The sequence below is a fragment of the Oreochromis niloticus genome, linkage group LG6 (genome assembly GCF_001858045.2).
Source record: "Oreochromis niloticus isolate F11D_XX linkage group LG6, O_niloticus_UMD_NMBU, whole genome shotgun sequence".
In the NCBI taxonomy this organism is placed as follows: Eukaryota; Metazoa; Chordata; class Actinopteri; order Cichliformes; family Cichlidae; genus Oreochromis; species Oreochromis niloticus.
Window position 1 is genome coordinate 6,024,120 of NC_031971.2, and position 144,179 is coordinate 6,168,298.

The following is a 144,179-nucleotide window of genomic DNA, read 5'->3' on the forward strand; positions in this document are numbered from 1 at the left end:
TCACCTCATTTAGTAAACCCTCGTCACCTAGCGCAGCTGTTTTAAGGCATAAACAGAACAATAAATCAAGTCCCATAAAACTCGCCAAAACGCGGGTCTAATAACCAAATTGAAACATGAAATGACAGGGTATCATTAAGGAGAACCCCGCTGCCGTTTTATAATCCTACAGAGACGCCGGGCAGCACATAAAAAACCGACAAGGGCAAATGCTTTAACGGAGCAGCACTCCGGCTAATTAAGTCGTTGAACCCGTTGCCCTCGACAAAGATGTCTCCTGCTGAGGGCTGGCCGGAGCAGAAGAGCAACCAATAAAAGGACACGTTGAGTCGAGGTGACACAAAGGTAGCCAATCGTATACCGGTGCTTTAGAGCGACGTTGAGGCAGCTCTACCAGGAAACAAACAGCTACAAAAAAAAGGCTAAATAGTCGCTATCCCCCTACTGCTCTCTTGTTTTCAGCGATGTAGAGAAAAGAGGCTGAGCTGCTCTTAAATAAAACAGGTAAAATTCTATTTTTTTTGTCTCCAGGCCTGCTCACCGTGTGAATGCGTGTGTGTTTTGGAGGCTGACAGCGTCATGCCGGCAGGATGAAAGGGATTAGGGCGCCGTTACTGTGGCAACATTAGATGGAGGGATACGCACACCTCCTCCCGTCTGCTGACAGCTGCCTGTTGGCATTGAACAATTAGCCTGTTTTGCTTAATAAACGGACCTTGGGTGTTTTCTTTTTTATGGAGTCGCCTAAATGTTTCTTTGATGCTCCTTTCAGCGGCTGTTTGTCTACATACTCATTTTGAAGCAACAAAAAGAAGATGGCATGCCACTGAGAATCACAATAAACACAGCCGTGTAGTAGTGTTTGAGTAAAATTAGAGTTATAATAATATAGCTATATTAAACACTACCAGTAGACAAATAATACCTCTTATCACAGCAAAGAAATCCAAAAATAAGTTACCTCTTTTATGTAATTGATGGTGAAGAGTATAACAGGTGATATAACCGGTCACTTTTAACAGCAAATTAGCCTACTGTGCAACTATAGTCTTGTTCAGGATTTACATTTAGTTTTATCTCTAAGCGGTAACCATCAGTTAACCCATACAGTGTAAGCAGAGAAGCCACAAAATGTGCAGTGTGAGTTAATGTATCAAACATGTTTAGCAAAAGTCACACTTTTGCATCTGAGCCTGGCTTCCCCTGCTGCCATGCTATAGCTCATGTACTGATGCATTGCCTAAATGTTCTTGGATTGTCACTCTGGAAATTCCATACAGGGAGCTGTGAATGTGATATAGAAATAAATAAAAAAATAAACCTAATGAGTAGTTGTTGAGGTCATCTCACACTGAAATCTCATATTTAAGGAAACATCCTGTACCAAGTTGTTTGAGATGAAGACAGTCGATACATCTTTCCACATGGTGACCACCTGACCCCCAAATATTTAGAATGTATAGAGAGAAAAACACTTGTGGCATGTATGATCTTATAAAACCAGTTGCAACCATTGTGTCTTATAAAACCTTAAGACAGGTAAGTGCAAGAAAGATTTTTTGTTGACCTTTATAGATTGAAGAAAAACATGCAGAAACTTTCTGCTTTCAAACCGCTGTGTGTCCCAAAAAGAGAAACATGGTGTAGAAAAGATGGTCTGGTTTACCCCAGTCTCAACTTTAGAAACTATATGAGATACGTGACATTCAAAGAATGTGAGATTTTAGTAAAACAAATTAACTTCTGTAAATCCTGTAATCAAATTCCAAAGTCTGATGGAAAACATGATACCAGAATAACAAAGGCTCTTATGGTAGCAGATTAATACCGGTGGTTTTGAAATCAGATGTTCATTATTTACATAGGAGTGTAAATTTAAGGTGTCCACAGATTTTTAGCCAGCAGTGATTGAGCATTGAGCAAGTTTCTAATAGTGGGGGCAGTTGTGCATGTGTAGTTTTCTTGCAGGTCCTGCCTGCATAATCTGAGTTTGATTGCCCTGCAGGCTGGCTGCAGTATTCAAATGCTAGCAATTAACCCACGGTAGATTGAGAGGTGGTAGTATTATTTAATAAACTCCCAGCTCAGTGTGTATCAGAATGCCAAAACTACAGCTGAAAAGCTCCTGATAATGGTTCTTTGTGTCATGTGTGGCAGCAGGACCCATGACCCTGACACGAGGATCCTTTACTTACTCCAACGGCGAGGAGTACCACGGGGAATGGAAAGAAGGCAAGACCCACCTGCTCAGTCACCCGCCCATCCTCCACCACTGACTACATTTCATGAACAGCACAAGTGTTGTTATAATGTGATTAAGACTGATGCTCAGGCAAGGGAAGAACCAAATAATAATATGATAATGCTCGTAAAAATTTTATACATAATCTGCAGTAACATATGTGGCGTGCTTGACTTATGCCCTATTCAAAATAACAGACATCTATTCTGACATCTTACCGGCACAGGGACATTTCTGTACAGTTGTACAGTAATATCGCTACCATCAATTTTACGGGAGTCAGAAATCAAGGGGACCAATTTTCCCAGGTGTGGATACCTTGAAAACATCCCTTGGAAATTGCTAGCTTTTGTTTCTAAGTGAAACACTGCTGTCAGGTAAAGGAGGAACATTACCTTTTTCAATCATTTATTCAATAAAAATATTAACAGATGCTACATGCTTCTGTGGGGAAAGTAAGTACACCTTTAGCCTCAGAAGCTTATCTGGCTCCCTTTAGCAGAAATAACTTCTTGTAGGCGTTTTGCATAATAGTACACCAGTCTCTGACATCGGCTTGCTGAAATATTTGACCATTCTTCAGTGTAAAATTCCTTCAGTTGCAAGATGCTTGAGGCTTTTATTGCATGCACTGCCTGTTTCAAACCCCCCCCCCCCCCCCCCCCCAAACACACACACACACACACACACACACACACCATTTCTATAGGATCCACAGCATATTTTTCTTACAGCGGAATTTATTTAATTTAGAGCAGTTTTTTAAAAATGCATTCACACCCTTTTTCTGAATGTCAAAGGGAACAGCAGGCTGAAGATGCGAGAAGTTTAAATTACACAGGTTTTCACCTGTCTCTCCCTAAGGAGGTTGTTAACATTGGCTGATGCAAATTTTATGCATCTCAATGTATGATAAAGGTATGAATGTAATTATTTTTTTTAATGTGAATGATATGCTATTTTCTAAATCAAAATTATGGTAATAACTTAAAATGCATCTGTTATTTATTAAATCACATTATATTTGTATACAATACCATCAAAAGTACTTCCGCGGGATGTATAGAAACTTTATTTTGTTGGTAGAATACAAGAACAGAATTCAAAATATAGTAATTCAAGAAAAAAAAGTAAATTATAGAATTAGCGTGTTGAAAAAAGTACCACACGACTCAAAAGTGAAAATCTTGTGGTGGTAAGGAAACAGAAAAAACAGAAAGAAAGAAAGAAAGAAAAAAAATGTGTCTCAAGTTTGATAATCAGTTGGAGCCTCCACCCCAGCATTCATGTGCTTGTAGAAAGGCTGAACAGTGTGACATCCAAATAATCGAGCACTCCCTCCAGTTCACTTTTTAAACTGTAAAGCACTGCACCATCAAAGAAACCATGACAACCCAACAATATCTAGAGCCTTCAGCAGTTCAGGGTAACTTTCCACCCCCTGTGCCTTACCACTGTGAAGCGTTTTACTGTCTAAGTGATGTCCTGTGGAGGCACAGTGCTCCACAAAGGTTTAAGCCTCTTTAGATATTTATAGTCATGGTAAAAAGAAAGTACACCCTCTTTCATTTCTAAGATTTTACATATTAGGACATAATAAAAGTCATCTGGTTCTGAGGTGAATGAACTACAAATCATGCCATATTTTACTGTGACATCATTTCTGTAAAAAACTAAGTCATAATGCAGAAGCAGCATATGGAAAACTTAAGTACGCTCCATAATTCAGTAGCTTATAGAACTCCCCTTACCACCAATAACTTGAGGTAATCATTTTCTGTATAACTTTGAGTCTGTCACATCGTTGTGTGGATTTTGACAGGGTTGCTTTAGTTCATTGAGGTTTTTGGATATTAATGTACGCACAGCTCTTTTAAAGTCCTCTCATGGTATTTCAGTCTGGACTTGAACTGGGCCATTGCAACACCCTGATCCTTTTCTTTTTCAGCCAGTCTGTTGTAGATTTGATGGTGTGCGTGGATTATCGTCCTGTTGCATGACCACATTTGTGCCAAGCTTTAGCTGTAAGACAGATGGGCCCACATTTGAGTCAGCGACTGAAAAGCTGCAAAACAAACTCAAATCATCATCTCTCCACCACCATGCTGGTAGGAATGGGGAATAAGTACTGGTTCTTGTAAAGAACCAGTTCAGTTCCTTTGGAATTGTTGGTCTGCTTGCTTGATCTCGTTTATTGGTTCCACTTGCATTAGCTCTACAATCAGCTGATTTTAGTTCGTGTGCCAGAGCTTGATGGTAAAGTTAAAACTGTATCCATAACAGAAAGAAATGCATTATGCTGTTAACACAACTTTGATGGTTTACAAGCATGCTAAGGCTTGTTAACGCTACAAGCCTTAGCAGAACCCAGAGTGATATTAAAGCTGAGTGAATGCTGACCCCAGCCCAGCAGCCAGACCTTGAACCTCAACAGGTAATAAAAGCAGCAATGAGCAGTCAGACTGCAGCCTGACTGTTTGCATGACTGCAAACAATTTCTACCTGTTCAGGTTTATAAAGTAGAATCACTTAGGTGATCACTTTAAAGTCTCGCTGTGCTGGGTTCCATCTTTGCTTTGTGTTGTCAGCTTTGTGTTCACAAGTAAATACTAAGAGAAAGATTACAAAGATTATGTGTGTTTGTCATCATTAGGATAGGGATTTGTGTTGTTGTTTGGGACTGTAGCCTATAGGTTTATCTTGTCAACTGGCAGTTATGAGACAATAGGTTTCAGGTCATTTTTTACGGCGTAACACAAAAACAATATGATTATTATAACAGAGCATGCAATTAATTTGCAGTAATATATCTTATATATGCTGTGTAGTGATGGTGGTGACTTTTAAAGTGAAGTTAATGAGAATCAATGAGAAATCAAGTCGATAAGTGATATTGACAGTGGAATTGGAATTGCTAAATTCTTATCAGTTCGCATCTCCAACAGTTGGTATGAGGTGTTTATGTTGAAATGCTTTGTTTGTTTTTTCCCAAATGTGGTGCTATGGATTACGGCCCAACATCTCCACCTCAAGCCTGTCTGTCCAAAAGACCTTGTTCCAGAAGTCCTGTGGTTTGTTCAAACTTTAGCAACAATGCTGAAAGACAAGGGTTTCTCCTGGCAACCCTTCCCAAACAAGCCAAACTTGTTTGGTCTTTTCATTTGTTTTAAAACCCTTCCTACACCAGTGGGCAGCAACAATTGGTGATCAATTAACCAAGTGCATTTGATTTGCAGTACCTGTCCCATTACATGTACTTACATTCTTAATTCCATTGGAAACAGTAAGGGTACACTTAGTTTTTCACACACTGCTTCTGTGTTTTGGCTTAGGTTTTATTAAATAACAGTTTAATATGTCATGTTATTGTTCATTTGTGGTTGTATTTAACTAATTTTAAGACCTACGTGCTAAGGATCAGATGAATTTCATTACGTCCTGGTACTCAAATCCTTAGAAATGAAAGAGGATGTACTTTCTTATAGTCTTTTCCCACACACAGTAGAGTAAGGGGGGGCATTTAAACAGTTCTAAAATCAAAGTATCTGCAGTTATCAGCATCTACAAATGTGGCAAGTTTTTAAAATTACAAATGTGCAAGTTTTTAAAAGATGCTTTAAAAAACTTACATTATAAACTGTGCAAGGTTTTATATACAGTTAGTGTTGTTATGTTAAAGGTAAACGAAATCACACCAAATATCCAGTTTTGAATTTTTGTTTAAAAATCTTACAGCACTTTGAACCTTATAGTGTTACCTACATAGTTACAGTACTGTATAAGTGTGTTTACATATGAACTGGAGCCCAAAACTTTTCCAGACAGCCTTGTACCTGGCATGCTCCTAATACAAAGTCCACGTGATTTATGGCCATGTGACAGTAAGCCCAGATAGTTTCCAGGTAAATTCATAGCCACTGAGTGGGCATCACGTGTGAGGCCTCTCGCACGCCCCTGGTCAAAACAGTATTTTCAGTAGCAAGAACACAACTGAAGTGAACCATCTCATGCTGTGTGCTACATGGGAAAAGAGCAAAGTAGACAATATCCAACCCTGATTCTTCTGAAACTGCTTCAAGTTCAGGTGTCATAATTGTTTATGCCTTTCCTCACATATTTGAGTTGAGTCATACCTCAGCCCCATGAGTATCTTATTTTAAAAAAAACTCTCTTTCCAGGCTTGTATCCTAAATAAGACTCTGCTTGTCGCTGATCTGGGCTAGCGCCCTAGCTGTCCATCTAAAAAGTTCCCAGTGTGACACAAACACAGAATGAGTGCTGATACCTTACAGTCATAACAGTAATGAATGAACAAATGAAACGTGTAGCTACAGAGCAGGTGTTCATTGAGTTTGGGTGTTCAATAAGCTCATAAATGCATTAATCTTACTCCTGCTGGATTTCCTGGATTGCATTTTATCGTCTCACTGGCTTCTTAAACAACACCCCACCGCCACCACCACAGCCCCATGTGTTGTTCTAATGCATCGTTGTTTTCAGTTTGAATCCCCCCCTGAGAATACCTATTAGGATAAATGGATAATAGGGATGTCAGTAAAATATGATAAAAGAAAGTTAACTCCAGCAGCTTTTAATTAATGTGGGATTTCATGTCAGAATGGAGAGTCTGGAAAGAAGTGGGTGTACTGTAAGTGAGTCACAACAGCAAAAGTACTTTTGAAATGAACCTGCACTCTCACCCAAACAGATTGTATCTAATAGGGGAAAAAACACAGAAAAAGGTGTCAAGCTAAAGTCAGTAAGTAATCTACACACATATGCACATATGGACCATCTGGTGCCAGTGAGTCTGCTGAGACAGGATATCACACTACCTAAACCAGCACTTGTACTATAACAAAAACAGTCAGACAACCTTTAGGGCAAGGTTAAACAAAGAACAAAAGTTTGGCACTGAAGTGTGCACGAGGCTGCGGGAAGAAACATATGTTCTCCGTATGATTAGCAAAAAACTGTTAAACTGGTTTTGGCTGTGATGCACTGATATGCTCGGGTTTTAGTAAACAGCAGGGGTGGATTTAAAATTTTTTTTTAGCTCAGACATTACAAAGTGAGAAAAAATTAGTTCACTAATAGACGGAGTGCTGCATTGGCAAGAACTGCTCGGATTTCTTCCAGACATTTTATTTACATGTATATGTAAGTATATATTCAATATGGATCTTCAAAAACAGGGCAGCAGCAGCTGATTCTGTAAAATAAACTTCTACTCCTTTGGAGCAGGGACCTTGTATGTGTTATATACGGTTTAGAGTTTGTTACCAAAATAAGTTAATGTATTACACATTATTTTTCCTTTCTTTGAAGAAATGTCCCTATCCTAATAAGAAACACATCAACGAGATCTTCCTTTTAATGTTTAATTACAAACACAAAGTTGAAAGCAAAGCTGAAAACCAGCCCAAAAGAGCACTCCACAGCGATCAACATAGAGATTGCTGTTTCTACTGTGGAAACAGGTCTGGATAGATCATGAGATTACAATTCTACAAGCCAACTCTGCTTTGGTTACCTGTTGAAGATCAGGCTCTGGCTCCTTGGCCGGTGTCAGCATCCACTCAGATCTAAAATCACTGGTTTGGCACACAGTCTGTGCAACTGACCTGTTATTAGCAGCTGTCCTGGATGCAGTTTGCTCTTTATTATCGCATTTCATTTGTCTTTTCATGTAATAAAAATTCAGGTGTCCATTTCTCTGATTTTATAAGCTGTAGATGAATTTTCCTTCTTCCACCGCAGAAACTAAATTTCGTTGATTGTAGTGCCAGCATGCTGGAAAAAAAGGCACGTCTTATGACTTTTTTTCTTTTTTCCCAATGTGCAGATAATTGAAGAACCATTATAATGCAAGTAGTAATGTAATTACTGAATTTAGTACAGCAATATGTTACATTACTGCATTATAGAAAGAGTTGCATCCATAATTAATGTGTGAGCCCAAAGCTCAGGCTCCAGACAACTCATCTCTTTTTTTCTACTACTGAATATATATGATGTCACAGAGAGCATATTCCTAATATGGTCAACTCAGCTTAAACTGTAAGCACAGGAGGGCCATCTAGCTGCTGCTGAAACGTTCTTTCTGTGAGTGCCAGCCAATGCGAATAAAGTTGCCTAATTGGGAGGAGCTAAAACAGCTTACATGAACAGACAGTGAATGAAATGTAGGGCTGCACCAAGGCCCAGTATAGGATAAATAAGGATTATCTGAGCTGTAAATCCTGAAAATCTACTCTACTAGAAGGCAAGAATTAAAAAAATATGGACTTGAAAACAGACTTTTTTAGATTGATTTAACAGAGTTTTTGCCCAAGCTAGTTTGTTCTTCTTAGAACCAACACATGGAAAAAGACCCTTTTAATCATATAACTTCTGGAGTGTTGAATCACTTCAGTTTCTTGTCACTTTTAAAAACATAGTTAATATTAAAGTTAATATTTATAGCATAGATTGTGATGAAAATCATGTAGTCATGGTCACAAGGTCCACGTCCTTCTTTTAACTTCAACTATTCAAAACATATTGCAAAATATAACAGGAATGGTCACCCTTGACCTTTCGACCCCATATCTGTAGTAAAATATTACCTTGTACCTTGTTTTTATTGATATTTCGATTCTACCCCAAGCATCTCGTTCTTATCTTCAGCATAAGCCAGATGAATATAGTACCTTTACCAATGTTACATAAATACACTTCATATACACTTTGCACATTCTATTTATTTTAACTTGAAAATTTGTATTAACCCTGCTGAATTGGTGCAATAGCATGCAATTGGGTTTTGATCGCCGTGTTGTCATAAACACAGACTGATGCGCATTGCGCATCCTGTCTCTGCGTCCATGCATGCAAAGTCACTGTTTGCACACAAACATGTAGGTGTGTGTCAGACAGAGGTCTACGGTGTCACATGAATAATTCAGCAGTGCGCTGGTTGAACACAGGCCCGGGAGCTATCAGGTTACAGGAAGTAGGTCGGGTGCATCCACAACACAACAGCCAAGGCACAGCCAGAAGCCATTTACTACTGTACTTTGCCCATGTGGTCATTTAACATCTATGCATTACCGCTATTGATTGACATAAAAGCCGGACAAATTCAGCTAAACCGTAATTAGCTGGAGACCATGACCCAACATAAGATTGGAGAGAGGCGTTACAAAGAAGCTGAACAGCAGATTAGAGTCTGGAGGGATCAAATTGGAGGAGACAGAGGAAATTACTGTCCCTTGCCACAGCTGATAATCTGTACCTTCATTAAAAAAAAAGAAAAAAGAAACCTTCATAGTGGTCAGCAAAACACTGACACTGCTACCACTCGATTTCATTCTATAACACAGCTGTTGAAATTCTTGGTGGGAGATACTGCTGTTGGCACACCGGAGCCTCTTTGACACCCAACAGATTGTTATATTTCAGCGGCTAGTCTGTGAAATTTCTGCCTCAGGGTCTCACTCGCTTGTCAAGGTTCATGGAGGCTGAAGAGTTGGATTTAAACTGCTGCTGGCCGTCTTCTTTATTCATACTGTTTGCTTTATGATCTCCAGCTAATACACGCACACACACATCAGCATATATATATAGATTCTGGATCTTTTGGAGCGACTTTGAAAATGGAATGCAGAGCTCCAGATTTAGTTTCAGCCAAATCTCCTCTCCAAATCTCCCATGAAAACCCTGCTAAGATTAGGCAGAGAGCAGCACTTTAAGCAGGCCTGACAGATGGACTGCCTAATTTACCCATGAGCTGTGAGTAAGGGACAACACTCACTAGCCCCACCCCTGCCAACAGTTCGTTTCCCTTTCAATATATGAAGCCCCCAATCTTCCACTCTTCTCTCCACTCCACCAGTTTCTTGCCACTTGAGCTCCCATTAAATCCTCTTCCTCTGCCACGAGCATACCGGGACCTCCTCTGCCCGTGTCCAACTGTGCCTCACATCCAGTTATTCTGCTAATTCCCGCTGGGCTTGCTAATAGAGGTTGGCAGGGAGAAATGCTCACTCCTTTTCCCTCCGTTTCTTCATCGACTGCCATCCTCCTGATGCTGGAAATTAGTCTGAGAATTAGAGGGAAAATTGGGTCTCACCTCTCAGGGAACATTTTAAGAGGTGAAAAATGAAAGCTAGCAGCTCACCTTTTTGTCTGCTCACACCAATTATGAATCTCCCAATCTGCTAACTCCAAAATCTAATTAAAGTATAATAACACATCTGCCATCTCTCTCTCGCTCTCTCTCTTTTCTTCACCCAAATGACTTCTACTGAAAACTATCCAGGTACCAGTGAGGTTTTGAGTCTTCAGTGTTGCATAGTGCAAAGGGTCTGAATGCTTTTAATACATATTTTGTTTTGTGTAGGATAATTCAGACCAAGTGCATAAATAATTAAAGAAAACAGTGAACATAAAGCAGCAACTGCGCAAAAAATCAGAGGACACTTTCTGAAAGCAGCAACTGCGCAAAAAATCAGAGGACACTTTCTGAAATTTAGAGTTTCGTGTAATTCTATGAACAGTTTTAAAACAGTAGTTGTGAACAACAATACTATTTGCTGAGATGCTGCCTCAGGATTTTAATTTAGGAAAAAAAATCAAGTACATTTTTGTTGTTGCATTTATTTAAACAAATTGGATACATAGTGTTTCTATTAGTGTATGACAGTTGTATCAATCTAATTTCATTCATTAACTTTTGGATTTAAAGTAAGTGGCATAGACTGTATCGAAAAGATGTGCACAGCCACACTGAGATTACCATTTGGTTTCCGGACTCACTTTTGAAGCGTCAGTGCATTTTGGGCATTTTCTTTGTTGTTTTTTAATTTTTTTTCTTTGAAGTGACCATATTTGGATGAGATTAACTTTGGGCGACAAGGCAATGATGCTTAATTTTCCAAAATCTTCCTCTTTTTACACACAGCAGAGAATATCAGTTGGCAACAACTGTGCCATATATATCTTTTGACAAAATGTTTTTGCATTTAAAAAAGAAATTTGAAGCAGGTTTAAATGTAAAATCTTATATTTAAAATGGATACATAAGGATATACATAAAACCATAGTACATTAGGGCAGCAATTTTTGAAGTTTGATATGGATTCTTTGCACTAATATTTGAGCAGACAAACACAACACTAAGAAATTCTAGCTACAGGTATCAGGACAGCATCCATGTGCCAGGTCATGAGGTCCCCCATTTCCCATCACCGCTTATTTTCATTCAAGAACAGATTATTGTGGAATGTGTGATAGAAAATGTTAAATATCTATGTCTAGTCATTTGAAAATAAGAAATTTAATTTAGGTCTTTCTTTAGAGGTAACAAAACATTCGTCTTGACCTGGGTCTTCATGTGCAGAAGTCAAGCTTATATCTGTGCAGACCAATGTTTTACAAATAAACCAATATCCTGTTAAGGCCACTATGTTTAACAGCCAGAACTGTGAAGATATGAGTGAAACTATGCTTTTTTTGTTCCACGGTGGAAGTTCATGGTCATGCTTTTCCTTTAATCCTGTCTGTCGTGGTTCCACTTATTCATTTCTTTAGTTAAAGAAATGTCATCTTCTCTCAATTATAAGAGAGAATACAGGATGATATAAACACACGCGATACAATCAGCTCATATAGGTGGTATGAGCCCTTAATTGTCCTGTTTTCAGGGATAAAAGGATCTTTGTTTTCACTCATTGATGGACTTCTACATTTCAATATCTGTGTCTGTGACGTCTCAGTAACATCCTTACACACCGATTTTGTTTTGTATCCTTGGGGAAGGAAGCATGGCCTGAAGGTTTGTGTGCCATTTCATACATTGTAGCATTCATTCATAAACAAATTGGAAGCTCTTAGAAGACCAATAAACTCACTCATTTATGAAAAAGCTTTCAGTTTTCCATTTTGTTTTAATTCAAAAATGCTCAGTGAAGCCTTCCTAAATGCATTTCAGTTGTGAGGTTGGGAGAGGGCATCCATGAGCACTGTTTGGTTCTTCTTCAACAAAGCTGATACCATAGCTCATGACCATGAGCCTCCTGGTGGTGCAAAGAGATAATCCTGAGAGCGTCTTATTAGTATATTTAACTTAAAATAGGAGATGTAAGGAGGGAAATTTGTGCAAAAGTATGTAGTCAGTGGGGATTTCAAATACTTTTTGTAAAAAAAACCCCCAAAACCTCTCTGCTCGTGTCTTAGATTTTTATTTTTCTGGAAGTGATTGGTGAGGTGATTTTTATCCTCTTGCAGGTCTCCGTCATGGCCTGGGTCAGTTGACCTTCAACGACGGGACGTGCTACACTGGACAGTTTGAAAATGGCCTCTTCAATGGTTGTGGGGTGCTGGTTTTTCCTGACGGCTCCAGGTTTGTCAGTCACTTCCTGCGCACTCTGGTTGTTAAACCTTGAAACTCTCCACCTGCAAACTCTGCACCTGCAAATAAGAATGTCGTACAGGAGGAATGTCCTCCTGAATGAAACATGTCTGATTTGTTCCTTTATTACTTCTGTCAGATGTAGATGTCGTCACTCTAGAGCTGTCCCAAAGACTTTGTGCTGAGAGGTGGTGATCCTAAAAAATTCTTGTAAATTAATGTACATAATGCTTATGCTGGTTTTCAGCTTTATTTCCATACAAAATAATCAATGTGAGAAAGTTATACAACAGTAGAAGAGTACAACAGCATCTCAACAGTCTAACTTTGGTGGTACATGTGATTGAAAAAGCTTCTGCACAGAGCTGAAAGAGGGATGGATTGTGTTTCTACTCTGCTTCTGTTGATTAAAAATATCCAATCATAAAGACATCGAGAACAATGCAGCTAACTGAAGTATGATGACCACTGCTGTGAGGAAAGGACTGTCACACACCAAAGCTGAGGTGAAAAATCAATGAAAAAATATTCCAGTGCAGACCTACTCTGTATTATTTTACCTGCCTTGCTCTCCGTCCTACAGAGGACAATATCAAGAAATCTGCAAACATTTGTGTTGTTTAGGAGTTTTCAAAAATCAGTTACAGAACATGGGTACAATAAACAACAAACATATTTATTTTTCTTTCTTTGAAGAAGGCCCAAAGGCAGACATAACAAAGTGAGCATATCGTTCGTCTTGGCACACTACGCATTCAAGCGCACCCGCCCTACATGCACTGACAGCAGCCTATTTGTTCATTGTCATTACCAACATTGTATTGCCCAATTAAATCTAGTGATACAACTCGGCCCTCCCCTACGTTTGCTGTACATTCGCACACCTTGTAGAACAGTTTAGTGTGGAAAAAGTAGTGAAGGTGGAGCTGAAAAGCTGAGCCAGAAAAATAAAAAGTCCCAACAACAGTGTAAGGAAGACATATATATATGACTATATATATGAAGTGCACTAATTAAACTGATCAAACTGCAAACAGTTGCTCCTCCCTCTGCAAGCTGCTTTACAAATCACCACCACCCCAGCTCCTCCATGTCATGTTATTCGTATTGCCTCTTAGAATTTCCATGGAGAGGTCCAAACAGAGCTTAAATTACTGCAGATTGAATAACAATTCATCTAAAATTAGAGTATGTAAGCAGGTGATGTTTTATTAATAAGAATCTGTTGACTGTTAGTGACTGAAGGGGTCAATCTTTTTTGTGTCCTTACATATAATGAAATAAGCCAGTGCACTATTTGAACATTTAGTTTCCCAGTTTCAGAAAAAAGAGAAATAAGCAGAGAAAAAAATACACAGCAGATTGTAGCACAATGACCTGTGCAGTTGAAAAAGAAAAAAACGGAAAGAAAAGTTTTTAACCTCAGAATACTTTGAGCGCTTTCATCGCCTCAATATGTTGAGTATTTTATTGTTGGCTGCTTCCCTTTATTTATTCCTCATACATGAATTTTATCTGTATCTCTCTGTTGGCTTTGTCACCTAAGATATTTATAAAAAAAGATGTCAGCCCAATAAAGATTCAGTTAATTCAAGAGAAGGTGAAGTGTTCAAGTAGAGCACGGCATAGGATAAAGAAGCAAAGTATTGCCTGTTCAATGCCATATGTTGTATTTTTGTTTGGACAAAAACAACTGATTAATCCTTCAAGGGCTTTGGAAACACTAAAATATGTATTTCAGGCTAAGTGAATAATATTTAAAGGTTACGTGAATAATAAAGTGAACATATATCTTTTCAGTTACTGCCTGTCGAGTTCTGAGAAACCTTTTAGTTTAGATGAACTCTGTACTCAGCTTGAATTCACAGAAGCTACAATAAGTTTAATTGGAAGCCCAGCGTTGTTTGAAAAAGGAGCAAATCTCCTGTTGCACTGCCGGTGTTTTGCGCACTAAGTTGCAATTACTTTAAAGAAACAATGCAGAGGAAAAACACTCAAGAGACTGTTACAGACGAATTTCACATTCAGCTTTTTATTGTCATCCTTCTTATCCTGCAGATTTTTTAACCCTACTTTGCTCTCTTGCAGTTCAGCCTTTTGTTAATTTGTGCCTGTTTGACACTGAAGTAATTGTGTTCATGCTGTGTGTTAAAAAGGCTGACACTCTGCACTTAGATTCATGCTAAGCTTATTGTAAAGCAGTGACTACAATACAGCATGGATCTGGTTCTGGCTCCTTCACTGAAATACTGTCTGGTGTAGTTAAACAGACTGGGTTAGTAGTAACAGACTATATGCCTTAAAAAGGTCTGCAATCAGTTATTAAAAATAGATGGAAAATATCTGACATCTAACATAAAAACTGCAGTTAAATCATAATTGGCAAGCCTTACTTGTTTTCTCTTTGTTTGCATCTTCAATATATATGTATGTAAATTATAACCAATATCATTACTAGTTTGTGTCAGCGGGGCTTTTGTAAGGGCAATTTGATTTCACCAACCATTCTAATTTCAATAAGATGTTTTTAGATGTTAGATGTCATGATTCTGGTTCTTTGATACAGTGTTTCGCGCTTAGAGTTTTGGGATCTTGTTAATTATTTATTGTTTTGAGTTATGAGAAATGGTTTATGTTGCTAGGTTCTATTTATATGCTTTGGTTTCGCTGTGTCTATGAGCTGTTCTCATTCCCATATTGTTTTCCATGTTATTAGTTCCCTTTATCGTCCCCCTCCTGTCTACTTACTATTTTGTCTTTTAGTATCTTCCATGTTAAGTCTGTCGTGTCTCCATTTTAGTTTATGTTTTGTCTGTGTCAAGCTCATGTGTCTTAGTCTCTCAGTGTTTGTGCTTCCTCGTTTATCTTGATAGTCCCATGTCTCGTGTGCTTCATGTTCAGCGTTGCCTTCCCTGTCCTGTTATGCCTGATTTTTGCCTGCTTTGTTTCCCAGCTGTTTCCACTCTCTAATCACCCTCCTGTGTGTATTTCCCAGTTTCTTGTACCTCCTATCATTCCAGGATTAGTTCATGTAATTCAGTGTTTTCAGTTCCTTTTTGTTTTTTATGTTTAGCTTTTGTTTGTGGATTATCAGCCTAATAAACAAATCACCTTTTATTAAGATTAATCTGTCTCATTTGGGTCCTCCACATCACACTTCATTTGGTCTGTTCATGAGACAAAAAAACAAAAAACTCTGTAAACATTTATCCACTCTCTCTCTGTCACTCTTGGGAAGGCACTTCAAGTCCTTGAAATGAGGAACCAAAGCTTTGTAAAATGCGTGTTCTCAACAATATTAATAGGTCTGCAGTTTGTTGCAATCCACTTGGCAATTGTGTCAGTCAATATGTCCGAGGTAGACTTACTGAGTCCCCGATGCTCCATGAGTGGTTTGTCGCAAGCTGGGTGATGCATTAGCCAAAGTCCTAGCAGCATCCCCGACTAACGTATGCTTTGCGTCAATGTGATATTTTAACCTGGAAGTGCTTCAGTGAAAAGAAAATTCCTTTTTGCACAATGTGAATAATACTTTATGTCGGTCAACTGTTCCGTCACTTTTTTAATACTCATTTCCCATCGAGAGGGCCAATGTGCGTTTATCATCTTCCATATTCAGTTCATTGGTCCAGCTGCCCATCACTACCACATCAACTGCCCATTTGCATGTGCGAAGGTAACTCTACTTGGACAAACTGCCCGAAATGCGTTGACAGAAACTTTTGGGGAATTTTGAGTCATTCTGCACTCCAGATGCGTTAATTGCGTTAAAAATTTTAATCGCGTTGACCTTAATGGCGGATTAATTTGCGTTAACGCGTTTATTTTGACAGCCCTAATATATATAAAATTTACATTTTGGTGGTTGTGTCTGTATGATGGTATAATTTGTCATTCAAGACAATTCATTTTTATTTATATAGCGCCAAATTACAACAGCAGCTGCCTCGGGGTGTCATATATTCAACCGTTAATTTTGAAGTCTTTCACATGTCTTCAGATTACATTATGTATCAGCTGCATTTAGCCTGTTCGTGTTAGTTCTGTTTCTCATAGAGAGAAATGAGTGTGTAGATTACTGTACATTATTGAATTTACTTCAATCTATGGGGAAAAATAAACTAGCTTTCTTTTTAGCTGAACTTGGAGCTGTTTTTGGCTTAAAGGTGCGTCAGAGTTTTTCTGCTCTTGTTAGCTGTGTACCAAGGAGATGAACAGAGACAAAAGCAAAAGTCTTGATTTATCTTTGTATTTATGTATTTATTTATTCATAACAGCAAAAGGCACAGAGAAATGAATTAACAAGCTCCCTATTGGAAAAAGGTTACTGCATGAATAACTGATTACCTGAAATGTAAAACTAATCCTTTATGTTACATATTATAGTTTTTTGTTTTTTAAAAAGCCTTTAATGCTGTTTCCTTATCCCTAATTACTTTTCAATGCCTTACACCCAACACCATCCAGCAATAGTGATGGATCCATATTGCTTCCTACATGATTTTGTTGTGGTCCTTCACATATTTCTTTTATCTGGAGTTATTTTGGTTGTAATTTCTAATCAACACATTCTTTTTGCCATAGGAAGAAATGTTGAGATTCCAACATTTGGCTTTTTAAAAACCACAAAAAACCCATTTCATATTTTAAATTCTTAAAAGAAACCCTGAAAAACTACATTTTTCCGCTGCCTCTCTGAACTTTAGATGACACACGCTTACAGAAAGCTTTGGTACTTTAGTGCAGCTTTACATTTTAGTCCAAAAGCTTTTTGTGCATTTGTACCACTCGTAATTTAAATATTCAAGGACAGAATTAGTGAGTCAATAAAGCTTTTGTATTTTTTGTAAGTTTAAAATCATACTTTTAAAAAAATGTCCTTCCTTACTCACCTACTTGTTCCTTTTCTCTTCTGCAGTGCTGTTATTGCAGTACTGGAATTTGCCCCTCTCTTTCATGTAAATGCATTTTTATGTGAATTGTTTTTAGGTATGAAGGGGAATTTGTGCAGGGGAAGTTTCAAGGTGTCGGCGTCTTCACTCGCTTTGATGGCATGAAGTTTGAGGGCGAGTTTAAAAGTGGCTGTGTGGATGGCTATGGTAAGACCTCATATTCTGATACTCACTATTAGATTATTTAGAGATTTTGGTTGAGATTGACATTGCCAGCATCTTAGTTTTTGCATACTCTATCATTACCTTTAAATATGATGTATCAGGTAATTTGGATTTCATTGGGAGGAATTATTCAGTATTATATGAGTTAAAAGTGAAGCCTGCTTTATTGCAAAGCTGTCTATGAAAAAACATTTTGAAAAGCTTAAAAGTATCTAAATTTGGTGACCTTTGGCTTGTGTTGCTTGCTGGAGTTTAATGTTTATGCTTTTTTTTAATTGTTTAGGTTTGTATTAAATTAAGGTAGTAATTCAGATGTATGTTTTCAACTAACCCTCAAGTCTCAGTGGTTTATCTGTCTGTGATTCCAACTACTTTAAGTGTTTTTAATTATATTAAACAGTGAAGTGTGCTAATTGTCTGGTCTGAAGCTATCGTGTGTCTGGGCACAGAGTCTCTGTAGGTAATCAACACATTTTTTATTTGAAGGCTGTTGTGTGGAGAGGGCGGATCAGTGTGTCAGTGTGACACGTGGTGATTTTTGTGCTCGTAAAAATAGAGATGGAACATAAAGATTCCTTCAGTTTCCTGACAGTTGAAGACCAGAAATCAGAGCTGGTTCGAGCGGTGGTTTAAATGTGTTTTTTTGTTAATTGTTATTATCCCGAGTTCCCAACTCTCAGCTGAGGTGATGATGTATGTTTTCAAATGAAGAAATTAACTTAAAATGTAAAAGTTAATGTAAAACTAACTTAAAGTTATTGTCATGGTTTCTTATAGCCACATTTAGGACCACAACTTAGTTGTTGTGACTCTGAGTAGCAGTTCTGTACTGTATTTGGTGTAAGTAGCACACCAAAAATCAGTGTCACATATTTTCCTGTTGCTACTCAGCCTTGAACAACTTCAAAGATCAAAGGTCATGTGACTCCTTGCTACACTGCTGAGTTCTAAAAGCTAACATAAAGCCTAAGATACTTGGGTGGGGTGATCTGCCATAATACAAAAGGTGTTAAGCTATATTTTGACTACATGATATACATTCACTGGATATGTTATTAGGTACACCTTGCCAATGCTGGGTTGGAACCCTTTTGGCCTTCAGAACTCCTTTAATTCTTTGTGTCATCAACAACTGTGCCACATTCAAAGTCACTTTAATCACATTTCTTCCCCATTCTGATGCTCGGTGTCTGATGCTCAGTGATAGGCTGATTAGATGTTTGTGGTAACGAGAAGCTGAACAGACGAGCAAGCTTACTAAGCAAATTTAAAGATTTTTGAAACAATGAACTACAATACAAATGATATACAAGTTTTCAGTTTTTTGTTCAAAATTATTATGTCGGTGTGATTGTTTTATTTTAGTCAGGCACAAGTAATGTAAGGAAGAACATTTAAAATATAAAGAAGGAGGAAAGCTGACATTTCTTGAATAAATTCATTTAATGTTACAAAAATCAGGCTTAAGTTGAAGTGTCAACTTTTTTATGTTTTTTAAAATCTGGAAAACTTCTAGATCAACATGTAAACACATTTCATTCAACTATCTTTGTTTTAATAATTTCTTGCAATTTTTAACTTCTTACAGATTGTTTCCCTTCTTGAATTTATTTATTACCTACCTTGAAATCTTCTTGGGATTGCAATGTGGATTTTTTTTTCTGGGTTTTAAACACACTACTTAAGTAGAAGCAGCATCCTGTGTCACCTGGCATTTTTATACCCCTTTGTGTATGAACTTATTTGTGCTTTTAATGTGTTTTCTTTGCTGTTTTAAATTCTGTTAGCAATTGTTTGGTATTGTATCCACTTTTGTTGTTTTTGTCTTGTGATCTCCTAAACACTGAGGCAATATTTTAACATGTTGGGAACTAAACTGATTTCATCTCTTGCTTGTTGGATGAAGCCAGTAGTTGGTTAGCTTAGCTCAGCATAAACACTGCTCTCCTGGCCTCGTGCAAAGGTAACAAAAAACAACTGCCTACCACATTATTTCAAGCCAAAGCTAACACTTTGTTTCTTGTTTGTTAAATCTGTACAAAGCTCAAGAGTAAAGATGACAGTCTGTCATTTTAGGGGCTGTTATGTGGCAGGCTACAAATAACCTGCTGGAGTCCCCACTAGTTGCCAGGCAACTTGTCCCAAAGATGCGAAAGCAGCCTTCAGAGTCAAAGTCTGTGCTGTGTACATGGACCATCCACCCTTTGAACCCCCTGCTTCTGACTTCTGTGAAGCACAAGAACATGACACGCTGCCAGTGAACATTAATCCAGGCAGCAATTACATTTCCTGCTAAAGCAGACAGTTATTTTCAGAGACAGAAAATTCAAAACAGTCCATAAAGGCAGCCAGATCTGACACTTCTGGCCATGTGTCACTTGTTTGATGAAGTGAGTTGTGTCTTGAGTATGGCTGTTAGTCAGTTTCCTCCGTACCTGTTTGCTTTGATAAAATGCATGATGAGAAATGTGTGTGGTGCAGGAGTGCTGGCGTTTGTGGACGGAGGCCCCGGAGGAGGAGGAGGCACCCACGAGGGTCTGTTTGAGACCAGCCAGCTGATGAAGAGAGAGAACAGCCAGGGAGCTGTGCAGCGGGCACAGGCGGCAGCTGCCAAGGCCCGAGCTCTGGCCATGTGACGTGGACTACATCACCCACAGTGCCCCAGTACCAGAATCATCCTCCCACCACTACCCCCTTGGTTTGAGCTATTTCATTTTTTCCTTTAATTTTATTACTTTCTGGTTCCTTCTCATCCACTTTTTGTTGGACTGGTAAGTTAGCTTTTAGGATTTTGTTCTCATACGTCTGTTCTATCTCTCATTCATGTAACATGCAGTATGCGCAGAGAAGAAATGAATGGCTCCCTTAACTTGTGTCAACACAGCCACTGAATCAGGATCTGCTGAGCCAAACACAGATTTAATGTTCAGTTCACACACTGGTGCTAAATCTGTTTCAGCGTCAGTTAATCTGACAAAACACAGAAGTGCATGTGGACGTTTTCCAGTAAACTCTGATTTGGTGAGTTTCATGTCAAAAGAATATCTGACATGTGGGCTTAAAGTGACCTAAATTTATTTTAAAAAAGAAGTCAGTATTTATGTTTCAAAGTGGAAGTGCACAAAAACATTAGTGAGACTTTTTATATTTCTGAATAAGTTAACTATTAACAAGTAAATAGTAGATAAACAAAAGTAAAACAAATGATTCTGATTTGATTTAATGTTTATTTTTACTTGTGAATTCTCAAGCCTAACAAATATAAAAGTCATAACTGGTTTAAAACCAAAGATTTTAAACTTTTAATCACAGTTTTATTCAAATTTATTGATGTAAAACTTGTGTTAGATAGTGCTGTTTTGTCTTCAAATATTTAGCAGAGCACTACAGACCATGTCTATGACAAAGGACGTTAATGTGGTAAAAAGTAACTTTATTCCGTTACACAGCAGACAACCAACAAACACCAGACAGGCACATTTTCATTTTCATTAACTACAAACGTATTTGATTTAATAAGAGATTATTACTTTAAAGGTGACTTCTCATATTTTGCCAACCAGGAACAAAAGCCACAATAGATTCAGTACTCAATTCTAGACACTTGAATTAGTGTTTCAGCAGCACTGACATGCTTTCACATGGAAATTTAGTCATTCATACACTTTTGGAACAAGATGTCTAAAAACTTTATTTTATAGGTCTCAGATTTTCATGAGCAGTTTCAAAGAATTCTGCCATGTGATTCTAATTAGAGTCGAAATACAGACCATGAATAAGTGGAACGCTGTTATTTACTTAATTGCTTGAGACGGTGTAGCAGAGGTCAGCTGACACTGCAAAAATATAAACAAAGCTTACAGTTTCAGATACTGTTTGTATGAATGAAATTTACAATTACATACAGAAATGAGTTACTGCTTGAAAAACTGTCCACATAGGTCAGCTCTAAGGAATCTTACACAACAAAGCATTGTCTGTTTTTAGTCAAATTAAATATAAGGGAAAACTATTCAAAAAGGTGTCAACAGGCTTCATTCTTACTTACCACTAAATCTGAAATAAATCAAAGCCCATGTTTATTTTCATATCAGCACTTGTTTTGAACATCAGCTCATCAGATCAGTACTTTCTGGGTTTCCTACCTTCCCTTTAAAATGTGTGGTTTTTTTCTGACCTCTTATTGGTGCTCTAATGAGAATACAGATTGTTCAGTTTGAGTCAGAGAGATGTCAGGAGGGCCTTGGTTAGAGACGATGTGAGCAGCGTTTGGTGGTCGTTTTCACTCAGTGCCGTTACAGCTCAGTCTGATTACAGAACAGCAGGAACATCTTCCTCAGTGCCAAACACACAGTGCCAAGTGGCTGCAGCTGATCCCGAATCAGTGGCTTATTATCAGAGAGGAAGCTGGGAGGGTGGAGGATGGGGATTAATAGTGAGGAGAATGGGAGTGCCTGCATTATCACAGGCTGCAATAATGAGTGCAATTTCTGTTTTGGAGGTGCAATTTGATAATAGCATGCAATTTCTGTTTGAAAGCAAGATTTTCCTTCCACCGGCTTTTATATTTGGAGGTGAGGAGCTTCCTGCTCTGTCAGGAAAGAAAGGCTTTGTAGGTGAAAGGGAGAGCCATCTGATGAAGGAGAGGCTCAAATGACTTGAAGGGTTTCGTGGGAGAACTATGTGGACCTTTTTCTGCATGAAATTTGAGCCATTTTCTAAGAAACAGCACTAAGATTATGCCTCTTTTTTAAATGTCCATAATTCAAAATGTGATTTAAATTTATGTCAAAATCCATGAACCAAAAACATTGTGTATTTTTGCAGTGAAACTCTTCACATAGTCCAAGGTTTTCCAGCAAGGTAAAACATATTGTAATGTGCTTTATGCACTTTTCTTTTTTACTCTTCACAACCCTTAATTATTGATGTCACTTTGGAGTCTCATCTGATGTTTACAGTTTGTGTATCTTATCCCCCCTCCCCCAAACAAAAAAAGTAACTAGCACATACTTTATGTGTATCATACCTGCTGGGAATCAGTGGCCATCTATGTAATGAGACTGGTGTAGATGTGCTATATATATGTGTGTGTGAATGTAGTCGTACTGTTGTGGGTGGGGGTTGGGGTATTCAACGTGTAATGGAGTTAAGTGTCAGTTACGTGAATGTTCCAGTGTGCAATTAATTTGGGATGTGGTTTGGGGGCTGATGTCTTCCCTGCTGACCAGTTTGACAGCGACATCTAAAAGAGCTAAAGTGATGGAAGCATCTTACACCTTTTAATTGGCTTTGGGATCCAAACAGAAACTGTTAAACGCATGCTGTTATTAGGGGGATGACGTGGGCTGGGTTTCCACTGGAATAATCTTTAGTCTTATTCACTGTATTATTTCAAACAAAAATGTTGTGACTATGTTCATAGTGAATCTTTTAACATAGTCGTGTATTGTATTTAACTGAATGACCCCATGTTCCTTCACAGTCTTAGAAAACAAAGAGAATAATGAAACCCTTTAAAATGCACCTTAAAACCTCAACTTTAAAAGTTGCCATGTGATATTAACACGAATGACTGTCTCTCAGCATTAGCAAAGTTACGCTTTCTAATGTGGGTATGACTGAAATCATTGGTTCACTGTGATGAGTATTAATTATTAATGAGGGTGCCATCTAAATCCACCCTAAAACAGAATTCACACATTTCAGTAAAAGTCAAACGATCTCTAAGAATGTAGCTTTGAGACAGTTTATTGACTTAAAGAGAGAATTAGGTTACATGCTATCTGCCATAGCTTTTAGAGCTAGTTGGAACATTATAAAAGGAGAATGTGAGGTCTTGAGTTAAAATTAATAGTCACAGGAATATTGAACTGTTTTCTTTGGGGTTTTTTTTTATTTGTTTGATTTAAAAACAAAGCATTTCAACTCTTAATTCTCACTAGATTATCTAAGATCACTAAAATAAATAATAATACGCTAAGAAATAGTTTAACGTTTTGATGCCATGTCCACATCTGTGCCAAGTATGATGCTAAAGCCAGATTAAGCTACTTTAGCACAACTAAGCTACCTTTGTTCGGTCTTCTCCTAGGCTAAGCTAATTTCCAGTGGGCAGTGAGTGATTCTTAAGTTCTCATGTAATTCTTTATGATTGCCATATACATTTTATTTAACTGAAAGTTTGATTTTTTATAGACAAAGCTATTCTGCTCTTTCTTGTTATTCCCTGGCTTTGTGCTAAGATACACTAACACCAGGAAATTAGTCTTATTAATCAAATTTGACTCTGACGACTCTCGGTAGGGAAAAAATAGAGACTCTTTATAAAATATTAGGTCATTACTTCAGGTTCTTCAGTTTAAAACAGTGATTGAAATAATTCAAAGCCTAAAAAATTATTTTGTGTACACATTCTGTACACAGAAACATGACTCTCCGCACATTTCAGCATCATTTCAAACAAGGTCCTCCTTTTCTTTTCTTGCATTTTAGACTTATTTTTAAAATTATTAGGTACAAACTGAAAACTGACTGCATTAAAAAACACTGTAACAGGTTAAATGAACAACACTCACCTTGAACTGCAGCTGATGTATAAGTTGCTTCCAGCTGTTTAAGAAGTCTTTCCTTTAGGCTTGTTTGCAAACACAGCAGCATCAAAGAGCAGCAAGATCCATATCAAAATGTCCAAAGTCACATTTATTCATTTTCTTCAGTTATTTTTGTCAGCAGTGTAAACAGCACATTGTGTCTGATTAGTCCTTACTAGAAACTATTGTGTCTTTATTTGTTAATTCTTTTCCTTCCATAGCTTCAGCACCACTTCCTCTTATTAAACCCCAAATTATGATCAAATAAATAAAATAATTAGTGAATATTAAAATTAATAGCCTATGATTAACCTTTAATTATAATCTATTAGTAGCTACCCCACACAAATCAATCCACCATGAATCTCACTTCAAGTGGTAGCTGTAAATTGGCAGTGCTGTGGTTTATTTTTTATATTCTTAAAAGGACAGTACACACCAGCCTAGTTGGATCATTCCTCAAAATGTAAACATAAAGACAAAGAACATCAGCAAAGTTCAGACAGTTTTTTTTTTTTTTTGCTAAAGGATGGAATGAAATAACGTGAATTCCGTTTTAGGTGGGATTTCTAACAGTCTGAGGACTTGATGCCTTTTAAATGGGTTATTTTAACAGTGAAATGCCATTTTTGAGGACAGTTTTCTTTCTTTCTTTTTTACTGAGGCTCTCTGACTGTTTCATTTACACCAGGAATCCATTGTTGTTGTTATTCTTGGTGTCTTGAGCTGCATGTACATTTTAATATTTTTCTCTGTGTGTTTCAAGAGGCATTGCCTAAGTCTGTACAGAGAGAAACGGACACTTAATTCACACACATGTGTGAGGAATGGAGACATAATCAGTGTCTATAATTTCATTAGTTCCACAGTATTTACTTCTCACACTCTTATACACAAACACACACACACTTGCGCTTAGACTGTCCTTATGTACGGCACAAACACAAACAAGCCCATTACCATAATCACCACTATAATGAGAAAATAGGGCGAGAGCAATCCAGGGCTCTTTAACAGTTGTTCAACAAGTGAGCGAATCAACGCTGCTTATGAAAAATGACACACAGTTACTTAATCGAGTGCCTGAACAAAAACCTTCTTCTACTGTGCTTTGAATACTTTGAATACCGGCTGACTGTTTTACTTACTCTTATTGTTTTCTCTTAAATCTTTTTGTCTTTTTGTGTGTTTTTGTGTTTGTGCTTAATAAAGGAAAAAATGAGTGTGGGGTTGAAGGGCAGTGGTTGACCAGTTTATCACACTGGTGAGATGATTGCCCGATGAGTAACAACCAACTCACTGCCTTCACTCACAGTATGCCTTCATATTTGTTTTGAGTATTTCAAATACCTGAGAGATGGAAACTGAAACATTACACAACATTTTCCAAAATATCTGGATTTTAGAGATTTTTTTGGATTTCTTTTTAGTTTTCAGCAACAAAGGGAAAAAATTAAAATGGCTCAGGTCTTGCTGTCGAGATTTTATCCTGAAATACGCCATGAGAATATACAACAATAGCTTTTGTTGGAGTAAAACTGGTGTCTTTAAAGGGCTCTCTGGCAATTTAGTCTGAAATAAGCAGAACTTGCTTTATGTTATAGAAAAGCCTATCAAGCTGCATAATGGGAAATTTAGGATTCGGCATTGGGGCGTGATCCAGACTAGGGATGCATAGCTGTTCTGCAGAGAAAGTATTTCATGCATGGTTTTCAGTCGTCTATCTGATCTCCGATGGAACAGATATGGTTCTGTTTTAATCAGTTCAGCTTTCTGCTTAGAAGGCAGTTTGTGTTTCATTTGTATTGCACATTTGGTGGCCAGAAAGGTGTGTTTGTACTTCGAGTGTATTTTCTTCCATTTCACGCACATAAATAAAATCATTGTGAATGAGGCTCTGAGTGAAGCCAGCACCTCCATACTGTGTAGAAACAGAGAATCCTAGAGCAGATAATGTGCTGCTTATGTTATGCCTCCTGTGTTGACATAGTTTAAAGTCAGGATATGTCAGCCTCTGCTGATTGAATTTCACCCATTTAAGTGGAATATGAAATTGCTGCAGTACCCCTTTAGAGGGAATAATTGTTGAGCCATTAAAAAGACTGAACGTCTCACAGTTCTGTGTGCTGACAGCCTGACGAGAGCACGTCTGCTAATTCAGCCAAAGGAGAGCTCCACAGATTAGAGGCAGATTAGATTTGTTTCAGGACTGTTTGGTCAAGAAGCCAATCAACACAAAGTAAATGACATTTACTGTTTAAGGCAAAAAAAGTTACTTGTCAACTGAAAATAGTTGCACTAAAATATGATTACCAGCCTTAAAAAGAACCCTGAGTAGTTCAGCTTGTGGCCGCTGTTTCTAAAGCACACTGTCAAAACGCATAGAATGCTTTCATTCATTTAAAAACTGAATCGGTCCAAATTTCTAACAAACCAGAGGTTAAAAAATTGTCACTGTGTGCTGCTTTTGTTTGCAATTTCCAGTTAAAAAGAAACAAGTGAAGGCTTTACAGCTTTCCTGTTGGAGAGGAGGGAGGGGGTGGGGAAAAGACACTCTGCAAAAGACCTGCAATTAGGTTCTAGGAACCTATCTCCTTTTGCACTTGAAGCTAAAAGTGCTCAGAAATATTACTGGTTATTAAAGGATGACTGAAGGCGCCAGTAAACCTTGCACATTGGTCACTGACCAGTATGACTAATGCTTGAAGTATTTCCTGGAAGTAAAACTGAAAGTCAGACTAATTTCATGCAATCTATACATGTTTTCATAGTCAGGGTTCCTTTCCTTTTTAAGCAAAAATGCAATCTCTAAGGTGACCTAGTATGTTCTTCCCCATGTTTCCGCATCAATTGTTATGCTGTTTAAAGTTTCACATATTAAGTAAATTCTTATGAGCCAAAAGCTCAGGCTAATAATCCAGAGTCCAATCACAATGCAGAGGTTAAAATTGGTCCCCTTTTAGGTCCATTCACTGGTTTTTCTAATTGTAAACACTCCCCATGATCTTTTTCAGGAGATACAAGTCTGCATAATGCATTTATTTTTCTTGTCTCATGATTGAATTTAATTTTCCTAATACAGAGCATTTCCTATTGTGAAACTATGTTGGCAAAACAGATCACAGGTCAACTTGTGGCTTCTCAGAGGCTTTAATCACATCTCCTTTCAGGTGCCATACTGTAAACATTTACACATGAGCTACATGTGAGCAGCATTTCAGTCTTTTATCAAAACTGAAGGAGAAAAATTAAACCTTTTAGGCATTTAATCATTTGTCCAAGTTCAGTCGTGAGCTCAAATATTCATTTCGATGAAAAATAAACAAAAGCTATTGTTGACTAAAAGTAAACTTGAAGACAAAGTTGGCAACTGATAACCAAAACTTATCTCTGTAAATAAAATCTCAGTAACTGTTTTTTTTTTCTTTTTTCAGAAATTTCACAGATGCATGTTTTATGTCGTCTCACGTGGGACCACGTCCCGTTTTAGCACCTTTAAACACTGCAAAAACATTTGGAAACTGAGACCCGCTGATGTCACAAAGCCATAAAGTCACTTTGTGTTGTTGTTTCTGATGAGTTTGTTGTTAAGATGATGATGTCATGGAAACAAAAGATGAATAGCGTTTGGTATTTTAGATGGAAGTGAATCCACAGACAAAACAATAAAGAAAATGCATGAAACTGAACCAGATTGTGAGCCTTTTGTGTTTGTGGTGCGAGGGCCGCAGGGAGACATGAAACACTGGAACGGCACAACAACGAGAGGTGCACACAACCACAAGTCAACACGCATACACATGCGGAGACATATGGAAGGATTTTGAACTCTGATCACACATCTCGGCAGGTCTAACGATTATTCGTGGAGCTCGGCTGTCGGAAGCCCACCTCCACCCCTCCCCCCGCTTCATCCTCCCCTCCCTCCACCCACTCTCTGCTCTGCTGTCACTAAAATAGCTTTAAGGTGTGTTTAGGTTGGACTTTAACCCCTCCGCCTGTTTCGTCTCCTTGGCAACCGCCCAGAGTTCCCTTAATTTGTATCATCTCAATCCCAAGTGCTGCAGCAGTTTTGCCTATTTGCCCCTAATCATGGAGCCTGTTTCCATGGCAAAGTATTTAAATATGCTCTGCAGATCATCTTCATGTAACACACCACCAGTGGAAGATGTACATGCGTGTTTGTGTGCATTTCTTTTGTTCCTAAAAGTGACACCCCCCCCTCTCTCCCCCAACCTCGTGGATCACATCTGACGTGGTTTTTAAATTTCATTTTCCAAATATCATCGCTTCTCTTCTTCCATTCTATCCCTCTAATTCCACAGGGAGGGATCTCCTGTTTTCTATTTCATGCTTTCCTTAAAGAGAGGGGGCTTTGTCTCTTATCTTATCAGTGAAGCTTCACAGCTCCCAAAAGCTTTGGCCATGTTTAGAGAGGAAGTGCACGCAGCATACTGATAAGAGAGGCCTGTCACTGCACATATAGCTGTGAGAAATTAAAAAAAATTGGTGTATGAAGAAAAAGGGGGGCACAGATACACAAAGCGTGGATTTTGCCTATTTTAATTGCTTTACAATGGCACTTTTGGGAGTTTGTGTATGTGTGTTTGAGTCAATGCATGGATGCCTGAGTGCGCTGGGGGAGTTATATAATAGGTATATTCATCTGCTAAATAAAAATTTCAGCAGCCATTACTCTTCCGCTATAAGCTGCAGCTCAAGGATGAGACGATATAGGCAGAAAGGTTAGACATAAACATCACCCCGATACTGGCTGCTTCTTATTCAAATCAGCTGATTCTAAGACCTGCCAGCCAGGAAAGAAAAAACGAGTCTGAGAGGAACCGAATTCACACAGACATTTGTCCATTTTTGGAATTAAATGATGAAACCTGAAGATACTAAATGTTTGTTGGGTGGAAGGCTTACATTAGAGCTTTACAAGGAGAGAGTCCAATGTCATCTTGTCTTTGCAAAAGCAACCGCAGGCTATTCAAATGAAAAACACAAACCCCCCTAATCATTCAACTTGACTATGTTTAATCCCAAAAAACAAAGAAGAAAGTTGCTATTACTCGACTTTTTTTTTTTTTTTTTTAAATATCACTTTATTCTCTGGATACTTTGCCGCAGTCGTGACGTAATTTACAATGTGTGGTAAACACATTGTAAATTACGTCACGACTGCGATAATGTTGGCCCCAGGAACTTTTCAAATACACTTAGAGTCTGTGAGAATCAGTTTGAGTCTATTAACTTTCATAGTGTTGCTATAGCCTGTATATAAACGATGGACCAAGCCACCGGAAAACCCACTGTGAAGCCTCAGGCTTACCATTTTTGCTATTACCGTCTTGTTGTTTTGAAACCAAAGGTGAGTGGCAATGCTGTATGCTCACAAGCTAGCGACTTGTCAGCCACATGGTAGCATCTCCTGGTTTAGCCTCCTTTTTCACATTAACAGCAACCGTAACCTACAAAACCAGCGTTGCGTTTTACTCAGTAAGATTTCAAACTTGTGACAGTGATCATGAACTCTTCAGGAAAGGGTTGTGAGGTCACAGATCACGTGAACCAACAAGTCATTTTAGCAAACTATACAATTAGATGCAAGAGTCATCCTCTACTGGGCAGTAGAAAAAATGCATGATTTTGTGGGTCAGTGACACTGGAGCAGGGGTGGACAACTCCAGGTTTCGAGGGCCGGTGTCCTGCAGGTTTTAGATCTCACCCTGGGTCAACACACCAGAATCAAATGATTAGTTCATTACCAGGCTTCTGGAGAACTTCAGGACATGTTGAGGAGGTTGTTTAACCATTTAAATCAGCTGTGTTGGATCAAGGACACACCTAAAACCTGCAGGACACCAGCCCTCGAGGCCTGGAGTTGCCAACCCTTCATTGGAGGAACAATAAGACTCCTTGTAACTTGAAACCCAGTTGTACCCATTCAATCACAAACTGATGGCAAAATGTCTTTGTCATTCGGTTTTATCGCCGTCTCAACGCAACAAGATCACTTTGAAGATGGAAAAGTGTTTGTAAACCTGGTACGGGTCTTTGAATGAACCATTAGAAAGGCAACAAGATCACAACTTCATTGCACGTGGTTGGAATACTTTTTTTTGTTCTCCAGTCTCTACCCACTGCTTTCCCTAGTCTGACTGTAGTATAAGCCTTGGCTTCCTTTTTCACACCCAGAAGCTATGCTGATGTTTTATATACAGTCTGTGAGTGTTGCATAGATGTCTACTGACAACTAATGGACCTTCTGTATTTTTATTTTCCAGTATGGTGTAAAGGTAGTACATGCCTTAACACTGAGATTGAGCATTCATTGTACATACTTTGTATGCAAAGGACAACAAGATGTTGTTTGTAAGATTTTTGACATTAACATTACAAAATGTGCAAAGAAACACACATACTGGGCTTTGTGCAGAAGTATCCTACAAGTACTGTACATTAAAATTCCCCCAAATTCAAAGAGTCTGAGCCTCACATTCATTTCATTCCCTACATGATGAAATCAAGTCTTTATTACAGTTCCCCCTTAGGCTAGTCATCACAGCAGGTCTTGATTTTAAGACCAGGACACATTAATTTTATGGTGATATTTTCACATTCAACATGCCACCGCCTTCTCCCTGCAGGTGCTTCAGGCACAAGAAAAAAGAAAAACCAGAGTGGAACAGATTGCAGTAGGGTGAGAGGGATGGAGTTGCATGTGTAAATGCTGGAGAGGAGGAATAACACTTGGGCTTAGCTAAAACACCAGAGGAAAGTAGAGGATGTAGGGGGTGGGAGTACCAAGGGACATGAAGACATGATATACATATTCAACATCCATCAAGGAAAAAAATCCATACACTGATGGTCAGATAGATGTAATCCATCTCTAGTAGGTTCTAGCAGTAATTTGTGACAAATGGCCTTTTTCTGTTTTTTTCAGTCCTGAAGAAGGTGCTTGAACTTGGGCATTCAGACTAAATGCACAGTGTAGGTGGAGATTGATAGGGAGAGACAGCAGAGCCAAAATGTATCCTCTCCAGAAGGTGAGAGCTGTTCCAATGAATTAAAATTCCAGCACACGCTATTGCTGCTTTGAATTCTGATTTCTGGAATTTCTGTTTTTACACTCATGATGCTATCCTGTGTGCCACTGGCCCCACTCCAATCCACTTTCTACAGATTACATGCTATTTTTGACCCTTAATGGTTGTTTTAAACTCCACAAATGCTGACATATGCATTTCACATGAATATAATCACTGACATTAGCTTAAGTCTTAAAGCAGTACAAATCATTATAAAAACATTGTTCAATAGTAGAATGTCCTGGTGAAGTCATTTTTGACTCTGTACTTAAAAACGAACTGTGCAGAATGAGATTTCTGCTGCTAGAGGTTTCTCATTCAAACCAACAGCAAAAGCATACTTTAAGAAAAAACTAGGATCATGTTGTCATCACAACTGCTGCCTAGTAAAAGCTACCGAGTCAGGCTGAAATCACATCAATGCACATTACTTCTGGTAATGATCAGGTTGCATATTCACGTAAAGACGTTGCTTTCTAATCAAACAATTGCAACACAATGTTAAGAGCTCTTATGATCAAACAATCTTTTGATTTTTTTTTTTACATAATATAAATCGATTATTTATTTATTTATGTATATTTAAAAAGTTAGATTTAAGACTACCTGGCAAATGTCAGCCCAGCAAATACACTGTCCACTTGCTTGTTTTCCATCTCTACCAAGTGGCAGCCTCTTAGCTGGGGACAAACAGAATGGTGATTTGGTCAGTGCTCATTTAAATCAATTAACCTACTGGTTTATACTGTTTCAAAGCTTAAAGCAATGTTAAGGACATGGTCACTTAGACAAGAAGGTGCTGGTTTATCCTTATCCAGTTTTTGATTGGACTAAGAACCCAGTTACACATGCCTAGAGACCTGCTGGCAATCTCCTGGAAAGTTCAAATGAGCTTGGAAAAATGTGTATTCACTGACTGGCTGGCATGTGACTGATGGAGATTGCAGTTAAATCAATCACAAAGAGGGTTCTGCACCAGAAACCTCCTTGTGATTGCTTTGGTTGCAAGCAGATTGCTGCAGTCTCTAGTAATCTGCATGAAAGACGCTAACTTGTCTGGAAACACTGACCAACCACCCAGGAGTTTGTGAAACTCGAAAAAGTGTGACAGAAACAGGAAACAGAGGACGTTCATCTAATTCAAAGTTGTACCATTACCTCTGAAACCAACATGTTTCAAAAGGCATCACTTTTACTTTGAAGGCAGATGTGTTCTACTTCCGGCCTGTGGTACACTCTTTGCAGTTTTTCACACTACTGCTTGGACAGTAGTTTGTTTGCAAACAAATCAACAGGTTCCATGCAAACTACTGCTCACAGAATCCTGCTAGTGAGTAAAGCCAGAACTGACTGTCAGCGACCGATGGTTGCCAGGAGGTCACAGACCCGTCTTTAAGCCTGAGTGAATGGGGCATTAGCAATTTATTCCACAGTCACTGCCAGCAACCTCCAGTAACCACTTGCCAGCTGGTTGGGGAATATTCATTTTTTTACATAGTGACTGGTGGTTACAACATGGTTGCAAACCATCTCATCTTTGTGACTCGGGGCTTAGAGAGACTGTTCCAGTGAGTACAATTTCTTTGAGGCCTGTTTTTCACTGGAGAAGTTAGCATCCCATTTTATATAGCAGTGAATTATGGGTGTTAGTTGGTAATGAAGCTAGCAAGCCAGGCAAGCGTTAGCCGATAGTTTGTGCCCGCTAATCCAGAAAAAACCCCAAACCAAATGGTAGCACGATAGCCTAGAAACTAAGGACAGTCTTACTTTTATATAGAACTCATGGTCTGTACTAACTCCTGAAGGAATATTACTCCTGTAGTTGCTAAACAGTTACTTCCACCGTGTTCACAAAGCCTGCTTGAGAGCAGGCAGTATAGATCAGGTTTCTTCACTGTACAGATAACAGCGTTGATCACATTTCGTTCCAAAATGTATGCATGAATGTATGTATGAATCAAAGCTGTACAACATTGTCCATAAAATGAAACTTCATTTGTTAAGTTTACAGGTAAGCAGAAGTTTTAAATTTTATTTTATTTTTTATAGCCCATCAAAAAAAAGTTCCAGTTTTTCTTTTTAATGAGGTTAATTCATAATCTTGCCACAAAAATGCTGGCTGTTCAAAGCTTTCGAGCAATCAGTCTTGCTTTTTGTTCCTCTGCTGAGGACGGTTTCCATTTGAGGCAAAGAAATAGGTCATGCAGCTGCTCAATTATGCTTAATTTTAGATCTACAACGCCCAGTTTAACTAGTTATTAATCAGGTTGTCGCTACCTTTGTCACTCTCTGAAGCTCCCTTATTGTACTAACCTCCAGCTGCCAATCCCAATTAGGACTGAAATCTCACTGTGAAATATGCTATGTATATCTTTGCCAGACTAATCAAACTTATATTTTTTTTTAAATCTTTGTGACTTTAAATACTATTTCTACTTATTACCAGGCACGTCAACCATTACTTTTCCATTTTTTCCACCCTTTACCTTTTTGTCTGGACCTTCGCACACTCGTAATCTTTGAGCTCCATCCATCTGGTTCACAAATTCCCCCCCACTTCTCTGTCTCTCATCTTCCCCCTCATGCTGCCCTTCCTTTGGTCCTTTTTTGTGTAGTAGTGATGTGGCTCAGAAACAGGGAGTCAAAGAGTGGTGAGCTGGGACCTCATTATAGAAATGTTCAGAGATTTATACTTCAACTTAGTCTTCAGATGATTCCTGACTGTGTGCTTCATGTTCCATTTATAAAAGATACTGAGCATTAAAAAAAAAACTTAAACACGCTCTAGGGACCCCATTTGTAACTTTGGTTTGATCTAAAATTCTCACATTGATGTCAGATACCTTATAATTAGTAAGGTAGACTACAATTAATAGAAAGTCACTTCTTAATCTTAACTAACACAAGAAGAGCCACGTTTACTTTTGTCCAATTTAGACACAAATTATAGAACATTGCATCTAGCAATTAATGTCTCACACATTTAATTGATAATTCCTGCAAAGTTCACAACAGACCAGCTTTTTATTTTTTTCTGGTTAGAAGCGAGGCACACGGTAACGCCACCCAGCCGAGGCTCTGCTGGTTTAAATAGCCGTTCTTTATTTGTCAAAAAGCTATCTTCAAAAGTAAAAATTCATTATTCTTTTAATGCTACCTGCTCTGTGAGACTCTTCAAAATGAAAATAAAATACAAAAGTTCTTTATATTCCTCAATGAGCTGACAAAAATGATTCAAACAGGATCAAATCGTGCAGTTGTTGGGTATGGGATTTAGTGGCAGGATCAATCAGCACTTTCAAGAATATTACAGTTGCAGAATGCTGCATGAATGAAAATCAACTACTACAGTGAAGAAACCGGCTCACTGGTGTTTTTTAATAGTCTCTGTACATGAATGGAGCTCTGTGGCGATCCAGAGAGTACAAACAATAGTAAGATCAGTGATTTCATGGGGCAGAAAAACTGTGACCACATGAATGCTACTTGTTAATCAGACAAATACATGTTGAGCTGCTTTGCCTACATATTGTGCACTGATATGATTGACCATGGTGGTAGGCTGTGACTGAGTTTTTCCCCTTACACAATGAAGCTCACACAATGGTGTGGAAGGCCAAAATTAAGAGCAAAAGATATTTCATATTTAGCCATCTTAACTGTGCCACGCTCTCGGGAAGAGGGAGAAAGAGGGAGAGCTGCGTGAGTCAGGCAGTAGCTAACCACAGGGGAAGGAAGAAGAGAGGATGGGGGAGGAGAGAAAGATGAGAAAGAAAAAAAGGGATGGGAGGGATCGGGGAATCTTTTAAGTTTGGTTTTAATCTGTGGCACGACCAGGATGGGGGATAATGGAGAGAGAAAGGAGCACAGAAGGAGATAGGGATTGGGCTGTACATGCAACACTACGCAGAGAGGTCACCACACTGCCTGGGGGGGCTGGGATGCAGAGAGGAGAGAGGGAAGAGAGAGAAAACTGAGGGCAGGGTGGAGAGAGGAAAGGAGGGGGAGACAGATGACAGATCGTCAGGTGTGGAGGGATGATGATGTGGAGAGGAAGCAGCGGGGGGAGAGAGAGTGTATTTGTTGGGAGATTTCGTTGCGATGACCTCGCCGTGTCATCGTCACGCTCCTCCGGGTGATGCTGCGCCTCTTTTGCTGACTCGCCACTTGCTCGCCCCAGGAGCAGGAGCGAGATAGAGGCCGGTCCCCCCTCCTACTGTTTGCCCACCAGGAGCACAGACATCACCCGACCCAGATCAAAGGGATGCCCTTGACAGTGCAGGAGCAGCGGTGGGGCGTGTCGCCTCCATGTGGTCACTTAAAGCCACTGCACCTCACACAATGATAAAGGAAACCAATTACCGAAAGGTTTTTGAAATGAGTGAACACAACACTTCAAAAAGTTATGATGACACTTAGTGTGAATGCTGAAATTATACCGATTGAGCTCCAAGAGGCTTCAGACCTCAGGGGGTCAACAGTTAAGAACACAGCTGATCAAATGGTAAATGGTAAATGGTAAATGGCCTGTATTTATATAACGCTTTTATGGTCCCTAAGGACCCCAAAGCGCTTTACATATCCAGTCATTCACCCATTCACACACACATTCACACACATTAGGACATTTTTCCTCTGGTGTCTGAAAGGACTGAAAGGTACCACAGCGACAAGAGACAGGAATAGGTATTTATGGATCTTATTGAAGATTTTTCATTATTTAGTTCTTTGGCAAAACTCTTCCGTAACAAGGCCGCTGTTGGAAAGAGGTTAAACACACATGAAATAAAAAGAAGAAACCTCATATTATCAGAAATCCTTGAACAGGTTTATTAATATGAACTCATTAGTGGAATGTTTTTCAAACTCTGCGGGATCAGAGCCTTAAATCGCTTTCATGAACTTTAAAAAACACACACACACAAAAAAACATGGCTGTTGACTTGTGTTTTGAATAGACCTTATTTTTTATAGAAGGCCACTGTAAACTCACCATGTAAAAGCCCCACTAACTACTGTATTATTATTATTACTGCGATTTTTGTGTTTCAGACTTAGCTGGATGAAAAGAGGTCACTCATAGTAGCAAAAACAAAGGATTATTAACAACTCTGTAGCTCTGCTGAACGTTTTTGCCTCTTTTAGCTCACACTGTTGTTTCTGTGGAGCGCGGTTCAGGCTTTGCTGTGCTCTCGTCAACTTTGACTGCAGCACTGGGCAGCAGAGTTCAGCTAAAAGCTGCGATAAACTAATAAGGAAACACTTAGTAATTGGCACAGCGCAACATGTTGACAGCGCATTTGTAAAACTTGCACTAACAGTGTATTTCCATGTTATTTTCTACCATCTATTATGATTATTAATCATTTAAGCACAGTTTCTGGATATGAGTGCTAATTAATTAGTATTCAAGTGATATAACATCTGATTTTTACTTCACAAAGAGAAAATGAGAGAAAAATAAAAGCAATGACAGTATCAGTCAAATTCATAATTGTGTGTGTCTTGGTTTTGGGTAATTAGAGTCAAACTACAAACACCTAGAGGTAACCATGGCTGCGAAAAGAAGCACACAAAAAATAACAGTTGCATAATATTGTCATCACTGACACTGTAGCTTTGCTTCATCTTTATTCATTTCAAAATATCAGTTATCGTTATCATCATAACACTTTTAAAAGGATAACTTATTTCCTGTTACTGTGATAATGCTGGGCTTTGACTGCAGCGCTGTCTCTGGCAAAGGGGAAATGATGTGCACTTACAGAGGAAATCATTTTTTAAAACTTTGGCAGTTCTTAAAGAGCTTTATAGTGTGTTTGTTATTCACCCACTGACTCAAAAAAACCTCATACACCCGCATATGTATGGCAAGGTGCTGGCTTGTCATTGGGAGAAACTTGGGGTTCTTTATTATATATCAAACTCCTCCTCTGTCCGGTACATGGACCCTATATAAACTTGTTTTTCAAGGAAATGTGACCTCATATAAAACTGCACTTATCTTGGTACCTAGCAGAGCAATATCAAGGGTGGGGGATGCATGTCTGGGTATCAGATTGCAGAAGCTTTGCCTCCAAAAGTATGTAGTTGCACTCTGGCTTATATTTCCCGTTCATCCTCTGGATCTAACAAGCAGGTGAGGAAAAGTTTAGGCAGAGGCCAACTATCCCTCGCAGCTTCAAATCACAGTGACTTTTCAAAGACGCTGTGCTCAGTAACTCACTTTTTACACAAGTCCTTGAATACTTTCTTTAAAAAAAGTGACTAAAGGTCCTATAATTGAATATAAAATTGACACAAAAAAGCGTGTATTGAAGCAAAGAAAGCGGGCCCCTGAAAACCAAGGTGACACTAAAGTGCACTTTTATTCACAAAATCTGGATTTTTATCTTTCACTCATGCCACAAAGAAAGAAATTGTTATAAGGCCATGTACTCTAAAGGAAATTACTTTCTGCAGTCTTACAGACAAGGCATATATAGTCACTGAACATTCTCCTATTACACAAAAAAATGTCACATGTCATTATGCGGAGATATTCTCCCAAATAAAGGACATGCACTCGGTGTCTTCAATAGCCCTGAATGCTTCCAATATTTGACAAAGCCAAATAATCACAGTAACAAAGGTCTGTCACAGTGAATCGGTGTATTTTCAAAAAAACAATTTCAAAGTTTCTCAAACAGTGAACATTTTCAGACCAAGGGTTAAACATTACTTATAAACTACAACTGTGCTTGTAAGACAGATGTCCTTAAAACTGAGTGGCAGGTGATTTCATCAAAACTGTTTATACTCAGAGCTTTCCATCTGTACTGTGTCCTTGTCACACAGGAACAGAAGAAAACACAACATATCCTCCTTTTTTTATGATCCTGTAAGTATTTCTGAAAATATCTCCTGCTAAGAAAGGTGCTAATTGGACTCATGGTAAGATAAAAGCAAAAAAGTGCTATGTGAAAAAGCCAAAGGCTCTCATTGCCATGGCTACCTGCTACACTTGGCTTTAATTACAGTAATTATGGTTTTTAACTTTTTCACATCAAAGAGCACTCTGGCATTCTGCAGCAAACTGTGACCATGACCTGCAGCTCTGCCTCCCACTGAACTTTAGCTGATCTCAGGTCTTTCTGAAAACATTTATCAAATCTATATTTGAGATGAGGAACTTTTTTGGGGGCCTTTTTGGTTGGCCAGAGTTAATCTCAGACATGCATGAGCACATCATTCAGTGCTGTGTCTGGCCAAGGAAGGGCACGGGCCACATTTGCTCTTGAGCACCTGTTTGTTTTTTCTAATATTAGATAAATATCAGCACAGGAAATTAGTGAAAAAAAGTATGGGCATCATTCCCCAGTGAGATAGTTTATACACAAACACACACACACTGAACATACATGACTGATTTAAATAAGAGCAAAATGATGTGATAGTTTTTCTGTTCCAGATTTTTTCTTTTTCAAAGACCTTGGGAGGCTTCAGTGTTATTCAGCCTGAGGTTACACGTGGCCTGGCTGTACTTTTAGTTTCCATACAATAGCTCTACTGAGGTATTCTGAATAATAAGACATCTCCTGAGGTCAAAGCATGCCAAAGCTGTGCTGTAATTACATGACAATTACCTTTAGGTTACAGGGCATCTTAAACTAATGAGGCTGATGCATACAAATGACTTTCTGCCATTGCAGTAGGTGCAAATGCCCAAAGTATATATATGCATGCCCTGTGAGACCACCGTATTTCTAATGACAAAACAGGCAATACTGTGATTAAATAACTCGTATTTACTCCACTGTGATTTCCATTTACTGTCCACTGCTTTGAGTCTAGAAATTCAGTTTTTTTACGCATCCACTAACAATTAGACAAAGTAATTGTTTCCTAAGTTACACATGAGTCCTGACTAAAGAGTTTCAAAGCTTAAGCCAAACAGGTCATGATCTGCCAAATGCATTACACACCAATTATACAAAAATCTACTTTTTACACTAGGTTGAAAAGCCACTTCTCGCTGTGAACCAATCATAACTGGATCCAGGTTAGTTATTGTTATCTTGGGAACATTAAAACAATGGCTGACATATTTCCTATTTCAATTTAATACGTAAAGATCTGAAGGGAATTTAATGGAATTCCTGAATTCAAAACTGGATCCACAAGTTGGATCGAGCGACCCCTGGCAGGATTTTCATGGAAATATTTTTCGTGCAACAACTCTAACAAACGGACAAAAAACAAAACAGACAGAGTAATCACAAAACCTCCTTGAAAGAAGAAAAAATAACAGTTACAGGCTAAAATATGAGGGTATTATTTTTCCCTGTGTAAGGCTGAGGTTAAGAAGCACTTAAAAAAAGTGTCCCTAGTTTGGAATCTCTTATTACATCCACTTGTCCTCTTGCTTTAGTGGAAGAAAATATGAAAATAAATAACTGATCACATGATAAAAACAACAGGAAAGATCAGCAGCTAATTGCCTGTCACTGGCTTCTTATTCTGGTTTGTGTACATTGTCATACTTGTAGTGTTTTAATGTCTAAACACCTTACAGTGGTGGCTTGCACTGCCAGAGGCACTTTTCTTCCTGAGTCTGATTGGCTTCTGCTGGCTTGATCCATTACCTGTAATGTCAGCTGCTACATGTTTTATGGTGTAGATTTAAAGACTATAACACTGTGTACATATATATGTACACAAAGTCTGGCAAAGTAAACCACGGGGGGACCACCATGATGATGTTTGTTACAACAAACCTAAGCAGACACTTAAATCAACCTCAGCCAGTTGAACATTTTACAGAAGCTAACAAAGCTCAGTATCAGCCAGAAGCTAACAGCCTCAGTATTAGCAATGGCCCAAAATAGTGGACATAATTAAAAAATTGTTTTGTTATACAATATATTCTGCACCTGCTATTACGTGGAAAGTTAAAATATGTCAGCGAGACATGGGTGTACAGCAGCTCGTTTTAAGTTAATCAGTCCTGGTCGCAGAGCACTTGGAGAAAAATTGGAATTGGCCAAGAAAATTTCAGTCAGTCCAGATCAAAGAAAAAGAACAAAAACGCAAATAGAAGTTTGAAGTTGGATTCATTTATTTACACATTTATTTTATGTTTTGGGTTTTTTGTTTTTTTTTTACAGGTTTTTAGATTTGGCTCAATAAATATCAACAGTGGACTGAACTGAATATTTATTTATTTATTTTCATGGGCAGCTGTGTTTTCCCTTCATGATATAATTACACCCACAGCTAATAGGGCCACACATAGTGACCTCACTCACACATGCACTCTCGCTCCGCCTAGGTCACTTTACAGCCACCCATTGGAGGAGAAGTCCCGCCTCAGTTGCTGACTCTCGGCCTCTGTGAGCGGCTGAAGAGGTGATCGACAGGAGCCACCGTGGAAACCAAACCACTCCATCGCCTGCTTCAGGGCGGGAACTCCCAGCTTCCTAGTCACCTAGCAACACAGAGCTTTAATCAGTCTCCATATATATCCCATATGGATGATGTTGTGCTTTGCAAAGCTTCAAACTTAGACATTTTCCCTATTTGTGATTTATATTTGACAGCTGAAATCCACCTGTACCACATGCCACTTCATACTGTAGTGAAGATGGATTTGTATAATTTAGACTGTAGAGCAGTGATATTTACCACCACATTCACCTTAATGCACACTTACAGAGCCTGAGATATGCTCAACAGCACCTGCCTTCAATTCAGAACAAATCGGCGCGACATACAGTGCAAAACTGACATTTAACCTGACGCTACAAAGATACATACATATATACATATACATGGTGCAAAGCCAAGTTAAAGCTAAGTGTACCTGCCTGGAGTCATGGCTAGCAGGTTATTACAGAACACGATCGTTAATAATTCCCTGTGTTTTGTGGCATTACATCACTTATTCTTGTTACTTTCATGGCTTATGTAAGCCAGCCAGCATTTCTGTTCAGATATCATTTTTCTGGCAAGAACAGTAGCAAGCTAAGGTTAGCCAGCTAGTTAAGTTAGCTGTACCGTTAGTGTCCCTGGAAAAATCCTCAGCATTGTTCTACTCCATCACGTCCAGTGAACAGTTACAACAGCGATTATGAGAGGTACAAGCTGGCTTTCGCAGAAGCAGTTAATGCGCTAAACAGATCTTTACCCTGTGAATGATCATCAAACAAAACCTTGAATTACAAGAGCACACGGCTCTCTCTACCCTTGCTCTTGCTGCTGCATCTGCACGGAAAATGCCACAACACATTTCCATAGGACTGAAACTGAAATACCTCAGGGTTGTGTTTCTCACCTTTTCTATTCCTCTTCACTACTGATTTTGTTATAAGGAGGTGAGTCAACTGTTGGATTGCTTTGTAGAGAAGCTAGACATGTTGTAGACCTCAACCAGATCAGAGGACTTCAGACTGGGTAGTGCATATACAGATTCTCATTCATATCAACCAAAGGCAGGTAGAAGAAGTGAACAAGTTCTAGTACCCTGGAATCTATTCACTGCTGACAGTATGGTTGACTGGACTGTCATCAGCTAGGTGGACAAAGCCTTAACTATACTATAATGACTGCAACCGATCTGTGCATCCACCTCTCTAAACTCAGCTACAAAAATATGTCTTTTTCAATTCAGTAGCTGTGCCCACTGTCCTGTATGCATGAGAAACATGGAGAGCAACAGAAAACATTTCCCAACACTGACACCATTAGTTAGTGATTTCAATTAGGAGGACACATCCTTCACATATCTCCTGAACAATTTGCAAATTGACCTGGACTCCATGAACAGGTAGACAGAAGAAAGGCCAACCAAAAGATCACTTGAGGTGGATGTTCACTGAAGATCTGAACATTGTTGGCATCACCTGGCTGTGAATGACCGAATTTGTTGGCGATCATAAGCTGCCCCGTGTGCTAACAGGCGTAAGACGAACCAAAGGTAAGGCTAAGGTTTACTTTAAGCAGCTTATGCCGTCAGTGTCTGTTGTTTATAAAAAAACAAAACAAAGCTCACAAGTTCTTCTCCTGAGTCTGCGGTTGTCTTTCCAGAGTACACAGTATTCAGAAGGGATAGAATTGGAACAAGAGGAGGAGGAATACTTGTGTATGTAAAAAAACACCTGGATTGCTCTTTGCTTAGTTCACCAATAGATGTCGAAATAGAACATATTTCTGTTAAAATCACTCTTTCCCCAGAAATGTCATTTACATTGATCTGTTTATATCGCCCTCCTTCCGCAAAGAATATTTTTTTATGAACAACTACAGATATTACTTAAATATCATACTATAAATAATAAGTCTAATGAAATAATTGTAATGGGAGATTTTAATGTCAACTGGGACTGTGAAAAGGACAGAAAAACACTCAAGGACATAATGGAGACTTTGAACTTTACTCAACACATTGAACAACCCACAAGAATAACGAGACACTCTAAAACTAAAATAGATCTGGTTTTCAGTAATAAGCCCGAGCGAATTATTAAATCTTATAATTTTATCACTGGTATTTCAGACCACAATTTTATATTATTTTCTAGAAAACTTATAAAATCACGGGTTAAGAATCACTTTCAAAGTTCATCTAATAGGAGATCCTTTTATGAATATATACCAAGAAGTCAGCGACAAAATGTAGCAGAAGCATTAGCATCAGTTAACTGGGAGCCTTTATTGTGTAGTGATGATCCACAATTCTGCAGCAGTCACTTCACTGACATTGTCAAGGATGTTATATCAACATAATCCATTAGAGGTCAACAAAAAATAAAGACAACATCTAATTTGCCCTGGTTAAACAAAGAGTGCAAGAATTTAATGAAAACAAGAGATCAATTACTAAAACAGTTCCTGAAAACAGGTCTAACTCTGGATAGACAGAGATTTACTTCAACGCGGAACAAAGTAACAAGAAGTTTGAGACAGGCCAAAGCAAATTTTTTTATAAATATAATTGAAAGAGCCAAAGGTAATGGTAAAATTATCTGGCAACACTTAAATAAATTACTTGGCCGTCATTCAAACAAAAGTAAAAATACAATTGAACTTTATGTAAATAACTCTATTGTTAGAGAGCCTCTCTATCTATTGCCAGTAACTTAAACACTTTCTTTATTTCATCTGTTAAGGCAGGGGTCGGCATGCGGCTCTTTAGTCCTTATAGTGCAGCTCCGCGTGGTTTGGGCAAATAAATTAGAAGTATTTAGCTGAAGTGTATTTTATTTATGTTAGTTCTTTTTAACTCGTAGTTCTAAAGGTTATTGTGACATTGAAATATAAAAATAAAATTATATTCTATTATTTTTTCATCGCTCAAAATAAGAGTCACACTCGCGGAAGCCGGTATACCCACCGAAACGCCGTGCATTTATCGAGACTTTCAACCCCAGGTAGGCCAATTATGGATCTTCGGATCCACATTATGTCAGCAGCTGTTCTCCACCGTGAACTATGTTAAAGACAAACACCGTTCACGCCTGACAGATGACAGCTTACAGTCCTGCGTAAACTGACTTCGTATAGCCCCGATTTGCGGACTCTGTGCGCAGAGGTTCAGGAGCAGAAGTCCCATTGTAAACAAATCACGGCAGACCCGACGATGTTTCCATGAACATGCTTTTGAGCATCTCTTTATTGACCACTTTTCACACACGGTTGCTGTACGCATACAGCCGGCTGTAGCTTTTCAGCTCACAGCCCGACATACACCACCAACAGCACAGATAGCGCAGACGTAAAGGCAGCGAGGCGTGATTGCGGGTGTTGCTCAGGTGCGTCCGCCTCCCCTGCAGCGGCGCTGCAAACCACGCCCCGCCGCACGCATTAACCAGGTAAAATACATATTTAGGCAGAATTTTGCAAATATCTATTTTTCAGCAGCATAGTGCTTTTTTCCAATTATTTTTTAAGAGTCAGGTCAAGGCTCCAACAGCCCAAAGGCGATATAAGGGTGGCGGCTGACAACAGTTTTTGTTTGCTACATGGATCATTTTAGTTCAGCTGGGTGTCTTTCCTTTTGTTATATTTAAGAGTTCAAAATGTGTTGATTACATAAATATAATTTAATTTTCTCTGTTGCACTTCATGGATTTCATAAGCAGCACACCTTAGTTGTTCACACAAAGCATGAAGATAAAAAACAATATATACAGTGTTATCTTCATTTTAGATGTCAAAAAGTATTTGCGGCTCCCAGTGTTTTCTTTTGCGTGGAAACCGGGTCCAAGTGGCTCTTTGGTTGTAAAAGGTTGCAGACCCCTGTGTTAAGGAGATCAGTCAGAGCTTTGACTCAGTCGTATGCTCTGATAATGTGAATGATGTTGGTCAAAATTTGTTCACCATCACTCATATTTCAGACACTGAAGTTGCTAAACTAGTTACAGGTTTAAAACAATCAAAAGCACTTGATGTATATGGTATTAACACAAATTTCCTAAAGGAACATATGGATTTGCTTGTACATCCAACCACTCATGTTTTGAATATGTCTTTCAAACACTCCATTGTTCCAACAGATTGGAAAATTGCTGCAGTTACACCAATTTTCAAAGCAGGTGTGAAGACTGACATGGCTAATTATCGCCCCATAAGCATACTCCCGGTCGTATCTAAAATAGCTGAGAAGTGAGTGGTTAAACTCCTCACTGCTCACCTAGAAAACACCCAACCCTCATTACATCCATTGTAGTTTGGCTTTCGGGCACATCACTCCACAGATACTGCCCTGTGTATGTTAGTGGAGAACTTGAAGAGCTTGCTGGACAAGAGTCCCTGTGTTGGAGCTGTATTTTTAGATCTGAAGAAGGCTTTCGACTCTGTAAACCATCAGATATTGTTGTCCAGATTGACTCAGTTTAATATCTCCAGTCAGGCTCTTCAGTGGTTTGCCTCATATCTCTCACACAGGAAACAGTGTGTGGTGTTGGATGGGGTTAAATCTCCATATTTAGACTGTGATACAGGGGTTCCTCAAGGATCTGTTCTTGGGCCCTTATTGTTCTCTCTTTTTATCAATAACTTACCTGAAGTCTGTCCAAATATATTTGCTCAAATGTATGCGGATGATGCAGTTATATATACGCAAGCAAATAGTGTCCAGCAGGTGGCAAAAGATCTTACAGCTGCTTTAGCATTAATGCACAGCTGGCTGGAGGACTCATGCCTAATGTTGAACACCTCAAAAACTGTCTGTATGTATTTTTCAAAACACCCCTTAAACTTGAAGCAGTCAAACATATTCCTGGATGGAGTAGAGCTTGAATTAGCTCCAGAATTTAAATATCTTGGGGTCATTCTAGACCCAACATTATCCTTCAAGAGTCACATAAATAAAGTGTCCCAGGTACTTAAATTTAATAATCGAAATTTTAATCATATACGTAATAATTTAAATATGAATGTTGCAAAAACTTATTTTTACTCAATGATCATCTCGCATATGGACTATTGTTTGACGTCCTGGTCACTTGCTTGTCCAACAACACTTAAAACTATTGAAAACATTTATAAAAGAAGTTTAAAACTACTTGACAAAAAACCGACTTCCCACCACCATTGTTATGTGTTAAAAAAACATAAATTACTGAACTTCAATAACTTAGTGAAACTTAAAAGAGTCTGTTTAATATATAAAGTTTTACACTCCCTTGCTCCACCACCACTAAAGCAGTTCATTAGGCATAAAGAAAGCTCAGACAGGACCACTCGAGCTACAACCCGAGGAGACTTGTTTATACCCCACAGACGGACAGCATTTGGGCAGAACGTCCTCTCTGTCAAGGGTGGCCATCTGTGGAACAGTCTTCCTCAACCCATTAGAAAATGCTCGACATTCAATTTGTTTAAGGCAAAGGTTAAAAACTGGTTATGGACAAATCAAGTGTGTGATCATGTATGAGTTGTATAGTTTTAATGTTTTATTTGTGTAAGTTTTGGTGATGGAGTTTTTATTATGAATGAATGATGAATTTTTATGAATTATTATGTTTATTTTTTTATGTTTAAGGATAACAGATAGAAATTAGCCTTTGGCTATAATCTGGCATGTTTACATTCATGTAATTTTTTTTTACATTTATGTTCATTAACATGCACTGTCCTAAATAAATAAATAAATAAATAAATAAATAAAACAAAACAAAACAAAAGAATCATCAATCAAACAAGGAAGCTGGCTTGTTTCTGAGTGCACTGGACTTTGCATGAATAGTTCTTAGAGGAAGCAACATTTGTGTTGAGTTTAACATCAGATTATCTATAAATACAGCAGAGAAAAAAAAATCAGGGTTGTCTTCTTGGCCCAGAGTGCAATCAGTAAGAGTATTTCAGGCAGAACAGTTTTACCTCTAAGAAATGTGACTAAACCTCCAGTCTGGCACCATTTGTGGGAGTTCATGTCTGCGGTGGATAAAAGCGTGCAGTGAGCAGCAGATGGTACTCACAGCGGCATTGGGCTCGATAAGGCGCTGCTGCAGGACTCTGGCTTCCTCCCAACGCCCGGACACACACAGACGCTCCAACTCACATAGCTCCTGGCCCAGCACATTAGCCAGCGCACACACTCCACCGACAGCACCTAGAGACACAAATCAAAGACCGATGAGAGTTCAAGAATCACTGGAAAAGGCATATATATATATATATACATATATATATATATATATGTTTTTTTCTTCCCTTTTCCATTCATCTCTTTTTTTAGGAACTGTTATGCAAGGAGATATCTTTTTAACCCTTTGAGTTTAAATATTCCTAGTTTGTAAAATCCTCATCTGTAAAGAGGGAAGAAACCAGAATGGTTTTTGCCAGATACAACTTCCTGTTTACAATTATGACAAAAATCAAAGAAAAGCAGATCTGCAAACTTCCACTAGTTTTATCATATCAGAGCTTTTTTTTTGCAGTAGTTACAGAGTAAAGTCTGAAGTGTGACAGGATTATTAGAAGGGAGAAAAAATAATCTCCAACATGAAATTGATATTTTTTAGATATTTCCCTATTTTCTCTTCACTTGATACTTTCACTGCAACCATTTTTTCATTAATAGTCTAGAAGCAACTTTCCTTTTTGGGGGGCACTAGTTCAGACCTCAGAAAACACTAAGGCCATAATGGTGTCTTCCTAATCCTTAAAGGTTGTCAACAATGGGCACTTCAGATTTCTGCAAACTAACCTGATGTAGGTCTGAGATGGTGTGCTGACAGCTTGTTGTTAAACTACGTTGAAGGCAGTGGTTTGACAAGTTTTATGTGTGGAGTCACTCGGTGCAGCGTTTAGTCCGCATATAAAGCAGTTCGCTCGTCACTGTGTTGCTGACGGTTGATGGCTTGCGGACAATCTGGGCTCTGACTGTGAAGGTAAAGCTCTAATAAATATTTAGCACCCAATCAGTTGTGAGCCAGTGTTCTCCATCACCACATCACTGCGTGTCTCTTTCTGTGTTTTAAATATTAAATATAGCATCTGTGGGTAGAATTTAGTGTTCAAAGAAACGGAAATGAACGAACTCAACATTCAGTATATCAACTTTAATATATCACTGTCCTGATTGTATAGCTGTCCTGATTTTGCATTCCAACTGTATGTCAGTACAAGGCAATGATCACTTTAGAGATGGTTGTCTGACTTTTCTGTTTTCATTAGTTGTTTTTCTTTTCACATAGATAACCCAGGCAACAACTGTGTGTCTAGTATCGCTGTTGGCTGCTGACAGACAGACAAGCAGGCCTGCGAGGGGAAGCTTCACCACAGAAGGACTAAAGGCTAAACTGATGTAGACTAAGTCACAATGAAAACGATCCACAATGAAATGTGCATTTCACACTAATTGAAATTTACTATAATACAGTCACCATTTCAATTAATGTTTAAATACATAATATACTGTATTAAATTGTAAGTACAGTGTTTTTCTTATTCATGCAAATTATCCTCTAATGATTTTTGATCTGTAAATCTAAAAAGCTCTTCCACCTCAGTGCTCTCCATTCTTTAGCGCAGCGCTCTATCAAGCTAGAGAGGATTCAACAATCAACGCTAGATGGTGGGAAAAGTGTTCGCTGAAGCTAAAAAAGAAGGTTAAATCTGCATAACTGGAGCTGGATCCTTTTTGTTATTACCTGTGCTAAGGTAATATTTTTAATGAGGATTCAAACTCAGTTGAACAATGTAATGGTTTCACTCTATAACTGAATGTCAGCAGAATGAGAAACTACCAGCAGAGCATATATGTTTGCAAACCCGTGAATGGAGGATTTAGATGCGAGTAGTCTTGTCTCTTTAAAGTTTAAAACCGACTGACATGCATCTTTGTTAGGGTTGCTGACAGAATTCATTTGGACAAAAAAACAAAAATTGTGCGGAAACTTTCTCATATAACTCGTTCTGTGTTGCCTTCCTCTGCATTAGCTGTATCACTTTCACGCACACGTTTACTCACACGACAAATTCTGTATATATGACAACATGTCAAGGACCAAAGATCAGAGAACCGTCGGAGAGAGGGAGTGTGTGTGTGTGTGTGTGTGTGTGTGTGTGTGTGTGTGTGTGTGTGTGTGTGTGTGTGTGTTTGACGGGGCTGGTAGTGGGAGAACATGACTCATTAGGTTCTTGAGCATCTTGAGCATCATACTGATGCTTATTCCCAGGTGTGTTATCTAATCCGAGCTTACAGTACACCGTACGTGGCCAGCATATGAAAAAGGTAGAAAGTACTTTACTTGATATTGCTGCTGCTTTACATTTTAGTGAAGCTTACGCGCCTCTCCACTGGGTGAGGAAACACCAAACGGATTTTTTTTAAATAGTTGTGTCAAAACACTGATGAGGCAGAGAGTAACTAGTAACGTTGTTTGTTTGTTTTTTGCACACATCTAAGATATAAATAAGAAGATGCCACAGGGCTGGTGTCTTGAATGTTGGATGCAGATAACCCCTCTGTGCTTCCAGGCTCTTTGATCCTGAAGAAATATGGATTTAGGCTCAACAATATGTGAGAAATATAGACATGATTGTATGGTTCCTTGAGTTTCCTGTGTTTGCTGTGCCGTCCAGGTTTATTTTTCAGAAACTGGCTTCCAGCAGCCTTACACAGAGGGGAAGGTGAGAGTCATGAAAGTCAGATATAAAGTTTAAAGTGAAAGCTGAAGCATAAAATAAAAACTGATCTCAGTGTGGCTTCACATAGAAACACTGTGTTCCCTACTGGAGAGTGTAACAATAGGATATTTTCAATTTCAATTATTTCAGCTTTTAAAATCCGATAACGGGGATGAGCCAGAGACCTTCTGCCTCTGATGATCCAATCAGATTCCAGCTGATTTGTTGCTACTCTTGCTAACAATGGCACAGTTACTCAAGTCCTGATTGGTTGGTTCATGGTGAAACGCAGCTTACGAGTCAAATACACAAGCCTGTGCCTTTTACTGTTTTCTAGGGGCAATTTGTCATTTTGTGTTATTAGTGAAACAACTGTAATTTTCACAGCTGTAAAACATACTGTGGGCTGTTAAGCAGAAGGTAGCCAATGCCTCTGGTGCCCATTGTCAAATGTTCGTGAAAGTAGATTTGGAACACTTAGAATCTGGACACACAATAAAATGGTTGGCATTTTACTGTGTTCGCACTACACACAAAGCAGCTGTTACATCCATCATTTGGTGAGTCTATTAGAAAAGCAACACTGACAAGCAACTTTTCTCACAGTTGTTTTGTGAGAAAAGTTGCTTGTATGAATTCAGTGTTTGAGTTGATTGCTACCATCTGCCTTAAGCCAAAATGTTACCAATACAATATTACTGATTATATTAACTATCTGTAATTTGCAGCTGGGTTAACTGTTACATATATAATGAATCATGCAGCCTTTCTCCCCTGTCAGATGTGTTGCATCCAGATGCTCTAAGAGACCTAGCTTCGCCTCTTGTTCCTCTCTCTCTTTCCTTTGTGTGATAGCCTCCTTTTCTCTGTGGGCTTGAACGGTTGTGTATTTGTGTTTGTCCGTCCTCTTTCCCGGTCTGTGGTAGTTAGGAGCTTGTGTGCCTCAGACCTGCTCATCAGCAGCTGGAAGTTGCTCCACATATGGCATCTCATCTTATTTTTGTGATTTGCCGTAATCATTATTGACCAGTTATTTACGGTCCTTTACAACAGTTTTAAACGTCTTCCTGTGTTGGCTGTAATCAACACAAACTATTCAAATTCTGTGTGGCCGTGCAGCTCTACGCTGAGGGAGGGCAGAAAAGTGCAATTGTACTAGCTGGAAAGTAGAATAAATCAATCAGAAAACAATAACACGTGTTAAATAAGGACATCCCATTTTAAGCCATTACTGTGTGATTTAGGAATTTATTGTATGAGCATGTTTAGCACGTGTGGCGTCGGCACTGTAATTCCAGGATATTAAGCAGCAGACCGGCCAGGGAGAGCTCCTTATGCTCTGTCTCGAATTTGAGCAGCATATTTCTAAAAAGCAGGAATGAGTGGAAGGACCTCTGAGAATCCACACATCAGTCATGATTCTGATGATGCAGTAGACTTCATGCTCTCATCCGTAGTGGGTGAGTGCGCACCTCAAAGACACTTGTACAGGATGCTGCTGATAGCCCTCCCTCCTGCTCACTCTGCAAGGCATCCAGCACCTACCTGCCTCTCTGCACAATATGTTAGACAAGTCCCCAGAGTAATGCATGGTCAAAGGGAAGATGGATGCAGGAGACAAAATGAAAAAGAGCTACAGCTAAATACTGAAGTACTAGCTAAAATATGCACAAGTCATTTTGTATTGTTGTAGCTTCTGTGTATTTTCAGTGTCTGTTTGTGTTTGCTCATTCTTATTAAAAAGGATAGGTTAACTGTTTTGTATGTGTCTCCTGTTGTATTAGCGTGTGGTCTAATTGCTGCACAATTTCCCTTGTGGGATTAATAAAGTTTCTATCTATCGGTGTTTTTGAGGGTACGCCTATACAAACTTAAAAAACTCTGATTGAGACAGGTTTGTCTCTCACAAATATAAATTACTTTCTTGTCTGAAAAACACAATGGGCAAATTTCATCCACAGAAGAGTCAAGATGTCGTAGAGAAGATAATTCTGGTTCAAAAAAACCCCATGAAATGTGTTAAAAACACATAAAACGATGAGAAATGTTCTTTTTCGAACATCTCTTCAATCATTTTTAATTCATTTTCTAAAAATCTTTCCTACCACTTTCTTAACACATGCTACCATCCTATGTAACACAATATTATTTCATATGCTGTAACAAAATCTCAGAAATGGATACTTTTACCGACATACCAATAATCTGATATAGCAACAGTCCTAAAAAGAAAAAAACACATATAGAGTAAGTAGTCAAATCCTGCCAGAAACCAGGGATGATCTTTTATCAGAAACAAATATTTATAAATGATAATTATTATTAGTGTTTTTACACTTGTTCTTGTGGAAAAAGGAACTTAAAATCTACTTTTTTCCCTATATTTTTATTTTAACAGGTAAATGGTGGCAGTGGATCCCTGTGAGAAACAGCAGTCCTTGTATTAGATTTCTTACCCACACAATAGGCTGCCATTAAAAACCCAGCCGAGCCCGCTAAGACCTGGAAATCCCGCGCCTTGGTTTTATGGACAATCAGGCCGATCCGTGTGATCTGCAGAACAAGTAAAAAAAAAAAATAAACAGAAGGAAATGAGGAAGTAGAAATCAGAGTGGTTTCATTGTTATCACTCCTCTTTTGCATCAGGACTAATATCTGTTATAGTTTCTTAATCCCAGGGGAGGCTGTCACAAGAGACAACAAACCCAACATCTCACAGGGGTAAACAAATCGCTCGAATTGAGAGAAGTATAGTCTCTACACATGGTCGAGGTTTTTAGAGGAGGGGATCGCTGAAGATCCAAAACAGAAGGGGGAGGAGAAGGAGAGAGAGGGAAACAGACAAGTCCCAAGTGAGAATAAAAAAAGAGGAATCAACTTCAAAAGATGGGAAGCAGAAGGAGGTGGAGGATGGGAGAAGCTCATGAATAACTGATGAGCTCCCCATTTTGTTTCGCCTCTTTTAATTCTCTTTTGTCAATCCAGATATGAAGTGCAGAATCCAAATAACCTGAAGTGTTCAAACGGAGCATTAGACAACTCTGTGGTTGCTCTGTGCATGAAGCTGAAAGCTCCACAGGGAAAACCCACACCCTCCATCCGTGTTACCAAGGAGCTTCTATTTTTAACCAGAGACTGTCAATCAGTTTCCCCATATTATTAATTTCAAACAACAGGACTGCAATTGATCAGTCAGTCAGGCAGGCTGCAGGAGCCCCTGCTGGCCTCCCGAAGGCACGGGCAGTCTGGCTATTTAGAGGCAGGTCCTCAATGGAAAAGCAAAATTGCTGCAAGGCTGCAGTCTGCCCTAAAACACAGTCATTTTCTTTTCTTTTCTTTTAACCCTTCTTATTATTGTCATTAGCCTATGATCTAACATGAGGGCATGGGGAGATTTAACCCTCTGCAGTATGAGCTGTACAGGTGGCTGGTCTGCTGGAGCTTTTGTTAAATGTTCAGGTCTTACCTTATTAATGTGAGAAATCTCCATGCCTGTCACTTTGTTTGTTTCCCCTCGCTTAACAACTGCTCATTCAGTTTATTCAGCTCATTTTGCTGGGGAACTTAGTAAATGTGCTGCAGAGCTCAATGTTGTTTGGGTTCATATCCATGAATCTGATTTAAAATAACAGAAAAAAGTCTCTCTAATATAGTCAAAATAGTCATGTAACAAAGTAAGGACATCCTGTGGAAACTGTTCGCTTTTGGACAAATTTGGAGAAGAAGTTGGACCCTATTTTGAAACTGTGCCTACTGAACACTTACTAAACACTTTCTAACCAACCTACTTGAACAACATAATGAAAATGTGCTTTTTCTATATTTTATTTGATAGAAATATCAACATGTAGAGATTTTCAGACGTTCTTCTGAGGAAAAAAACTGCTCACAAGCTATTAGTCATCCCGACAGCATAAATGGCTTCTTTTAGCAGTTCAAAAGGGCAAATACTTTCACTTGCAAAATGTTTGAGAGTTTTCATGCACGCACTGCTTTCATCAAATCCTACAATGTTTCAATCTGCTTTGAATCTGGGCTTCGAATCAGCCATTCCATAACCCTCAATTTACTTGCTTTGAGCCATTCCTTGGTGGTTTTTCTATTGTGCTCAGGATCGTTACATGGTTGAAAGAGTGACTTCTGGTTCGGCTTCAACTTTCAGACAGATAACTTCACATTTTAGTAAGAGTCTTTGACAGAATGCATAATATATGCTTAAATCAGTGGCTACAAGCTGGCATGAGTTTCTTCTCATCCTCATAAAATCTGTTCCTGTCGATTAAACAGCTCTATCTTTAACAGTCTATTGCTTGAAAAAGCCTCAAACTAGCATAGCTTTTCTCCGATGTTCTTTTTGGATAGCAAAGGCTTTTTCTGGTATGCTTCACATGCAGGTCAAACTTGTGCAGTCTCTTTCTGATTGCAGATATATGAACTTTGACATCTCTTCCAGTCGTTGCCTGCAGACTCTGTAACACAATCTGGAGGGGTTTTTTGTTGAATCAAACACTCTACTCTTGGGCTGACTTTGCTACCGATTTCATTTGAAAATTATGTCAATTGTAGATAATTTTATGCTTTATTTCATATCATTAAGAAATCTTTTAAGCCTGCCTCAGACTAACAAATCTCCATAGCCTTTTATTGTGAAGGCCTTTGAGCTCTCATAAGATCTGAACATGATGCCAGAACAGCTTTCAACAACAAAGACAGGTAAAGATCATGCATGTCAGATCTTTGAATAATGCAGCTCACCCCATGCCCTGTGCCGATTAATACTTGGCTCTTAATCTCATACTTGTGATTCTCACTGAATGGATTTACAGGTGCTATAAAAGTAGAAGCATCCTTACTTTTTCTGGTTTTTTTATCAACATGGAAATGACTATGAAATGTGAGGTCATATACTGTATATCAGCTTTATATGAAGACATTTTTTAAACACAATCAAATGTGTTCTTGGTCAGTTATGTAAAACAATTAATTCCTAAATTCATGTACTAGGATGTACTTATGTACTTTATGTATAAAAATGTTTTCAAATTATTTTGATATGGGTATATTGCAAACACTGGGCTACTACATTACATAGCATTGTTGATTTAACCTTTATCAGAGGAAAGAGAAAAAAAAGGAAAGACAGAGTAATAGGAGTTAGGACAGAACAAGGGTTAATCTGGTACCAGTACATACTCTGTGAAGAGAGCTTTAGGTTTAAAGCGCCTTCAAAACAGACAGCTAGCTTTATGTCTACTCCATCAGTAAGACCTACCTGCTTGTCAACCAACTTAGCATCACCATACAGCCACAGCAAACCACAGGAATACATCTCTGAGGTTTTTTCAATTTTGCATTGTTTTATAAAATAGAAATTCAATTGTCTAAGGAGCTTGAAAAGAAAAGCGTCTGGACTTCTTTAGGTTGCTTGAAGACGTTTCACCTCTCATCCGAGAAGCTTCTTCAGTTCTAAGGTCAAATGGTGGAGAGTCCCAGATTTAAACCCAGTGGGAGTATCCCCCCAAAGAGGGACAAAAGACCCCCTGATGATCCTCTACCTAATCACATGAGCCAAGGTGTGAAAACGGGTGTGGGTCACAATCAGCCAGGGTTTCGGGTGAGCTCATTGTGAAACCTAGCCCCACCCTCTCATGTGATTTCCTGAGGTCAGATGGCCCAGGATGTGAGTGGGCATTAAGGCGTCTGGGAAGGGATCTCAAAACTGGATTATAGATGGCAGACAGTTGGTGTCGTAAACCACCGCCTCTGTTCAAAGATGGTCGCTCACAGTGGACATAGATGGCCTCTTTCACTCCTCTTTCAAACCATCTGTCCTCTCTGTCCAATATGTGAACATTGGCATTCTTGAAAGAGTGACCTTTATCCTTAAGATGCAGATGGACTGCTGAGTCTTGTCCTGTGGAGGTGGCTCTTCTATGTTGTGCCATGCGCTTGTGAAGTGGCTGTTTGGTCTCTTCAATGTAGATTTCTGTTCACTCCTCACTGCACTGTACAGCATACACCACGTTGTTAAGTTTGTGTTTAGGAGTTTTGTCTTTCGGGTGAACCAGTTTCTGTCTGAGTGTGTTGCTGGGTCTGAAGTACACTGGGATGTCGTGCTTGGAGAAAACTCTCCTGAGTTTCTCTGATACACCGGCTACATAGGGGATGACAACGTTGTTGCGTCTGTCTTTCTTATCCTCCCTCGCTGGTGTCTGATCTTCTTTTCTGTGGCTCTTTGCTGACTTTATAAATGCCCAATTAGGATAACCGCATGTTTTAAGTGCTTCCTTTACGTGTGTGTGTTCCTTCTTTTTTAGAAATTCAATTCAATTTTATTTTATTTATATAGCACCAAATCACAACAACAGTTGCCTTAAGGCACTTTATAGCGTAAGGTAGACCCTACAATAATACATACAGGGAGAAACAACAATCATATGGCCCCCTATGAGCAAGCACTTTGGCGAAAATGGGAAGAAAAAAAACTCCCTTTTAACAGGAAGAAACCTCTGGCAGAACCAGGCTCAGGGAGGGGCGGGGCCATCTGCTGCAACCAGTTGGGGTGAGAGAAAATACTGCTAGCATGAGCCATGTTGCTAATCATTGACAGCTGCTTGTCAAAACCTGAAAATAATTTGTGGTCTAACAAAATAAAGAAGAAACAGCCACCAACAAATACTGATGTCTAAATTTTGTTTCCAAAAGAAAAAGAAGAAAAAGAAGAGTATAAAAGTTAAACCAAGTGATGTGCCCGTGTACAACAAGAAGGATGTAGAACGAATAGAAAATACTGAAAATACTAATGTAAACGGAGAACACACTCATGGATACTTCTTTCAAACCCCATCTTTGTAAAATAAGGACTGTAAGAACATAATATGTACAGAAAGAGTAAGGCATCGAAAGATTGAATTTTAATAATACCTATAGGTGGTAAAGATAGTTATGTCTTCTGTGTTCATCATTACGACGTAAGCATAATTCATGTCAAGTTGAAATTATCATTTATCTGCGTCAGTCATATGCATTCAAACAAACAAGAGTTGTTGTTTTTTTATTTGCATTTTTACTCTTTTTTTCTTTCTTTAAAGGTATCAGAATCATCTCAAGCTAAGTAGCTACTTGCTATCCCAAAGTACACCCCCATTGATTTATCCGCGGTCAGGACTCAAGCAACTTTGATTGAATTTTAATGTAGAAACTTTGTGCATATCATCAGCTTTAAAGTTAAAGCTGTTGACGGTTTTATCTTAAATATATAAAAAAAATAACGTTAAACCCTCATCACATCCAATTGTTACTTTTCTGACAGTACATAGTTTGAATTTCAGTGACAGCATTGCAAGCTTCCATTTCAATCCATTAAATGTTTTATAACTACAGATGAAAAGATTTGTTACGTCTCATTATGTCTTATTTAAGTGTTCATGGCTTCTTAAGATGTGACTTTAATTGCCTCCAACTCTCTCTTACTGGGATAAATAATAATATTGTTGTTTTAATTACTCCACTTAGAGGAGATAATTGTTTGGACTGCGCAGACAGGTTTGTCGTGCCAAGATAGCAATGATGTCATACTGCTCAGTAGATTCACACATTTTGCGTGTGCAGGAGAAACACAGACTTTTAGTAAAACACCCACAGTGTAGGCAGGAGGAATCAGATTAAAGAAGATGAAGTAAGATGAAATGAAACCTTAATAATGCCAGTGAGGGGATATGTTGAAGCAGTAAATAACTTAAGTACGTGACAAGAATAACAGAAACTCTTCGAAAGAGTCGAGTGCCTTTTCAAACTTTTCTTTGTGCTTTTTTTTGTCTTAAATCAGATTTCAGATTGGCAATCAGGAAAGACTGAAGTGTCTTAAGCAAGATTGAAATGTACACTGTGACTGAACAAACAAGCTACTAAACTACTAGATGTACTCAAACCTCAGGCTTTACCTTAAATATATCGTATATATTTGTTCCACCCTTCTCAGATCTGGCTGCTGTCAGTCATCAGCATCACTACATCTGCCTGAAAATGCAATTGCTGCAATTAAGCTGCTTCTAAACTAGAACTGAAAGAAAGTAATTAAAGAGCGTTTCTACTCAGTGCATCCTTATACTGTCAATGTTAGGATTTCAGCACAATGATTTTATTCACTAACGACATCTCCAGGCCAAGTCTAAGAACACCTTTGAAGGAATACTTCACTCTAAATGTTTGTTTGAGTTAGGAAACACTTACTGCCAGTACATTTATGTAGAAATCTTGGATACTTGTGCTTCATTTACTTAGTTTACATAGTTTCGAGTTTCTGCTACTTACACTAGCATACACTATTGTTATAATAAATATGTAGGACTGCTTTCTTCCATTTGCGCAATATCTACGAAATTCTGTCTATCCTGTCTCAGAGTGAAAAACTAGTTCATGCATTTATTACTTATAGGCTGGACTACTGTAATTCAAAGCTCGATCCTCATGTGAACGCAGTGGTAAAATCCTGCTTTTTCTAACTGAGGCAACTGTCAAAGATCAAGTCTCTTCTGGCCAAACTCAACCTTGAAACACTAATACAGTTTATAACCTCTCGTCTCGATTACTATGATGCACCTTTCATCGTAATCAGCTAGTGCAAAAGACAACACCGCTCAATTTTTATCTGGCACAAGCAAACAAGAGCACATCACTCCAATTTTAGCGTCCCTTCACTAGATTCCAATTCGTTTAGGAATTTATTTGAAAATCCTTTTATTTGTCTTTAAGTCTCTTAATGGTTGTGCCCCATTTGATCTATCTGAGCTGATGCACCTTTACGTCCTTCCTCGTTCTCTCAGGTCAGCAGACCAGATGCTTTGCTCATTCCAAAGACGGAACGTAAACTCAGAGGTGACGGGGTTTTTGCAGTTGCGGCTCCAAAATTGTGGAATGATTTTCCACTGCATGTGAGGCAGGCTCCTTCACTCACTGTTTTTGAAATCTCATTTAAATACACTTTTACTCCCTGGCCTTCGACCCAGTGTGGGATGTCTATGTTACTTTTATGTACTCGTTTCTTGTTTAACTTCAACAACTCTTTTGTTTTTCTATATCTTTTACCTTCTGTCCTGCGTTTGTCTTTTATATTTGGTGTTATTGCACAGCGCATTGGTCAGCCCTGTTATTGTTTTAAAAGTGCCTTATAAATAAAGTGCCTTGGTATGGTACTTTAACCCTGAACCACTCTGTAGTTATTCTGCTATAGGCTCAGACTGCTGGGATTATGCCCTGAGCAGCTCTCCTCCCCTCTCCTCTATTTACATAGCTTGTACTCACTACAGCCTGTACATACCTATAGTTATAGAATATTCACAACATACTTCATACCGTGTACATTATAACATACCATAATAGACCCATTTCTGTAATATACTTGCATATCTATATTATTGCTAATATATATTGTAATATATCTATATCACTAAAGCACTTCTGGATGGATGCAAACTGCATTTCGTTGCCCTGTACCTGTGCATGTGCAATGACAATAAAGTTGAATTCTATTCTATTCTATTTACTCCCCATGTGTAAATGTGCCACTTCTGCATGCCATCAACTTATGTGTACTTTCTCCTCGAGTTTGCGCCATTTGTAGAGTTGATTGTTTTTGTGGAGTGGTGCTATATAAATAAAAGGGATCTAACTGAACAATTTCTGTTATATTTCAAAGCAAAATATTGTATATTTCACTCAGCTACATGATGTATGTGTTTTGCTATGATGAGTGCATTCCTGTTAATCTTGTTTATACCCATGAGGACAGTGTCTCACACACACACACACACACACACACACACACACACACACACACACACACACACACTAGTGACACAATAAACATTCTTGCCAACGGTTTCACAGTTATCTTCTAATCTGCAGGTGGTCACTACATCAAATGATACACAGCAATGTGGGAAGAGAAGACTGCAGGGTAATAAAGCTGTAATAAAAAGATGTAAACTGTTTAGGGGTTTGGATACTTCTTCTTTTCTTGGCTGAGTGTCAATGAATAGAAATAGCATCATTTTGATTTTCTATAAAAAAAATGCAATGAGGCTCCTTTAAGCTGGTTGCCTTAGTTACCATTTAGTTTGCAGGTTAAAATTTTTGATGTGTAACATACCATAAACTCAGTATGAATGCATTGGCATGGCTCATAGGCATTTGCCAAGCTAGTATCAGCTAATATCAGTATAAATCTTTTAAATGCCTCATGCATTTAAATTGACAAACTAAAGAACAGACATGAGAAACACACTGTCAGATATGCCAATACTGCATATTTTGCCCACCAGAGGGCACTCTGCAACATTCTTGCTGGCTAGACGTGTTTGAAAACATAAACATAACAGTCAGCTGAGGTTAGCAGAATCAAGCAAAGCATTAAATAACTAAACATAACAAATGTTTAACTTTTATGTGTCTGAAAGAAAAAGAAGTACTGGACGCTATATCAGAATATGAAATTTTAAATAGGCAAATGTCCAGCAGTGATGTTAGAAATGCTTTATCAGTCAGGCTCTAATCAACCCTGATTTTCATTCACAGATTTGTGATATACACACTTTTAACTGGTTAGTTTATACAGCTTAATAATTCTGTAGTTTCAGTCATTTTTCATTTTCAAAGAACAACCAAGAGACCTCTGTGTATTTCACTTTATATCAAACAAATTTGTCAGGCGTAACTTCTGAAAACTGACTTATGACACTTACTGTGGCTTTTTAGACATATTTTTTTTTTATTTAATAATTTATTTATAGCAGCATCTCATCTTGGATGTTGACTTGACCTTTTTCAGTGCAGCTACGACGTAAATGTTTAATTTACTTGCAGGCGTCTTATGCAATGATAAAGTTAGATTGCATACAACTTAACTTTAAGGTGGGTAAAAATGTTTCAGCCACATATTGTCCAGCATACGTTTAAAGGTAGGTAATGACAGAGTACGGGCAATTTTAGACCCATTAGAGATGATTGTGCAGTGACTCAAATTTCCATTATAACAACAAAACCCTCCACATCAGTCAAGTGGACACACCTTTTTAGGGGGGGTTGGGAGAAACTGTCCTCTCCCTGTAAACTCTGGTCAAATTCTCTTTGAACACAAAATACAGAGGTTTAATGAGCTGAAACAATCTGTGCCAAATAACAAGAGCTGGCTCATGCCAGCAAATGTGTTTGTCTCTCAAGTTCTAAAAAATCTTCCTCCAACTTGTCTGCTTCCCTGAATCTGACCCATCACCCCTTGTTTTCTGTGTTTGTCCTCATCACGCCTACAACTGAGCAGGGCTGCTCTGTACTTGAACTACACCCACACTCCAGTCTCCCAGCGAGTGGACAAACATGTTATTTCCCAAATCAGAAATCCATTTGCAACTTCTTGCAAACACTTCCCACACAGACAAAAAGGTATTAAGAGCTTGACAAGAGCAAACTGTCCTTTTTTTTTTTCCAGACGCGTAACCCTGCAATCAACCCTGCAGGATAAAACTACACACGCTTTAGTTTTAGGTTCTTCAGGAGTCTCCACTCTTTTCTCTTTTCTTTGCAGCAGTTAGATTACTGAAAAACAACAGGAACATAGTGCTCTGTCTGATTGCACAGTTGCACAAAATGCAAACTTTTTTCCGCATTGTTTGAGTTTTCTGTCCAGATAAAATGCACGTCAGATAAGTGCTGGTGAGCTCACTGGGGTTTAGGTGGTGTGGCTTACATCCTTTTAAACTTTTCGACTTGAAATCTTGACGCTTGTTCTCGAAAGAAGCTTTTCTCCTCGTCAGTTTCACTCACTTTCCTGGCCAGGTAAAACGTGGCCTGGCTAAATCAATTTTCTTCCCGACTTTTCAGAATCTCATCTCATGAGATGTTGTCTGGTTCCGTCAGTTTATTATCAAGTATAATCTTGTAAAAGGAATTCAAATCAAATTACATGGAGATCTGTGGCTCTGCTAGATCAAGCAGCGTTGGAGTGGCTGCTTGACATACGCAGAGATACTGTTTCACTTGCATTGCGCTAATCGATTTCTTCATGACTCACAGATTACATTGAGAGAGAAAAAGAAGAAAAGCTTAAGTTTAAGTGTTTCTTACATCTCCCCCACTGTCTTTAACACCTAGGATGTTTGGGTGCTGAGAAAGCTCCACCACAGCGTCCAGTGGCAGCTCCAGCCCCGTGTTTGCCGGCACGCTGTAGAGAACCACCGGCACTGGGCTGCTGTCCGCCAGCTGCAAGAGAGAAGAAACAGACGTGAGACCTCAAATAAAACACCTGTTGAAGGTTCCCAAACTTTCCCGGTCTTTTCTTCATTTACAGTGAATTTACTAACTCGGATCAGGCTCAGACTATAAGAAGATAATTCCTGGTGGCCTGGCTGGCTGACATTTAACTATTAAAGCTGCGATGAGTAAATAATGACAGCGAATCGTGGAAGCAACGGTGAGCAGGTACTGCAGTCAGAACTGCAGACCATCAGCACACATAATCAGTTAAACATTGTCTGGAGTGCAGTGTAGATACAGCTTCTGCCATGTTTGCATGGATAGCTGAAAATTAAAACAGCTAGTTCTAATTATTTTATGATAATCAGCACAGGTCCGATCAGAAGTCTGAGGGTGAGCCAAAGACACTTTATTCCTTGTTATCGAACTCCGGTTGGACTAGCAGCAAAATGAAAGAACACTCACTCTAAAACTTCCTCCCACGTGGTGCTCATTTAATCTTCTTCTTTCATTATCTTCTAAAAACACTTTTTGTACTCGTAACTCTAACTGACGTTGAGCTCAGCAAAGCGTAGATAATATATATATATAATGCAATATTCAAACCCAAAGGCCCGTACTGCTTTGTTGTAATAAACAGACATGCTTTACATGAGAGGTGGAGAAGTATTATTCTAATAGATTTTTTAAGCACAGCAGCTCCTCATAGAGAATTCTTAGAGTAACTCTTCAATGGAAATCTGCAAAATTTTCAGAATTGATAAGCACACACATTTATATAGTTGTTTTGACAGACGGGAATATGACCACATGGAAATATAGGGAATTTTTGTTTTTGTATTCATTTCTGTTGCACCTTTTACCCTCATCTGAGAGTGCTGCAGCACCTCGCTTTAGGAAGCACTGATTGTTCATCCTTTTATTTTTATTTTTTTAAACACCAAATCAAGGCCTAACCTCAAATTTGCGTGGCACTCTGTTTTTGTGTGTTTGCGCTGACCTTTGTGAAGTGATGGATCAGAGCCCGGCTGTCCATCTTCCCCTTGTAGAAGCAGGGTGTTACCACAAGCACAGCATCAGCTCCGGCTGCTGCCATCTTCTGCGTGAGCTGGATCGTGGCTCTGGTGGCTGAACAGGAAAAGGAGAAGGAAAGGAAACAACTTCAACACAGACTTTCACTTTTGACTCATTTAATCAAGCAGAATCATTACAACAATGAACCTCCTCTGTGCTCTGCAATATTTAGATTTGCCTTATATTAACCCCCACCCCCTCAGTCCACAGAATAATTGTCTGGCATGAAACTGGTCCATGACACAAAAAAGCTTGGGGAGCACTGGAATAACCCGTTTTTGTCTTTGTTTGCAGCATTTTATAGAAGCTGGATTGGGGCAGTTCATGTAGTAAATGTGCCTGCGGAGTGTAAATACTGTAAACACTGATCAGCCACAGCTGACAAACCACCTGCCAAATATGCTTTAGTTCACCCTCTTGGCACCAAACCAGTGAAGGTATGAACATGAGGTCTGTCAGGATGTCCTGAAGCACCCGGATCCTGCGTATGATTTGGGTCCTGTGGGTCGCAGGAGCCACTCCTGAGCAGACTGTACGAGCCACACATACAGTAACCCCATGTTGTTATGTTGGTATGTTACATTGTCTAATGTTGTAGCTGATCATATGTGAAGTAAGTGATGGAAAAAAGAAACCAGGAAGTTTTTACACAAGCGGTGAACGTAGGAAGGCTATGGAAGTAGAAGTTAATGCAGACTCTCGTCTCTCTGAGTGTTTATTATACGTTGCAGAATGAACAGCCTATCAAACTGTTACAGACTCCATTTGACTCCAATTATCAGTCCATCAAGACCGGTGACACTGCCGCCTCTATAATAAGCTTCGAATCGCAGTCATTAAAATCCAGAATGGAAAACATAATGAGTCAGTTTAAACTTTTAGCACTCGTCGTACAAAACTCTGATTTATTCGCAAAATATTTCACTTGTACTGTTTTTTTCTCCCCGAACGTGCTCAGATCTGAATGAAATTACACTTGATTAACAAAAATTTTTTTCCAAATGTTTTCATCATTTTGTGCCTTTAACAAAGAGCGTTATCTGCAAAAATAATTAACTCTGTTCACTTAGAAGAGGTCAGAGTTGAACTAGTTTAACTAAATGTTTAATGGTTTCCATTATAAATGCTACAATTTTCAATTTCAGCGGCCGTGATGCGTTTGAGGGGCTTTGTTCAGCGTATAAGCAAAGTTTGGAGAAGATAACCACACAGTGTGATGATTCTCTGTAATGAGCTTCAGTTCAGTGTCAGTAATTGTTTTCTAAAAATAAAACTTCTTTTAACTGAATTGTGAATTATTTTAACACAACATGAAGCCGGCTAATTATTGTCTTTGCTTAATATTCTTTATCACTGAACCCTCCACTGTAAAGTTAAAGCCTGAGCTCAAAGTGCCTGAGAGACTTACATTCGCAGCCTGATCCGGCTACCAGCAGCCTTCCCGCCGGCAGCGATTGTTTGACCATCCTCACCACCTCCACCCGCTCCTCCACCGTCAGGTACGGGTACTCACCATTGGAGCCCTGAACCACCAGGCCTGTAACAATAAAACACATGATTTTTTATATTTGAGGTGTTTTTGGGGGGGAGGGGTTAGCTCTGTAAAGAAGCTCATACGATCTCAAAACGTATCAGCCATTTCTGGGTGACCCACACCGCCCTAAAAACTCCTAAAAATGTCAGACTTTTAACTGTTTTTGTCAGAATTTACACCCTTCTCATTAACAAAGACATTTGAAATCTGGCATACTTCAACAAAGTAAATAAGTAAACGATAAACTTGTTAATATTCCTTTAAATAACAGAAAAATCCCTGTTTTCTTCTAAATTCACTAATCCACACGGAACTGTGTCTATAAAACAGTTTCAGGATTATGTTCCCCAACGTGACAATACCTCATCATCTCCAAACATAATATTATAAAAACACTTCAGGAAGCTTGAGAAATGTCTGGGACAACGCTGAAAATAAATACTAGATGCCCGTGATCTCTGGGGCCTCAGGCGGCACTGCATCAAAAACATTCTGTCATAGAAGTCACAGCACGGGCCCAGGAACACTTCCAGAAATCACACGCGCACAGTTTGCTGTTCCATCCACAAACACAGGTTAAAGCTCAATCATGCAAAGAAGAAGCCATATGTGAGCATGATCCAGAAACACAGCCGTATTCTCTCTGAGTCAGAGCTCATTTAAAAAGGACTGAGGTAAGGTGGAAACAACAAGTATTCTGTGGTCACACTAATCTAAATTCTTTTTGGAAAACATGGATGCCACATCCTCCACACTAAAGAAGAGAGGGACCATGTGGCCTATTATCTGTGCTCAGTTCAAAAGCCCGAATCTCTGATGGTTTGGGAGTGCATCAGTGCTTATAGAATTCACAGCTTGCACTTCTGAAAAGACGCCATCCCTGCTGAAAGACAGGTTTTAGAGCAGCACATGCTCCCATCAACATGAAGAAGGCCTTGCATATTTCAGCAATACAGTGCTAAACAGCATACTGCAGCTATTACCACAGCACGGCTTTGCAGTCCGGGTGCTGAAGAGCCCTGCCTTCAGTCCACACGTTCCACCGACTGAAAACATTTGGCATGTCATTAAATGAAAAATATGACAAAGAAGACCCAGGACTGTTGTTCTGCCAGAATCTTCTATCAGCCAAGAATGTGACAACATTCCCCTGCAAAAGTTGAGCAGCTGCTCTCCTCAGCTGGCTGATATTTACAGACGGTGGTTAAAAGCAGAGTGGATGCTACGCAGAGGTAAACATGGCCACGTGCCCACTTTTTTGAGATGTGTTGCTGCCATCAAATTCAAGATAAGTTCATATTTTTCTTAAAATGGTACATTTTCTCAGTTTAAACACTTTGTTTTCTGTGTTGTATGTAAATAAAATAGGAGTTTATTTATTTTATTTTATAAAAATCATTGAGCTATTATTCACATTTTACAAACTATTCCAACTTTTTTCTGGAATTGGGGTTGTATTTGACATCCTCTCTTTCTTCTGTGCCAACATTGGAGTGAGCAGCGTCTTCTCTTACTGCCCGAGTAATAACTGACATGTAAGGCGGATAGAGAAGCTCTCGGCTTCTGTCTGAGTCCAGCACCTCCGTGATGCTGCAGCTCAGTCTGAGGGTTTTGCCGGCCTGCACAGTCCAGGCACGTTGTTTTGGATAAGCCGCTTTTGCATTCCCCCTCTGGTGTCTTGAAGCTGCTTCATGATGGAGCTATGCTTCCATCAGACTGAGCTCCAGGTATTATAACCTATTCTGCCATCTAGCTACAGCAAATGTGAATGTAGGAGATAAGACCTTGGTAGAGCCGTTGAGTCCTTCTTTGCATCCCTTGAAAAATGCCTTCTATGAACAACAGTGAGACTGAAATATAACATACGGAGTAGCAGGTTCATTGACAGTACCGTAGGTAATAGAAAGTGTAATATCACAAGCAACAATAGTAAATGTGCTGACTGATGTGTATGCTTTCCTGATCCTCAGTACAGTTCACTCACCATCTTTGTATAAGAATACAAAACATAATATCAATATCATGTGTATGTGCGCTATTTGGCAATTTCATTATAATTAATTATTATTTAATTATTGATAAAAGAAATGTTCTGGTAAATGAAGAATAATCATGTAGAACGATCATTTAGTTAAGAACAGTAACATGTTGTGGAAGCAGAAGTGCAAATATTTCCTGCTGTGGATGGAAAATAAAACTCAGTAGCAGGACCAGTTAACGAACACCAGGGGGCGACAAATCCGAATCAGGCCCTGCCGTTACTTTACGTTTTTGCCTCGGTGCTGAACTTTGTCCTGTGTGTCTCGTCCCTAAGCAAATACAGACATTATCCATGGATGTCAGACTGCGGCGCATGCTGCGAGACGCTGCAGTGCAAACACTATGCAGCTGGTGTTTTAGGCTCCAAACTCAACTAGCTTCATAATGTTCAGAGCTGTGTAAGTAAAATCGACCTTATGCGCATCAATGACCTCCTTGTTATTCATACAACTCTGTTTTTGATAACCTTGACTTTCGCGTGCCTCGGGCCTGACCTTTAAATGGGATCTTGGCGTATTTCTGCAGGTTTTCCTCTAGTTTCTGATAGTCTACGTCCTCCTTGGCGGTGAACGGGGTGGCAATAGGCGGATAAATCCCGCTGAGGTCCAGCCTGGCAGCTGCTGTGTGGCTCTGGGATCGTTTCCATGCTCTGTGGTGAGCCACCCTGCACAGGGAGTTCAGACTTCCCCAAGCCCGGACGCACTGCATTGTAATTCGGACACAGAGTGACTGAGGTGCTCGCTGGCGGTGTGCTGGGACTCTGTGCAGCTGCTGCAACCGAGAACAGTTAATCACTAACCCGCTTCTTCAAATATTGACCACAAATAAGTAATTTCTAAATCCCCGATTTCAACACTGAACACATCTATCTCACAACAGTGAGACAACTGAATTGCGTAAAACGGTTTTGTGATAATTTTACAACAACGTCCACATGACTGAAACTTTAACTACTTTAGAATCAGTTTTAAAAGAATGGTAACACAACTTACATGGACTCCTGCAGAAGTTCACAGATCCCCAGCTCAGCCCAGGATCAATAAGGGATCATCAACCACAAGCAAGTTTTGAAATAAACGCAAAAGGGTAATTACGAGCGATCATGTTGTGGCCAAGAAAATAAATAAACAAAGAAATTAAAGTAAATTAAAAAAAATAATAATACTAGTCTTTTAAATTTTAACTTCAATATTTCTTGTGGAAGGCTGTGACAGTTGTGGCCTGTCTAATCCCTTTAGTATGATGGATAAGAGGGAAAACATAAACATACTTACAGAAAGATGCTTATTTGATACTTTTACCGAAACTGGGATTTAGATGTTTGTGTCAAACATTAACTGGTTAAAACTGACAATCGTTTAATAACCACAAATGAACAAAATGTATAATATACTCAAATCCAGTTTCTCCTCTCTCCAAAATCAATGCTTAACGTATAATTAAGCAATCATAAAAATAAGCACATCTCGACTGAGGTCATTATAGTTCACTAAAACTAAATTCAAAACTAAAAATGGATGAGGAAAAAAAACATGTTAGTTAATTACAATAAAAAATCTAAATAAATAAAAATCGACTCCTGAAAACAATTAAAAGGAAAACTAGCTAAAATAAAAACAAAGTACAGAGGAAATATTCTTCGTTGTAATATCTGTCAGTTAAATTTGGTTTATTTTAATTAGAACTTGCCTCCAGACGCTTTGGTGGACGTGCTTATTGAGATTTCGGGTGTCTACGAGACTCTGTGAGTCAGCTGCCTTCAGAAAGTTATTTGTTTTTATTGTAATACCTGTACCGATTTTCATAATTATTGCCACTGATGTATGTAATAAAACCGAACTGAAATGAAAATGAAACATGTGAAAAAATAAAGTGAAACCACTCTGGAAACTAACTGAAACTAAACAGAATTTAAAGCAAAAGAGAAGAGAAATAAAAATAAAGAGAAGCAGAAAATACAAAACTGTAATTAGACGGATCCTGACACTGGCTCTTCTATATTTGAACATTTTCAGTCACCAAACGTCACACAACAGACAAATACGAAGTAACAAGAGGAGACAGACGGGCCTAAAAGTGTTCATGTGTGACAGTTGGGGATTTTTTATGGACTGTATATTAATCACTATAGCCAAGCTTATATCACATGTCACTCAAAGTGATCTGACTCAGCTTTGAGCGACGCAGATCTGACACGTTGCTGTCTGTGCTGGTGGATGTGACGAATATACCCAGCTTCTAATAGCCTTTACACTTCTGCCACCTTGTGGAAAAAACAATTCGTTACATTCAGTTTACAAAAATGACAAAATCATAACATTCTCTGCGGTTCTTGCCATTAATTACAGTTGATTTATACTAGATGGTATAAACATACTGTCTAGATGCTTGCAGTTAACTGAATGTACAGAGTGAATATTGGAGTGGACAAAAAGGACCCCCTTTAAAATAGAAAAAAAAAAATGAAGCCAAAATGCAGACACAGTGTGAGAAAATCTGAGTTGTCCTTAGTGCTTCAATGGAAATAAGGAGAATAAGTATCAGCCAAGTGCAGAAGGTTCATTCAGCTATGTGTTAACATGATGTCTGGGAGGAAAGACATTAGCGATAATTACACAACCAGTTGTTGCCACCATTCAATCTCAGAAGGTTATATATCCGTCTCCAACCAATTTGAAGTCCATCATTCTATAGTGAGAGAAATTATTCAAACACTGAAGACAGGATGGGATGTGCCTGCAAACTGACCGCAGTGTCAGACCATGGAGTGGTCAGAGAAATTACAACAACAACAAAATAGCTACATTATTTGCTATGTATTTCTCAGTTATCATGTTTAATATTAAAGTTCATGACATTACTGTTAAAGAGACTGAATTAGTTTGGCTTCTTTGAAGGAGAGGTCTTGTCTTACTAAATAGAACATCACTCAGATTAGGTTTGAACAAACCACTAGACTTGTGGAACAATATCACTGAGACTAAAATGGAGATTTATCACTATAAGGCACAAACAAACACAGCATATCTACAGTCAAGCACAGTGGAGGAAGGTTGATGATTTGGCTTGTTTTGAAGCCACGGGACGTGGGGACTTTGCAGTCACTGAGTTGACTATGAACTCCATATATCAAAGTATTCTAGAGTCATATGTGAGGCCATCTGTCCAACTGTCATGGCTCTGTGTGTCTGACCCAGGGTTTATGTTTTGGACTGTTTTGCATCAGGTGGGATTATATTCTAAGTTGGGTTATACTCTCTGAGTGGTTTATGTTTGGTTTTCTTGTACTTTTGTGTTCTCGTTTGATCATTTAGTTTCTGTTATATTGTAGCTCTTAGCTTCTTAGTCATTCTTTCATTATGTTTAGTGTGTTTCTGTTTCTTTGTGATCACATTCTCCCTCCTTCAGTGTCTAGTCTTGTCTCTGTGTTTTCATCCCCTCAGTTACTGTGTCAGCCTCACGTGTCCATTCATCTGTTTCCCTGCCATGTCTTTTGTTTCCTGTTTTATTTTGATAGTCCTTCATCCTGTATTCAGGGTATTCAGTTTTGCTTCCTCTCTGTCTTGTTATGTCTAATTAGTCCCAGCTGTGTTCTCGCATGTTTCCCATCTCCTGCTTGTCCTGCTTGTGTATCTAAGTCTTCAGTCTTCGTCTGTTTATTGCCCCGTTCTCCACATTAGCTGTGGATCCTTGTCATGTGTTCCAAGTTCTAGATCATTAGTTCTATTTTTTCTTTTGTTTGTTTCTTCTTATGTTCATGTACTTTGTATTTAGTTTGTTTTTCCAGCAAATAAAGATGCTGCTTTCAGTCAGGTTTTTGTCTTGGAGTCCCACGTTTGGGTCCAACCCCTGCCTCCCACATGGCTCACCATGACACCAAAAGCTAAGGCTTGGCCCAAATTTGGTCTACAACAGGACAATGAACGCAAGCACAGCAGCAAATCTGCAACAGAACAGGCAAAAAAAAGGAAAGAATCAAGCTGTTGCAATTGACCAGTCAAAGTCCAAACCTCGAGTGGGCCAAAATTCCCCCCACAGTGATGTGACAGACTGATAAAGTCTGATTACTTTTGGTATTTTTTGGCATTTATTGTTGTTTTTATTTCCATGTAGAAACTACAATTAATAAAATAATAAGCAATAATAGCAGTGTTCCAAAATCGACCCACGCTGAAAGCTGTTGAACCAACTGTGTTAGCACATTTTAGCCCATGAGGTCTGTCGCTGATCGTTACTCTAACACTCACCCAAAACAAACAAACTAAAAAGTTATTTTTCACAAGTCTTGCTGTTTGATCCCATTATTTTCACTGAAAATTATTATTTTCAGGTCATTCTACAGCACACAGTGATAGTTCAGACAATGGGCTCGTTTTATGGCAGGAGTACAGGGAGTAATCTTTATTATTTCAGGAATCAGGGAACTAGCTAACACAGAGTCAAAGTGCATGATATAGGCTTCTGGCTGCTCAACGGTCCCGAGTATTCTTTATCATATTTTTCATTTCATTGCAGGAGGTTCAATATTGTCTTGCTGAAATATGTAAGACCTCACCTGCAAATGACATCATGTGGATTGGAGAAAATGTTGCTCTACAACCTGTTTAAGACTTTTAGCATTCATTTCCAGATGTGCAAGTTGTGAATTCCAGGCTTTTTCAGACATGAATGCATTCCCATACCATCAGAGATGCCCCCGTCTGTTTGGAGAAGATTGAGTATCCATGTTTTCCAAAAGGAACTTCAAATTTCAATGTGTCTGACCACAGAACCGTTATACGATTTGGCTCAGTCCTTTTGGAATTAGCTTTGGATCACTGAGTTTCTGGGTTTCTGGTTTGTGTCCACTTATGGCTTCTTAGAGCTTTAGCCTGCACTTGTGAATAGCACAACAAACTGTGTCCACAGACAGTCATTTCTGGAGGTTTTTGATGCAGTGACTTCCATGACAGAACCATGTCCATTTTTTAATGCAGTGCTGTCTTATGGCCCGAAGATCACAGCCAATCAGTACTGATTTTCAGTCTTTTCCTTTGCACAGAGATTTCTTGAAATTTCTCTAAATCTTCTGGTAATATGATGAGATATTCAAAGTCTTTGCAGTTTTACACTGAGGAACATTGTTTTGAAATTGTTCCACAATTTGTTAATGTGTTTTTCCCTTCTTTTTTTATTGTTCTTTTACTTATTGGTGAATCTCGACCCATTTTGACTTCTGAGAAACTCTTTCTGTCTGAGATGCTCGTTTTATAGCCAGTGATGTTGCTCACATGTTGCCAGTTAACCTGATCAGATGCAAACTTTTCCTAAATCTGCTTTTGTCACCCCGTCCCAACTGTTCTGATATTTGACATGTTTTCTAAAATATGGGTTTATGAGATTGCCAAATAATCGCACTCTGTTATTTATTTATATTTTACATAGTACCCCAAACTTTTTAGGAATGTATTTAGATTTAAATGAGCTCGATCATTTAGGATAAAATAAAGTTATTATTTAAACGCTGGATCGATGAAGGTGAAAGGATGCTTGGAGTTGCAAAGCGCAACAAATCTAATGTAAACTCCACAGTGAAATCCACGAGGCTATTATTAGAAAGTTGCGTCACGGCAAGGTACAGAAGCCCCCCCGTCTGTGTGTGTGTGCAGGCGAACATCATTATCAGCACCGCAGTCAGCGGAGCGCTGATGGTCCCTCCTTCTTCCACATGGACCGGAACCGCGCTGCACGTGACCCGGAGACCGTGGACTAAGAGAGCTTCTCACACCGCATCATGGCTGCATCCGATGCGGCCGCGCGATACCGAGCCGTCTCCCTGCTCTGCTGCGGGGCTCCGCTCTCTCTGAGCCGGCTGCTCCTGCTCCTCTGCACCTGTTCGCTGCTGCCAGCCCCGGCACTCGGCTTGCTCGGCTTCCGACCAGAGGAGACCGGGGCGGAGCTGTCCGTGGAGGACGGGGTGCTGAAAGCCACCGAGGGGACTCGCTTCATACTTCGGGTGTACTATTCCACCTCCTCGCAGAGACTCAACCGTGCTCGTGCCAACAACGCCGCGCCCTGGATCGCCTTCATCGAAGAGCCAGCTCCCGGCAGAGAGGGGCAAGTTCACCCGAAGCGGAACATGTGCATGGACAAGAACGCCAGCACCTCCGACATCGAGGTTTTGGGCTCTTTCAAGTCTGCTTCCAGTCAGAACTCGGTGCTGGTGGAGCTGCTGGCCAAAGACCTGAGGAGAGGGGAGAAGATTAAATATTATTCCATGTGCGCCTTTGACGGATCCAAATGGGAACACTACCGGACGAGAGATTTCTGGGTGGCCGTGAAGGAGCGCTCTGCAGTGCCGGAGCTCTGGCTGCAAGTGCTGGTCTCCGTCCTCCTGCTCGGGCTGTCAGCTCTGTTCAGCGGGCTGAACTTGAGCCTGCTGGCGCTAGATCCAGTGGAGCTACAGGTCCTCCAGAACAGCGGCACCGACACCGAGCAGAACTACGCGCGGAAAATCGAGTCTGTGCGTCGGCACGGTAACTACGTCCTGTGCACTTTACTGCTGGGGAACGCGATCATAAACGCCTCGCTCGCCGTGTGGATGTGCCAGATACTGGGCATGACCTGGCTCTCCACGGTCATCTGCGCCTTCGGGATCTTCTTCATCGGGGAGATTCTTCCACACTCGGTCGCATCGCGCCACGGCCTGGCCATCGCGTCCAAAACCATCTGGGTGACACGGCTGCTCATGGTGCTCTCCTTCCCCATCTCATACCCCATCAGCAAGCTGCTGGACCTCATCCTAAACCAGGAGATTTCCAACTTCTACACCAGAGAAAAACTCCTGGAAATGCTGCGAGTCACTGACCCGTACCACGACCTGGTAAAAGAAGAGCTCAACATCATCCAGGGAGCACTAGAACTGCGCACCAAAACCGTGGAGGACGTCCTGACCCCGCTGACCGACTGCTTCATGCTGGCCTCGGACGCGGTGCTGGACTTCAACACCATGTCCGAGATCATGCAGAGCGGATACACGAGGATTCCGGTATTTGAGAACGAGAGATCCAATATTGTGGACATTCTGTTTGTGAAGGACCTGGCGTTTGTGGACCCGGACGACTGCACCCCCCTGAAGACCATCACCCAGTTCTACAAACACCCGCTGCACTGCGTCTTCAACGACACTAAACTGGACGCCATGCTGGAGGAGTTCAAGAAAGGTGAGAGGGGTGTTAGAAGGGAGTGTGTGTGACATGTTAGCAGGTTGCTGGTGCTTCAAGTTTATAACTTAAGCTGTAACAGACTCTGTAAGTAACCTGGGTGAGAAATGCAGGTGAGAGGTGGCAAAAACAAACAAACAAACAAACGTTTAAACGCACAAAACGAAACATTCCTGTTGTGTACTTGAACCTGATTTATCTTTGCACTCATGAGTCGTGTTTTTAACAAGAAAGTTTTCTCTGCAGTTCATGATTGTGATACGTTTTTCTGGCGCTTTGAAGTGCTACAGCAGGAAGGATTCAGTGTGTCACTGCGGGGTATATAGCGACACTTGTGGCATGCACAAAGGGAAATCAAACCCTCTAATAAACTAGTATTTAATGGATGAAGTTAAGACGGCAACTTGTGTACTGACACATAATTTGTTTTCTACCACAAGCCAGCTATAAATACGAGAATGACACGGGCCCTGAAAGTTGCAGCTGAGACAGCTGAGCTATCTTTTAGCAGCAGTGCTTAAACCTCTTTCATCTCCAGATGGTCCTCTTAGTATTAAACAGTTGTGATACTCCAGGGAATGCAAATATGTGATTTTGCAATCTGAAGCTGAAAAGGAGCTTTTCTTTTTTCCCCCCTCTTTTGTTTTTGCAGTGTGCACAGCTTCCCCTGCAGATTCGAAGCAGTCTTCTACCCTGCATGCAGGCAGCTGGCTGTTCCATCTTACTCTAGAGTTTTAAATGGGTGGGGTTCGAATTGGCCAATCACAGACCTTGCTGCTTATCACTGCCTTCCTGCATTCTCAGGGACCCTGCATAGTCAGCACTTTTTTCTGCTGTGTTTGTGGTGAGGAGAGGAAGATAAATAGAGGACACCTTGACCCAGGCAGACTCTGTTTGCAGGAGAAGTTTGTATTTCTGTCTGTTTTGGCACAACACAGCGAAAAGCTTTCACTGCCAAATGTCACAGACGTTTTCTATTTATTCTGAACATCTTTTTTTTTTTTTTTTTTTTTTTTTAGCTTCTTGTAATGTTTTAGTGAAATGCTTTTGGAAACATTTTATAAACTTGGTAATGGTAGAATTTTCCAGAAATCTAAGCTGTGTGACTCTTTAGCTGTAAGCACAAAAAGTTTCTCTTGTCTTACACATCCAGTAACAGACAAGCAAGACCCGTGTGTGGATTTAAAATGAGCTGCATATATTTGTATTATGTAGTGGCTTGTACTGCATGAAGCCAGATGCCACCAGAGCTGCAGGATGAACACAAATATAGTTCTTGTGTCGCTCTGCAACAAAGGGATCTGGATGAGATAATCTACGCAGTCAAAGGATTATAAACAAGGTCTGTCCTCGGTGCTTGTGTGTGTGTGTCTTCCTGTGCCTCCTTGACTCTGTGTAGGCACTGCAGCAGAAAAACTCAGGCCCTCTTATTCCTTTCAGTGAGAGTCCTGCAGTAGCTGGTGCTCACAGAGAGAGCTGCAGGAAACACATAGCTGCAGGGTGATGTACGGCACTGTGTAAAAGTCTTAGGGCAAAATTTTCTAGGAAACGGGAAAAAATAATAGTAATAAAAGTCATAGTCAACACTCTGTATGACCACCTTTATTCTTCAGCCTGAACTCTCTTAGGCAAATGTTCTTCTCATTTCTTTAAGTAGTCTTCAGGGTCTGCTTTTTGTTCTGTCCTCTGTCAAAATTATCCCAAACTGCTTCAATAATATCGAGGTTTTTCCAATCCAGGTATGCTTATACTGCATTGGCAGTGTGTGTGGGATCATTTGGGATTCATACACTTTCCAGATGGTATTTCACAGCCGATCAAAATTGTTGTGTACTTTTCTTTATTCATAATTCCATCAGTTGTGAATTCCAAACACCACTGGGTGAAAAGCAACTGCAAAACATGACAGCGCCTCTGCTGTGTTTTACAGATGGCTGTAGACACTCATTGTTGCACCTCTCTCCTGTCCTCCTTGTTGCATATTGATGATAGTTTATGTAAACAATTTCACATTTGGATTCGTCACTCCATAAGACCAGTTTCTACTCATTTTCAGTCGAGTTCTTGTGTAATTTGTTAGATTTCTCCTGTTAAATCTTTCCTGTTTCTCTTCCTTAAGAACCACTTGTTGACAGCCACGCATCCACTGAACCCATTTCTGATGAGAAAGCAGTTTTTTCAATAGGATACCTGTGTCAAATCTTTGCTAGATTTAAAAAAAAATTCTTATAGACATGACTTTCACATACTGTTCACCAGCTGTCGATAGATTTCTAGGCCTGCCACTTCTTCTTTTGTAGGTTTTCTCTGATTCTTTAAGGGCACACTGCACAATATGTGAGGATATGGGATATGACATGTGTTTGGCTAATAACTCTTTGGGAAATAAATTAAATATACTATTTTATGCCTGTTAAATTGTGTTGTCTTTGGCATTTTTATCGATCCCATTAAAACATGGGAGGAAATGGTGTGTTTTTGTGGCAGGTTGGTAGTACCAAAGTGCTTAAAGGTACAACTCAAAACTGGTTCTTTGTTAATTGGTTTGTTCTGTGTCGACACCACTCTGGTTCATCCTTGGAAAAAACAAAAACATCCCACTGAAAAGAGTTAGGTACAAAGACTGAACTGAAAATGAGTGAAAAAATGCCCAAATAAAAACGTTCAAAGATCTTCAGAAAGCCTGAAGAATTATTGCTTTAAAAATGGCAAAAAAGTCTGACTCCTTGGAAGCAAAATATTAAGAAATAAGCAGTGCCTCAAGTCTTTTTGCACAGTACTGTATAATGCATCGGTGGTTGCTCGACATATGCCTGCTGGCTTTGTGGGTTGATTTAAGCCACAGCTCATCAAGAAAAAGGAACATAAAACTAGAGAAATTAAATTCTGAGGAATAACTACAAATAAAAGGCTGATTATCTTTTATACAAACACAGTTTTGCACTTTAGCCTTAAAGCATGATCATACCATATTTATTTGCATAGCATTTAGATGATTAAACAGAGCAAAGTCTGCAGGCCACATGCATATTTGTTCAGCAATAAGTACAGTGTTGAAATCTGGTGTAGAAGACCTTTTGTACAATTTTCTTGCTTATGTGCCACCTTGTCTTCATGCAGATGGTATCATATGTAGAACAGGATTCCATAAGAACCAGATTTGTGTTGGCTTTTTTTGGTATTATTTATTTTTTTAAAAATAAGCAAAAGGCACAGTTTTAGTTGTAGTACCAAAATATACTAAAATGATCTAACATGCATGCAGTGACCATTTTCAGGTATATACATTATATCATTGGGTAATTCTAATGTCTAATTTTCATTGGGTAATTCTAATGGTAAGTCTAATGCTGGTGATGCCATCCCTCGCCATGCTCTAGATACACACTCACGGTTACTTTTCTGTTTTCAGTTGTGAGGAGTAGTAGAAGTACTGAAGTTACAAAGTTACCAAAGATGAATATGAGTGGAGCTAGAGCCTGGTCAAAAAAGATTTTCACATTAAACCTCAGCTCTGGCTGAAAGGTCAGTTTACATCCAATCTTTTCTTTCGAGTGCATTTAAAACATCGTAATTATTGCTAAAATGAAATTCTGACTATAACAGGGAAAATAATTAACCAGTGCTTACTGAGAGAGAGCACATTCACTGCAGTGCAGAACAGAGTAACAGGAGGGCTGGTTAGAAGAGGTGATAATTTATTGAAAGCAAGTAAAACACTGATGTGACTGCATCTGAAGGCAGGTCAGAGCTGCAGCAGAGTCTGCTGGTCTGGTGAGACTGCACAGGGATTCTTTGGCCTGAATGCTAAGCAGTGTGTCTGGCACAAATGAAAGCAGCCAAGTAACACATTTCCTGCTGTGTACAACGGCAGCACCAGTACAGGGGACCTTTAGTTTGCCAGGCATAGGGTTCTTTAAACAGGTGGGAAGCTGAATAAGAGCACTGCACAGAAAGCCTGATCAAAGTGTGTTTAATCTGGCCAGAGAGCTGAAAGCAGGAAAGGAGTTTGTCAGTGAAAGCCAGATTTCATTACTACCACCAAAAACACATACGACAGTATGAGCTTTCACTGATGGAAATACAGTGGGAAAAAAGAAATGAATGCTCGTTTAGGTCAACTTTATCTAATGACAGGCACTGAGTTATGCTGTGCTTCTAGTGTAAATTCTGCATCCCTTTACACTATTTTTTCTTTTTCTGAATCCTCTCCCTTCTCTCAGTTCTTCTCAGTATGCAGTCTCCAAGGAGGGAGAATATAAAATATTCAGTGTGCTGTATTTCTAGTTTGTCTCCAAGCCATCTGTTCTTTCTCATGTCCGCTTTTTACATTTCAGTCCATAATCTGTTTGAGAGACATTTTAGACTGACACATTTTCAAATAGGAACTATTTTCTTTATACAAAACTGTATATGTTTTCTTAGTTTTTGCATATTTGTCATACTTGCATGTTTTCAGATCATCAAACAAATTTTAATGTTAGAGTAAATACAAAATGTTGTTTTTAAATGATCATTTCGTATATCAAGGGAAGAACTTATTTAAACCTACCTGGCCCTGTTTGAAAAGTAATTGCCACCTGTATCTGGAAAGGGTTACAGAGACGTTTCTAAAGCTGTGGGACTCCAGTGAACTATATATAAATGGAGAAAACTTGGAACAGTGGCTGGCCTACCAACACTACTCTAAGAGCACACCAAGAACTCAGCAGGGAGTCACAAAAGAACACTTGCCTCGGTTAAGGTCAGTGCTTACCATTCAACAGTAAGAAAGTGAGTGAACAAAAATGGCATCCGTGGGAGAGTTCCCTCCTCTTAGATTTGCCAAAAGCCCATCTTGACGCCCTCCAAGACTTTTGGGAGAATATTTTATGGACTGACGAGACAAAAGCAGAACTTTCTGAAAGGCTTGCATCCTGTTACATCGAGTGTAAAACTAGTTCAGTGCTTCATAAAAAAAACTTCATACCAACAGTCAAGCGTGGTGGTGGTAGGTAGTCTGAGACTTCGTTGCTGGATGACTTGCTGTAATTGATGGAATCATGAATTCTGCTGTCTACCAGAAAATCCTAATGGAAAATGTCCGGACATCAGTTAGTGAGTTGAAGCTCAAGAGTGCTTGAGTTATGTGGCAGGACGATGATGTGAAACACAATAGCACCTCTGAGTGAGGCTCACGTTTATAAATTAACTTTAATAGGAGGAATTTAACTATATAATTCTTTTCTTTCTCTGCTTTTTGCCATATTTTTTTTTAAGTAAGCTTTATTTAAAAGCAGCATAATAAAACTGGACATTTCTTTGGTGATTTGAAAGATTTGAGGGTGACAAAGATGCAAAAATGTAGTTAAACAGAAAGAAAATAGTGCCTACATAAATCGGTTCAGCCACATTTGTGGATTTTTTTTTTAAATAACAGAATAATGATTTCAGGAAAGAACCTTTGATGTTTTATAAATACATATTTTTGGCATTTTGATCCTCTCAAGGGGAGTGCCATTTAGTTAGGCAGACATCTCTACAGCCAGTATGTCCCAAACGGGGGAAATCTAACACAAATAACACTAGAACCCAGATGTAAAACTTGTAATTTTGATCTTATGGTGAACTTCCCTATAAGTGGCTTGGAACGAAACTGGACTTTTCACCTGTCATCCATGAGGCTTCTTCAGTTCTGAAGAACTGAACCTTATGAATGCTATGAAAGCATAGTTTCTTATGTCTTGGTTTTGGTGTAGTCCAGTCCCTTTTTACAGGAATGAAACCTTAATGTGAACTCGGAGATTAACTGTAGGATGAGCTCAGTTCAGACTTGTCAGCTGCCATAGTTTAAAACAGCTGGTGCTTGGAGACATTGTTTAGAGAAGTTAAAAATGTAAAGCAGTCCTAAACTTTTGATAAGATTAGTTTGTTAAAAAAAGTTGCTAGGTGATAGACAAAAAAAATAAATTAATTAATAAATAATAAATTAATTAGTAAAGTATGTTTAAAAATTGATTGATTTAAAATCCACTTAATTATCACATACACTTCTACTACTACTACCACTACTACTATTACAACTAAAACCCAACAACTAATAATAATAATAATAATAATAGGAGGAAGAAAAGGAAGACAGAAGAAGAACACAATAATCACAGGATTACCCAGGTCCACTGTGTTTCTGTTCTATTGTATTGTTTTATCTTTTATCTTTTACGATGGTTTATATGGTATAAATGTTTGTATTTTGACTTTTGTAGACTAGTTAAAGCTGCTTTAGTTTGCCCCGAGACCTGAAGGAGGAAGGTAACCCAACACGTGCCATCTCCCCAAGTGAAAACAGCCATGAAGGGAGCCATTTTCTTTCGTTCTTTTTTTATTTATTTACCAGGATGGCAGTTGAGCTTGCGTGGCTGGCCTGAAATAACACTTCGCTCGTTTTTAATGATATGATTGATGCCTTTACAATATAGTTGTTAAAAGTCAAGAATAAAAATGTTAAATTCCAAAATACTTTAGAAAGAATGAAATGAAAGATGTAATTATGCAAGGAAAAACACTGAGACATAGTTGGCGTTGTCAAATCTTAAAAGAATCTTTAAAAAACAGAATACTGTGAGAGAACGCAGTGCACATGAGCCTCTCTCAGTCCACTTTGGATGTACGCCTGACCTATTTAGCTACAAGCAACACTGCCAGAATCCAGAATCGTGTGCATTTGTGTTAGTCTGTGTTTGTGCATCAGTGTGTGCGAGGTAGTATTTGGCAGGCAGAGAGTGTAAGAGCAGAGAGCGAGGAAGTTGATTTGAAGCCAGGCTGCTGAGAATAGGAGGGGCTACAAACAAGGGCTCACTCTTTACTCGGTGAACTCGTTCTTCCATTATGTTTCCTACACATCTCAAACGAAATAAGATCAAAAGACAATCCTGTCAGCCCGACTAAGCACTTCATCATTTTGTTTTGTTTTCCTCCACTGTAAAATGTGCTCCCGAACACGATTTTCATCCAGCAGTGCATGGATTATTAATTATGCCATTTATCTTTGGGAACACCACAAGATGTTACCTTCAAAAGCACACACTCATCACCCTGGAAGTAAACACAGCAGGAGTACGGCAGACTTTCATATGATGGATTGTGTTTTTGCATCCAGAGCGCCCTTTGTATTAAATCCCATCTGCTGTTACACCCACTCCATTCAGCTCCCGCTGGCGCGCCACTTACTGAACATCAGACGGCACAGCTCCACTCAGTCATTATGACTCATACTGTGCAGTGGAAAGGGAAGGAGCATTACTTAAATCTAATCCAGAGGCTAAATATGAAATCTAATCATCTTATTTGACACACCAACACTTTACAGGATAACTGTATTCCAAGTTTCACATCTCAAGAATCAAAAGGTGTACTGTTAGTAAGTCAAGTTAAACAAATTCAATCATCATTTTATAAAATTGTTTCCAGCAATCGATTGCCTCAATTTTAAGGGTCTGTACTAGGGTAGCTTTGCATGACTTATGCTTCAAAATAATCCTTATTTATCTTATACTGAGTCTTTGTGCAGCCCATAATTCCCTTCACCCTGGGTTTTTAGGAGCTTCCTCCCTCCTTTTGTATTTACTTTGTTCTGATTGGCTGTTCCTCATAAACATTAAAGATTTAATCGGCAGGTGGGCGGGGCTTCTGTGATTAGAGGCAGAGCAGTGTGGATGAGATGACCATATTAGGAAGTTGTGTTTGTTTGTTTATTTGTCTAGTGTCCACACTTTTCAAGATATCATTTTCAAATTTTGTGTGATGGAAGATACCAATGACAGCTTCAGCTGATTTAATTTTGGCGAAAATCAGGTCAAGGTCACACCAAAAACACTGAAAACTATTACCTACAATTTTTCAGCAGATTTGTCTGAACAATTGTTCAACAGTTCACCTTTGGCGGCATGAATACCTAGGTTGGCTAAGCATTTGACCTTGACCTTCATTACTGGCATCAAATTAAACTTGAAAACAAATTTCAAGAAACCATATCCCTGCTGTAATATATAAGTGTTATATATAAATGTTCTGTTGGTTCGTTATTGTTCATTCTTGTGTATTCTTGTTTGCCACATTTGACTTCACTGACTTCTGTGTTTCTGTGTTTTTTTTCTAGTTATTTTCATGAGCATTCTGCCTTAGGTTCATTTTGTTATATTCTATTGTTATTTTGTATGTAGTAGTTTGTATGTTTGAGTCTGTTGTCAACTGATTGTGTATTTCCTCCTTTACTTAGTCTTTTGTCACCGGTGCTTTACATTGAGTTCTGCTTTCCCTTTCCCTGCTCCCCTCTTGTTGTCCATGATTTATTTCTGCTATGTTTCCCCCCTGCTTCCCGTAGCCTCATTACCTTTGGTGTTTATTGTCTCAGTCTCCCCTTGCCTTTGTTGAGTTGTCCCACATTGCCGTGTGTACCCCAGTGTACTAATTCCTCATAGCTCCTGGATTTTATTTTCTGTTTTTAGACTATGCTTTTTTTGACTGCTCCAGCATTAAATGCTCATCATATTTTAAATTCCGCCTGTGTTCCTGCATTTGGGTCTAACAATCACCACACTCTACACAGTTTACTGTGACAACCAGTCAGGAATTTTAATTTTAATAACATCCATATAAAAATGAAAAATTGGGTAAAGAAGCTACTATCACTCTGATACTCATCTTCATACAGGGATGTTAAATAATAGTTCAGTCAAAGTCAAGGACTTTGCACACTGCTGTTGAAGTTTCTTTTCAATCAGTGATATTTGTGAAGCTGTGTAATATTTAAACAGAACCATATCGCAAATAGTTTTAAATGGTAAAAATGGTTATATTTAGAGTTGGGTAATCTGAATAGATTTCCGTGTATTTATCCCTTCTATCTACATACTGCCAGTGGCTTTGAGTGAAAAATGACACTGATGCGAGATTCACTGTGCATGCAGGCAAGTCCCACCTCGCCATCGTGCAGCGCGTTAACAATGAGGGTGAGGGTGACCCTTTCTACGAGGTGATGGGCATCGTGACCCTGGAGGATGTCATTGAGGAAATCATCAAATCAGAGATCTTGGATGAGACAGATCTCTACAGTATGTATGCAAACACACATGCATAAGCTCACATGTAAATACGTGGTCAAAATACATGGAAATGTACGATTTAATCACGCTGTTTTTATGTGTCTAAGCTGATAATCGCACAAAGCGTCGTGTTTCTCATCATGAGCGAAAGCAGCAGGACTTCTCCATCTTCAAACTGTCAGAAAATGAGATGAAAGTGAAGATTTCCCCCCAGCTTCTCCTGGCAACACATCGTTTCCTCTCCACAGGTAGCAGCCAATCAAATCGCCTCTCTGTCTCTCTGAGCGCTTACGTTTCTGCACAATATGCAACAAAAACATCAGTGTTTTAGCACTTGTAACAAGAATATTTGCAGTGTTTGTCTTCACCCAATCCAGTCAAAGTGCAGGTGTTTATGCACCTGTATCTTTTTGCTTTTTTTCAGAGGTGGAGCCCTTCAAACCAACACACATCTCAGAGAAGATCTTATTGAGGCTCATCAAACACCCCAGTGTGGTTCAAGAACTCAAGTTTGATGAGAAGAACAAGCGAGCCTCTCAGCACTTCCTGTTCCAGCGCAACAAACCAGTGGACTATTTCATCCTAGTGCTACAGGTACCTGCAAGAATTTGACCTTTCACCATGGCAGTAATTAGCTATGGCTATGATATCCTGTGTGCAAGTCAGTCAGACCACATTATATTTCTCCAATATTATTTTGCAGGGTCGAGTTGAAGTAGAGTTTGGTAAGGAGGCACTGAAGTTTGAGAATGGAGCGTTCTCTTATTTCGGGGTCCCGGCCATCATGCCAGCAGGTACAAAAAACCTTCCCTAACATCACTAAATTTACAAATATATTAGACCGCCCCCGAATGTAAGGTTTATACCACAGCAGTCTTAGATTAACATTATTGATAATTTGCAACATCATTTTTTATGTTTTCATAATGGTTAATGTGCTAGCATGCCCACACTCTTTAATGCTAAAACATAGTTATTGTTTATTAAACTTACTATTTTACAAAAAGCAGAAATAAAATAGCAAAGCACCTTTTTATGATAAAAAAAAAAAGCTGCGCATCTTACTCATTACATATGGTACTGCAAATTCATCCTGACACACTAAAAAAGAGTGTGCAGAAGCTGTACAACACATCCACCCTAGACTGTAATGCACTTTCTATCAGATATAAACAAATAGGCCGCCAGATATGAAGCTAATGTGATTTACTTGCTCAGTGAGAGTGCAGCGACTCGTCTCCTCCTCTGCTTGAACATCAGGATTTGAAAAAGGATGTATTTTAAAATCAAAGCAAATTTGAAAGATTTAGTTCTAGTCGAGACTCTAAACATCTTGGCATGTTTTTAAGTAGTTTGTGGATGAATGTTGTTTTTTTTTAAAGCAACAAGAATATTGCTAATAGTAAAATTCTTATTTTATTGTATTTGTCTGCTTTGAAAAGTATACTTATAATTCACAGTTAATTCATTAAAGATTATAATAGAATGTTTTCAGTTGTGCAGTTATATATGCTCGTTAGGCACATAAGGTTAAAGATGCAGAGTTTTGTTTCATTTTATATGAATAAAATATATTTAAATATCAGGCTATATGTAAAATGTGAGATCTGCTGTTTGCATGTGTCCCCTAGTGACTCCACTATGAAGCAAACACTGTGTAGTGAATGAACATTAGTTCCCTAAACATGCATAAAATACTGCTTGAGTGAAAATGTGCAAACACATAGTGTATTTGTGAAAATGCTCTGAAACTCTTCAAAAATCTTCAGTTGTAGCATTTAAATGCTCTGAGTGGCAGCATTTAAATATTTAAATATTATTGTAAGACTCGTATGGTAAGGAGTCTAACAGTATTAAATATTAGATATAACAGGGTGTAATGTGAACACTTCTGAGTCTTTTAAATGCTATGCACTTTTTTGCAGTACTTCTTTCAGCTGCAGTGACATCCCTGAGATCTTTCGTGATTTCACTGACACTCCACCATTTTTCTGTCCTTGTTAAAAGATGCATGTTTGATATCATGTCGTCCTTTGCAGTCCACAGATCGCCCTCTCGTAGCAGCGGTTTGGACCGCTCTGAGTCGATGCTCTATGGGGGGAAGCATGAGCCAGCTGAATGGAGGGGGGGAATGTCTACCTGCCAGACTACTCTGTAAGGCAGCTCACTCACCTTCAGCTCATCAAGGTAAAACCTGAAACTCACATGGTGTCTGAAAGACGACATGCTATAAATAGCACATATACACTGACTTGAATGGAGAGGGAGATGTTATCAACCATGACTGAAAAAAGTTCATTACATTTAGTAACTTTTTGCTGAGACTAAATATTGAGACTAAATATTCATAACTTCATTTAATTTGGGGATTTGGGTGAAGGTCCATTATCGGCGCCAAACCAGAGACTAAATTTTGTAATGGGATTATTTTATAAAATTACAGAATTACTGAAATGTCTGAAAGCTTATTGTAGATCTACCATAATAAATAAGTAAATAAAAACTGTGCTGCCAGCATCTGTGATCCATCTCATTCATAATATAACATTAGATTAATACATTCTGGTATGATGGGCTCTTACATCACTTTGGACAAGGAACAAATATTTAGTTTTCTGGTTTGTTCTTAGGCTTTTGTGACTGCTCTGAGTTTGCTGAAGAACTGTATTAATAAAGAGAATGTTTGCAGGACTGAAAAGTCCGACATTCCCAAAATCTTTTGCTCACATAGCTCCTTGGAAGAAATGTTTCCCTGACTGAAATTCAGGCTGAAATAACTCTCGTCACTTAGGCGTCAGCTGTCAGAACAAAATGAAATCAGATAGAAGACAGACGGGGGAAAGTGTAACACAAAATTGCCCGCAAAGAAAAATAATTAAATACATCCCCACAGTATACAACAGATGTTACTGGGATAAACTCAGATATATTAAAATCCCTGTTATGGTAAACTAGAAACTGAGTTCTGATCAATATGAAGAAACTAAGTTTCAGAAAAAATATTAGGATCAGTCCTTCAGAGGACAATACAAAGTCACAGTGTAACCTTGCTAATAAATGGAGAATTCTCTTTACTTCCATCTTTTTGTTCTTTGCATGTCTCAGTCATCACAATCATCCAGTCGCCTTCAACCTTGGCATGAGTGCTATTATGGTGTACACACACACTCATAGTCATGTTTGTTTGGCTATCAAATATCAGATGGAGAACATTCACTGACATTATTGTATAACCAAATCACTTACTCCTAAATTTAACATCACCACTGAGTGCTAAAGTGAGCTTGTCCTTAAAGCTTCAGTTTTTTTTCAAAACAGTAACTTAATGATTGCCTTTCCTGGGCGTAGTTAGAGAGCATCGGTGTCTGAGTGGACGGGGTACTAGTGATGAAATTCAGTTTTGCAGACGACTTCTCGAGGTCGCAGTGTTGAAAGGAAGCTATACTGTGACGATGGTGCAACACAAAAGGTCAGAGGATCATTAACAATGACACAAATGATCTTGAGACAATGAATATTTAATGAGATCTCTTGAACTAAGCAGCAGACGTTACCGTCCTCATTAACATTCTCCTTGATTTCATCTCACTTGTAGCAAAAGACAAAAAGAAAGTTGACCATGAAGTAAAGACAATATGACCCAAGGAAAAAACTTTTAGTCAAAATGGACAGAAATAAGAGATTTTTACACTATTAACTTTCAGATATAACAGGGTGTAATAAAATCTAATTACAGCAAAACTTTTAGAAAAGAATAGGTTCACATTCAACTCTTAATAATACCCACAATCCTCTGCTTCTATGTATCAGATCACCCGGAGTCACTACCAGAATGCAGTAACAGCTACCCGGATGGACAGCTCCCCTCAGACCCCTGATGCTGACACCCGTCTGACAGAAAGCAACTCCCCGACCCCCGGGCCTCCAGCACCAGAGCCCACCACCACCACACTGATGCCCCCAGAGCACACTACTGCCACCCTTATGCCCCCACCCAGGGAGACCAGTCGGCCCAGTTCAGCCCGAACCCGGGGACAGCAGTCCAGTGTACCGCACAGCACCTCCCTGCTCAATGAGAAGAACCGCATTGTCCGTAAGTATCCTGGACTCCAGAGACATGGAGTCATGCCGTGTCAACAGCGATGACTTGAAGCAGGTTTCATGTCACAGTGATATCAGTAAGAGATTATTTGAGCCATCAGAGGTAGAAAGCCATGCCACTCCTGCAAATGAGTTTTTTCCTAAATCGATAAGGGTGTAATATTCAGCGTGACTGGAATTGAATACCCTGAGCTACCTAAAACAGCATGTTTAAAAACGAGTGAGTGAGAGATAAATCCACAGAGTGAAATGACAGAGAGAATATTAATGACATGAGATGTGTGGGTTTCTTTGTTTTTCTACTTGAGAAAAAGTTTAGGTGCAGGCTCGGCCCAGAGAGCTGTGTTAGTATTAATTTGCGTCTGGTTTTAGGATTAAAATTAAACATTAGATGGCAAATCAAAGTTTAAAGGATTTCTGGTTAGATGAGGTAAAAAATTAAGGTAAACATGTACTGGGACACATTTACTATTCCAGTTCTAATTTTTAATTTCATTATTATTCAAGTAAATGCTTCCTTTGACTTATTATTTAATGTATGTTGACGTGTCGTGACAAATGCTTTTAACACAGAGTCTCTACAGTCTTGGTTGGAGACTGCAGCACGACCAAAATGAACTTTCTTTGCCTTTGAAATGGTTAGTTTGAAGGCAGGGACCAGATCTGCAGTCACTCGCAGTCAGTTACCATCTTCAAGTGATTTTAGTGCATCGAGACAGCAATAAAACAACAATAGGACGTCATCAGTCTGCTATCAGTTTGAGATTGAATGGGTTCAAGTTGACAGTTACATGCAAGCTGTGATAATTTAACTGCGATAAATTGGTGAAAAGTACAGATGTGCTGCATTCTTCAATCACAGAAATTCATATTAAACTACTTGAACATTAAACTAACTACTTACGTTCAGCGACCACCCACCTGATAGGTGTGCAACAGAAACTCTGTTGCTGCAGGATGACAATTTAACTGCAAAATGACACAGATGCTCTGCAGCCCTGCATTTATGCAGGAATATAACCACATTACAACCACCTGAGTTGAGTGTCCTACTACAAACAGATGCCTTGGTGCATGCTGACTCAGACAGATCGCAGCCTGTTGGAAATCTACTTTAAATTTGCTCCAAATGTGAAAACATTCAATGCAAACATCAGCCACTGATTTTTTCCTCTAGTGTGACTGAGCCATTAAGAAGTCATGTTAAAACCAATATTAGGATAGTTAACATAAGCTTTTTTTTAGAAATGGTAAATGGACTGGTTCGTATATAGTGCTTTTCTACTTTACCTGGGCACTCAAAGCACTTTATACAACTTGGCTCATTCACCCATTCATACAAGCACTTTTTCTCTGCTTTTTCTACATAAGTGCTTTCACATACATTCATAGTCCGATGGATGCATCGGAGACACATGGTGTTAGTATCTTGCCCAAGGAGTAGATGGTACCTACCTCTAGTGATACAGCCGCCAGTGGACTCTAGTCAATGTTTGGAGGATCAGGACATTGTTCCACATGCAGGACAAAGCTGCAGTTAACCCACTGCAGACCTGCTGTCATTACTGGAAATACTCAGTTTGGTTGAAGTATTTCCTTGGAAGCTACTTAAAACACTTCAATAAGTTTTAGGATTAGGGAATTCTAAAGTCTGTAGGATTCCCTCACTTGCTAACTGGTGACTTTTATCAACTCTACTCGCATATAAGTGCAAACAGGAAATTGGAGAGACTTTGTGCCAGGAAACTGAAAGGTGTTTCAGTGAGTGGTTGCTATTTTATTTTCATTCATAATTATTATACTAAACAATTATGTTGTATATTTTATTTTTCAACATTTGGTAGATTAAATTATCTACTATGTAAAGTTATCCAGTCCAACATGGGATTCAAACATTTCAAAACCCCAAACCAAGAAAAACATGCTATTCCCGCTAAAAAAAAAAAAATCTAACAGTTTTATTGACTTATCAGTCAATATTTCAAGATTTCACATCTTAAATCCAATAAAAGAAACTACATCATGTGTTTTTTGATGTTCATATTTCTGTGGATGTGTCTGCTGCAGGCAGCAAGTCTGATGGCCAGAAGAGTCCGAGTGATTCGGTGTTTCTGAGGATGGATGAGATCCCCTACATCAGAGAGGACAGATGTGAGCCTGACAGACATGCTGGTTAGTCTAACTGTTTATGTTAAAAAAAAAAAAATAAAAGCTTCCACACAAGAAATCTGACTGATTACAAAAATATAGACATGGGTACAGAGAGGAAGTCACGTCCATGTCTTTAACGGTGACAGCAGACATGAAACGTATACAACACTAAAATATTCCAAAAGAACACACATCACAGTACACATCATCACGTAAAATCTTTTTCTGCATTAATGCATGTAAGGCAGGTTTACCACCAGCTTCAATCCTTAAAAAAAGCTTGAAAACTCCAAACACAAACATAAAATATCAAGTATTTTTAGCACGTGGCTCTCAAACTAAGCACAGAGTCATACAGGACTTTAGTCTGTCCTCAAAGTCCTGTCCTCAAACCAAAGCTATTTATCACTGACAGGTCATAATATCTCTCTCTCTTTCTCTCTCTGTCTGTCACTCTCAGACATGGCCTCTGTTCCCATAGAAACGGACACATCCCCTTTCATCAGCAGCCTGTCGCTGAGTGGTTCAGAGGACACACTGGGCAAGAAACTGCTGCTCAAACTAAGTCAGTCACACACACAAGCCACCTATTCACCAACCCTTTCTATTCATTTCACTCACTTCCTACTTGGATTTGATTCACATGCAAACACACACACACACACACACACACACACACACACACACACACACACACACACACACTTAAACATACATTAGTGTTTTGGACTTGCCTGCTCTGTATTCTCGTGCTGTTTCTGGAGGATGATTCCAGCGCTTTGTGTCAGATCGATGTGTAGGAGGCTGCTGCTGCTGCTGAATTTGAAAACCAAATCTTCATGAAAGTAAAACTATACACAAACAACTATAAATAGTTTACAGGGACATTTGAGTTTTGTTTATTTGGGTATTTCTATGCAAATTGTTTACTTCTCTTCATTTCAATCTGAAATGAAAACCTCACAGAAATAAAGCTCTGTTCACGCAGCATTAAAAGCATTGCAGAAATTAGAGACGATAGAAAGTCAAAGACAATCGACAACTTCAGGTGAATATTTAAAGTGAATACAGGTGAAAAATCACTGTTAATGAGAAGTGAATCAGTCCTGAGATAAACCTTTCTCAACTCCAAGGCAACCGATTGAGGCGACTTCCAATGAGATCGCAGGATGCGTGTAATTGACATGATGCAGGGCAGTAAATACATTAGATTGGTACCTAACCAACTGGAGCCTGGAACTCACCATTCAAAGTAATGCACCATGAGCAGATTGCTGCCTATGTGGATACAGCTTAACACATGCTTACAGAAGCCTGTAAAGGACTTTTAAAGTGATAATGAAAGATTGATTGATTGAGTAAAATAGAACTAAATGTAATGCTCCACATATGTATGTTTAATATGAGTGAAAATTACAACCTCCATCTGGTGTATAAAACAAATTTGACTGATTTTTATTCCAGTTTGCAAAGAATTGATGTTTTTGGTTTCCACTGATTGTTAAGATCAAAGTGTTTCCTTCTTTTTGTTGAGAAAATTACTTTTTGGTTCATAGAGACCTGTTACTTTATGATACTTTATCCTCAAGCGCAATGATGTGTTTTTATCTTTTTATGAAAAACTAAAAACAATTTTAAAAATCCAAAAGAAAAGAAAAGAATTTTATTTTAAACCAAAAAAAAAAAAGCCTCAGGCATGTTGATTTATCAGGAAGTCTGGACATAGACAGGCAACTGATAAACAGAAACATTTCAATATATTTCTGGTAAAAATTACACCTTAAATTAAGATCCAAAGCGTTACAATGCTAGTAACTGGCAATAATATGATGTAACCTTGGCTAGAAGCCTAATAAATACTGTCTATAAATTTAAATCTAACAACAGCATGTAGTTTCTAGTAGGTGTATGATAGGTACACTGGTCCTTCTGCATTTAACTGTTAATGTGTTTTGTTTCCTCAGGCCACAAGAAGAGGAAAAAATCTCGTGAAGGGGAAAAGACACCAGAGGACATTTCAGAGCAGCCGCTGGTGAAAACCTAGCAGACTGTGTGTGAAACAGACCTGAATACACTCCATCATGTGATGGTTCTTTAAGCTGTTTGTAAAGACAAATGTGGCTGCTGAATTACAGCTCTCAGAGTTTTATCTGAAAACACACTCCAAAAGCCCGCACTGTTGGAGACCGTAAAGTGGGCCTGTTTCCAGGAATGCACAGAACCTGTGGGTGGAAGACACCATTCTAACAAGAAGTGGGGGTGCAGCTTTAGCAACATGCACCAAACCCTCAGCTCTTTAATTCACTGTATCAAAAAACACAAGCTTCAGCACTATGCCATGGCTTCTCATCTCCAGGCTCTTGTGTGGATGCACATGTATAAAGAAAAGACTGTGAATGTAAAAGATTTATAGAAAAATAGTTTTTTTTTTTTTTATACTACTCACGTAAGACTACTTCTTCAATGGAGCTAAAGACACTGATGTTGCACGGGAAACAGAGGGAAGACACCAAAGATGTTGCTGTTTTGTACGTACTGCTCCAAAATGCACAAGTGAAATTATAGTAAAGGTTCTTTTAAAGGCTGCCTGATTAGCACCCATTATGTAATAATTAGAGTTTCAGCCTACAGTGCAGAAATATTGTCTTTTCGCATTTTATTTGTTAACACTTGCATTTCATATGCAGTCAGTCACAAATTTTTCCACTAGTCGCTCACAAAATGTGGTCACACTGGTTAAATAGCATACAGCGATTTCTGATGGTATGGAGGCCCAGAAGTGCCAACAGAAAAAAACAAAGAAAGAACAAAATGAAAACATCATCAAACATTGCTGATGCTTGTGTGGTGTAGGCTATTACAGCAGCGAATTTATATCCATAGTTTTGGATGAATGGCATGTTCGAATATAATTTGAACCTTTCGATGTGCCCACGTGTTTCTACCCATGCGGTGAATCAATTCAGTAGATGAAGAGAAATATATGGTTATGATAATATATTTTTCAACTGCATGTGAGTATTACGATTGGAGCTCTAAACCATCGCTGAGTCTGAGAACCATTTAAGTGTCTGTAAAACGTGGGCTGGAGACAAATCTACTAACTGTTGAGTGTCGAACACAAAGTCATTCCCTGTCTTGCTGAGAGCGATTAGCTCAGCTTGGCCTAAATCCTGGAGTCTGGTGCAATTTGCTTTAAGCGGCTAAAATCAGTGTTTTGTTGTGGTAACAATAAAACATCCCATGCAGAGGTGTTAGCAAAGGGCTAGTGAGCATTTAGACTCAAAACGCTGGTAGACACTATGGCCAAAAAATGGCCACCATGATGTCATCTATTTGTTAGAGAAGTCTCATTGTTGGGGGTTATGCGGGTTTCATGGAAGTCATGTTTTAAACTCATGGCTGAAAACATCAGGAAAGTGTTTTTTTGGAAATAATCCAGCATTTAAATATTGTTCTGCTCTGATGTTTGCTACATGTGCTGCAGGCAGTGCTGAGTGTATGAGAAACAGTGGCAGCTGAGCCACAGAGCCAAAGACCACACCAGGCAGTGTTCTGGCTCTAATATAAGAGGATGTAATGATTATATAACTCTCCTTAAACGTTGTTAGCGGAGGTGGAGGAGTGTCTTTAAAAGGCTTTGTTTGTTTTTCTTTTTGCTGCATGTATCCACCTACAGTTTGTATGACAGCAGTGCTGAAAACACCCAGTGCCACAGTTTGTGGATGACGTCATTGCTTGAAATCATGCTCCTTCTTGGTTTTGATAGTTGAGACATCTCGCTTTTTTGATCACTTTCATGAAGTATAATATCCTGCCACTCTTATTGTGTAGGAAAATGATTCAGTCATAATAGCATGCAGGCCCTGGAGGTTTACTGCTGACTGTCTGAAGGCCCAAATCATTCAGGGTTTTCCTGATCTGTGCAGAGCTGCTTCTGAACCTGCGCTCTCTGTTTGTCTACATGGTGCAGCAGGGATGGGATGGATGGGTGTGGCACTGTCTCACTGAGGTTCAGGATCAGATTTGTGCCACTGCAGCACAGACCTGGAGCAGGAGGAGGAGGAGGAGGAGGAGGAAGGAATGTGAAAAAAAGGAAAATGCACTTAAAGGCCTAAAGTTTGATGTCAGACTCACCAATACAGTTTTGTTTCCTGACTGAAGCCACTTTGCTGCATTACTTTGTAAAATGTTATCGTGCTGCATCATCTGCACTTAAAAACCCTACTTGCATAATTGGGGGAGGGGAGGATTAAATTCCTTGATTTGTTTAAATTGAATTTTGAAAGACAGTCAACAAATTAGTGAGAAGCAATAGCGTCAAACAGCCTCGCCCAGCAGTACAAATTCATATTTAGGAAGTAGTGGGAGGGGTGCTTTTTAACTCTGCTCATTGGTTAATGTAATAGGAGGCCAGGGAGAGAGAAACATCCCTCCTGGGTACAATACATGAAACCTGCTGAGTCATTTTGCTGCATTGGGGCACCAGCCTCAGCCAATCAGCAGCATCCTTTGAGGTCAAATCCAGACAATAACAGATTCTGCTGCAGGATGTTGTTGATTTGTTAGGTCAGTTCATGCTTCCTGCTGTACATCTATTTGAGCTTTGGAGATCAAGATGCACTCATAACATGTCTGAGATCTGTTCTGTATATTCACTGTTTCTGCTATGAGACAAGGTAACATCAGCTGATCAGTGCAAATTTGTTCTCAGCTGTTTTCACTGTATTTTCTAACAGAAGGAGCCAAGTTGCAGACATGTACAGACAGGATTTCCTTGGAAATATGAGTTTAATACTTGTAATATAGAAAAGCAACTATGTGATGTTTTTTGTATCAGAATATACAAAAATACAGAGTTCCACAAAATACTGAATTTTAAAAGTCTGCTGTCTTTATTTTATATTAAAGACAAATCTGGTGATTATATATTGTGGTTTATTTTTCTTGCTTTAAACATTTCCCACAAGACCAAACCAACCAACATGATCCTATTGACAAGTGTCGTTGGTACTAAGGGGTGCAAAGTGTGCCATGAAAATATCCCTCACCCCACTACTACACCAACAGACTAAATTCAATAAACCGTCGTTACAAGACAGGATGGATCCATGCTTTCATGCTGTTTGCACTAACTTTTGACCCTGTAATGTGAATGTTGGAGATGTCAAATCAAGACTCATCAAATCAGGGGACATTTTTTCCAGTTTTATGTTGTCCCATTTTAGCCTCAGTTCCTGTTGTTTGAGGACAGAAATGAAACCCGGTATGGTCGTCTGCTGCTTCACGTTTTGACATACAGCGAGTCTGGAGTTCCTCTTTCTCTATGCCTTCAGTTTAGATTAACTTAAAGCAGTCACTCACTGGACAATTCTCTTTTATGAACCATAGAGATGGCTGTGTAAATCAGCAGTTTGTGAAATAGTCCGTTTAAAGTCACTTAAATCACCTGCTCTGTTCTGGAAAGCAGCCACAAGCTCCTCAGCACAGCTATGATTACTTGTGACAGCTGATGACTTTACTTCACACTCAGTGCAGTCAACATCTCCATACTTTCTACACAATGTACGGTGTTAAACTGATTATATTCTATCTGGAAGTCTGTTCCAGACTGTTTGTATTTGCCTTTAAATATGAAGCTATTTTAAATGCACTGTCTCATAAGAAGGTAGATATGGGAAAAACAAAACACATACACAAAGCCGAGATCATAATTTAATTTGGTGAGAACGCCATTACAAACACCACTTAACATGTGACTGTGGCATAGAACAGGTTCTGAGGTCTGATCAGTGGCTTCTTACAGCAAATGACTTTACAGAGGCTTTGTGTAACAACATAAGGGCACTGCAGGGTGGAAACAAAGTAACAGAGAGGAGAAAGGTGATTTTTGTTCAATGATGGCACAGAAGGCAATTTTGTTGACTTAGTGGCTAAACAAATTATCTTCTGCCATATGTCTAACAAGGCAACACAGCATCAGGCATGTGCTTTACCTTTAAGTGAGAGATGATGATGATGGGGATGATGACCATTGAACTTTAACACAACAAAATAAAGTCAAACATATTTAGCATGGTAACAAAACAATTTGGTGGTGTGTATGTAGACTGCCACAGATTACAGTACCAGCTTTTATATTGTAATGGCTAAAAACAGGAAAATGATTTGTTGTGGTCTCAGTGCTTATGAATGAAATGGCAGGACTCTAACAGTAATTACATCTATTTACACGACTTTTCCTGTGCTGCAGTTTGTTCAGTACTACTGTTGTATAGGAAGCATAATAATTTCATTGCAAATCTTCCCAGTCCACATTCTGGTGTCCAGTTTGAGTGGAATGATTTGGACTGCACAGAAGCTTGCGGCAACAATTCAAACAAATGGGGTTGTCACGTCTGCGTATTCGATCATACCTGGCTGTGTGCAATCAAGTCTCTTCCAAAAACCACTGTACCTCCCATAAAATGACGCCGTCAAGTGAGAACAAAAACACATCCTTCCTCCCGTTGGTTCAACTGCAAATTGTGAGGACGCAGTTTGACCAATAGGAGGAGAGGATAAGCAAAGAGAGGGGCACAGACACGATGAAACATCCTGTGGCGTACAGGAGGCAGGAAGTGGGCGGGCACAAACGGCCTTTACTGGACTTTGGTGACGGCCTCGTGGATGGACTGAGCGACGTAGTCGATGTTCTTGCTGGTCAGGCCGCACATGTTGATGCGACCGCTGGCCATCAGGTACACGTGCTTCTCTTTGATCATGTACTCCACCTGTTTGGCTGTAGCACAAATTGCAACAGAGTGAGTGAACTTCATAAATGATGTGAAGATAAAGTGAGCCAAGACCGCTTGTTTCAAACAGAATATGAACTGAGGGGCTGCACAAAAGCTAAGTATAAGATATATAAAGATACTTTAACTGTGAAGAGCAGAGTCCAAGAACAGAAATATCAAGTATAATAGGTCTCTTAAGTATGTTTTGGGTATCTTGCAGGTCCCTCCACTATTGTGACGCTCATCTCTGATAATCCCAGTATGTCAAAGCAGGATGCGCTTCTACATTAGTGCGTGCATGTGTGTTTTCACTCACGAGTTAGGCCGGTGAAGCTGAACATGCCAATCTGCTGAGTGATGTGGTCCCAGGTCCCCGGGGTGCCCAGAGCTTGCAGCTTGGCCTTCAGCTGATCCCTCATCAACAGAACTCGGTCTGCCATGGTCTTCACATTACCCTTCCTAAAGAGGAGAGGAGGGATGGAGACAAGTGGAGATATTTTTAAAAAAAGGACATAAGACAGGAAATGAGAGTAAAAGTCAGCTGACAAAGACTATAAACCTCTAAAAGTAATAGCACATGACTGAATGGATTGAAGTGTTTCCACAGTTTCAAAACCATGCTAGCATGCACATTTGGTAGCCGCATGCATGTGCATGCACCGACAAGGAAGAAAAGTTATTAATATTATTTGAATAATCAGGTAAAAGATGAAGGGTTAGCAGGAGCTAGTATGCTAATATTAAAGTGCTGACTGATGGAGCGTACCATTCTTCAAACAGCTCAGGGCAGTTGAGGGTCTTGCTGACAATGCGTGCTCCCTGAGAAGGTGGGTTGGACCAGGTCGTCCTGACAATCTTCTCCATCTGGGACAGAACGCGGGTTAGGTTTTCGTTGTCCTTGGAAACCACTGTCAGGTTCCCCACTCTCTCATCTGTAAGTAGAGACAGATAAAATATGGCTTTATTATAACACTACTCGAGGGTAAGTAGAGGTATAAACAGTATAAACTTCTTTTTGGCTAAAACACACAAGACTGTATGCATGAATGCACATGGACCATGAGTACTCACTGTACAGGCCAAAGTTTTTGGAGAAGGACTGAGCTATGAAAAGCTCAAAGCCCTCGGAGACAAAGAAGCGGATGGCCCAGGCGTCTTTTTCCAGAGAGCCTGAGGCGAAGCCTTGGTAGGCGGAGTCAAAGAACACATATAGCTTCCTCCTCTGGAGAAGGAAAAGGTGAAATACATACATTAAAATTCAGTTCATTTTTTTTTTTAAATTACACATTAAAGGAATTTTTAAAAAGAAGAAGATATTCATGGTGAGTTAGACACCACCAAGACCATCAGATGATGGTAAAATAATGTCTTTGTACCTTCATCACTTCTGCGATCTGCTTCCATTCCTCCTGGGTCGGGTCGGTGCCAGTGGGGTTGTGTGCGCAGGCATGGAGGACAAAGATGGAGTACTCTGGAGCTTTCTGCTCAGAGAAGACAAATAATGAGTAAAAATCTTTAAAATAAATGAAAAAAATGCTCCCAAAGAGTCTTCTTGTTTTCATGTCACTGTCTGTTGGGTTCTTGTAACTTAACAGGAGTCATCGTTCCATCCTCACCTCCAAATCATCCAGGAACCCAGCGAGGTCCAGGCCCCTCTTGGCAGCATCCCAGTAGTGGTAGGGGCGGATATCTTTGAAGCCAGCATCAGCAAATACACCATTGTGGTTCTCTGGAAGAGGAAACGTTCAGCAGGTGTTTACCACTTAAATCAGCTCTGATACCCACTGAGACGTTCACTCCATTATCGAAAAACAGTCAAACTTTCTCAACTACAATTTCCTGCATCCTAAAATTGTTCACTAACCCCAGGTGGGTGCTGAGACGTAGACAGGCGTGGCTGTGTTGTTGACGCTGTTGTACCACCGCCGCAGAAACTCTGCCCCGATCCTCAGTGCACCTGTCCCACCCAGGGCCTGGACTCCTCCAACCTGTGAGACAAAGCGGGCAGTGGGAAACGCAATCAGAGAAATATACGTATGATATTAAATACATGTTGCTTTTCACAGTTTGGCCAGCGAATTTTGTGATAAGGTTGCAGGTCATGCCTGCTTCTGAACACTGCTGTTAATGCTGGCCTTACACTGTGCGATTTTTGGCCCATTTTGAGCCGATTTTTGAGTCGTGCGACCGTTTTGGTGATCGGCCCGAGTTTGGCCTTCATCGTGCGTCGTGCATCGTGTAGTATACATGGGGTAACGAGAAGCGATTAACACCTCATGACCAGCTCCCAATCATCAATCGCTTGGTCGGGAGGGTGTCACCGCAGCCGCTCACACTGCGCACGCGCAAACACATAAACGTCGGTGAAAAGACGGAGCAGCACGGCTGTGCAGCGTGTGATCTGGACACAAGCGATGGAGGCACTTGTAGGACTTTGGAAAGCTCATCCCAGCCTTTTCGATGTGGCCTCACAAAATTATCACGACCACAACAACCGTGAAAATAGCTGGATTTACATTGCTGCTCAATCACAGCTGCCTGATCAATGTTTTTCATTAGCACTTTAGCAAAGTTGATGGTGGTGATGTGCGTGTCAGTGTGAGTGAGAGACAGAGAGGGAGAGCAAGCGACAGATTTTCTGTTATAACCTTAATTTTTATGGACGCACAGTGTGAGCACTCAGGTCGCATCAGAGCATCGGGCCGTATAGCGTGAGACCCTGCATCGTGACCTATGAACTTGTAACCCCTGCGAGTCAATCGTGCAGTTTGAGCAGGAGCTGAATCACGCGACTGAAAAAAAAAAAAAAAAAAAAATCGCACAGTGTCTGCCCAGCTTAATATGCACTAATTTAATTCACCAAGACTTGTTGGTCTTCCAGATCTTGCCTTCACAGTTTTTCCTGCCCTTATTGTCTTGTTTTTCACTTTGTTCCCTGTTCTACCTAAACTGTTGCAGTGGTAAATGCTCATATTTAATATAAATTAAGTTTAAAATAATGAGGTTGCAGGGAAGTGTGTGCACAAGAATTCCCTGTGAGTCAAAATCTCAGGCTTCAGATTGCTTTTTCTACTCTTCCTTGACCTCATGTAGATCCTAAGAGGCCATCTCCTTCGCACAGCTATGGTCGTGAGCACAACAGCTCCACCCACCTACTGTTCAAACTTTGCAAGGGGCAGCCAATCAGAAGAAATCTGCCTTAAAAGGAGGGGAACTAAAGGTGCTTGGGTGTGACAGACGATAAACTGAGGGGTTCAGTGTATTCAGAACTAATACAGCACTACAATTGCAGTCTGAGAAATAAAAACATGGAGGTTTAAATTAGGGTTTCTAAGGACATTTAATAGAGATTAAAGACACAGGCAAACCTGATCAGCTGATACCCATCCAGTTATGTCCATTAATCAATGGAAAGCTGAGGTATAGATTAAAATTTAAAGAACTTTTAATCAATGTAAAATGTGCTTTTATTTCCTTTTTATTTCACTGCAAAAATAAACAACATTTATTACATTTGCTCCAACTGTTCAAAAACCTCCATGTGTTAGTGTGCATGTCCCACCCTGTTCTCCTTGATGGCAGGGCTATCGTCTCCAAGGGCGACCTTTGAGGCAGCGGAGCGGAACTCTGGCAGACCGAGGATGGGCAGATACTCGTGGTTCAGGCTTTCGTCCTCCACGATGAGCCGCTCCACCTTTTTCACCACCGGCAGCACCCAGGGCTGGCAGTCATCAGTACGGTAAGCTGGAGGGGACACAAAGCAAAGGAAATGTTAATCCAGAAGGCACAGGTAATGCTTCATAGGGGCAGGTTGTGTAGACTATTACTCACTTCACAAAAAAGCTTTTTTATGCTTAGTATGACATTAACAAATATTTACAATTGATACACTAGATAACTAAATACAAACACTTTGTTTCTGCTGCTTGCGTCACTGTGTATAGCGCCATATCACTGAGTATTACAAAATTATAGATAACACTTCAAAGATAAAAATGGTAATAATACAGCACTGCAGTCTGCAAATAGTAAAGTGAATAGAAGAAAATGCGCACATGAAAGAATAAACTGCCATTTAACTTCATATGATACCACATAAACTTGGAAGGTCACAGGGAAACATGTGTGTAGCACATATCTGACTCCTTAGGAACTTGTGCTCCCTCATACTGGTCTGGAGTGTGGGCAGAGCAGTATCAAATATCAGGGTTTGGCAGCGGCGGTACACAGTCACTCAGGGTCCAAAGGCAAGCACACTTAAAAGGTCAAATGTGCTTATGGTGGCTTTGAATCAGGGGTATGCAAAATAACTCTGTGTGTGGCCAGTACAAAATCTGAATAGACCCCAATCTGACATCACTTTACCTGAAATGCAGATCAAGTGGCAAACAGGTCTGGAGAAATCTGGAACCCAAAAAACTCTTCCTGTTGCTTTTGTGGACTCTCTTTCAACATAATTTAACACATTAACTGATCCATTTCCACACAGAGACACTAAATTATAGAGTTAATATAAAACTACTGGAATGGTTTCTCCAGGCCAAACTGGTTTTATGTGCTCGGTTTTGTTTTGGCAACGACCTGCAAAAGTGCAACTACTGTCTCAGTCCACGATGAATCATCAGAGAAAGTGAATTTTTAATAATCCTGTAGGGAGCACTTTGATCGTTAAAGCATATTCTGCCCATTAGCTTTTGCTCATATTTTGCATTTTGACTCTTGCCATAAAGTGTACATGCAGGCTGTGCACATGAAAAGGTGACAAGCTGCTAGCACTACATTACATCCTAAAGACAGAATATGTTAATAGATTCAACAGCAGCTACATCAGAGTTTTGCCTTATTCTGTCTGACCTGAAGTAACTAAGTATTAGTTCACTTTAGCCAGAAGCATTGGGCTAGGAGCAGGATAGATTGGGCTCATATGAGATGAAAAATCTGGCACATTGGGGTTAATGTTGAAAGACAGCTCAGAAACTGTTGGGATACAAGTGTCAACCTGTTAACCTGTTAACCTATTAAAGATGACTAAAGACTGTCTGCTGGTTTATTACAGTTTAGCATACATAGTCAGAATGAGGATAAAATAACACTAAAGAGATATTCTACAGTGCACGTTAAGTGAGGGACACAAACTAGCACAAAACCTTTCAAATGAGATGACTTTAGCATTCATTCTAAAAACTGAACACATTTTCTTACAAAACTTTCCTAACCAACCAAGCAAACTAATGACAGTTTCCAAGACTTCCCTATTATGTGTCACACAATGACTGACAACGTCGCAACAAACACATATTAAAAAACAGTTAACTACTTTGACGGTACTACGTAAGAAAACTTCAGCCTGTAAGTTCCTGCTTTGACAGGATGTCAGTGTGTAAGTGGACAATGATGAGTTCAAGGACAGATGGACAAGTAAAACAAGTCACAGCCGCTCTGCGTTTTAACATCATAATTTTAAAGTCTTTAATTGAGAAGTGTCTTGTGATACGACATGAAGCCCTACTTCCTGGAATTGTCAATTCTTTCAGTGAGAGGTGTAACATTTGCGTTAACAATGAAAAAATCCGAGCAATTTACTTGTCAGCATGTGAAGAAGCTAATGCTAGGTTTGCTGCTAGCAGCTTGCAGCGAAGGTCATAATACAAAAGCTGCTTACGTGTGCGAACATGATACCACCGCCATCGCCCGAATGTACCAAACAATGCAAGCTACAAAAAGATAGGAAACACAGCTTATGCGATGTGTTTATGCTTTACAGTGCCACTACAAGAGAGAGCAAGCCAACCTAGCTTTAGCATTAGCTGACATCTAGCATCTCTTACCTCCGACGCCCAGATTCACCTTCTGTGGATGGGTGTCCTCTCTGAAGTCAGCGGTCAGTTTGAACACGGCTACTGGGGGAGCCTGGGGGACGTCGCTAAACAGGGACATGGTTTGGGATGAAACAGACGATGATCCCGGTGTTGTGCAAGAGGAGCAAATGAGGAATGGGTGTTTCTAGAGACAGACCGGGTTCGTCACAGGTTCACCTTCACTCAAACTGGACCAGGACGCAAAAAATAGGCAGCAGTTCAGCTACCAATAGGAAGGGGCAGAAAACTGACGCAGCCTGTCAAGTAGCCAATGAGAGCGGAGAAACATCTTGAAGAAAAAAACTACAATTATACCCTAAGAAACAAGATAATAAACCTGTGACGAGTGATAATAAGTCTATAGTCTTAGTACTTTAAAAAAGCCAATCTCACCTGACAAATTCGTGCCATAGGGATTTGTCCCATTTTAAAAGTAATGTATGAATAAATAAATGATGTGACGTAATTCATACTCATAGCTGCTGACAGCTGGACGCTGTGTAGTCTTCCTGCATTAATTCAGACCACCAGAATGTCCTTAGCTTATCTTTAGGCACCTGTATGTCAATGCTGTGTGGCTTATATGCACATGTTTAGCTGTTCTGAATGACATTATTAAGAATATTATAATTATTCTTCTTCCGTAGATACATCCAACCTATATGAACTCATGTATTTTTTTTCATAAACAATTCGTGATAAGAGTAAGTGCTTCAGATAATCTGACTTTTTTTATCAAACCATCTTCGAAATTGAAGTCTGATAGTGCGTTGACGTAGGAACTGCGATCTGCCACAAGGGGTCAGTGTTGCTCTGCAGAGAAATATGCAGAGTTAGTGGCGTCTCATTGTTATTGTAGTTTAAGTTAACTTGGGCTAAAACGTCGGTTTGGACCTGTGATTTTACAGCAGTAAAAATTATACCAACACACAACACTGGAATGGTTTGGCCAAAGCATGTTTCCTTCTTTTTTTCCCCCTTTTTTGAGTCTGTAGCTTTTATCCAAAAAAGCTACAGACTAGTCATTTGTCAAGAGTAAATAAGTACAAATTAAAATGTAAAATCTGTCAAATTACAACAGTTAGGATTTTAATTAATGGTAGCAAATAAAATCCTTTATTGCATTTATTTTTCCACTTTTGTTGTCTTACGTCATAGAGCATTAAGTATCTTTTTGGCAGTTTTCTTAAAGTTTTATGGAATTTGTACTGGACTATTTAGCAGTATAAGTAGTCCTGCAAAAATATACAAAATGTTTTTAAGTTTTTGTTACAATATTACCAATATAGAATAACTTAAGTGATAGTGATTTAATTTATTTTTCAATCTTTTAATTAGATAAATAATTAGAATGATTAATTAATATCCTTTTTTATTTAACTGATAACATAATTGCTAGTCTCTGATAGAGTGATAGAGCTGGTCTAGTTGGAGCAACTGTTACCACCTTTATATACTGTTGTGTAGTTTAATCTATATCAGTGTTTCATATATCATGCACTGATGTGTCTTCAGGTATAAGACGTCTCAAGTTACTTTAGCTTTCATTAAAAAGTCTAATATCTGCTTGTAAATTACAATGAAAAGTATCAGGTTAAAAAAAGAATACAATTAAAACGTTCAAGTCTCACTTCAAAATTTTTACTTCCGACTTGCGTAGTAAGTGTCCATCACAACACACTTAAAGCATAGATCATTACACACAGAGACACAGCCTCTCCTCATAAACTTTTTGTAAACATCCAGGTGTGTTTTTCTTTTCTCTTCTTCCTACCTCTTCCCTTCACTCTCTTGCTTTTCTTCTCTCAGTGTCTCCTGTTAGGTCTGAAGTGTTTGATGAATAGCCTCGGTTTCACTTCTGTGTAGCCTCCACTTGCAGGCCTCCTGCAGCTAAAGTAGCATGTTTTTGTGTCAGTCAAGTGTGTGACTTGCTGATGCATTTACACACACACACACACACACACACACACACACACACACACACACACACACACACACACACACACACACACACACACACACACACACAAAAATAATAATTGAACTCTAATTTAAAATTTTAGCAAATTCTAAACTAAGAAACAAATTCTCTTTTTCAGGTCAAAAACTTAAAATAGATTTTTTTTCTTTTTCTTTTAGATGGACATCAGGTCACATCACATGTTTGCGCACACACACGCACACACACACTGCTGCTCCTCTCTCATTCTGTCATTACCAGACATGATGAGCCCTCCTCCTCTCCTCCACTTTTTTCTTTTTCTCTCTGCTTCTCCATAAAGCACTCCAGTGAACCATCAACAGGGTAAAGTTTCAAAGGGCCGAGGGGCTAATGCTCCTGGATGAAGCTGACTGAGTCAATTTGTCGACATGATGGACGTTTTGTGGCCTCAGCTCCTGCTTTCCTGCTTGGCTGCAGGGCTGCAGGGCCCACGGAGGCTTTTTAGGTAGGTTAAAAAAAGGAAGAAAAAAAAAGAAAGAGTAAGATGTATTAGTGAGAGGCAGAGGGGACAACCCGCGGGATGAAACCTTAATTTGACAAGTCAGAATGTGAAGCAGGTTCACAATAGCTAAATGTACACACACTTGGTTGTTAGAGTTAATCTAAAACCATTTTGCACATTAAACAACAACTCTTAGCTATTTATGATTTACAAATTTGATGTATCTTTCACTTTCAATCTTCAACAACTGGTCAGCAAAATTTAAAAAAAAAAACTATTTCAGTAAAAAAAACAATGTAGTGCAAAAGTTTAGCATTTTAAATTTCACTGAAATCAACAGGCTACAGAAATATTAGCAGCATGCTAACATCCTCACGACTCAGCATTTGGTCTTTGTTGTTTGCTAGCAATTTTTATTTATTAGTCATTTTCACCTGATGAGGATTGTGTGTGGAAAGTTGAGCATCAAGTAATTGCTATTGAATCTGATGGGAAGGGGAATGCCAAGCAAGACTAGAGTAGTTTTTTTATGCTTAGTGAATTGTGGTCATGAAAATGAAAACTATATATTTCAGATATGTCATGTAAGTAAACAATCAACTCTGAATAAGGGTTGAAATGGCAAAAAAAAAAAAAACCCTCTGTAAGATCAGCTTGATGATCTTTACTGGAACTAAGTCAAACTGCGTGATCCTTATCAAATTAACTATTAATACAAATTTCCCTAATTATCAAGTACTACTTTTACATGGGAGGAACAAAACCAGTTAGAGGGTGGAGGCCTAGTGTCTCAGAAATGACAAGAAAAATCACTTTTAAATCATTTTAAAATTTAACAGTGAACTGATTTTGAATTATGGGCAGAGCACTCGCATCCATAAACATGCATTAGGAGAAGTAGCTACACTGTAGCAACATGGGGACTGCACCGAACATTATCATTATTTTTACAAGGACACCCTGGGAAAGACAGAAGAAAAACTCACAAGAACTCACTTATCAAGTTAGCTCAGGCATAATAGCTCCAGTAAGTGCAGTCATCTATACACACACACACACACACACACACACACATGCACACACACACAGGTTTTAATATGATGTTAGCCCACAGCTTCAGCTTTTCTGGGAAAGCTTTTCACAAGGTTTAGGGTTAGTGTGTGAGCATTTATGGGAATTTTGGATCACGTATGTGAGGTCAGACACTGATGGACAGGAAGACCTGGCTCACAGTCTGAATTCTGTCAGGTTGAGGTCAGGACTCTGTGCAGGCTAATCAAGTTCTTCCACACCAAACTTGTTCATCCATGCCTTTATGGACCTTGCTTGGTGCACTGGTTCCCCGCCATGTTGGAACATGAAGGGGCCATTTCCAAACTGTTCCCACAAAGCTGAGAGCATGAAATCATCCAAAATGCTCCTGGTATGTTGGAGCATTAAGAGTTCCTTCCAGTGGAACTAAGGGGCTGAGCCCAACTCCTGAAAAACAACCTCACACCATAATTCCTGCTGCACCGAACTTTACACTTGGCACTTGAAGTCAGACAGGTACCGTTCTCCTGGCAACTGCCAAACCCAGACTCATCCATCGGATTACCAGAAATTTGCATTCCAGAGAACACATTTCAACTGCTCTGGAGTCCAGTGGCAGCATGTTTTACATCACTGCATCTGACACTATGTATTGTGCTTGGTGATATAAGGCGTGGATACTGTTCAGCCATCGAAACTCATTCCATGAATCCTCATTCTACATACGTAAGATAATCTGAAGGCTGCGTGAAGTTTGGAGCTCTGTAGCTATTGGCTCTGCACACTGGCTCTGCATCCGCTGACCCTACTCTGTGATTTTATGTGGCCTACCACGTCACGGCTGAGTTTCTGTCATTTCCAATTGCTTCCACTTTATTATAACACCACTAACAGCTGACTGTGGAATATTTAGTAGCGAGGAAATTTCATGTTAGGAATGGTTGGACAGCTGGCATCGCATCACACTAAGACGCTGGAATTCTCTGATCTCCTGAGATCAATTCATTCTTTCACAAATGCTTGTAGAAGCAGTCTGTATACCTTGGCGCTTTATACACCTGTCGCCGTGGAAGTGATTGGAACACCTGAATGATTTGGGATGTTGACTGAATACTTTTGGACTGTGTACGTGTGAATAGCTGTTTTTATAGCTACTTAGGTGGGAGCTCGTTACAGTGGATATGTGAATGATAAACCATGTTTTAAAACTACCTTCTAAAACTGCAAACAGCTTAAAACCTAGATCCATACTCCCCAGGAAATGGTAATAATAAAATTCAGCCAAACAAGACCTGTTAGATTATGTGATTTTCCCAGCTGGAAAAGCTGCTACATTTGGATTTTCTCACTCAGCACCTGTTAAATCGTATCAAGGCCCACATAACAGCACTGGACTGTGCTGTGTGTGTTTAACAATCTGGGCAAAGCACCTGTACAGTGACTGTCAGACTGTAGCTCTCCAACACACACCATCAGCCTCAGATATATTCTCATTCCTGTGTGCTTCATGTGGGAAATATCTGGGGAATGGGGAAAATCCCTCCGCTCTCTTTCTGTGTGTGTGTGTGTGTGTGTGTGTGTGTGTGTGTGTGTGTGTGTGTGTGTGTGATAATGTTAAAGAGAGTTCTAATGTATCCTTTCATGTGTTCAACCACTGTACAACTTTTTTAGAGTTGTTCATCAGGGAGGTCTGGGAGAAGGGAGTCAGTGGGTGGGAGGGGGATCATTGTCAGGTCAGTAATTATCAGATTTGCTGAGGCCCCAGCAGAAGCAGGACTTACACACACACACACCTTCACCACCCCCGGGCCAGCCCAGGCGAGGCTGAGAGAGGAGAGCCATCAGTGGGAGAAGCTGATAGGTCGACCCCCCGGGGAAGACGATAGCCAGCGCTTCTCTGACAGCTGCTTAGTGTTAAGTTCTGCCTGCTCATGTTCAGAAAAACACACACTCAACCCAACTCTGATACAAACACGCACACACATGCATCACAAACAGACACACACACAAAAAAATGCACAGGAAAGTATTTACACATGTGGGTATACATTAACTAATAAACTTTAAGTGAGCAGAAAAATCCATAGAGAAGGATGTACACAAAGGATTTCGAGCGCACTGTGTTTGCTAGCGCTCTATCGTTCTTCCCTCATGTAGTTTGCCAGATTGTGCCACGGGTACTTGAAGGCCATCAGAAGCAACAGGGAGCAAAGCAAATAGCTGGCCTGGTTTTAAAGACAAAATCCACCCGCCTTTACTACAGCCCCTGCCTGGAGTTTCCAGGACTTTCCATGCATTGTTAAAGAAATCACTCTGAAGATGAGCCTACTGATATTTAACAAGTGAATCTGCAACTGGCATTTTTTTGTTTTTGTTTATTGTTTTAGTGCACGAGCTATAAGAACCCACGGTCCACTTTGCCTGCTTTGCAGAAAAAACAGCAATCAAAGTAAGTTCAAGCTCATGAGTACTGTGCAGCACTTTTCTGTGACTAGACAAATTTCATTTGAGCATCAAGAGGGTGAAAACCAGACTTATGTTAACTGACTTTCAAAAAAGTTGCCATAATAAACCTAATAATATGTAAAATACATAAAAATAATATATAAAACTAATTTAATGTTGTTATAATATTTCATTGTGAGCAAAAACAAATGTTTGCAATCGAGTGCACTGCATTAAATTAAAAGGTAATGATTCACTAGATTTCATATTTGTAGTTAAGTTTACTTTAGTTAAGTTCAGTAAACAGAAATAAACCCATGTGAGCTCACCTTTACCTCAGCCTAACTCAAGTTATAATCATAAGTTTCATCAAGTATATTTCATTCTGTCCAGCTGAGACTCTTTATTACACATCCCATTTTTCTCACTCTTAATTTCATGCAAGCTCTTTCATTTCTTCACTGCAGTAAGAGCACAAACCAGAAGCATCAGCAACATGTTGAAAATTCTACAACAAGTACTGCTGAAGGTGCACAACAAACAGCACTTTTCTGACACGTGTAGGAAACATTGCCGCTCCTGTTTCTGAGGATACCCTGTCAGCCTCTCCAGGGGCCTCGTGTGTCGCTGGAAGCGTCTTTGGTCGTCACCTCCTGGACTGTTTCTGTGTGTCTGTGGTTTGCCATTGACTGTTAATGGAGTGTGGTTTGTCGGTGAACTATAGGTCTCATTTCCTCCTCTGTCAAACTTGTGCGCACAACAACTTGTCAACACAGTAATTTACACTGTGTGTGTGTGTGTGCGTGTGTGTGTGTGCGTGTGTGTGTGTGTGTGTGTGTGTGTGTGTACTGTATGTCTGAGTACAAGAACACCAAGGCCAGTACTCACTCCCTGCTTTCGTGTCTGTGTTGAGTCTGGCTGATCTCTGACAGGAAGTGATCCGTGTCTGTGTACACATCAACAAACAGGACCTGGGTCTGCAAGGAGAAGAAGGAGGAGAAGGTGGTGTTGGAGGTGGTGGACAAAGTCAGGGGTCAAAGTGGGAGGAGACTGTTGACTGACAGCCTTTACTTGGAGCATGTCTGCTGTTTGTTTGACTAGAGGCCGGTCCTGTCATCAGGCTTCAGGCTGATAGTGAAGAGGAGACAAGACAGAAAGAGGAGACAACGCAGAGATGGGTTTTTGGGTGGATGGAGGTGGGGGTGATCCTGCTTAAGTTTTTTTTTTTTTAAGAAGGGGGGGGGGGTGTCTTGTTCAGTGATTGGTTGACAGTTTGAAACTTCAGTCAGGCAAGGACACTTTGGTCAGAGAAATGTCTTCTTTGTAGGTTTTTCCTTTCTTTTTAGTTTTTATCAGAGAGGAACCTCCTCCTCCTATTCTCATTTCCTAAACTGATGACCTGCTGCTTTTTCACTGGAGTCTCTCTCTGCATCTCCATTTTTCTTGCACTGCAACTTTAAAGATACAAACAAACAGAAAAATACAGTAATTTAACAAGAAGCACTCCAAACCTCTGTCAAGGCTGTGCACTCCCACTTTATTAATTTTAACGCAATAGCATTGTATTTTTTTCTCTGTAGTCATTTTGTTTTCTTATTTTTAAACATACTTTAATAACTTTTTAGTGCAATTAAAACAAGTGCAAAGGCCAAGTGCGTAGTATTCATTCCATTTGTGTACACGTTCAAAATGTTATGTATTCAAACAGTTAGAACCTGTTTCTGTAATGCATGGAACAAAGTAATACTACAATTATGTGATATTTAGTATCTCCATAAGTCATTGCCTTTATCCCTATATAATGTCAGTACAAAGAATAGCAACAAGAAACATAGTTTCAATATCTCTGTATACCATTATTATCACTTTGACCTTTAGATCAATCTGTTGATGTTGAAGGAGAGGTCAGAGGTCAGATGTGACCTCTGACATAATATTTAATTTATATTCTGCATTTTTATACAGTACTTTTATATGTTGATAATACACACCACACTTGTAAGTATCACAGTTTTTAAGTTATAAAACTTTTTATCCATTTCTGACCAATAAATCATGAAGTTGGCCTTGGATGTAAGCCAAATCTTAATGGATAATTACTCCAATGACTCCACTCTACACCCCTACAAAGAGTTATCAGAAAAAAAATTACATCTATCATGTTTACAGACTCAAACATCAACAAATGGAACAAATGAGGAAAAAGACATTGGGAGTTTAGCAGCTACACCACATCAGTTCCTCAGTGGCTTCATGGTTGAAACTCCTCTTACTCAGACTTTTTCTGGCAGCAGGTTTCAGTTGTTTTAGTTTTACATCAACAGCAAAGTGTTGATGGTTCAGTCATCTTATCTGTGTGTGTGTGCGACCAAACAAAATGCCAGTTGTTCGCTGAACATAAAGTCCTGGTATGCAGATGCAGGCGCGTATCCCTGAACTGTCCGGCGGTCGGGGTCGGGCCTCGGCTGACTGACGGCCTCATTGTTGCTTTGCCGGCCGGCTGCTGTCAAGGTTACTGAGCTGCAAGATGGCTGAAGTCTGGGAACAGTCAGCCCCTATTTTGGGGTCTTCAGGGCCACTTTCTTAGAGGCACTGACAAGGCCTTGCATAGCAGCTGATGGGAACTGGATAAAGTGTGCATACGTGTGTGTGTGCGTGCCTTTTAAACTTCAGTAAAAGCACCAGCGCAGCAGGATTCTGCAGCAAAAAAGTACAAAACTGAGGACGTTTATAAATATGAACTATTACCTTGTTTCCACTAGTTGTTATTTTTATTAGCACAGCTTAGGAAAACCATCTTAGTTCTCATGTTAGTGTTATAGCTCCTCTTCTCCTTTTTGTTTCACCTGCTCCCACTCCAACACTTCAAAAATACAATTCAACAAGTCTTTAGAAATAAAAGTATATTATTATACTTTTTAATGAGAAAGGGAAGAAACAACAAAAATAAAATCTGATGACATTTAGCCACTAAATAAATTATAAAAAGCTCGACAAATTAAAAACAAAATCCAAATGTGTCAGATTGATTTTTGTCTCTTTTCTTTCAGGGCTTGTTTCAAGATCTCCTTTTTTACCATGAGCTGATTCTTTGGATGACGTATCACATTTTGATCATTTTGAATGTGAATTTCTTACAGTGAACTTTTTTGTTTCTGTGTTTTTCTGGTTTTGAAATTCAGTGGCAAGTTTTTGGATTGGTTATTATTTTTGGTCTACTTTAACATAACTTGTCCAGGTGCTTTTGCTTATCCTGCCTTTTTTATTTTATTTTATTTTAAAAGCATAGAATTTGATTGAATATTTGAGAATATAAAAGTGTACGAACATTGAATGTGAATATGAATGGTGTGCTTTAAGAAGCTGAAGAACCGTCTATGATCTGTGATGCTGTTAGACTTGGTGGGATCAAATGAAATCTTCAAACTTGAAAAACAAGTTGTGAGGATGAAAGAGGAAGACTTTATCTGGTATCTAGTATTTTCTTTAAAAAGCCCTGCTGGTGTCAGCTTACCACAGGAATTGGGAATTGCCTCTGTGCAGGGCTCGCTGATATGTCCGCTATGTTTGTGTTTTTGTGTTTATGGCCCAGAATTCCTTCACGCATTTTAATGCGTAGCTCAATGTCCCTAAACATTATTGGGAAAAGCATTTCTTTACCAAAAACCCCAGCGCTCAGGCCCAAAAGCTTGACTCTGGAAACTTTTTATTTACAGCGTTGGCGTGTGATGGAGGAGCCAGGCCGTCTATCCCAATAACAGATTGTCATTTTGATGGCGACGCCACACGGACAGAACGCAACAGCCTGAATTCATCCCTCTGAAATACTGTTTACTTCCTGGAAGGTCACAAGGCCACATCAGAGCACTAGGACATGCATTTATGTGCACACTTGTGTGCACAGTCATGGGAAATCTTTACATTTTCTATATGAATATTCATCACAGTGTTTGAGTCAAATGCTCATTTATCTCTTTAAATAATAAAGAGTCAAAGCTCCTAAAGTTATTAAGCAGGTTCGTAAAATAGCCTGAAAAGGAAATGTCAGTTATCTATCATCACTGGGTGTCTCAGCTCATTATTCTGTGTATTTCAGTGTTCAGCAGTGAGGATACATGGAACTTTTTAAAGTGCCACTGCAGGATGATGAATCATAAACCTCGTGGGGTCTAAAGATAGATTTGTGTAAACGTGCAGTCATTAGAACATGCAGATGTACACTTATACACAACAAGACAACTTCCTCTCGCATGAATTATAGTCACTCCACAATAGCTCCAATAATAGTTTCCCATCTCTGCACTGGTGACAACGGTGACCCCTCCCTGACCTTTCAGTTCTGGTTAGGGGGGGGGGGAGTGCACCACAAACTTCTGGTTTCATTCATACCATTGAGGCAGTAAATAGACAGCTCTAAGAAGGTTTAAAACCGGACCAGACGGTGTTTGTCCAGGCTGATGTTGCGGGGCGCCACCTGTTTGAGAAGCTGAGGAGAGAGAGTGATTTATGTCTGACCAATCCGGAGAAACATGTTAACACTGGAAAGATGCTGGTGCAATGGATTTACAAGTACGGCCTTATACTGACATTATATAATTCTTTTCTTTTTTTTTGCTTTTTCAATGTACGCAAAAAAGTTTCCACACAGACAGAGTCAGACACGGGAGGGAAACGTGTGTTTAATACATTCCCTTGTCAAAATATGACTCCCACTTACATTATTAATAACAGCAATAACAGGTTTTGGACTCTGAACATACTGATCGCAGGAGGAGCTTACTGCTCTGTAAATCAGCACCAGAAGAATTCTTTTGTTCTAAAATGCTCCACTTATGCCTCGTTTGCAGCGATGTGATGCCAATGCCTAAACCAGAGTCCTAGATGCATGAAGGAGCGTTTCTGCAGGTCCTTCCTCCCTGCAGCTGTCAGACTGTACAATCAAAACTTCTCCCAACAATCACAGATGTTTACATCAGCGCTGTAACTTGCACTAATCAACCAAACAACTACTACTGTTATAACTTGCACATTACTTTTCTCAGTTTATATATACTAACTTATTGGAAGTTACATGTCTACTTTTTAATGCACTGGTACAATACACAATCTGCACTTTTCTAATTATTCTAAATATTCTTAACTATTTAAACATCTTTCAGTATCCTGCTGTTTGCACACTACAACCTGGGTTTGCCACTGTCTGTACTCAAATTTTTACTTTTTAATAACTGTACAGTACTCTGTTGTAAATATGTAAAAATTGTGTGTGTTTCTGTTCTGTGTCCTGTTCTGTTTGTATATGTGTTTTTGTTTTTTCTTTTTTTTCTTTTTTTTCTTTTTCTGCTGTTACAACCAAACTTCCCCTTGTGGGACAATTAAAGGATTATTCTATTCTATTCTATTCTAGAATCAGCTCCACGCTTTAACCTACCGGTTAACCGACCGGTGCATCTGCCCACTGACTGCTGCTGTTGGTGGCCAAGTAAAGGGGCTAACAAATGAAATTCTCTGAGGATTCTGCTATGTGGTACCAGGACATTTAAAATGTGGGCTAAGACACTAAAGCAGAACTGGCTCCACACCAGTAATACTGGCAGCACAGCTTTAAAAACGAGGCATATGCAAACCATTTGGTGCCACCCTAAGCCAATCCATGCTTTCCAATTTGTGTGTTTTCATTGTTAAAAGTATTAAAAGGTTGTTGCCACTGATAAGTTGTACTAAAGTTAGCTCAAAGCCTATTATTCTATTAAATAAACACGCCCCAAATATTCTCAGTGGCATATCATTTCATGCTGCCAATTCATATTAATGGCTGAATGCAATAAAGTCCTAGATTACCACAAACTACATCCTCCAAAAACCAGACAATTTGACCTTTGTGATGGCTGGGATCGTTGCATGAATGCTGTGTTAGGCTGTGTTAGCTTTAGATAGTGCTACCTCATAATCAAATGAATGTCTAAATACTTTCATAGTGTCAGCACACTGTAGGCTTACATTCATCACGATGAGAAAAGGAAGCACACACATAGCTCAATTATGAAATCATACATGAGTGTCGAGCTAAATGGCTCCAGGACACCAAATAATAACAGACATTCTGGAGCATGCCACAAATCACTGGTGTTTATGGTTTCATGTCCCAAAACAGTCGAGAGAAGGCCCAGATTTTGTAGCTGCTTTGCTGCTTATGAGAATAAGTCGGTAAGTAGAATGTGGAGCTCGGTTTGTTTCTGTATTTCTAATGTGGATTCTCCATTCAAATCTCCTCAGATAGAAGAGGGTGAATCCGGGATTAAAGACTAAAGTAACACAGATAAATGCCTGTGTGGAATAATTAGTATATCCAAAGCTCGGTACAACTTGGGAAGGGAAGCTGGATTCACCACAAACAGCCTAATCTGAAACCACAAGTGGAAATCACCCCGTCTGCACTTTAATTATATCAGTGAATCTCCTTCATCCAGGGTTCTCCTCTTCTTCCCCTGCTTCAGTACGGCTCGCAGGACTTGTGTGTGCATAAACAAATTCATCATTTCAAATTCATAATGCGCACAAAATACACTCTGAGTCACCTCTTTATGACGCATATACTGTAATTAACCCTAATTTGCCATTATCACTATGAAATTAAACCATTTGTGCATCTCGTAGCAAAAGGCTATAATCATATATGCTGTTATATTTTGAGCCTTTTCAAACAGGTTAATTAGCCGCATGTTTACTCAACAAATAATGATGCTCATGGGGAGTATTCAAATAACATCAATCCCTTAATTAGGTTGTATTTGTCAGAGAGCCAACATGAAGTCTGAGTAATTCATGTAGATGGAAGGACCTCGCATTTATTGCATATTTGCCTAGTGTACTCTTTAGCTGTAATGCCTCATATTAGAAGGCATTATTGTTGTTTAATTAAATCATAATTAGTCAGATATCATTCACAGTGAGTGTAATCGTGAGGAAGACGACCAATGACAGGTCTTAATTTTTTCAGAAGCTTTGGAAAAGGATCAGAGGAAGTGGAAAAATGAGCACTTTTGTAAAATTATTCTAAGAGGTAAGCCCCTGTTCTTTATATATTAATCATTACCATTCAGATACTAAATGGTAGTCAAAACCCCAAAACATAGCAGACGTGATTCTTTAAATGCTGGCTCCAAGGCTTCATGTGACAGACTGATTTTTTTTTTTTTACCAAAATGCAATCTGCTTTATGAATAATTCTGTAAAAAGACAACAACTTTTTTAAAATAACATTTCTGGGGAAAAATAAGAAAAGTTATCTATTTCCATCACTGTTACCCAATACACCACAACAAAGGTACAGTAAACTGGTGCAAGGCCACATTAAGATACAACAAACTGGCAAAAATTCCAAATGCAGCTTAAACATATCAGAATTATGAATGTTTATATTATTTATACACATCTTAATAATAACAAAATTAACACTGCAGCATGAAAGTTGAATAAAAATAATACATTTATTAAAGCTATTAATACGTTGATACCTTTGTAAAATTTGCTCAATGAAAATTGAAGAAAAGTAAACTGAAAAAAATGAAGAAAAGATGTTCTGCTCGCAGTTTTGATGGTCGTGACCTTGCACCTCGTAAAGTGTGTGAAACTCCACGTGGAGGAAGAAATAAAATTCCTTTCTTGATCTCAAGAGCAGCAGAGCAAACATAGCGACTACCATCAACACTACAGCCTTCCTGCTTCAAAACACCTGCTGGCTGTGGGTGTCTGGTTGGTCCTGTGGGAGACTTGTGGTTTCCCACATCCTGCGACAGCTGAGCTCTCAGGTACCTAAGCTCTGTCCAGGAGAGCACTTAAGTGTCGCTGTGTTTTTCTCAGTGATTTTTTTTTTCGCAGACTCATTAAAGAAATTATCAGAAGGAATCCCTGAGAGTGTCTGACTCATTTTATTTTGTGCTGTATTATTCCCTGATAGAGGTGAGTTCATATATAACGTTGTTTGGTATTTACTCACTCAGAGGGTCGGCAGCAGCAGGGTGTAGGAACTGTGAGGGATTCGGTATTTTGGTCAAGGACACTACAGCAGGGTGGAGGCCTACTGCCTCAAGCAGCTGAAGGACAGTCTCCGGCTGCACAGTGTCAGACAGGAAGCTGGGGATTCGGACTTATAGGTGGATGGTTTGCCTTTAATCAATTAATTAATTACACACAAAAAAAGTTGTTTCAGCAATTTTGCTGTAATTGCTGTACTTTGTACTGCATCTGCCATGCATGCATGATTGCAGGCAGTCTAAGCAGACAAACAATGCATGGGGGGAAATGTACAAAGCCCCACTGAAAAGATGCACAGAACCTAAAACATTCTCATTCACTGGAAGCAAAATATTATCCAGATAAAATGGGTCCATTGTTTCTTATAAGTTTCTGCAGGAATGACTAAATATTTCTTGGCTTTTTTTTTAAATTGTTTGAATTAAAGATGGGTTTTTTTCTAAAATTTCTTACAGTATACCTTATAAAAAAAACATTGATGTTTTATATGTCTTCCCAGAAACGTTTAAATTTGCAAACAGTTTGGCAGCTGAGGCAACAGAACAAGTTAAAAGGCAGTAAATCCTGTGGAGGAGGTCGGGGTGGATGGACAGGCATGCAAATGATCTTACCCCCTAATGATTGGTGTTGGGTTCTTTTTCAAAGGTGATAAGGATGATCAAAGCTTGATTGTTTAATTTCCCAAATTACAAAGTAAAAGGAAGGGGCACTGACATTGTGTCCCTATGCAATACGGTCCCTGCAGGAAGCTACAGTATAGCTAGGTGTATGTGTCTGTGTAATACACCCATACAAATAACACAAGGCTTAAAAACAGTAAATCATGATAAATGGTTAATGTCATGGCGGCCATGCAAGTCCATAATTACTTTTGGAAATACCAATAAAATATAATTAATGGTTAAGTGACTGACTCTTTTGAGCAGGCAAAATGTTACTTGAGTAGACTTGGTGCACAGGCTCAGTACTCACTAATTCAGTTGCTATGCTGACCGAAGGCTTTTCTGCATATAAACAAATGTTTGGCATTTGTGAAATTTCAAGTGATTAAACTAGTTTTGTTGTCATTGCTGCAAGGTCAGCAGGGAATCCTCTCTGTGCCAGCAGTGTAGTTTAAAAAGACACCAGAAAGTGCTTCAGCCGATCTCAAGCACAGTAAAGGGATATCAGTCTGTTACATATTTGACTGCTTTCACACTGCAGGTCTATGACACAGACCAGGACTGCTGCTGTTGTGCATGGTGAAGCGGCAGAGAGAAAGAAATGTGACTCCGGGCACTACATACCGTCAGATCAGAGCATCTGAACATGGCCGACACTTCCTGACATTCCTGTCGCAGCTCAGATGCAGCGAGAGAGAACCCTGTCATGTTTCTAGCGTCTGTTGTCCAACACACACGAGCAGGGAGGACAGGTCCGTACATGATGCGAGCACCGCTGCATTGCTGAGGTGTGTGTGAGTGTGTCATTCTTTCTCTGTCTGGCCAAGGACTATTTCAGGGTGTGGACAAAGAACTTGAATTGGAAAATGGGTTCTTGTATTTCACACATTGTGCAATGTAGGTGTTTACACAGTGACATTATGGGGACCGCCTTCCTTTTGGGCAGCAAAAAGCAGGTTTTCCTCGCGTAGATCACTCAGTACAGATATATGACAAAGACCTGACTTGAGGTTATCTCAAGGTCTCACAACAGAAGCTAATTTCAGGAAATTAATGTAAATCAGTGTGATAACCTCAGAAGTGATAAAAACACAACTTCGACACAACACAACCTGAAGGGCCTCACAAAGGCAGAAACACGGGAAGTGTGTGTACAGTGGCAGACACTTTATCTCTGCTATGATTAGACCTGCACAATCATTCCACAGATATATTAGCCGCTTAATCCAGCGCAGGTCAACGAGGTCAGACACAACCCGGTGCTAGATGAAGGCGTGTGCACACATATACAACACAATGTGTGAATACTTGCACACGAAGCACAGCATAGAGATGTGAGACAAAGTAAAAAACATGATGTGTATTAAGATGCTGGGGAAGCCATGTGCAACCAGGACGCTCCAGTGCTCCTTGGCAACAATCCTCTGAACACTAACTCAGGATTGAACACCACTTTTTCCTCATTTGGTGGTCTGATTGTGGTGATGGAGGACTGCTGTTGGTCTAAAGTTACCTGTAAGAGCTCAGTTTGGTTCAGATCTGGTGGCTGTGAATGTAAATAAACATGAAATACATTTGAGTTGTTTGTAGCATAAGTGGAATTCATGTGGGATTATCAGATATTATAGTTATATTTGAACTGCTAGACATCACTATTTAAAATTTTATTTAATAAAATTATCTCTAAATCGAAATGCAAACTGTACTTTCCTGCATCTCTGTAGTATAATCACTTAACAATAACAGTCAATAAATATACAAATATAAACTTGATTTATATTGTGCTAAGTGTTGTTGTATTAAAAACAACACCACTATTAGTACCATGCTATGAATCGGTGTGTAATGAAGCTTCTATATTACATACTGAACCAATGAATGTTTTAATTCATTCAATTATTGCTGAATGAATTAAAACAAAAATAAATTAAAACAAAAATAAAACTAAAAAGTCTCATGACTTGTTGCACTTTTGGATCAAATGACTGTTTTCCCTGTTTGTCACATGAACTCAAACTATGAACAAACAATGCAAAATATTAATTACAGCTCGTTATGTGCACAGAATGTCATGTGTGCTGGTTTGATGATCTGTATGTGTGTATTTGTATGCAGTGCAATGGAGTCCTCTGTCGTTAACACATAAATAGGAGAAGATATGTGAGTAACCATTTATAATAATTAACATTAATAAATTGTAAATTCATAGTTATCTTATCGTTCATAAGCAATTACATGATAAGTCAAGATGTCATTGTTATTAATTTTATCATTTATTACTTTATTTTGACTTCCGTTTTAAATGATATACAGATACGTCCATGACTATGTGGACAATTACACTTTTTTTGCCATTTTAAATTTGTACACCAACACAGTGGATTTTAAATGTGATCATTGCGTGACTGAAGTTTTCAGCTTTGATTCAGGGGGTTTAACAAGTATTACAATAACCATTTAGGAGTTACAGTCATTTGTATCCTCAGTATCTCATTTTCAGAGACTCAAAAGTAGTTGGGAGAATTATCATAATTTTAAATCTAATGATTGTATTTAATACTTGTGTGGCGTTAACGCTATTCCATTATCTTATATTATCTTATTGTTAAGAGTTATTGCATTAATGATCTTCATGAAAAGTCTTTAAGTCCTAATGTGGAGGCTGAACTGTAAGCTTTAACTCGCTTAAGAATATTTAGATGACACGTAACCGATAATTGGACGCAGTTGTTTAAAAATAAACTATAGTGTTAATCGCTCACAGTCAACCTGAAACACACACACACACACACACACACACACACACACACACACACTGATGAAGTGTCACATGAATGGCATCATTACACGTCTCTACAGCTAATGACATGTCCAGCAAACTCATTAGCTGATTCACTGGACTGGGTTACAGCATCAAGTTCACTTCAGTCGAAACACAAACCCACAACATCTGATACACACACAAGTGACACACATGCAGTTTGAATGCAGATATAACACACACACACACACACACACACACGCACGCACGCACGCACGCACGCACACACACACACACACACGCATAACTTTCATCATTAGAGATGCAGGAAAGATGCAGAGTGCAGAGTTCTGGCTGAAAATGTTCATTCACTTCCTATCACCATGGTTACAGGTGTTTTAAGGGGAAAATGTCTCCTTTTCGTTCTTGTTTGATTATTTAGACATGTTCGGATATTTTCCAAAGGTTCTGACATGCACTAATAATCTCAGTATAACTGCGCTGAATGGCAGCTGTTTCTGTTTTCGACAACATGGGCAAAGGTGCAGCGGCAAACCTGAGGATGAAGGAAGCCACAGATCAGATAAGTATGGGATTAAATTATTTTTGAATGAATTAAAACTAAAATAAAACTGAAAAGTTTCATTACTTGTTGCATTTTTGTTCCACTGATACTTTGCCGAACACCAGGGCTGTTGTACCTGCCTGCAGCTTTGTGTCTGAACTGAAACTGAAAAGAGGTGGGAAAAAAACCGAAGTGAAACTGGGAAAAAGACCACAGCAGAGAAACCCAATCAGTGAAAGAAGGGTGAGAATATCGGTATCAAATATTGCACTCCTGTAAAATATTTATGGCACATAACTCACTTTCTGGCGAATTATTTTTTTTAGTAATTCTTTGTTCTTAATTCGTTGTTTAATAGTAAGGTTAAACAAGTGTCTTTAAACCTTGCGCTGAGCTTAATCAGCAGCACATTTTCAAATATATTTTAAAAATTCTGCTTTATACGAAACATCACTCTTGATCAATCAATTCCCTCTTAAGACGGTATGTTTTATCATTTTTAGCGGTCTTTTATTTTCTATTTTCTGTGACTTATAGAGTTTTGTTTGCTAGAAGAGTTGCTGTATATTTGTGTAGATGAATGTAAATAAAGACCCTGCTGATATTTCTGCAGTCCTGTGGAAGTGAAAGTGAAAGTCAGGCAGGAAGCTTCGCTGGGAAACAGCGGTAAACATCCTCCTCCCCTCCACCCTGCTGTCATGCTGGGGGAGTAAGGATGACAAACTCCCGAGCAGTAGCGGTACAGGAGGCCCTTGACCCCCCCCCCCCCTATTTGGTTCGGACCCTTCCCAGCTGTTCGCCTGGCCCCAGGGCCCACGGTGATCGAAGTGATCTATTGTCGGTGTCCGTCCGGCCAGAAGCGGGTAGTCCTGTCGGAGTGCAACGCTCCGGAGGCCCGTGTTTAGCCTGGTCCAGGAAACAGGCCCTTCCTCCGCCTAAACAGGGAGGGACGCTTGGGGACCATCAACGGGACGCTGTGAGGAACGAGGCTCCCCGTCTTCCAGCGGAGGTGGGGTAACTGGCAGGTCACCGAGGATGCGCGAGACATGTGCACGCTCTGCTCTGCCCTGAGCGCGCGTAATCCAAATCCGTGCGTAAAAACGAACGAATTTTTTAATCAGACTCATGAAAGATATTATTTGTATTCTAGATATTTACCAAAACGGGTAAACAACAATGATTTTTTTTACATTTTTACTTTTGACTTCATGACACAAAGACAACATTTGAGAACCGAGTCTCATGTTTATCTAAACGTACAAATCAAACGTCCTCCGCAGACGCTTCACTTCAGCCTTGTAGTTGAGAAGTTGCAGGGAATCTTTCTGTCTTCGTTCAGAGTTAATTCATCAGGGCTGACAGAGGTCGTGTGAGTGGGAACTTTCTCTGCGTCGTCGGAAGAAGTGAGTCCCTGCAGGGCAGCCGAGCAGTTTTGGAGGGGCCCTGAAACCGATGCAGGCCCCCTCTCAATACCACAGAAAACACTCCTTCTACTTTTTTTGGATGGCAATTCGTCGACATAATATTAAGAGCTTGGGCAGGGAGAAGACTCCTGTCCATGTCTTTGAAGCTGGAAAAGGGGAAAGCAGAACAGCTGATGCCACTTTGATAAGTTTAAAAGGTTTCGTTCCAGTGCGTCAGACAGTTAAGCTTCAGCAGCATGTGTTTAGATTTTTTTTTACAGGAGAAACAAAGAAAGAACCTTTTAGTGTCTAACATCCCCATTGGACTTTTAAAAACAACATCCCTCCTCTTGAGAAGAGCTCATATTTCATAAAAATGCTCCCACATAAAATTATGCTGATTCAAACATTTTCAGAAAACACAGTAAGTCTCGGTCAAAACAAGAAAAAAAAAATCATGTTTCAAAAGAGCTTCAATTTACTGAATGCGGCCAGTTTGGCGAATCGGGGAATACTTGATACACTTAACTTGTTTGTGCTTAAAAAGTGACATTTTAAAAGTATCCTTTCCCTCTTTCTTTATGTTTTGCCTGTTTGATATTTACTTCTGTTTTATTGAAAGAATGCAAATACCGATTTTTACATCTAAAAAAAAGCCATATAAGTCTCAATATTTCGGTTTCTGGTGTCCATAGAAGCATCACTCTGACACTTGGACACAGGGGCTCGGGTCGGCCTGGCAGAGCTCAGCCGGGCGGTGATTGATGGCCGAGACCCTCGGCAGGTTGTAAAGCAGCCAGGTTGGATGCTGTTTAGGAGATAGAGAGCAGATAAAGAAGACGCTCAGCGAGAGAAAAAGGGCGAAGGGCTCTAATGGGGGAATCCGGACTGTCTGCGCCGTGATGGAGTGGTCTGTCTCTCTCCTGGAGGCACTAATGCCCTCCAGTTTATACACAGACACACAGACTTCTCACGGGAGACGGGAGGACTCATCTCATTGCCTGCGTTTATCTGGACAAATTATTCATCATAAAAATGCTTCTCTCCTCGAAAGCTCAGACAAAATGAATCCCCGCTGTGTGATAAGACTAAAGAGCCTCTAAACGCTCGTTCGTTCTACAAACGTGCCCCTGCGTGGTTTTCTCATTAAATTAGACCAACAAGCCCCGCTGGAAATTTCTACTTAAGCAACGAAACAACACGGCAATAAATCAGAGCACCGTGGCTGTAACGACTTGTTTCCTCTGCAGTAATAACAATGGAAGTGGAGGCTTAGGAGTCGATATACTGGGCGGCGGGTCTCCCTCCCTGCATCCAGCTCAAGTTTATTCCTCCTCCATCGCGCCACAATATGAGAAACAAAATAACAAAACATACATCTATCACCATGGAAGACATCGCCTCCTCTCTGCTGTCGCGTTTATATACAAATCTCCCGCTATTAATGTTTGCAGGGTGGAGATAATTTACTTTATTTGCATGGTTAAAGACGAGAAAAAAACGCTTCGCTGTTGTTTCATTTCCCACATAAATCAGGAATTCCTCTGCCGGTAAAAGTCGGTCGTTTGTCAGCCGGGTCTGGCGTGCCGGGTGACAGAAAACGAGAAACAGAAGTCCCATTAGGTAAACCATTCAACGCCGCAATTTATACAGCAGGCCGGGCGGGTTCATAAACACAGCCGGTTGCGTCATGCTGTGTGTTTGCGGTTGTGTATGAGAGATATAGAGGTCTGTCCCGCACTTTTAACGACTCCGAATCAGGGCCAAACACATCAACAGAGAGGAGGCCTGACATCTGAAGATACAATCATGTGAGGAATTTTTTTTGCGTAAAAAGTGTGCGCTTTTCTTTCTCATTACTTCTGTTTTTTATTATTATTTGTTTTGTGTTTTTTTGTTTGTTTGTTATGTTTTGTTTTTTGTTTTTTCCCCACAAACGTCGGACAGGCCTCGGGAGAAAAAGTCCTGAAAAGCCCGAATTTTTAAGCCGCCATGTTTCTACGTCTTTCCGCTAAATCGCGGCGTTGTTTTGGAGATCAAATTGTGTGTTTTGGAGAAGTGTGTGTGTGTGTGTGTGTGTGTGTGTGTGTGTGTGTGTGTGTGTGGCCGCTGGCCCTGTCCTGCAGGGCGGAGGTAGACGTTACGGATCACTGAGATAGCGTCTTCCAACTCTGCTTAATGGAGCTATTACTGGCTGCAGGCCTCTGCTATCTAAACACACGCACGCACACGCATGCACTCTCAGCTTTTAAGCTACAGGCTCCAAGACGCGCGAACTTTTACGCACGACAAAGGGAGCAGAGCGGTGATTCACGTCCAGTCTGCAAAGATGTACACTTGTTTCTGTCTGTTTACTTTTTGATTACTTTTGTACGAGCTTATCACAAAATGAAGATCCTGTTCCTGTTGTTTTAGCCCCTAATCGAACTGTCTGGATAGGACATCCCCAAAAGTTTAATGACATTTACAGAGTGATCTTATAATGTAAGAAACAATGTAAAGGTGACATTTTAACAGGTGAGGACAATCGAGATGTATTAAGATCTAATATTCAAATTTCTGTAAGACAATAAAGTATTAAAAAGATTTTTCTGTTTTTACACATATTTCATTAAGTTTCGTCATTTTCGCTGATTTTGTTGAACCACCTAAATAAAGGACGACTTTTCTTTACGCTGCCAAACCGAACAAAACGTGATCCAGGCGAGAAATGCATGTTTAACTGAATGCATTCTTACTGCGTCATTTCACGAAAAGAAAGAAAACAAAGAAAAACCGGTTATAAATCAAAACGCATTTCCGAAACTGGAGACGAATAAAACACAGCACAGCCGAAAGAATTGCTAGTAAATATCTTGTTAACAAAAAAATAATAATTATTTTTAAGAACATGTTTATTATTACTCGGTTCGTTTGTCAAGTTATTATTCATTTGAACTGATTGTGCAATCGTGGTTTTCGGTTTAAATCTTTTGCACTTGAAAACTTTGAAATCTGCACTCTGTTCCATTCAGTTCTATTTCATCCCTGTACGCTTCTACACACTCTCAGGCTGAGGCCCACCTTACCTTCAAAGCAAACTGACTTGTTTTTTTCCCCCTTACTGTTGAATTTTTACTGTCCGCATAACACTGAATCGAAGAAATGATACGACTTTAGGAGTCGTATCATTTCTCTGTTTATAGTATACAGCTGTGTGTGTGTGTGTGTGTGTCAGTTATTGCCCTTTAACTGCCTAATAAAGTTTGTTTGTGGAGCTTGCTGACCCTCCTTCATCATGACATTTAACCTTCTGACAACTATCTGAACTGTCCTTTACATCCAAACACACACAATGCACGCACACATGCGCTCGCTCTCTCACACACACGCACACACACACACACACACACACACACACACACACACACACACACACACACACACACACACACACCACACAAATGCATGGCTCTGAAGCGGTGATTATCTCCCTCACTTCTCTCTCTCTCCATCCAACCATCCAGAGCCGCCTGGCGCCTCTGCAGGGCCGCAAACAGACAGAGGACAAGAGGTGTAGCATTTCCTATTGTTACCAACTACATTCATAACACAGAGAGAGAAAGAGAGAGAGAGAGAGAGAGAGAGAGAGAGAGAGAGAGAGAGGGAGAGAGAAATCTCACTAAATTCACTAATGTCCCAGTTGTAAAGTTATGGCTTCAAACAAAAAAGAAAAAAAACACAAACCCAAATTCCCTGGAGTGACTATGAGTTCTGTAACAATATTAAATAAAATAGGCTTATAACTGAAAAATATAATTAGTTAAACTTTGACCTTGGTGCAAGCATGATAAAAACAATAAAAAAAATTTTTTTTAAAAAGCATGGCTGATGTTCTTCAGATCCTGTGGATATTCTGCTGTTTGTTTTCCAAAATGTTACCCTGAAAATGTTCAAATTTAAGTATTTACTTTCTAGTATCTAATCATACTTACAACATAATTGCAGGAGAACAGGGAAGTAACAAGTAACAATTTTCAAGGAAATGCAAAGCAAAATCTGTTGTTAGTAGCTTTGTAAGTGGTGGTAGCTGACAGGGTATTTTAAAAGAAAGGAGTCACAAATTGCCCTGTATAATTTGTACCTGTAGCATAAAAGACTGTGACCAAGTGCATGAGGTCTTGGAGCAGAGATCGAGAAGGATCTAGTAACAAAATGACCAAGTAGTCCTTCAGTATTTCAGAGGTTGTAATCTTCAAAGAAAACATGATTTTGTTTTTTTTTCAGTAAACAGAGGCAAAGTGATACATTCAAGTAATTTAACCCATCAAACTTGTGATAAGCTTCACTCACCCGCATTCTAACTGACTTATCTCTGTTTGTGTGAAAGATAAAAGTCCAATCAGAAGCTCCCGGAAAGGTCGCAGTCTCCCTTCCACGTCTGTCAGCACCACAAACACAACAGCCTCCTCCCTCCAGATGGACAATATACAGTAAAGTGAGTCGCTGCAGTTTGTAGAGCTGAACTCGCGGCATTCCTCCAGCTTTACTGCAAAACCTCAGAGGACATGTAGGATCCCTAAAGTTCACACACACACACTCACACACACAGTGAAGAATTCCCAACACTTGCACTGCTTCTGACAAGAACGTTTAATGTTTTTAAGTGCAACACGATCCTTATTCATCAGCCAGTCTTTTCTGGGCAGATGGTGTGCAGCAGCTAGCATCCTAAAAACAGCTACTTGACAAAACAACAAGCTCAAAGAGTCTAAAAAGCTCATGCCTCTCCCTGATCTCCAGGGTGCAGATGTAGATCGATTTGAATAAGAGCAACATTTCAATCAGACTGTTTGTATGCTGAGGGGCATGAAATTGTTTTTAAAAAGTAAAGGATATCCTTTTAATGTTGGGTGGGAACTGGTAACAGCCAAGAAACTGTGGCACTATACATTGAATGTGATGGATATTTGGATTAATATGAGCGACTCAATATGTAGCCTGTTTGCGTCATTAGGTTCTTCTTTCTTGAGTGTGGCTCCACAGAGTCAGCTTCAAGTTTTAAATCTAAAATGAGATCATGCATAGTTCACGGTTAAAGAATTCCTCACTCTGAAGACCCTTTAAGAACACCAAGAGCACCACATTTTCAAAATGCTTGCCCTCCCAACCAAAACTAAATGTCCCATTTCGCTTAACTTGAACAAGTTTTATTTTCTTTCCAATAGCTACTTTAGAGCTCTGGCTACACTGACACACAGAAAGCGAGTGCTCAGTCTGGCGTCTTTGGATTTAATGCTTATTTAAAGTAAATGGAGGCGGCCGTGTGCCAGTCTAAACACCATCCTGCCTTGTTTGGCCCTTTTTTACGAGGACGCGCTCGATGATGACATAGAGTGAAATAGAGAAAGTCGCCGAGGTGTCTACACGGACATCCACACATACATCTGTCTGTTTCTAGCTCCATAGATAGAGCTGCATCGCAGGATATTTACTATCTGCTGGGTTACACACAGGCAACCGGCACAGGTCTGTGTGTGGCCATAAACAGGATCATTGTTAGTTTAGTTTAGTTTGGTGTTACATTTACCTTGTTCCCCTTATGAAATTATGACAATGTGCACAGCGGCAGTTATATTTAACATAATAAAATAAACTGCAATATAATAACTTTTTCCTTTTTTTTTACATCTCAGACAAATTTGCTAATTTTGATCCTAATACTTAAATAAATAAACAGTTACATTGTTGTAAGAGAGAAATGGTGAAAACATATGTGGTCACATTTAAAGTATGTTTGGGGGCCCCGTGGGGACCATAAGGCTCATGGATGGAATCATGTCAGATCTTGATTGTGCAGTTTTGTTACACTTTATTCTGCAAAGACTCAAAGAAAGCTTAATAAAAGTCTACAAATGCATTCTGAATTGTTGTAAACTACATATGAAAAACAGGATTGTGTTATTCAGTATCTTTGCAGATTTGAAAGAAGAAAACAGGACCTGAAGGGAAACTTTGCTCTGGGTCATTTGTTTATGTTCCTTTCTCTCAGTGTGTTTTTCTCACATTGGATAATGAAAAACTGAGAGATAAATGTTAGAGTTTAGAAAAAAGCTTTTCTAGTAAATTTGCTCTTGATTGCAACACCTATCAGAAATATCAGAGTGTTTGTGTTGGCATGTGCAATTTCTTTTCATAGAGTTTACCAAATTTAAATCCCATTTCACTTATATAAAGCAAGTTAATACATAAACAAAAATGACTGTATGTCTACAGGAGAGAACCATTCATTTTCCCAAGAGGGCCACACTAAAGGTGAGGTCAAAAATAAAAGTGAGTTCAACCCTCTGCAGCAGTCCCAGTTTCTCATGTGGCCCTTTGGGAAAATGAATTGCCCACTTTTGGTCTACATGGATGTTCAGAAGTGTCCACACAACACAAACACACAGACATGTGAGCCTGAAATAATTTTATTTACTTATTTATTTTTGTGTTTAGTCATCAACTTGTGATGTCTGAGTTTAAGCTTTGTCTTTATGATATATCCTAATAGTCCAAAAAAAGGACAGATATTATTTTCTTTGTTTCACCAAATTAATTTTCTTTCCCAGACTGTAAGAAACAACAGTGAAAACTCCACTTCACCAGGACACAATGTTAAATTGTGTGATTAAATTTTGGGGCGACAGATTGCCCCAGGCGTACTCCAAACTTCCACGTTACTGATTCTAAAGAAGAAGAAGCTCTCCCATTAAAATGAACTACAAACAAACCCCAGCGAGTTTTCTGTGGCATTCACTGTGGATGTGTGTGTATGAAACAACACATGCAGCTGAAAACTGTCTTAAAAAGTTACTTGAATAAAATGAGTCACGTAGATGTTTTGAGCCCGCGCCTTTGAAACTAATATTTTTGATGCAGCACGTTGGCAGGTTCAATAAAGAAGCACTGAGTTAGTAATTCTAATATCGCAGCTGTTTGTGAGGAGTCCAGCTACCAGGCGCCGTCCACCTGCCATGTGTCCAGAGAGGAAAAACTCGCAGGAGGACCAGAGGGAGAGGGGTGAAAGAGGCGAGGGGTCCCACTGCAAAACGGAAAGGGGAGCTGATAGGAGCAGATTAGGCCGGGCTAAAAACGTCAGTCAGTTTTCTTGGAGGAATTTTAATTGCCCCGGGGGGGGACTGCTTATCGGCCCAGAGCGGTTATTAATACAACAGCAATGATAAAGAGGACAGAGGGACACCGAGCAGAGCTGCTGGAAGACGAGGCTGCAGAGGCGCAGAGAGACCGGGCATCACAACATGCAGTCTGCTGAGAGTTCTGAGAGTGAACAAAAATGATAGCAGCTCCGTGTTGTGCAGTAAACAGCGGGGATCTGCGCCTCAGTGGAGCTGCAGTGAGTGACAGGTTTAAAGCGCCATCAGACACTTTTATTGCTCCGCTGTTATATGAAACGGGGAAGTTTTCTGGAGTATTTTACGCACGTCCCTGATGTGCAGTCCAACTTCTCTAAAAAACAGAGTAAAGGTTTGAAAATCTGGAGCTTCGTGGAAGCGAGCGGCCTTTACTGAACCCAGTCAATGTCTCAAAGAATAAAAGCAGTACACGTTTGTACATATAGATTATTATGTGTTCCATCGCATATATATTTTATTTCCTGTCTGCTGTTTTTGACCACTTTAAGCCCCCCCAAAAAGGCAATTTTAAACCCACCATTGTTCCACATTTTGGCTACAAAAATGTCTCCTGGCGCTAAAATTTATTATTATATTATTTTGGGTAATGATTTTCAGAGAAACTTCTACTATTAGTCAACTCAGTTACACTTCATCTACAAGGCAGGAACTCCTGCGCTTAACCTGACCTTGACGTATCACCGCTAACACGAACTGTTAGCCTCTGAAAAGAGCACACGGATTTGCACAGAACCAAGGGCCACGCAAAACTACAAGGACCCCGGGGGTATAACAAGTGTAAACAACAACAATAATAATTTTTAAATATCTGTGTACATTAGATTTAAATATAATAATAAACGTATAGGGCCTAGATATTCGCAGGACTCTTTCTGTGCTTCTTGGAGCTAAATGAGTGCGTAAAAAGTAAGGAAACTAATTTAAGTACAATCTAAGGAGCTTGGAAAGAAAAGCGTCTGGACTTCTTTAAGTTTCTTGAAGACGTTTCATCTCTCATCCGAGAAGCTTCTTCAGCTCTAAGAGAAGTCCCAGATTATAAGTCCTATTGGGACTGTCCCCAAGATGTACAGAAACATGAAGGAACCGGGCAGTGGACGAGAATTGTCAGTACAATTCTTAGTTCACCACGTTCAAAAAAACATAACCAGTCCGTGCAAACGCGTCACCTATGCCCCTCCCTCCTCCCCTCTCTCTCTAATTCCCAAACGTTTCTCTTCCAGCCCTCACGGACTTTCCATTTCACACACACCCCTCCCCCTGATACCAGAAGAGGCAGAGGTGCTCCTTCCCCTCCCCGGTCCAAACTTCACTCACAAAGCCCGATATTATATCTGTCAGGCAAGACATCTGCATGGACAAACCCGGGACTAATACCCGTGTTTTCGTGCGATTTATGGCGATGAGGGATTTCAGAGGCTTAACGCACCTCCGATTGCCAAACAAGGGGCTTTTACGCTCAATTATTTGCTAGAGAAAAAAGTGGGGAAAGGCGAAGGGGAGTGCATGTTACTCGGAGGGCTTCATTTCCTCGATGCTGCAGAGCAGGAGCTGGATGACATGATGCTGCAGAGCCCGCTCACCTCCACGCCGTTTTCTGTCAAGGATATCCTGAAGCTGGAGCAGCAGCAGCAACAACAGCAACAGCAGCAGTCCGGAACCCTGGAGCTCACGCACCGGATCCACACCCAGCAGCACTTGTCCCGCTCTCCTCCCCAGCAGCAGCAGCAGCAGCATTTCCAAACCGCGCCGTCCTGCATGCTCGCCGGAGCCCGGGACAGCCCTTCCTTCTCGGACGGAGAAGACAACCTGGCTTACCTCAGCGCGCTTGCAGTGCGGGAGGAAGAACGGGGGGACACCAGCCTGTCTCCGGACATGTACGTGCATCCCGGCCTGCAGGGAGCCAAGCTGGAGGCCGCTGAGCTGGAGGAGCAGGAGAGCAGTGAGTACAAATTCGAGCTGCTGTTGTAAAAACTGCACGAAAAGGCAAAAGACGCGCGTAAAAGTATTTTAAAAGATTTCAACAGGCCTTTTAAAGAAAACCAGAAAGATTCACAGAATAAAGGACGAAAGAGCAAAGCGGATTAAACCTTTAATATGTCATATTTTCAGTGCCCGCAGAATGCTTTACATGTTTACCACAGACTCAGTGACCTGTAACCCAACCAAACAGCAAATAGTAAAAACGCCTCTAATGTTAGCATCAACTTTCACACACCACTTTCTTTGTAACTGATCTGGTCACAGTTGTATGGTTCATTATCAAATTTAATACCAAGAGACTTTAAACTTCATGTGAGCCAAATGGGGAAAACATAATATAGTTCTGTGAAATTTTCTAAATAATATTCGCGTGACCTTAAAGATGACACCCGGCGGAAAAATCAAAAGATAATACGTGCAAAAAATACTTAATGAAATACGTGGAACATATATTGGGTTTCGCGGCTTTCTGGGGCCTTTTGTCTCTGCCCGGCTCTTCCATCTGCACACACGCCGGGCATTATTCCAATAAAGAGCTTCCAAATGGTGGAAGTCAGAAGCCCTGAGACGAATCCAGTAAAGTCTGGAAATGTCAAACACTTTCTAGTGGTTCAGTCGCTTGCCTGTTATTTGGAGTCTGTTATGCTGTCTGGACCGTAAACCGACAATTAGTTTAAAGAGGCTTGTAAAAGAAGTGACACCGACAAGTAGCGCTAATAAACACAGGCGGACACGGCGACTTCGGCTCCTCTCTACAGAGTTCACACAATTATTCATCAGACATAAACTGTTGACAGAATTAGCGGGTAAGTGACTTGCATCCTTCTAAGTTCAGAAGTGTTAAAAATAAATGAATAAATAAACCAGCTATAATTAGTCCATTCCGGCGTTCCGTGTTTTATCTTTGAATTGTGGGCCCTGGCTAAAAGCTTGAGCTGCCGTGGAGTGTTGTCTCTGCGGTGACAGGTTCTCGTGGATCTGACAGGTACTGACGGGAGCGTGAGAGCCTGTGGCTTCAGTTCAAAACTTTATTGAATGAGGATTAAAACAATTGGCACAATTGGGAGAAATGATTCCCGTGTTTTCTTAAAGAGATATTAACTTCATACTTCTTCTGTGAATTTCCCAACCTGCCCAGAAAACTGCGGGCTGGTGTCCCGGGAGGAGGCAGCCGAGGGCGGGCAGGGCGACTCGGAGAGGCCGGTGCAGAAGCAGAGGAGCCGGCGGAGACCCAGAGTGCTTTTCTCCCAGGCGCAGGTCTTTGAGCTGGAGAGGCGCTTCAAGCAGCAGCGCTACCTGTCCGCCCCGGAGCGAGAGCACCTGGCGACCACCCTCAAACTCACTTCGAACCAGGTGAAGATCTGGTTTCAGAACCGCCGCTACAAGTGCAAACGGCAGCGGCAGGACAAGTCTCTGGAAGCGACGGGGCAGCATCATCCTCCGCCGCCGAGGCGCGTGGCCGTGCCGGTGCTGGTTCGGGATGGGAAGCCGTGTCTGGGAGGAGCGCAGAGCTATGCCGCTGCGGCTACTGCTCCGTACGGATCCAATCCGTACGGCTATAACGGATACCCGGCCTACACGTACAACAGCCCGGCGTATAACACCAACTACAGTTGCACCTACACCAGTATCCCCGCCCTTCCTCCCTCCGGCACCCCCAACGCCTTCATGAACATGAACTTGGGAAACGTGAGCGGCCTCGGCAGCTCCCCACAGGCTCAAACACACCAAGGGACAGCGGTCACATCTTGTCAGGGCTCCCTGCAGGGGATCAGGGCCTGGTAGCCTCACCATAACAGAACCAGTATCTTTTTTTTTTTAACGGAGTTCTCCAACCCACATTCTTTCCTTTAGAAGTGTGTATTAACCTGGTCAAAATACAGACAGAATACAGTATTGCTTATAACGGATGCGCGTTTGGATTCACTTTTCCGGATATTTGGAGAATTATAGAGAAAATTAGTTTCCGTAATTTGCTGGTTGTCGAATTTCTGAACAGCACAGGCTTGGGTGATTTTTTATTCTGTGGTCCAATATTTGTTGGTGCTCTAGTTCGGCACTGAAGCGCAGGGGGGAAATTGCGCACAAGTTTGCGCATTTCTCCTTAATTGAACTGAAAAAGACTGTTTTTTTTTAACGATTGTTTTTATCGTTTATGTTTTTAGGTTGTGGAGAGACTGAACTGCTTTAAAATGTTTTTTTTTTTTGTTTTTTTTTGGTTCAACAGAGAATTGTTTTAGTCTATTTCGCATCTATTCAAATAAACCCAAGAGATTAAAGAAAGTGCGTTTTGATTCTGTATCCGCACAGAAGCATAATAATCTTATTTTGTGTGCTAAATTTGAGAAAAAACGATTATTATAATACCAAAATACATCACAGAGAAGAAAATGAAATCCTATCTTCCCCCAAATCTGCAAAGAAATATTATTGATAGTATATATTTGCTTCCATACGGTGTAACAGTGAATCAGATGGTGAATATTAGTGAATCTGATTCGTGGTGGCAGATTTTGCTCATAAACACAGGTCCTGGTAGAGACTAGGACACAGGAACTCTTTGTCCCGGTGCCAGGCGACGTGAAAGGAGGAAGTTATTCTCCATTTGAGGTCCTTAAAAGGACGCGATTAAGCACCTAAAATACCCGAAGAGCGAGCTGCAGCCGGGCTAGGGAGCGAGAATAATGGCTCTTATTGGATTGTCGGACAAAAGGTGTGTGGTAGGCAGAGCTAGGCACTCAGCAAAGACAAAAGCGCACAGGGGCCGTGAGATTGACGTCCTAATATTCCCATTTGAGCGACAGGCAGCGGGTTATTCTGCGCGGAGAAGGGGACATGGAGGAAAAATGTGGTCACTTTTGTTCCCCTTCAGGAGGCTTTTTTTGTTCGCGGAGAAAGGCTCTCCGAGATCCCCAGCCGTGAGGCTTCGGGGGCAGCCGGGCTCGAGGTGATGGCAGCGGGGAGGCGTTTGTGTGAAAGAAGAGGGTATTATTGCTACAAGTTTCACCATTTATCCCGAGGAGGAAAATGGACTGGAGAATTTTAAGGGGGTGAGCCCGGTGAGGCTGCAGTGCAGTCTATTATTTCAGTGTGAGGGTGTTATTTCAGCTCATTCTCACAGGTAACAGTCCAAACTCGGAAAGAAAAATCTTCTGAATACATATATTTATGGATCTATTAACACAAATAATTATACAATATCACAGAACAAAATTCACATTCAATAGATTTCCTAAGACCGTTGCGCACTACTGAAAGAAAAATTCACAAACGGATATTTTAATATTTTTCGCGCAGGCCAAGGATCCAAGGTTCTTAGTTTGAAGGGTACAAAATCAGAATATTTCCCTGGAATGGTCAGTTGTTGATTCAACTATGAAATAAAGCTACAACATTTTTTATTATTATTTTATTTATTTATTTATTTATTTTCGATTCGTCAGAGTTTAGTCCAGTGCAAAAAAAGGTTAATGACTTAAAATGAATGGACAGCAGTTTGGGAATATTTTCCAACCCAAATTTCTCATATTTGATAATCACTAGTTTTCTCCTACGTAGTAAATGTAAAAATTTTAAAACACAATACAAACAAAGCGGAAAATACTCAAATAGCGAAGATGCCCACTAAGATTTGTTTGTAGATTAATTTCACTTCACCAATTTCTGATATTTTATAGGAAAAACTATAAGCTGAAAGTACCAAAATAACAAGATTGACAGTTTGGCTGGTTGGTGGTTTGGTGAGAAGAATTCCTTTTCGCTGGCTCATAATCGAGCGTTACGCACAAGTGAGGACCAAAAACAGGCACTGGGCATAATTTGAGGACCAAGCTCATCTCAAACCTGTGTTTTGTCGTTTATGGGACGAAAAATCTGTCCAGCTATTTGCTAAAATAATTCTTAAGAAGATAAATGATGAGGGAAGTTATGAGAAAATTAGGGAGGGAAAGCATCAATTGCTGTTTTTCCCCTGCGAGTAATTGTTCCTCCGGCCTGAGAACAATTGTTTCCCAAACCCATTCTTGTGTAATTACACCCACACACTCGTGTCCTAATGGGAGACCGCAGCCAACATTGAGAGCAAACACCGGGAGCTACGTTTACTCGAGCGTTTCACACCGAAACCTCACTTGTGCGTTACTGTGTGAAAGTGCGGCACGGGTTCAGTGAGTCAGTAATATCTAAACTTCGAAATAAGCTGAGCTTACTTTATGTCCACACACACACACACACACACACACACACACACACACACACCGCGTCACTGAATTTAATTAAAATCTGGGTAACTGTCCTAAAGTAATGGCTGCGTTAATAAGAACACAGCCAATATCAGTATAATTATCGTTGTTGGTGATCGGTGCGTCTCTCACGCTTCTTCCCTGCCAGACTGTCCGGCTCTGTGCTCAGATTGAGATCTGTCCGTCTGAGCTGTTAACCAGCCCATCTCCTGTTTGGGACAAAACAACATTAGAGGCCACCAGAGCGGCCTTAATGCCTTCTCCCTACTAATGGGGATTAATTGAGAGGTAAACACAGAAAGCTGATAAGCTCTGCGCCCTGAAGTGCTGCCGGCCCGCAGGACAGAGACTGATGGAGGCAAATAAAAAGGAGACAGAGAGGCGTCTAGCAGGTAAACACCACTATCTGCAAGGTCATGAGGAAGTGAATAAACAACAACAACAACAGTAATAATAATAACAATAATAATAATCATCATCATCATCATCATCATAAACGAGCTAAAAGGAACTTGAAGAAAAAACCCCAACAGAATAGATAAGACCACTCAAATGATAAAAATCTTAAAAACATACATTTATTCAGCTTTAACTAATAATAGAATAAAATAAAATGAAAAATTGTCTACCATAGAAATATTTTTCTATAGAAAGTAGGCTAGTATGCAAGTCTGGTAGTACAACTGTTTAACTAAGGTTATTTCGTACTACTGCGTTAACTTAGTAAGTGTTCCAGGTCTTACCCTGGGCCTGACAAACCAACGCGCATTCTGGGTCGCACTTGAGAGTCAATCTAATGTTACAAACTACAAAATCAAATTTTATGTCTCGATGTTTTTATTATTGAAAGTACTGGTACAGAAACGGTTCATTTTATTCTTGTTGGGTTTTTTTTCCATTTCAGCAGAATTTAATTGAACACAGTTACATATCTGCCAATAGCAGCTATTTGTCACATTTTTTCAGTAAAGTGTTGCGCTTTCAATAATGATGTAGACATATCCGTGACTACATATCTGTAGATATATTTATAATTGCTAAATAAAATAAATAAGTAAATCTGGCTACATAGTACCCATTGAATATTTGCGCCTTACATCAAATTTATATCGTAATATTACGGTAAAAAAAAAAATACATAAATAAAACCTTTCTGTAACATAAAGTAACATAAAACTTCCGCATTTATTTTTTTTCTTTAGAAAAGTTTTGGCTGTATTACAAATAAAAAAATATAAAAGTATTCATTACAAAGCCCAGTAATAGTTTTAGCATCGTTATGACACAGAGTGTTGGATTACTAATTCACTTTAGGAGCTGTGTTGTTGTAGCTAAGCTGAACTGCTGTACATACTGCTGGACAGTTTAATGTATAAAAATATAAAATGCTTTACATATTAAAAATATGGTTTGTAAAATTGTAATCTACCAGATAAAAAAATACTTATCACTAAAACTTTTTAAGTGGCTTGTAAATGAAATCAAATTTTACCGCTAATAATGACAATACACTGCAGTATACAGGAGCTATTTTTAGTTGTACCAATGTGAACTGATTTTTTCAGCTTCCAGTGCATCAGTGGTGGTAATTGACAGTAAAATGAGCCATCTCAACACACACACACTTGCGTCACAGTTTTTTTTAATTTGGCCCATCTATTTGCTTACTGATTTGTTTACAGCACACAGTTAGCTGCAGCTGCTCTGACTCTGGCTGAGCAAACACACCAGTCACCAGTGTGTTTGCAGCACACCCTGCATGTGTTAATATGTTTGATTTTTCAACTCTGATTTGTAGAGTCTCTCTGAGTTATTTTTTTTCTGCCAAAGTCTGAGTTTGGAGAACTTTGAAACCTAAATAACACCAATACGTCTGCATGACTTGATTTAATGTTTTAATCTAACCTCTCACAGCAGTTACAATAAGGTATAATTGGTTTTACAGCTCTACTAAGGACACTGGCTAAACATGAACTGAAGATTAAACGTCTTTTGTGTGCCCTAAAGATATACTCAGACATGCTGACACTCTGTGGGAGTAAATCCACACTCGAGACAGTGGTGAATCATTACCAATGACTTTATGAGTATCAACATTTGGAATCTGCACTCTGAAGAGAAACGCTAATTGGATACCAAACAAGTCTGCTTCATCATGAACAAAGGGGTTTTTAAAATAACACTAGAACTTCAAGAAAACTATACCTACATTTGTCCTCTTTGTTTTGTTGTCTTCTACTGAGTTCTAGAAAAGCAGCTCAAGGAAAATATGAGGCATTTATTATATCTATATATATCTATTATATCTCTCCATCCTGTGGGCATGCAGTGCATCGCAGGAGTGTGCAAAATGATGTTTGTGTCACATTAACAGGGTTTTGCACTACAAGTAAGCTCACAGTGTGACACAAAGCCGCGGCTTCCTCTAAAGCTGCTCATTTTGTACAAGTTTCAGATTTTGGGAGCTGGTCTCAAACGTGTCTAAGCTAGTCTCCGTGGGAATAAAACAAAGCATCAGTTTATCTGTCACGCTGATATAAAGAAATCTATGAAAGAGCTTGGGATAATTAGAGCCCCCCCCCCCAACATTTTTATAACCCCAGTAGATAAACTGCTATGCAGTAGATGTAGATGTGCCCTATTGTGGAAATGCTTTCACCCTCTTGTTTAATTGCTGTATAAAGTTTAGAGAGAGGGAGAAAGAGAAATTTATGCTCTCCCTTCTAGAAAAAATACATGTTGCTAAAGGCGACACACAATATATGAAAACATTTTCTATGAGATCATTCATGGCTGTGCCATTATCAGTTTGGGGAGTTCTTCTTGGCGTGCTCTCTGTTTCTGTCACAACACCCACATGTTGTTGTAGAGGCTGCTGTCCATGCTGGGCTGCTGCTTCCACTCATACAGCTCTTACTATTGGTCATCAAAGAGCAACACTCCTCCCATTAGCAGACCGCTCAGGCTGCAGCGCCGAGCACTGACAGGCCCAGACAGGCCGCATGAACATGTGGAGACATTTAAGCTTATAGCTCTACTCAGGTACTCAGGAGTGCAGCTATAAGCTCGAGCTATGTACAGTAATATTATTACAGCTACTGTGCTTGCTACTCCCACTACAGCTACTTGTGATGCAGTGACTAAAAGTACCACTGCTGCTATTGCTGCTACTGCTCAAGCTTGTATAACAGCTGCTATAGGGTCCTGGGGCAAAGACACCCCCCCCCCCCGGGATTTCTCTGGCTCTCTCAAATAATGACTCAGACTTTGTGTCTGCAACAGTAGAAGTGACTCAAGCACCCATCCTTCATTAAGGGATCTCTGCCCAAATTGAGTCTTGTGTTACAAAGGAGGATTGGGGTGGGGGGGGGTCTGATCCAGGAAGTCCAGCTTGAGGTACAGGTCTGTAAACCTCAAAGTTTATCAGAGGTGATAAAACTCCACAGAGGTTCATAATTTCCAGAAACTGGATTGGAAATCGGATTTTATGACTCAGGAAATTTATCACAGCTGTATACAATTTTTTTTTTAAACACAGAGCCTACAGAGGAAAAGTGACTCACTTGCACTTGAAACTAATCTTTCATATTCCAGTTGATGGCTTTATTATTCAAATCTGAGAAGCATGGGTTAGAGAGTTGTGTCAGTCTTGTCTAGAACAGATTACATGATGTGCTAAGTTAGTTTAAAGGTAAAAGTAAGGTAACTGAAGTTTAAATAAACCTCATTTTGTTAAAATTGCCCATGTTTACACATCAAAATGGTGCAAAAGAGATGCACAAGTTGTCAGTTTTCCTGAGTGCAGGGGCGTCGAATTCAGTTTCACGAAGGGCCACGCTGAGAAATTAGAATCATATCAAATGGTTTACTGACATGTTTTAATTTAATCAAAATTGGATATTTGATTGAGCCATTTTACATCCAGTTTGATCCACAGCCTTCTACCAGTCATTTAACTTTTATAGTATTCACTCAAGGAAAATCATATGTTTTGATTATAGTTCTATGAGTAGGCTTACCTGCAGCTACAGGGAGGGTGTGATACACAGTGATGTCTAAGCAAAGTCGCAATTTTGTTCTTGCACATATTTCTACAAGTCTTACAGAGCCAGCTCATACAAGACAACTGAATAGTTACGAAAAGTAATGAGCTTAATGATCCCTGATTGTGTAGTTTAGTCGTACAAAATTGGACCAAAAAAATTCAGCCAGTACATCATTCAATTCTTAAGTAGGTTTCTGTAGATGGTCAAATTTAATGTGTGAAATCCTTTAAAAACTGAAATGGAAAATCATTTTTTAAAAGCACACTGTAAGATTTTTTTTACAGATCTTTTTAATGTATTTACTTTTTAATGTGCAGCATCTTCAAATTAGTGGATATTACTTTCAGATGAGTTTATTTTTTGTAAGAATCATCCTGGCGTTACTTTCAGTGAGAAGATACTTGCTCACTAATAAGAATATAATGACATACCACAACACGCTGACAGCCTCAAAACATCCTTCTCAGTCCTGTTGTAGTGGTTCCTACACCTGTGGACTGTTCATGGTGCAGAGTTGCGGTACGTCAGCAGCTAGCTATAGAACAAGAGCAAATATAAAAATAATTTCCTTCTTTATTTCCCTTTTTGTTGGTGATTGATCATTTCAAATGCACAGTTTCTTTACAGTTTGTCACTAAATGGGTCAGTTAGCTCTAACGCCAAGTCTATCATGTTTTTTGATGCTTGACTTTTGTGATCTCTATTTCAAAAAGGCTGTAGCAAAAATGACACTAATTAAAACTCAAATGCAAATTGATTTAATTTAATTTTTTAAAGAAAATCTCCAGTTTGAAAAAAAATAGCATTTTCTGGCAATTATTTCATGGTTCAGGGTTAATGTACAGTTGTTCTATAAGTAAAAAGGTAAACAAAATGAAAACATTAATGTGCCACATAGATGTAAGAATAAAGAGGAAAAGAAAGAGGACGGAGAGGGAGATGAATTATTTTTAAAGTTAATGACTGCTTAACAAGTGGCATTTTAAATCCTACTGTCATATAAATCATTTTAAAGTTTTTAAATCTTTTTTTTTTACCTATGCATGACGTGTTCCTGAATAACGTTTTTGTAAAATGTTCTGCAAAAAAAACAAAACCAAAAAAATAAAAACATATTTTTATTCAAACTTTGCTTGTAAATAGATGATATCAATTTCTATTTAAGGTGATGATGCTCATTAGATTCACTCAGTATTTTACTTTTTTATACTTTATACTTTGCTTTATACTGTCAAGAAGCTGCAGCAACAACGGCTAATATTTTGTTTAATTCAGTTAGCTCAACCAACAAAGAGCAGTCAGTATTGCATTACCAGGACAGGTCAGCTGATCACAATCTTACAAATAAATCTTTTGCTACAACCACTTTACACCAGTCCAGTCCTCTGCCATGAAAGTGGCTACTCATAAAAAATAAACTTAGATCTGAAGTAGCATCTCTTGCATTCAGTAACTTTCTCAAACCTGTATTCCCAGTCTATGACTTATCTTTACTGGTGTGTGGATTTAAGTCTGCCAGCCTGTTTAATCTGTCTCTGTGCCAACAACAGGCAGTCCAAAACTTAAGAACATAAAGTAATAAAGTTCATGAAGTTGGATTGGTTGTCTGTAGACCTCCAAGACAGGATTCTATCAAGGCAAGATCTGGGGAAGGGTATAGAACAATTTCACTGAAAGTCCCAACGAGCAAAGTGGGATCCATCCAGACCAGACAGAAGCCACTCCTCAGTAAAAGGCACATTACACCCTGCATATAATTTCCAAAAGGCATCTGAAGGATTATGAGAAAAAAAATTGTCTGGTCTGATGAAATAAAGATCGAACTCTTTTGTCTGAATGCCAAGCACCATGTCTGGAGGAAAACCACTGCTTATCAACTGGCCAATACCATCCCTACAGTGAAGCATGGTGGTGGTGGCAGCATCATGCTGTGGGAATGTTTTTCAGCAGCAGGAACTGGGGATAACTTGCCCCAGAGTGCCAGGCCCAGCCAGAACCCAGACTTGAAGCTGATTGAATATCTCTGGAGTGATGTGAAAATGCTCCTCATCCAATCTGAGGGAGCCTGAGAGGTTCTGCAAAGAGGAATGACAGAATCTGCCCCAAAAATGGTGTTCCAAGCTTGTAACATCAAAGGAGCTTCAACAAAGTACGAGCAAAGGATGTGAAAACCTATGTACATGTGATATTTTTGTTTTTTATTTTTAATAAATTTACAACAATTTCAAGCAAATCTTTTTCCCTTTGTCATTATGGAGTATTATGCATAGACCTCTGAGGTGAAAAATGAATTTAATACATTTCAGCATAAGCCTGTAGCACTGACACGTTACATTGAAGTCTAATCATAAGACTGCATATAATTTATTGTTTGGAGCAAGAGTTGTGAGGTAAGTAGCATCCATCCAGGGTCGCAGGAGACTGAAACCTATCTCAGCACCTATTCCCTGGAATTTTGCCAAGCCGTCACACGAGGAAAGTCCTGGTTTTGCAGGATAACTTTCCTGGTTCAAGTTTTGGCTCTGCTTTTTTTGGCTGTTATTTTTTTTGGCACTACTGGATTGGCTCTATTAAAGCTCAGAGGGCTGCACTTTTTCACACTAGGCTGTGACATTTCACAGCAAAATTAGTTCATGTTAGTGTGATGAAAATGATCAGTTCACTCGTAGGGGTGAAGTAATTCTGCACTAATCTTTCATGTCAAGTTCAAATTGGGCAAACTTAAACACATGAATTTAAACTGTAGAACAACAGTAAGTTATCTTGACAGCACTGACCTATGAGGTAAAGCTGGAGAGTTCAAAATGGGGAAAGAGGTTATAAGCTTTTTTGCAGTATTTACTTTTATTTTCTATATGTGAAAAACGGTTTACAGAAAGCGCTGAGACAAAAGTCCCTTACAAGAGACAACAATGTACAAGAGCTTTTTCCATTTTGGAGTTCTTTTTCATTAAAGGTCCACACTGTAGGGCTAAAGTTAGCCAACGTTCAAGAGAAAAACAAGCAAGAAAAAAATTACATAGATTTAGCTGGCCCCCAGCAGAGAATGCACTGAAAACGTATGATGTTACAGCAAAACTATGCTTTTATTAAAACATATTTTTAACTGCTGAATAGCACAAGAGACTCCTGTGTGCTCATCTTGCAGCCTGTGGGAGTTCATCTTTAAAATGAGCTATCCACCAATTGAAAAGATGACACCTACAAGCTCTAGTGAATAAGTGCTCTTGGGAGACTGCACAGTGTCTTCTCAGTCTGTCAGTTCATGTAATGCTTACTGACGTCAGTGTAATAGATTTTGCAATGTGGATGTTTGCAAATGTCTTTTTAACTGGTTTCCCGTGTCCTGGGGTGGGAGACGGGATGAAGGCCAGCCAAGAGAACGGCTTTGGCTCGTCCATCAGCCCGAGATATCTAAATATTTATGCTGTGATCCACATTTATCCATTCACTGGTGCGGCTTTCTGGGTCTAAAACGTTATGTTTCTGGGAAGATACACGAGTATACAGTGTTTATCCAATGCAACCCACTGAGATTTATCCTAACCTGTCAGGGTTTACAATAACACACATAAATTGTGGTGTGTGTGTGTGTGTGTGTGTGTGTGTGTGTGTGTGTGTGTGTGTGTGTGTGTGTGTGTGTGTGTGTCACTAAAAATCATTAGAATCATTAATTCGAGTTCTGCACCAGCTGGGAAAATCAGGACAGGAAAAGAGAATGAAGTAATACGTCGACATCAGCTGATGTCCAGGTGTTGCTGATAAAACTCAACTCTAACCTGATGTTTTTAAAAATTTTAATTACAAGTACAAGATACTGGAGTTGCATGTTTGCATATTTGCTTAAATACTGCACAGTAGTTAAAATTTTTACAAAGTGCATGAAAAATTAAAAAATCTAAGCCAGTGGGGCGAGTAAGTAAGTAATCCCAGTCAAGGCACTTTTAACATACAAATCCTTAAACTTCAGCATGCTGTTGGTTTTTGGTTGCTTGTTTTGTTTTTTTCAATAATTTGAATTTAAATGCAGGTTTAAAGTCTTTGGAAATAAATGCATTCTTTGCGTTTACACATTTTGTCACAGCATCCCAGTTTTTTCATAATGGAGTGAAAAATACACCAATACATCCTTTGGTTGCTGACAGAAACGATCACCTTAATGTTTTATGCTTAAATGTGAAATACTTGGTTCATCATACTCAGCTACCATCACAAGCTGATCAACATTATGGAATCCTGCTTATTTCTTTTCTTTTCATACAGAAGAAGATAAAAGCATGTCAATGGACTGGTTCTTCTATAGCACTCTATACATAATTATACAGCTTGCCTCACTCACATAAGCACTTTTTTTCCTATGATTAAGTGATTTCTATCTAACTTTCACTTGGCATTAATATCTTGCCAAAGGACATTTGGCATGCATTTTGGAGCAGCCAAGGATTGAACCAGCAACCTTCCTGATGACTAGATGACCTGCTCTACCTCCGGAGCTACAGCCACTCCACATAATTGCATTTTCTACCTAAAATCCCAGTGGAAATAATTACAATGAGCCTACATCATCACACTGTTCAATGATGACATATGCCATTCTCATCATGGTTAAGCCATCAGAATCTGCAGATCTCATACTAACTGGGTCTCTTATGTTGTCACTCCACCTCTTACTGCTCCATGGAAGGAGACAGTGCAGGTTCACACAGCTGAAGTGGGTTTTATTAAAAAGAAAAGGAAAATCAAATCCAGTCCTTGATTGGTAAACCAAGAGGCAGAGCAATAAGCTGAGGGTGCTATTACAGCAGGTCAGAGGAGGAAAAAAAGCCTCAGCTGTTAAAACTAAACAAAACTGTCATGTTCATGTTTGCAAAATGTAAAAATATTATTTCAATTTACTTAAAAGGTTTCTGTTTTCATTTGAATCTACACTGTAAACACCAAAGGCTTCTGAACATCTGTTGTTTTTGTTGAATCAGTTTAGTTTTATTATGTCTGGGAAGCTGCAGTTACTTTGTTTCATTCATATTGTTTATACTGGTAAACTATCGGTATAGTCTACCAGTCTTACACTCCTCATCGCTGTAATTTCTATCATCATCACTGAGGTTGTAATATTTGCTGCTGAGATCCACACAAAAAAGTACATAAAAGAAGTCAATAAGAAATGGAGAAGGTATTTTATCGCATACACACAGGTCACACTTCAGGGTTTTGTGAAAGTCAGTTTGGCTTGACTTTCATTTTGCTTGACGACAGGTTGGCGACACAACATGCAGTCATAATTGTAAGTCTGGAACACACAGCATACATGTATTAACTCACGAGCCACTTCATTAAGTACACCTGTTCAACTGCACGTTAATGCAAATGTCAGTAACGTGTGCTAATCCAATGTGGATATGGTCATGTGGATATGGTCAAGACACCCTGCTGAAATTCCAGTGTGCATCTGAGTGGGGAAAATGATGATTTAAGTAACCAAAGGAGCTGGTCTGAGTATTTCAGAAACAGCTCATCTAATAGGATTTTCCTGCACAACCAGACTCCTGGTTGATGCCAGACTGCTTTGAGTCAACAGGACGGCAACAGTAACTCAAATAACAGCTTGTTGCAACCAACCTGTGCAGAAGAGCATCTTTGAATGCACAACACATCCGACCTTAAAGCAGCAGAAGACCACACTGCATGTCATACCTGTCAGCCACTGGCAGGAAACTGAACCTACAGTTCACACAGGTTTACTAAAACTGGACAGCAGAATATT

General features: G+C 39.6%; 5 protein-coding genes across 6 annotated transcripts; 3 read left to right on the forward strand and 2 right to left on the reverse strand.

The window, feature by feature from the left end:
* Positions 1–358: 358 nt before the first annotated feature.
* On the forward strand, positions 359–28,034 carry LOC100690678 (MORN repeat-containing protein 4). 2 transcript variants are annotated; one of them, XM_005458664.4, is made up of 5 exons: positions 359–504; positions 2,158–2,232; positions 12,512–12,626; positions 17,625–17,734; positions 20,234–28,034. In XM_005458664.4, exons 2-5 carry the CDS (start codon positions 2,166–2,168, stop codon positions 20,386–20,388), a joined length of 447 nt encoding a protein of 148 aa, XP_005458721.1. In that variant the 5' UTR covers positions 359–504; positions 2,158–2,165; the 3' UTR covers positions 20,389–28,034. The 2 variants fall into 2 exon arrangements, with proteins under 2 accessions (XP_005458721.1, XP_003454180.1); XM_003454132.5 differs by having other exon boundaries at positions 2,161–2,232.
* A 12,483-nt stretch (positions 28,035–40,517) lies between these two features.
* On the reverse strand, positions 40,518–67,552 carry hoga1 (4-hydroxy-2-oxoglutarate aldolase 1). Its single transcript, XM_003454133.3, has 8 exons — positions 67,446–67,552; positions 66,948–67,224; positions 64,288–64,416; positions 62,806–62,933; positions 61,677–61,811; positions 52,013–52,109; positions 46,901–47,034; positions 40,518–40,908 (listed from the first exon to the last, which is right to left on the reverse strand). The coding sequence occupies exons 2-8, from the start codon at positions 67,159–67,161 to the stop codon at positions 40,759–40,761; spliced, it is 987 nt and encodes a 328-aa protein (XP_003454181.1). The 5' UTR covers positions 67,162–67,224; positions 67,446–67,552; the 3' UTR covers positions 40,518–40,758.
* A 2,984-nt stretch (positions 67,553–70,536) lies between these two features.
* On the forward strand, positions 70,537–93,866 carry LOC100705886 (metal transporter CNNM1). Its single transcript, XM_005458665.4, is given in 11 exon segments — positions 70,537–73,655; positions 82,604–82,747; positions 82,846–82,986; positions 83,163–83,332; positions 83,442–83,532; positions 84,778–84,869; positions 84,872–84,925; positions 86,549–86,831; positions 88,907–89,011; positions 89,451–89,555; positions 90,955–93,866. Coding segments are annotated over 11 exon segments (2,694 nt in total). The 5' UTR covers positions 70,537–72,226; the 3' UTR covers positions 91,035–93,866.
* An 828-nt stretch (positions 93,867–94,694) lies between these two features.
* Positions 94,695–101,835, reverse strand: LOC100691210 (aspartate aminotransferase, cytoplasmic). Its single transcript, XM_003454134.5, has 9 exons — positions 101,595–101,835; positions 99,329–99,510; positions 97,631–97,754; positions 97,383–97,495; positions 97,143–97,247; positions 96,838–96,988; positions 96,533–96,698; positions 96,083–96,225; positions 94,695–95,771 (listed from the first exon to the last, which is right to left on the reverse strand). Exons 1-9 carry the CDS (start codon positions 101,701–101,703, stop codon positions 95,632–95,634), a joined length of 1,233 nt encoding a protein of 410 aa, XP_003454182.1. The 5' UTR covers positions 101,704–101,835; the 3' UTR covers positions 94,695–95,631.
* A 27,538-nt stretch (positions 101,836–129,373) lies between these two features.
* LOC100691479 (homeobox protein Nkx-2.3) lies at positions 129,374–133,535 on the forward strand. The gene is made up of 2 exons (XM_003454135.5): positions 129,374–130,087; positions 131,267–133,535. Exons 1-2 carry the CDS (start codon positions 129,652–129,654, stop codon positions 131,911–131,913), a joined length of 1,083 nt encoding a protein of 360 aa, XP_003454183.1. The 5' UTR covers positions 129,374–129,651; the 3' UTR covers positions 131,914–133,535.
* Positions 133,536–144,179: the final 10,644 nt, after the last annotated feature.

Coding starts and splice junctions, on each gene's coding strand:
- LOC100690678 (XM_005458664.4), top strand. CDS start 2,166: ATGACCCTGACACGAGGATCCTTTACTTACTCCAACGGCGAGGAGTAC. Junction 2,233..12,511: donor CCACGGGGAATGGAAAGAAG/GCAAGACCCACC, acceptor ATCCTCTTGCAG/GTCTCCGTCATGGCCTGGGT. Junction 12,627..17,624: donor GTTTTTCCTGACGGCTCCAG/GTTTGTCAGTCA, acceptor AATTGTTTTTAG/GTATGAAGGGGAATTTGTGC.
- hoga1 (XM_003454133.3), bottom strand. CDS start 67,161: ATGCAGTGCGTCCGGGCTTGGGGAAGTCTGAACTCCCTGTGCAGGGTG. Junction 52,110..61,676: donor TTAAAGACAGTGGGGGAGAT/GTAAGAAACACT, acceptor CTTGTTCTGCAG/ATCACACGGATCGGCCTGAT. Junction 47,035..52,012: donor AATGGCAGCCTATTGTGTGG/GTAAGAAATCTA, acceptor TTGTGTCTCTAG/GTGCTGTCGGTGGAGTGTGT.
- LOC100691210 (XM_003454134.5), bottom strand. CDS start 101,703: ATGTCCCTGTTTAGCGACGTCCCCCAGGCTCCCCCAGTAGCCGTGTTC. Junction 97,496..97,630: donor CGTCTCAGCACCCACCTGGG/GTTAGTGAACAA, acceptor TTCCTCTTCCAG/AGAACCACAATGGTGTATTT. Junction 95,772..96,082: donor CAGCTTCACCGGCCTAACTC/GTGAGTGAAAAC, acceptor TTTGTGCTACAG/CCAAACAGGTGGAGTACATG.
- LOC100691479 (XM_003454135.5), top strand. CDS start 129,652: ATGTTACTCGGAGGGCTTCATTTCCTCGATGCTGCAGAGCAGGAGCTG. Junction 130,088..131,266: donor GCTGGAGGAGCAGGAGAGCA/GTGAGTACAAAT, acceptor CAACCTGCCCAG/AAAACTGCGGGCTGGTGTCC.